The sequence below is a fragment of the Peromyscus maniculatus genome, chromosome 7 (genome assembly GCF_049852395.1).
Source record: "Peromyscus maniculatus bairdii isolate BWxNUB_F1_BW_parent chromosome 7, HU_Pman_BW_mat_3.1, whole genome shotgun sequence".
NCBI lineage: Eukaryota > Metazoa > Chordata > Mammalia > Rodentia > Cricetidae > Peromyscus > Peromyscus maniculatus.
The window spans coordinates 69,063,042-69,195,207 of NC_134858.1; the positions used below are offsets into that span (position 1 = coordinate 69,063,042).

The 132,166-nt window shown below is 47.3% G+C and overlaps 1 protein-coding gene, 1 long non-coding RNA gene and 1 pseudogene across 5 annotated transcripts; 1 reads left to right on the forward strand and 2 right to left on the reverse strand.

Moving 5' to 3' along the window:
• Window positions 1–5,136: 5,136 nt before the first annotated feature.
• LOC102928476 (large ribosomal subunit protein eL18 pseudogene) lies at window positions 5,137–5,947 on the reverse strand (annotated as a pseudogene).
• Window positions 5,948–13,461: 7,514 nt separating this feature from the next.
• Window positions 13,462–104,328, reverse strand: Myzap (myocardial zonula adherens protein). Of its 3 annotated transcripts, XR_006074202.2 has the most exons (14): window positions 104,163–104,328; window positions 91,816–91,902; window positions 76,242–76,397; window positions 71,741–71,833; window positions 70,603–70,716; window positions 66,878–67,030; window positions 63,783–63,908; window positions 62,094–62,222; window positions 58,387–58,466; window positions 56,388–56,493; window positions 35,071–35,154; window positions 24,654–24,754; window positions 17,886–17,991; window positions 14,109–14,333 (listed from the first exon to the last, which is right to left on the reverse strand). XR_006074202.2 is itself a non-coding variant. In XM_006973785.4 (13 exons), exons 1-13 carry the CDS (start codon window positions 104,235–104,237, stop codon window positions 14,237–14,239), a joined length of 1,401 nt encoding a protein of 466 aa, XP_006973847.1. In that variant the 5' UTR covers window positions 104,238–104,327; the 3' UTR covers window positions 13,462–14,236. The 3 variants fall into 3 exon arrangements, 2 of the variants coding, with proteins under 2 accessions (XP_006973847.1, XP_076432753.1); XM_006973785.4 differs by lacking the exon at window positions 17,886–17,991 and having other exon boundaries at window positions 13,462–14,333; window positions 104,163–104,327; XM_076576638.1 differs by lacking the exons at window positions 14,109–14,333; window positions 17,886–17,991; window positions 24,654–24,754; window positions 35,071–35,154 and adding an exon at window positions 46,808–49,417 and having other exon boundaries at window positions 104,163–104,327.
• A 107-nt stretch (window positions 104,329–104,435) lies between these two features.
• Window positions 104,436–108,234, forward strand: LOC143274275 (uncharacterized). 2 transcript variants are annotated; one of them, XR_013052813.1, is made up of 3 exons: window positions 104,436–104,935; window positions 105,509–105,615; window positions 105,763–108,234. It is a non-coding gene; the product is annotated as an uncharacterized LOC143274275 (long non-coding RNA). The 2 variants fall into 2 exon arrangements; XR_013052812.1 differs by having other exon boundaries at window positions 105,509–108,234.
• Window positions 108,235–132,166: the final 23,932 nt, after the last annotated feature.

Consider the following 132,166-nt stretch of genomic DNA (forward strand, 5'->3'; position numbering starts at 1 on the left):
CCTGCTGTTGTCTTCTTAGTCTAAAAGGGAGATACAATGATAAGCAGAGAGAGTTCAGTGGGACTAAGAAGTTTTAGTTACTTTATGCCATGTGGTCATCTCAATCAAGATGGTCATAAAGTCACATGCCATGTACCCTTTAACCTTAGTAAAGATAGCTGCCAGTCACATGGTTTCTCTCATCCTGATGAGGTCATCAGGCAAGATGGAGGCAAGTCACATGGCTGCTATTTTAAAACATCTATTTTTCTATCCAAGTTAGAATTAGGATGATTAAATATAATCAAAGTTTATAAATTCCTAAGGTTACCAAGGTCTACTCAAAATAACTATATATATATATATTTAATAAAATTTCTGGTTCTGAAGAAGGAATTGAGTCCGAGGAGAAAGGAAGAAGGATCATGAAACAAACTCCAACATAGAGTTCCAATAAGCTCCAAGAAGAAGCTGGAAGTCAGTGAGCAGTGTAAGCATGAGAGATAAATGGGGACAAGCAAGAATTCCACCCAAGGGAAGGGTCCAATATTGTAGAGGCCATAAGGGTGTGGAGAGGTTGCAGGCTTGGTAAATAGAGAGTTGCCCATGTGATGAGGCCCTGGAGGGCATACCAGGGCCAGAAGCCAGAGAGAGAAAGAGAGATAACTAGGTGATGGGTACCCCGAGGGCATAGCAGGGTCCAGGAGCCAGAGAGACAGAGAGATAGATGCCCAGGTGATGGGCATCCCAGAGGATGTAGTGGGCTCTAGAAGCCAGAGAAAGGACATTTACAGAGTAGGCGAAGAGAGACAGGTGGTTAGAGCCGGTGGAGACAAGAAGCCAATGAAGAAGTGGACTCTAGAATTTGGAATTGAATATGGCGGGCGGCTGGCAGGAGCCAGCAGAAACAAATGAGCTATACATACTTAGGAGAGTGAAATCGGCAGCATGGTTTAGAAAGGCCATGTCCTAAAGCTCCCTAAAGGGAGCTTGTTTATGCCTCTCCCATGGTTTCAGCACCAGATAAATGAAAAAGTGAAATAAAAGGAGGAGGGTGGGCTGGAGAGATGGCTCAGAGGTTAAGAGCACTGACTGCTCTTCCAGAGGTCCTGAGTTCAATTCCCAGCAACCTCATGGTGGCTCACCACCATCTGTAATGAGATCTGGTGCCTTCTTCTGACCTGTAGTCATACATGCTGTATACTAAGTAAATAAATCTAAGAAGAAGGAAGAGGAGGAGGAGGAGAAGAAGAAAAGCCTGGCTGGCAGGCTAAATTAGACATAGAGGAGAGACAGGGAGGGAGATCAAGAGAGGAACCACCCATCAAGGGAGGTCAAGATACCTAGAGAGCAGTATGGGCAAAATGGCTGAGTTTATAGAGATCAGACTGGGGGGGTGGGGAGCAGACGACCAGCCCATGGCAGGGAGAGGGTTGGGGGGTGAGACTTAACAAGGAGAAGAAGGGGGGGACTTTTTGGGGACCTGGATGGCCATTGCTAGGGATAACTAGGGAACCAAGAGGAATTGAAAAATGTCAGGTGATTGATAAAATCTCTCTCATGCCCAGTCATTAATGGGGATGGATAAAAAGAATCTAGAGAAACAAGTTATTTTTATTCTAGGAGCCAAATTAGTTTGGGGAACTGTTATTGTTTAATCAAAATAGAAGAGCTTCAGAGAATGGCATGGTCACGGCTAATGGGAGACACAGAAAAGCAGGTAGGAACACTAAAGAGATCAGAAACACAGAGCACCCTAGTCCATGGGAATTAGGGTAGAGTCATTTCCGGTCCAGCTCTAAAATCCAAAACTTCTACGAAATGTCCCATTTCCCCCAGCTAATTTCCCTGCGATGGAGGACACGGAGCCGCTTTCCTCAGCCATCCCAGGGTTCCGGCTGTAAAGTGCACGCGATCATGAGAAGAGTATACCCTTGCATTAGTTATCCAAACTGCTGGAGATGCAGGGCTGAATGCTCAGCTCCTATCTCCCTTTTTATCAGCAAATACTAATTTAGAGCCATTTGCTGGGTTATGGTTCCTGGGCGGCAGCCTGCAGTCTATTAAAATTAATCCTGACAGAAGTCCCTAGCTGCTTTCTCCAGGCCCATCTCAGCCCCAGTTTATGGACAAGATGAACAGCCCACCCATCCCAGAGGGTCTGGGAGAGGAAGCACATTAAAATGGCTGCCTGCGTCTTTGTTTGCTCAGCTGCTCAGACGAACTAGAACTGAGGGAAATGGGATTAATTAAGGGGCAGTTGCCCATGGGAAAAAAAAAATACAAGGACTCTGGTGAGAAAAATCTCAACTAAATAAGTTTCAAGTCAGAGGAAAGACCTCTTTTCCCTCGTCAGACCTTTGCATGGTTGAGTGCTGTTCAGTGAGGGATGGCTCATTGCAGCCCACCAGTGTTTTATGAGCTGGACAGTGTGGTGAGAGATAGTCTGGGGTGAGGAGGGATTGCCAAATGTATGGTCCTCTGAATTTTCACTTAATTTTATTTTTTAATGAGAAAGTTTAAGGATGATTCTTAGTTAAATAACATGGCAATTTATGGATACTAAACATTGGTAAGATTTTTTTCTATGAATAAGCTCATAAACCAGAAATGAGAATGTCCTTGAACATGTCCATGCCCTTATCTTTAGTACAAACCGTATAGGCACCAGCTCTGCCCCTACTTCCGCTTCAGGTCAGAAAGTCTCAAGGAAGATTTCAAATGCTTTCTCCTTCCTTTGTGGTCTTTTAATTCCCTTTGACACATGGGCTGAAATTTCACCAATAAAAAGACAATTTGGTTAACAAAGATCTTCCTTTGAGGCCTTAGAGCCTTCTGGAAAGGCTGTGGGCTGTCAGTCATCTGCACAGGAACACGTATTAGTTCCAAATGATCCTGCTCGTAAAAGTGCCGCTGAGGTAACGGCCTACAGTAAAAGAGTGGAATTTAATGGGAGAGGAGAAAGAGGACAGGCGTGGAGCATGCCGAGGACAAACCAGAGAGCGTCAGAGGGCAGAGTTTGGAGTAGCAGGATGACCCTGGGGGTTCTTACCCTGAGAACTGGGAAGCAGGCTGGCAAAGGGAAGGATAAGGAGAATTAAGACCAAGCCTTGCTTAGTAGTCCTTCAAGCTGGTGCTGGAGAGCAGAGCCCTTCTGTGTAAAGGGCCTCACTGAGTGGTGTTGCTTTTTGTCATAAAATATCTAGGACATTTTGTATCATAAGTCTGGCTATAAAAATTATTTTAGGGCTGGAGAGATGGCTCAGTACTTAAGAGCACTGGCTGTTCCTCCCGAGGACCCAGTTTGCTTTCTGATGCCATATGGCAACCAGCAGCTATCTGTAACTCCAGTTCCAGGGGCTCCAGTGCCATCATCTTCTGGCCTCTTGGGGCACCAAGCATGCACATACATACATACATGCAGGGAAAACACTCATATACATCCAATAAAAATAAATAAATCTAAAAAGTTTGCTCAAGTAATAAAATAGGATCAAATGAACTATACTGGTAGTTCTTTTCTGCTGCAGAAAAGATAGTTTACACACACAGAAAAGGGATAAGGGCAGTAGTTAGCAAAGTCTCTATGGCAAAAAGTTTCAACCTTCCTCCTAGGCTCATGGGCTGAATGTGGTCCCTGTAGTGACTGGAAATAAGTGGGTCTTCATTATGGTCACAACTATTGCTCTTTTAAAAAATATTTATTTTGCTGGGCAGTGGTGGCACATACGCCTTTAAACTCAGCACTAGGTTGGCAGAGGCAAGTGGATCTCTGTGAGTTTGAAGCAAGCCTGGTCTACAGAGTGAGTTCCAGAACAGCCAGAACTGTTACACAGAGAAACCTCATCTTGAAAAAATAAATAAATATAATGTGGCTGAGGAATCCAGAAGAGGGTGATGAATCCCCTGGAGCCAGAGTTACAGGTTTTTGTAAGATTTTTGGATGCTGGGACCCAATCTTGAGTCCTCTGCCAAAGCAGCACACATTCCTAAGCCGGAAGCCATTGTTCTAGGCCACATCTGCTACTCTTTGGATGGAGATCGGAGGCCAGGGAGCTAAAGAAGCTGGTGCTCCACAGCCCAGAGCAGGGAAAAACTGACTACCCAGTCTCTCATCATCCCTAGCCAGAATCCTGTCTCGTCACCTTTACATGAAAGAAAAAAGCTCTGGACCATGCCAACCAAGAGCTGAAGAGGAGGAGTATGGGATGCCTACGAAATAGACAGGAGAATTGCTCAGGAAAAAAAAAACCAGAAAACAGAAAATCCCCCAAATGGGAGAGACATAGCACAAGGTAATCCAGATAGGAGACTGAATACAGTTTGAAGAAAATTAGTCAATCTCAGGCCAGCAAGATGACTCAGTAGGTAAAGGCACTTGGGTACAAGCCTAGTGACCTGAGTTTAATCTCTGGGACCCACATAGAGGTGGGATGAGGGAACTAATTCCACAGTGGTCCTCTGACACCTATTCTTTGACAGACAAACAGACAGACAGAAAAACAAAACAGACACAGACATACAGAGAGAGAGAGACAGAGACAGAGAGACAGAGAGAGACAGAGAGACAGAGAGAGACAGAGAGACAGAGAGACAGAGAGAGACAGAGAACTAGGACAAACACAATCTACAACCAGGACTTCAGGGGAGAGTGTCTGCATACCACTACGTTTGTGTTAAGTCCATGAAGGTCTCCGAGCCTCAGTTTCCTCCCACTTAAAAGGCGGGTGTGGAGCTATCCTCCCCCAGGCCTCTCAGTGCCCAAACTGTACAATTCTAAGATGGCTGGCCTCACAACACATTCTTTGGCAACATCTGCATCTATTTAAGCTCATAAATGTTGAGAAGAAATACTTGGTATGCTGTAAAACCAGGAAGCAGGTATCCCCTTTAAATAAACACTCCTCCAGTGCTGACGACGGTCCAGGTTTATCAGCTTTGCCACACTCCCATAGCCATCCATATCTTATGGGACTGGATAATGTTTTCCATCACCCAGAATTCTTGAGCGTAATTTGATTTTCATATCTAGGGGATGACAGCTTTGAGTAGTTTAAGATTATTTATAGGGTTAAAAATTCAAAATTTGTCAAAATAGCAGAAGACAAGCAAATTATAACAAATGGTGTGGGAGGGATGCCACTTGGAACGGGCTGAAGAAAGAGGTCGTTTTGAAGGAATAAATAGTTTCTCTCTCTCTTTTTCTTTTTCAACATCCAAAGTTGGTTTTTTGTTGTTGTTGTTTTTGTTTTTTAATAACAGTAAGATCCAGGGTTAGATTTTGTAGCTGTGGCTGCCCCTTCTACCTCTGGAACATTCAACCTTCTGGACCTTGAAGTGGACACAGGGTTTGGTGCGGCTGTGTGGAGTTCCTGGAGCCTTGCTAAAATGCCAGTACATCTCTCAGCCCTTTTGAGAACCAGACAGGAGCACAGTGCCATGGCCTTTGGGAGACTCCAGGGCTAGATGGTCAGAGGTGAAGTTCTTACCACCACCACCACCACCACCACCACCACCACTACCACCACCACCCCACCACCCCCCCACCACCCCTGCCTTGAGGATGCGACTTCCAGCCCAGCTGCTTACCCTCAGCGCACACACCTTCAGCTTGGGCACTTCCAGAATCCTCACATCATCTGTGCCTGTCCCCACGACCACAGTTGCTTTGTTCTCTCAGCCAGGAAGCTTCATCTTTCAGATCATCCTGGACAGGGATGGAGGTGGCCAGTTTGTGCAACTCATAAATAACCTTTCAGCACAACCTGATTGAAGGTGGAGTTGGTTCCTCTGGCCAGAAACCTGTATAGCTGGACTAGCAGCCCCAGGTAGATGTCCTGGCTCTTGGGTTCCTTGTGCTGAACCTTTCCATCATTCTTATGGCGAATGTCAACACCCATGGTGGTGCCTCCTGCTTGGCCAGGTCCAGAAAGCAACAGTTTCTTGATAATATAAGAAAGGAAACAGTTAATGTGAGCCAAGGGTTACAAATTGTGGTTTTCTGAACTCGTTCAATCTCCAGCTGGACACACAGTGTTGTATACAAGCTAAAGAGTTGGAGAGATGATTGCTCAGTGGTTATTGAATGTGTACAGCTTTTCTAAAGCACCTGAGTTCTATTCCTAGCACCCATATCAGGCATTTTATAATTGCCTGTATTATAGATCCAGGGTATCTGATGCCCTCATCTGACCTACACAGGTAGCTGAATTCATGTGCACATACCTACACACAGATATGCACACAAGACATACAAATAAAATAAATCTTAAGAAAGAGTTGGACTTAGGGTGAACATGTCCTTACAGTCTGGGAACACATCCTTCCAGACTCCACCAGCTACTCACTCCATTGTTCTGCCCTTTCCTTCTTTGTGTGGAGGTCCCTGAATGCAGAGCCTCTATACTGGGACACGTGAATCATATGAGCAGCTATAGTGGGACATGTGTAAGCTGTTTTCTTTTCTGAGATACTGTAATATCACGTAAACTTCTAGATTATCAGTACAATATCTATACTTGTTATAGGAAAATGATCTTTTCCTCAAAAATATCAAAGTTTTATAAAGCTTTTGTGTTTTAAGAACTATCCCAGGGCCAGTAAGATAAAGGTGCTAGCCACACAAACCTAACAACCTGAATTCAATCCCAGAACCATGCAAAGGTTAAAGGAGACAGCTTACTTTGTCTTCTGACCTCCACACACATACGGTGGCATGTATACCCCTTAATAATAATAATAATAATAATAATAATAATAATAAATCATTTAATTTTTAAAAAGAATCATTGCAAATGCCCAGCTCTGTGATATACATAAAACAATGCAATCTCAGTGCTCCTACAGTGAGCTGGAAGGCAAGGATGAAAGTTACCTGAAGCTTGGAGACCAGCTAGCCAGGGTCGATTAGAGCAGAGACAGGGGAGAGACCCTGCTTCAACTATGTGGACAGTGAAAACCAAAAGCTACACTTTGTCATCCACACTCATACCATGGCATATGTGTTCTCTCTCTCTCTCTCTCTCTCTCTCTCTCTCTCTCTCTCTCTCTCTCTCTCTCTCTCATTTTGTTTGTTTGTTTCCATGACTTTTGTTTTGTTTTTTTCCAGACAGGGTTTTCTGTGTAGCCCTGGCTGTCATGGAACTGACTCTGTAGACCAGGCTAGCCTCGAACTCAGAGATCTGCCTGCCTATGTCTCCCAAGTGCTGGAATTAAAGGCATGTGCAACCACTACCCGGCCCCTCCTCCAGATTATAAACTTCGTCAAGATTACAACTTTTTAGTACCATTTGTAGAAACTTAATTCCTTTTCTACCTTACCAAGCCCATTTATGAATTTGGAGGGCAGCATCAGTTTCCTTATTTTCTAATCCAACAACTAATGGTCAAATGTCCAGTCTCACCACTTCAAACAATCACTGTATTTGCAACCAGTTCAACAACATATCGATACCATTTACAAGAGTTGCTTCAACACTCTACTTAGTAAGAAAAACTGTTTTTAAAACTTCAAAGAAGGGGGCTGGAGAGATGGCTCATCAGTTAAAAGGACTGGCTGTACTTCAAGAGGTCCTGAGTTCAATTCCCAGTAACCACATGGTGGGTCAATAATAGAATCTGATGCCTTCTTCTGGCATGTAAGTGTACATGCAGAACAGAGCACTCTCACATTAAAAAAATAAATAAAACTTCAAAGAAAAGCAGAAATCTTTATGATTACTGTAAAAAAGAGCATCTTTAATAGCAGGTCTAATACTTTAAATTTCATATTGAAGATTTTTGTAAAAAGACAAACAAAAAACAACAATAACAACAACACACAGTCAACTTGAGACAATCCTAACTTTCTTTTCCCCAGCTCTCCAAAAGTTTTAAAATAAACCTGTGGGTACCATAAAGATCTTTTCTTTTTAGGGTAGGGCTACAAAATGATCAGCTAAGTTGTTTTCAGTCTGAGTATGTTTTGTTTAGGAGGTGGCAAGTTAAGAGGAAAAGAGAGAATTAATATTTGCAAGATGTCATTAATCTCCAGAAAGAGCCCAGGACAGCCCACCCTGCCCCCATCCCAGCTCTCATTTCAGAACTAGCCCAGTTTTCTGTTATTTGGCTCTGAAAAGTCTTAAATCTGTAACAAGAGACTGACTTCCTGTTCTCAAGAGTGTGCCTGCCAACAAAAACATTTACAAGAAAAGCCCCAGGGCCAAAAAATTGCCTACTAATTATTTCTCAGCACCCCCCACCCCTAATTCAGGAAGGTGAATGCTGTAAACGCTGTATCTTAAAACTCTGAAGTATGTGTTGAAAAATTAAGAGAAAGCCCACAAGAACTGTTTGCTGCTTGCTTATATTTTATTACATTCAAATTACATCAGTTTTATGGCCCTTGGGCACAAATGATGGGGTTTTTATATAATATTTTATTCAGAATTCCACAAAGATTATACTATATAGTTATCAAAATACCCACTGGAAGTTGTATTCCCATTACCTTCCCAAGTGAGGAAGCAGCAGCCTTCACAGCCTGAAGCTGCCCTGAGCTTTTGCCAGATGGCCGAGTGGGCCCTAGCTGGGCTGACAAGCCCAGGGCTAGGTGCTCTTGGTGGTCCATCCGTCCACTGTGAGCCCTGTCACCAGCCTAGCAGCCCCCCTGCAAGAATGCACAGGCCGGGTAATCGGTGTGAACATGCAAAGGACCTAGAATAGGAACCGTTGTGAAAAGGATTAGAGAGTAGATGCCACCTGATCTCCTGGCCTGTGACAAAGCTGCCATCATCAGGTGCCAATCCAGGCGCCTGGGTCACAACAACAGGACCAAGAGCACAGGAATCAACTCAGGCCTCTGCAGCCAGCTGAGATTCAAGAATTGTGCAAGGGAAAGGCAATGGTAGATGAGTTGTGTCTTCAACAACTGTTGGAGACATCAGGTACCTCCCTGCAAAAGAAGAGGGAGGGAAGGAGAGGAGGGAAGGGAGGGGGAGAAAGAGGCTGCAGGAAGGAAAGAAAAGAGAAGAACAGGCCCTGCTTTGAGGGCTCTAACATACACTTTACACCAGGTTTGAGCTAATTTTGCCCCATGAATTATCCCAAGGCTTCAGCAGATGCCTCTTTCTGATCCCCTCGCGTCTGACCTCTCCTCCTGGAAACACATCAGTCTCTTTTCTTCTCTAACAGAATCCACTCTTTGGGATTCCCATCTTTAGGCTTGAGGAAAAGAAGGCATGCTTTCTACCGGCCTGCTTACCTGAGCAAGTCTCCTCTCACTAGGGGTTGGATGTGGCTTGTTCCCTGAAAGTTCCTTTGCTAGAATCTTGGTGTGGCGATGTGGAGAACACTGGGATACTTGGGGGAGGGAGGCCTGATGGAAGGTGGTTACATCACTGAGGATACAATCTGTAGAAGTGATGGACATATTCTCATAAGACCCTTTAGTTGCTAGGAGAGCAGACTGCTATGAAGAGTGAGGCTAGCCTCAGAATCTCCCCAACTGCCTGTGGCATTTTGTGGTATCTTCCCCTCCCATATGCCTCTACTGTGTTAGCATACAGCCATGACAGAGTCCTCACGGAGCAGCAGGTTCTGGATCCCAGGGCACACTGGCTCCTTCTGAGTCCTTTCTTGGTTCCCATCGGCTGCTGAGACCCTCTCTGGGCCCTGAGAGAACCCAACTCACAAGCGTAAGCTCTTGAGCTTAGCTACCCAAGGGCACTATCCTGCAGGAAATCTTACTGTCTTTTAGAAGGACAGGTCTGCAAAGGCAAGAAATTCTCCACATACTCCATTTCTCATTGCTGATGTTGGCAGAGGGTCAGGAAGTCACATCCTTACAGTATTGGTGAGTTTCAGTGCACACAAATTTCCACAGAACAAATTAGGCCTTGTGCACTGAAAGATTTAAGGCTCACATACTGTTGGGACTGGCAATTCTTCATCAAGGAATTTAACCTGAGAAAACAATTAGGAGAATGTCCAAGGACGTGTGCAGAAGATGGATTGCTTAAGAAAGAGTAAGGACAACCTTTGAAATTCCAGTGTGACAGGATAGGTTAATTGAATCATGGTGCTTGAATGAAATAGAATCCAATTAATTATATTTTTTTTTATAAAAATGGTGGAGCTGGAGAGATGGCTCAGCAGTTAAGAACACTTGCTGCTCACTCATGAGGAGCTGAGTTCAGCACCCACATCAGACAACTCACAACCAATTCCATCTCCAAAAATCCTGACGCCCTCTTCTGGCCTATGCAGGCATCTGCACTCTCCTATGTTTATATACTAACACACACACACACACACACACACACACGCACTCTTTTCACAAAGATACAGTGATACAAGGGTGAGGGATGTGCCTCAGCTGATAGACAGCTGCCTGGCAGGCACAAAGCCCAGCTCCATCCTCAGCACTGCATAACTGGGCGTGGAGGTGCACACCTGTAATCCCAGCACTGAGAGGCTGAGGCAGGAGGATCAGAAGTTCAAAGTCATCTGTAGCTACACAAGAGTTTAAGGCCACTTTAGGATACATGGGATTTTGTCTCAAGGAAGGAAGGAAGGAAGGAAGGAAGGAAGGAAGGAAGGAAGGAAGGAAGGAAGGAAGGAAGGAAGGAAGGAAGGAAGAGAAAGAAAGGTGCAGACTCTATATGATATGTACACATAAACTTTAAGTGCATTAAGTCAAACTGCTTATGAAAGACATAACAATACTGGGTGACATCTAGTAAGTGCTTACTGTGTACCAAACACTATTCTAAGACCTGTCCAAGGATTATTAGCTCAGTCATTCTTCACATCAACCCCACCAGGAAGAAAGTGCCTCTGTTCCTCTTCAAGGGGGGGGGGGTGCGCGCTCTGGCGGGTCACATGACTTGCATAGGCACACACAAGGGACTACACTCAAGCAGTTGGACCTCAGAGCCTATCGTCTTAAAAACCATGTGATTATACTTCTCTATGAAAGGTAGTATTTATTTTTGAAAATGAAACAAATGTTATATATGCTTGTTGTGTGTTTTTGAGAAAGCTAAGGGAGGACTGAAATGAAAATATTAACAAGAAGCACCATAATAAAATTCATTCATTTATATTGTGGTTCTTTATTCTGGAAAGGTCAATTGACTGTGTTACCATTAGAATCCTGTATCCCCGTTCTACACAATACTTGGGCTCCTGGTGGTAATATAGGAATATGCCTGCCATGGTGTACGTAGAGGTCAGAGACAACTTTCTGAAGTTAGTTCTCTCCTTTCATCTTGGTTTTTGAGGCAGGGTGTCTTTCTCTTTCTGCTTGCTGTATACTCCAGACTGTCTGACCTGAAAACTTCAGATGATTCTCCCATCTCTCTGCCTCTCTTCTCTCCACACAAGTGCTGGAATACAGATGCAAGCCACCAGGGATCAGACTCAGGTTGTCAGGCTCACTCACACTGCAAGTGTCTTTACGGTTGAACCATGTCACTGGGCCTTGCTAGATGTGGTATCAACCAAGGCTCTAGAAGGCTTTCCTCAGTTGTTCAGTCTGCACAATGTAGCAGCTCTCTGTAACATCTTCCTGGATAGTTCAGTATTTAGAATTCACTACATGTTATATGAAAAACACAAAGGCCTTGGCAGCAGAATGATCCCTTAAACATATCTGTCGGCCTGCCTACCTAGCTTCCTCTTTCATGCTTGTTTTAAAAAGACAAGGAACTACGGAGCTGTTTGCAGATGGTTTTCATCGATGCCTTTCGTCGCATTAAAAGCGGCTTTCTTTGACTTTGAAACCTCTTCCAGACTAGTTTCTCCAGGGACACTGACTTCTGAGGATGACCTGCTCCTCCCTGTGGGTCCAGCGTCCCCATCTGCTCTCCTGATGGCCTCTGCTGGAGACACGCCTTGATTTCCAGAAGGCAGGGTCCCTGCTACCCTCAAGGGCCACACAGGAGCCAACAATGCTTGAAAACAGCCTAGGACGACAGCAGCTGTGAACTTCATTTCCTCTTACGTCAGCCTAGTGAGTTGCTGTGACTGTCCAATGGTAGAGGAGGAGATGTCCTTTACAGAGACTGTCCAACATTAGAGATGTCCTTTACAGAGACTGTCCAATGGTAGAGATGTCCTTTACAGAGACTGTCCAACATTAGAGATGTCCTTTACAGAGACTGTCCAATGGTAGAGATGTCCTTTACAGAGACTGTCCAACATTAGAGATGTCCTTTACAGAGACTGTCCAATGGTAGAGATGTCCTTTACAGAGACTGTCCAACTGTAGAGATGTCCTTTACAGAGACTGCCCAACTGTAGAGATGTCCTTTACAGAGACTGTCTAACTGTAGAGATGTCCTTTACAGAGACTGTCCAACTGTAGAGATGTCCTTTACAGAGACTGTCCAATGGTAGAGATGCCCTTTACAGAGACTGTCTAACTGTAGAGATGTCCTTTACAGAAACTATCCAATGGTAAAGATGTCCTTTACAGAGATTTTACGACTCACCTAAAGTCCTTTAGCCAGAATTAAACACAAAATTGAATATAAAAAGGCACATTTTGGGTAATATCTTAGGTGGTAAAAGTATTTTCTGTGCAACCATGAGGATCTGAGGTTGATCTCCTGGAATCCATGTAAAAACAAACAAAACAAAACAACTAGGCATAGTGGTGTGCACCTGTAATTCCAGCCCTGGGGTTTGGGGGCAGGATACCTGAGGCTCTCCGAGAGCAAGTCTGGCCTACTAGGCACGGTCCAGGCCAATGAGAGTTTCTGTCTCACAAAACAATAAGGCAGATGGTACCCAAAAAAGGATACTTGACATTGTCCTCTGGTTTGTATGTGTGTGTAACATGCACACACGTATGCACATATGTTTACATACATACACATGCATGCACACACATGCATATGAGTACACACCCAGAGACATACATGAACATGTGTGTACATACACATTTGGCACACACACACATGCAAACATATAAACATGCACATACATACACACACACACACACACACACACACACACACACACACACACACTTTCCTTTTCACTTTATCCTGACCTGGGGTGATTTATTCAATGGAACTATTTTGTTCATTTGCTTTTTCCAAACTGGATGATAGATGGCTGTGAAGGGAGGAGGATTTCAAATTTTTATTTCTTTATTTTCCATTTTTATATGTATATGTGTGTGCACAACTGCGTGCAACTCCAGTTTCAGGGAACTGGATACTAGGAACAGAACCCAGGTCCTCTGCAAGAACAGCAGTTGCTCTTAACAGCTGAGCCATCTCTCTAAGCCTGGAGGGTTATTTTTAAAAGGAGGATCTAATTCTTTTGTGATCATGAATATTTCTTACTCTTTCCAGAAGGGGTACTAACAAAATGTATTTCGGGTCAACTGATGAAAGACCTTTAGTGTCTGACCTGGACACCATTCCAGAGCCTGGTCTACTGAGTGTCCATCCCTTCTACATAAGTCATAGATGAAACAGAACAGAGGCAACATTAGAACAAAATAGAAGTCATTTATTAAATATATGTGATGTGGGCTTTAATATTAAAGAAAGCGTGCGTGAATAGACTCCTCATCCATTTAACAAAAATATCAATTGTTCCTTAAACATGAAATGACTAAATGCCACAACATACAAAAGTCTTTTTAAGTTAAAGTGAGAAAGACAAAAATCACAGCTTGAATAAATACAGTGAGCTCAGGTGGTCCAATCAAGGCATAAGGCACACGTTAAAACAAGGAATCGGTGAATCAGAATGCAGCTACTCTGGCACTCACAAGTCTTTACACGAGGCTCCCCCAACCAGGCACCCATCTTCCCAACCAGAGTAGAGAGCAGTGCATGCTGGGACTCCTTCCCTCCAGGTTCAAGTTTTTCCAGGTGCCCATGCTACATGTGCACAGGCTTCTCCATGGGAGGAATACTGCTGCTAATACTTTATGGGTAAACAAAACCTTTATGCTGTAACAAACATGAAGTTTCTAATTAATGCCCCTTCCCCTCCAAACTAAAATCCAGTAAAACAAAACAGACTGTGAAACCTGGTCTTCAGCATCCACATGGAAAACAAACGATGATTCTGTATAGCAGGGTTGGTGTGTCTGAAAGACGACCTCATGTCCATGACCTTGCTTGCTCTTTCTGCCTCCACTTGCCTGAGATTCCCATTCTGGCTTACACCGTGAGCAATCCTCATGCTCTCCAGACTTTTAAGTCACGGGGTTCCAGAGCCTTCCAGCATTTGCAAGAAGCACGTGTCTGAGTGCCTAGGTCAGCGTTTTCTTTGAGGTTAACTCCAGGACTCTGGTGTACGGGGTGTAACTCCTGGAAGGCAGCGTGATTTCACGGGTCCTGCCTGTGGGGCTGAGAAATGAGAAAAGGAAGGAGAGGAAAATGAGATAAAACTCTCTGCAGGCTTCATGTAGTAAGAACTCGGCACTGAAACATAAAAATGCGGTGATTAATAATGCAGTTGAGTATTTCACAGAAACGCTATAAAATGGATTTGCCATGGGCTGAATATTGCATCCCTGCAAATTCAGAGCCGAAATCCTAACCCTCAAAAGGATGGTGTCAGCAGGTGGAAAGGCCATGAGGGTGGAGCCCTCAGGCGTAGGATTAGTGCCCTTACCAAAGGTCTCAGAGAGCTTCAAGGGAGGACCCAGGAAAGGCATTGTCTGTGCACCAGAAAGCACAGTCTAACCAGATCCTGAATCTGTTGGGGCATTGGTCTTGCACTTCTTGGCCTCCAGCATGAGCAGAAAATTTGCTGCCCTTTAGCTTCTAGTTCATTGTGACCAAATATGTAACTACATTTCCCAGCCTCCTTTGCAACTAGGTAGACCGTGTTACTGAATGGGTAGAAGTGAGGTTTGAATGATACATCCACACGCATTATCTTACATATTCACTTTCTCTTCTCTTTTATGTAGAGGTGTGGGTGGGGAGCGAAGGGACACTAGCCCACTGGCAGGCCTTGCCCTTCTCCCCCATCCCCTCCGCCTTGCTAAAAACCCTCAGATTACATTCCTAAAGCTAGCCACCAGGGTCTATTCCCTTATTTGGCCACTTCCTCCTCCTCCTCCTCCTGAGGCTGACACCAAAGTCCAGCAATCAAAAGCCCACTTTGGTTCACCTAATTAGCACACACAATTAAAATTAAACACCGCATCCTAACATGGACTTTCTTATTTTACCTTTATAAACTGACATTTTCCCTATGTGCCATGTCTGTCTCCCCTCTAGGGACAGTCCTTTGTCCCTCAGGGACAAATACCTCTTCCCCCCTTTCCCTTGTCCCCTTCCCCTCTCCCTCATCCCCTATCTCCTCTACCACCGCATCCTAGCCCATTCCAACACAGACCTCCCTTTTCCTCCTCTTAAAAACGACACCTGCAAGGTCATTTGCTGCTGTTTTTTCCCTGAGAAATCAGCCCCTTTCCTTCCCACCTAATAAAGGATTTCTCTGTGAAAACAGGTGTTTGGGTGTGGTTTGTGCCTAATCCAGAGCCTGGGAGGGAGCCCCCACTGTTCAGGAGTCCCCTGGGGGGGGTCCAAGGATGTCACTGGTGGAAGAATCCTAGAACCCTGAATGGCTGTGTAGAGTGAGGCTCATTTCACCCTGCCTTGAACTGTGATGTGGAGATACGGAGGTGAGCCACTGAGGCTTGAAGGTACCACAGTTACATTCTGTACCCCAAAAGCACTATCCCAAACACACAGGAAGCATGACAGTTAACTTCCTTACCACTAACTTCCCACGTCCAACTACTCACAAAGTGGTACGGCTGTATCCAGAAGTGTGAGGGGCAGGGGTGTCAGATCTTACACATTGCATGTCTCCCCTAGGAGGCAGTTGTGCAGCAATTTACTTCAAAATTAAAACCTTCCATCTTGGAGGGAGTCTTATTAAGACATAGGATGTGAGGAAGGAGATGAAATAACAGGACGTTCTAAGGAGAGGTGAAACATTCCATCCTGCAGGGTAGCTCCTTAATCTCAGGAAGTGAACAACTCCAAGGCTTCAGGAAGTCCCTGAAACTGACCAGATCCAATCCTTCCCCAAGCATATATAAGCAAAGAGTAAAGACTGCCAAGAGACACTTGGAGACCAGTTGAGCCTCCTGTGAGAACTAGAGATCAAAGCCAGGAGTGGTGAATGGTACCTGTCTTTAATCTCAGCAGATCTCTACGAGTTCAAAGCCAGCCTAGTCTGCATAGCAAGTTCCAGGTCAGCCAGAGCTATACAATGAGATTCTGTTTCAAAAATAAAATAAAATAAAATAAATAAAACAAAAACAAAAAAGAGGAGGAGGAGGAGGAGTTGGAGGAGGGGACCCGAAAAAGGCTCTGACCAACTGAGCTACCTGGAAAGGACACTCTCCAACCTGTTGAGCTACCTGCAGGCTGGGCAGTGTGCTCCAGGTTCCCAGCTTTCAGGGGCTGTCACCCACGCTGGGGTGGGCTTTGGGTGACAGAGCTGTCCTCAAATCATTTCTGCTTCTGTAACAAACCCCAATAAAACTCGTCGGCTCAGTAAGTTGGACTTTGATGGTACCCTTACTCTGGTGTGTCATGGGCTCCCTATCTGGGTAAGTAGACATTCATTTACATTCGTTCCCATCTCCCCAGATACAGTGTCGCACAACAGAGATCCAATGTGTGTCCTCTCCATGAATTCCATTCCCCAGGGCACACTAAAAAGGACTGTTGCTCTGACACACGGCGGCAGGGTCTCCTATCACACTGATTTGCATCTGTGCCCATGGCTAGGTCTGATTTCTCTGAGAGTGAAAACCACGTCTCACTCATCTTTGTGACCTCAGTAGTTCACAAAGGCTGAGCCTGGACCTTTCATTCCGCATAGACATGGGGATGGAAGCCAGAGTGAGTTTGAGGAGGGGGCAATCACAGAGACAGGAATCTCTGGGATGTGGCACCTCAAGAATTCCCAGGTGACCTCACTAGGCAGATTAGATGAATAGCAGGGGCAGAAACCAGATGGCCTCGTGTGCCAACTCCTATGAAAATTCCATGCAACACAAATGGTCTCCTGTGACAATATCCTAAAAGCTCATAAAACGCAGAAATATTTATAAAGGTGAACATTCTGGGTTTCAAAAACAGGCACTCATATCCCAACCTTTCAAAAATGTAAAGGGTGGGGGCATTTTATTAAGCTGATCACTAGGAAACAATAGGACTTCAAGAGCGAAAGTCATTTTAATCACAGAACTTAAGTTTGCTTGTTTTCTGGAACACAGTTGGGATCCTGCTGACCTTTTATGAATCCACAGAGGAACAGTTTCCCTGGAGGCAGGAAGCACTAGCAGAACCAAAAGATAAAGCTTTGGCAAAACAAATTTCTGTTGTTGATCTCTACAACAGAAATGTGAAAATACAAGCCTTGAAAGCACTTATTATGTGAAGGGCACTAATGGCCATGGGGAATATCTGCCACCAAACTGCACCTACTAAGAGGTGGTTAGAGAGATGACTCAGCAGTTAGAGCACTTGCTGCTCTCCCAGAAGGCCCAGGCTCAGTTCCCAGCACCTACGTGTTGACTTACAACTAGTTACTCCAGTTACAGGGGATCTGATGCCCTCTTCTGGCCTCCCCCAGTATCAAGTACGCATGTGGTACACATACATGCAGGCAAAAACAAAAACACTCATACACATAAAATCAAATAAATATACCTAAAAAAATTAAAAGTAAAACTAATTAAAAAACACAACTGAGTCTATCACGTTTCAATTTATTAAGGAGCAGAAGAAAAAAGTCTCACTGCTCCTTTTTATTTTTCTCTGTACTCAGAGGCCAGATGACCTTAAATAATTCTCAATGACTAATCAATATGCATCATCCTTTTCAAACAGAACGAATTCTTAAAAAGCAAAAACTCTTGAACTCACAGTGAGTCCCTCCTCATGTTTTCATTCCATGATGAGATAGATCCTTGCTCACTAGAAATGAATGCCACCCAAAGAGGAGCTGGAGGAGAAGCAGCAGGACAGGAGACTAGAGACAGAAGGAAGATGGCTGTCAGGTGAGCTGGAGAGAGGGAGGAAGGGAATTTCTGAGAACCTCAGGGAGGGAAGTGATAGCACAGGCAAGCTAGCAAGCCCACGAGCAATCACTGCTAAGCTATGGCTCTACTGTAGATCACGGGAAAATGGCAGAAATATCCACAGATTATGAACCTGCAAGTGCTTGGGCTGGGTACCCTGTGTTTGTTAGCTGTCCACTTGGACGCAAGCTTTCGGGGTGCTGTACAGGAATATTTTCCCAGCCCAGCAGCTGCCATCTTCATGAGTTGGCACATGATTATCACAACTGGGCTGGTTGACTATTGGCCTTCCTCACAGGAGGTGGGGGGTGGTGGCGGCAGGAGGATCACAGGCCCTTCGAGTATCCAACCATTTTTCCTAACCAGCTGTATTCAACTTCTCCCTAATGGATAGTGTCCTCAGGGTCTTGGGGTGGGGCTGGAGTATACAGGCTTGGAAGAACTAGGAGAAGGTGACTCCATCTATGTGGCTATGGGGAAGCCATCACACATGCTGGGTGATGACTTTGTAGTATTGCTGCTTGGGGTCACCCATGCCCCTTTCAGTAACCCCTCCCCCATCTCTGGAAGTAAGCCCAATAAACTCACTGGTTCCCCAGGGGGAACTTTGGTGGAACAGAACTTTGGATTGGCATTGGGATCTTACGACTAGGGAGGTTAGATGTGACCTAGTACCCCAACCCCAGCAGAGAAAATTCTGGAAACAGGATCGACCACCAAACCTCCCCTTTCCTTTCTTTTGTTTTTGCCTTGAAAAAGACCTACAGCCCTCCCGCCTCAGCCCTCCCGCCTCAGCCCTCGTGCCTCAGTCTTCCCAGTCAAATTTTCCTTTTCAAGGTGAGGAAACAGACACTCGAAGAATTCAGAAGTTTCTCAAAGCCACACCAAAGGCAAGCGGCAGATCCGAGACACAGATCCAGGTCTAACACTTAGTGGCAAGCATCTTAACCATTTCTAAGAACTGACTTTGGAGAAAAGGCTGGCACACTCAGCCTGGAAATGGTCCGTAGAGGACCAAACAGACTGCACCCGGCTGGAGGACTCCAGAGGCCCGAGACTGTCAGGAATGAGGGGCTCGTGTTCCAGAAAGGCTCAGCCCCAGGGAGGGGAGGCAACACCATGGGCTGGGGCCGTCTTTGCAGAAATGACTGAAACCAAGACGGAATCACAGGGGACTCTAAGGAGAACGAGGCAATGCACCATGAAAGAAGATGGAGGACAGGCCAGGAGGGTGGGGAGAGAGCTAGGGAAGGAACATCCGGTAAGAGTAAGAGGCAAGCATTGTTCCACCAAGAACAACGTTGAAGCTGTTCAAACACCATCTGAGCTGTTGGAGGCTCTAGGGAGGTGGTACGCACAAGGATGGGTTGAATACCTATTCCCTGGCACCGCTCTGAGCACGTCTCGGGGAGACCGGGACTAGGAAGAGGAACAAAACCCTCTGCTCGCATGCCTGATGGCAACTTGGAGCAGCAAAGCCGCAGCCAGTGCTTCTTCCAAGCCCTCTACGAAGTGAACAAACCACATCGCAACACCCGTCGGCTGCCTATATCCCCTATATCCCCACTCTGTGTAGACCTTGCTGATTCCCCCCAAAAAACGTTTACTGAGCATCAGCTAAATACCAGATTCTACCATCTGGATGCTTGCTTTCCAAAGAGGTCCAGGAATCAAAGCCTCGGGCCCTGCTGGGGCACCGCTAGAAGGTGGTAGGACCCGTAGATGGTGTGGCCTCAGAGGAAGGTCTCTGGTAATCGGGGGAGGTGTTATCCTTCAAGGGGGTTGTGGAACCCTAGTCTCGGTTATTTTATTTGTTTCCTGGATCATGGTGTAAACAATTTTTGCTCCACCTTGCTTTTGCAGTGCCCTCACCAAAAGATTTTGGAGTAAACTGAGTCAACACAATACACATTTCTCTTTCTAATTTGCCTCAGGTATTTTACTACAGTAGCAAGCAGGTGACTAATACCCTAGAGGAACATCGGATCCCTCTTCATAGGCATTCACAATGCTGGCAAGAAAGAGGGCAGCGGGAAGGGGTGCCCTAGAAGAGGGGGTTAGTGCCATTATGACTAAAGAAGAGGTTGTTGCAATTGTTTTTTAGCATGACACAATTCCACAGGAGTCCTAGTTGTGAGTTATACTCTAGGAACAGCAGCAAGCACCCGACACCTGCAGGTGTGAAAAGAGAGTGAGTCAGTGAGCTGGAGGCACGTGCTCCCCACAGGGAGCCCCGCAGTGCCTGGAACACACAAGGATCAGTCCTGTGTCTCAGCTCACATGCTCTTATCACTCCTTCACTCTTTGAAACAACGTCTGGGGGATCTGAAGTCATGGAGGGTTTAACTGAGGGGTCCCATGCGCACTGAAGCACTGTATTCTTGACTAGGCTACCAACCAATGATAACTACCTGCAAAATTAAGTTAACAAAATTGCCTTAGCAAACCCAAATTCATTTATACAGGACACGGTGTTTTACATCTAAAAACCCATAAGTTTGGTTTAGTTTGGCTATTTAAACCATTGTGTGTGTGTGTGTGTGTGTGTGTGTGTGTGTGTGTGTGTGTGTGTGTGTGTCTGTGCGTGTCTGTGTCTGTTTGTACACATGGGTACAGTACTTGCAGCGGCCAGATGAGGGCACTGGAGCCCTTGTTGCCGGAGTTAGACGTGGTTATGAATCACCCAATATGGGTGTGAGGAACCAAACTCCAGTCCTCTGCAAGAGCGGTAAGTGTTCCTAACTGCTGAGCCATCTCTCCAGCCCCTTACTGGCTTTTTTTTTTTTTTTTTTTTAAATTAAGCTATCTGCTTTATACATATTTTCACCCAATTCTCACAGCAACACACTGAAATTCAAAACTATCATCCTCTTTTCCATTTTGAGGATGAATATGTCCAAGTTTCAGAAAGATTCATCAACCAAGGCTGAGGTTGGCTGGCAGGGCGGGCAGGGCAGGCAGGGCAGCCAGGTGCCCTAACTGTTCAACCTAGCTACACTGCTGAGCTGTGTGTGGCGGGAGAGTGTATAAACACTTCTGTGTAAGGCTAAATTCACTACTTCTCATAGAAAATACATCGTGGAGGAGGAATGTGGTGGTCTGAATGTAACTGGCCCCCATAAGCTCAGAGGGAGTGAGTGCCCCTATTAGGAGGTATAGCTTTATTGGAATGGGTATGGCCTTGTTGGAAGAAGCGTGTCACTGTGGAGGTGGGCTTTGAGGTCTCCTATGTTCCAGATACGCCCAGTGTCTCAGTTCACTTCCTGTTTGTTGCCTGCCCATCAAAGATGTAGAAGAACTCTCAGCTCCTTCTCCAGCACCGTGTCTGCCTCCATGCTGCCATGTCCCACCATGATGATAATGGACTAAACCTCTGAACTGTAGGCCACCCAATTAAATGTTTTCCTTTCTATGAGTGCCTGTGGTCATGGTGTCTCTTCAGAGCAATAGAAACTCTAACTAAGACAAGGAGGCTGGATAAAAATAAAGAAAAAAAAAAAAAACCAACACTCTGAGCCAGGTGTGATAGCACACAACTACAGTCCCAGCCCTTGGGAGGGAGAGACAGGAGGATGAGGAGTTGAAGGTCCTTCCTCAGCTACATAGTGAGCTCTAGACCAGCATGGGCTACATCATCACCTGTCTCAAAGAAGTTAATATATAAATAAGTAAAAATTTGAAGTATAGAAAAATTCTGGAAAATATCCCAGAACATTTTACTTTTCAGACCTAAGTTTGAAGTACAAGTAAGAAAAGGACTTTTGTCAGAACACACCTAGCATGGTTGGCAACCTTCTACTTCCTGCCCTTTCCTTCTCCGTGTGTGTCTACATGTGTATGGGCATGGAGGTGCCAAGGGGTCAGAGGCCAGAGGCTCCTTCCACCACGTGGGTCTCAGAGGTCAAACTCAGGTCCTTGGGTTTGGTGGCAAGCACCTTTACCCAGTGAGCCATCTCACCAGAAACCCTCAACTTCCTGAGTCATTCCCGGTTATAAGTGGCTATACCCAGCCTCAGAAGCCTGCTCTTCCTGGCTGTGTGGCTTCCGGTGAGTTGCTTTTTTTTCTCTGGACTTCCGATTTGTTTCCTTTGAAATGTAGGATTCACCTGGACTGTGGGGTTCTGCTCTGTCTTCGCCCACAGAATCCACCATTCAGAACACACAGGGTTGGGTCAGTGGGTACTGAGAAGAATGTGGAGAGGGAAGGTGGTCCCTAGCTGGCACCTCAACAATCCTCCTCCCCCACCACCGCAAGGTCTCCTCAGAAGCCCCAGCAACAGGGCAAAGCCTTTCTAAGAAGCCAAGTGGGAACCCTGCCTCAAGTGGGAGAGCTCAGAAGCTCTTGTCTCCTCACCTCCATGACCTGGGGGTGCTTTCCACATAGTAGGCACTTCGTAAATATTTGAGAGGAAGCGGGTGAAATATTATTCTGCCCTTTCGGAAATGTGGTTTATGCAGTTTTCATTTCCTCTGCTGACTGACCTAAGCAGTTAAACCTCAGCAATGGATCCTGAGGGAAACCCAAATGTTACATTTATGGAAAAGCTGCCTTTCGATTCTGACATGCCTTCCAGGTTCGCTGTGGCCATAAGTTAAGGGTCTGTCAGCACTTCCATTATGAAAACTGTTTTGTGGTTTCATAACGCAGCCATAAAAGTTTGCCTCCGGCCATCCTTGGGTGTACAAATTGAAAAGCTTGTTTTAAGCCAAAATGTGGGAATCAGAAAACAAACAATTTATTGGTTTCAGACATGGTTTTGTGCCCGTCTTGGCCAAACAAGATTTATGATGTGGGGAACTAGAGTGATCTGAGACACTTGGTCTCTGAAAAGCCTGAGAAAGAGGGAAATGGCCAAATTACTCATATTTCAAAAAGGGTCCCCAAACACAATCATTCATTCTTTTGGTTATATTTTCATCAAGTAAATTGTGTCATATGTTGATGAGATGCCGGGTCTACTTTATGTACTCTTATCTTTTTTTAAAAAAAGCATTTTCTGTTAATTATGTTAGAATGGAAAACTGCCTCATTTACCTGGAAATCAGGAAATTGGCAAAGAAAGTTCCACAATATTGCTAGTAAGTTCTTCGACAATGGCAAATGGCTGGATTTAGCCAACAAGAACCCATCAGTCACAGACTCAAAAGTAGGGAAATGAGGTCTCACTGTGCCACATTAGTGATGCTGGAGACTTGGTAAAGCCACTCACTGGTGTTACAGACTCAGAGGCCAAGGCCTCAGCAAAGAGAGAAAGAACTAGATGCCAGGCTACAGGTGGCCAACAGGACCAGACCTGGGCATTCCACATCCCAGATGGGCAATCGGCTGGTCACTCTTTCCCACAGATGTTACTATCAACGGTCCCAGGATCTGACATATTTTCTGGATCACTGTGTTCTAGCACAGCACAGCATAGCACAGTACATGCCTATACACAAGTTCTTTCTTGCTCTCATGATACCAGGACTTGCCACTTCACGACTGTGAGGACCTACATCACAAGCCACAGGGCATTAATAACCATGTTATACACACAGTCACATGCTCCCGGCTGAGCACAACTGAGTACCCAGCCATGGCAAATTTGTGTCAGTCAGAGGCAGGACACTAAATCACAGGCTCAACTGTGACTCAGCAGGACACAGACCTCGCTGCGGGGGGGCAGCTGAACAAGGAACAGGTCAGCCCTCTAGCCTAGTAACAAAGCCGGACGGTCAAAGGTAGAGTTATAGTCTGTCTTAGTTAGTGTTATCATTGCTGTGGTGAATCACATTGACCAAAGCCACTTGGGGAGGAGAGGGTTTATTTGGGTTACACTTCCACATCACTGTTCATCATCGAAAGAAGTCAGGACAGGAACTTGAACAGGGCAGAATGTGGAGGTAGGAGCTGGTGCAGAGGCCACAGAGGAGTGCTGCTTACTGGCTAGCTCAGCCTGCTTTCTTGTAGAACCCAGGGCCACCAGCCCAGAGGTGGCCCCACCCACAATGGGCTGGGCCTTCCCCCATCAATCACTAATTAAGAAAATGACTTACAGGCTTGCCTAGGCCAGATCATCTGGAGGCATTTTCTCAACTGAGGCTCCCTCCTCTCAGATGACTCTAGATTGTGTCAAACTGAAGTAAAACTAGCCAGCGCACAGTCTCAGATCATTATGATGAACCAGATTTAAACCAGACGTCTGAATAGATCAGCTATGGTACTAAAGGATGGATGCATTTTGTTCCTCATTTGGACACTCCCTCTGAAGGTAGCCAGCACACCCCTCTAACATGGTAATTAATGTCTTCTTATATCCTGTCCCGCCCTCCATACACTACTCCAGGGCAGGAACCAATCAATCTCTTTTCTCTCTGCAGCCTATCTGCCTGCTACAGTTTGCTGAATGAATGAATGAATGAAGAGAGGCTGATAGTCATAGCTTCCTCAGTCTTTCCTTCCTGTTTCCTCCACCCCACACAGTCCCTCTGCCTTCTCAGAAGTCACACTTAGCTCCAGAGCTGTACTTTCCGGAGGAAGAAGTCGATGCTGCTCATCACAGCCCAGGACAACCGTCTTCTTAAGTCAAAGAAGGATTTTTGTCAGAAAAAAAAACAGGAAATCCCCAAATACCTGGGTAGAAGGTCGCAGCTCACTCCAATTTCTCTGGTCTCCACTTCAGTCTTGGGCTGGGTTTCTGTCAAATAGTCCAACCTGCTCTGTAGTTCATTGTTCTAGAAACGAGAGGAAGGCAGTCTTAGCACATCAGGCCTGCAGCACTGACATCCACGTGCCTTTCAGAACTGGCGCTGCAGAGCTACACCGATTGCATCATTGTGCGAAGCTCTCCGTGTGTGTGTGTGTGTGTGTGTGTGTGTGCGCGCGCACATGCACATTCAGTTGTGCATGAATAAAAACAGCACACACTGGTCCATCGTATCATCCCGCCGTTGTTCAGTCAGCACATTTGTTGTCAGGATGGTGTGGTGGCTCACTGAGTAAAGGGGATGGCCGCCAAGGCCAGTGACCGGGGTTCGAACCCCAGGACCTGCACAGCAGAGGAGAACTGACTCCATCTTCTGACCTCCACATAAACTCTATTGCATGTTTGTGAAGACACACGCACGCACGCACGCACGCACGCACGCACGCACACACATATATCAATGTGTTGTAGATATCTCCCCAAATTTACTAACTTTCTTTCTGTGTCAGCAAACTCCGTCAGCTGAATCACAGTATCCCATTGTATGGATGCACAGTATTGACTTAACTAGTCTCGTACAATGGGCAGTTAGATAGTTATCGCATTTTTGGCATTATAAATACAGTGCAACTCAACTTTTTAACACTCCCTTACTAAGCTGTAAAATGAGTAAGTCTATTAATTTAATTTAGTGGGAAAAGCCTCTATAACTGGATAATTAGTATTTCATAGGTGTGGAAAAATTCAGAATCTCAAACATATAAACTAGAATGAGCTCCTTGGGATTAAAATTAGCATTCTGTATACTTTTCATGGCTTTCTCTCTTTTTTTTTTAAGCTGGAGCCAAACACTGCATAAGCTTATGATTAGACGCCCAGGAATTGGAAATGTGCCTGGTGGGGAAAATGAAGGGCAAGGGGGCAAGAAAGGTGAAGATGGGGTTGGCTCAGCTTCACTCCAGATCCAGGGGACCCAGCACCCTCTTCTGGCCTCCAAGGGGTGTCAGATCCCTGGAGCTGAAGTTCCAGGCATTTGTGAACCGTCTGCCACAGGTGCTAGGAACCGAATCTGAGTCCCCGCCAGAGCAGCCAGTGTCCTTAACTGCAGAGCCAGCTCTCCAACTCCTTAATTGATTTTTAACACTTTTTTTTAACCTTTTCCCCCCCTTTGGTAATGATAGACTCAATTTTAAAACCATAAAGGCTCTATCTATTTTCTTGGCTGGAGTCTTTAAACTTGATATGTAACACATACAAGATAAAATTTACTGAATAAATGTACCAATCACTCATACACATAAATACACCTTTTTTTTTTTTTAAGGGAAGGGTTAGAAAAAAGTCCCAGGGACTTAGAAGCTGACTTCAGTCTGAAGTGATGTGGGCTGCCCCTCAGTGGCTCCCCTCAGAATGAGCAGCGCCAAGGAGCTGTTGTATAAGCCTTGTTCTACACGTGCTTCTGATACATGGACATGGTATAAAGAAAGAGAGTGTGCTCACCATGCCCCAGCAACTAATGAGTTGTGACAGAATAGGTCCTACTCTGTCACCCAATCTGTAGAATGGGAGTCAGGTGCTGGCTTCCTGGGGGGGGGGGGGCACATTTTTCTGCTATTTATAAGGAAAGAGAAAAAGCCAAAGAGGTCTTTCTTGCTGACAACTGCAGCCCCCGTGGCCTGTTCCTCTCCAATGTAAAGACTAATCCTGAAGGCTTCGTGGAATGCCAGCATGAGGCTATACCAACAGGGGGCAGAAGAGATGGAGTTGGCACATTTTCGTGGACCGGTATGCAGGGAAGGGTGAATAAGGGACTCCAAATGTTTTGTTTAATTTCACAGGGATTCTCTGTGTAATATCAAATACCCTCAGTGGTACAGGAATTAAAAATTAATACCCATGAAAAAATACTGATGAAAGCAGTAAAAGAAAACAATGTGTGTCTTCTGTGCATCAGACAGTGTAAGGGAAGGCAGGGAAGAGTTAAGGAAATACAGCACGAGGTGCGTCCGGTGGAGCGAGGCCTTGCTGGGGTACAGACAACTGAGCAGAACAGGACGGTGTGGTAACATTACAAAAATATGACAAAGTATTAGCGTGAGCCCGGAGGGGCTACATTAGAACGGGAAGAGGGAGGGAAGTCACTAGACAGAGCTGGGGAAGCAAAGGCGCTGTGCACCCATGCTGGGCAGCTCACAACCGCCTGTAGTTCCAGCTCCAGGACATCTGACGCCCTCTTCTGGCCAAGAAAGGAAGCCTTGAACCACCAAGACAAGGAAACAAGTGGGCAGATGAGAGTCAGAGCAGGAGGAAACCCCAAATTGTGTTCTGCACTCAGTAGAGGTCTCCAGCAGACCTTCGAACCATGCTCATGAAGGGTAAACTGTGGTGGTATTGTGTTCCCCAAAATATTGTGCACCCTAATAAACTTATCTGGGGTCAGAGAACAGAACAGCCACTAGATACAGAGGCTAGAAAATGGTGGCACTCATGCCTTTAATCCTAGCATTCCAGAGGCAGAAATCCGTCTGGATCTCTGTGAGTTCAAGGCCACATTGGAAACAGCCAGGCATGGTGACACACGCCTTTAATCCCAGGAAGTGAGCCTTTAATCACAAGAAGTGAGGGCAGAAAGCAGAAAGGTATATAAGGCATGAAAACCAGGAACTAGGCTGGTTAAGCTTTCAGGCTTTAGAACAGCAGTTCAGCTGAGATTCATTTGGATGAGGACACAGAAGCTTCCAGTCTGAGGAAACAGGATCAGCTGAGGAACTGGCGAGGTGAGGCAGCTGTGGCTTGTTCTGCTTCTCTGATCTTCCAGCATTCACCCTAATACCTGGACTCAGGTTTGATTTTATTAATAAGTGCCTTTAAGATTCATGCTACAGTGAACTAAAAGAAGTTTGAATCTGAGTGGTAAAGAAGTGAACTGAGCCGTCACGCATTACAGGCACAGCGGGAAACAGCGGGGTCTAAACAAATCCATTTGCTTTTAAGGGAAAAATCCTCAGTGCTCTCTAGAACAATGAAACAGGCTCTAAAGCCGTGGTTCTCAACCTGTGTTGCAGCCCCCTGGGGCAGGACCACTCTTTCACAGGGGTTGTCCAAGACCGTTGGGAAACACAGGTATTTACATTACAATTCATAACAGTAGCAAAATTACAGTTACGCACTAGGAAGGTTGAGAACCACTGATCTAAAGTCTCCGCATTAAAGGGTTCACACTGGCTGGTTTAGAATCCAAAGTCACACAGCGTATGAAAAGACAGGAAGATGTGACCTGTTCTTGGGGGAACAGGGATGGACAGACAGCAGTCTTGATGGGACTCAGATACTGGACTTTGCAGGTAAGGATGGGAATGTACCCATTGTAACTGGGACCAAGAGATAACGGAAAACATGCTCACAGTAATGAACTAGTAAAGAAAAAATAAAAAAGAGCCATGCAAGATTCAACTGGGAATTTTAGAATAGAGAAGAACAACACTTAAAATTATTGCTATTGTTGTTGTGATTGTTGTTATTTTCTGTTATGCGGACTTAGGGAGAGCAGGGAGGCGGTAAAGGAAAGAACCAGCAATCTAAAGGTGCATTAATAGAAACCATCCAATTAAAAGAAGTGAGGGCTGGGGAGATGACTGGGTGGGTGAAGTGTCTGCCTTGTAAGAAGACCGGAGTTTGGTCCCAGAACCCACATTAAAAAAAGGTGCTAGGAAGCAGATTCCGGGCTCACTAGCCAGATGGTATCGCCAAATCAGTGAGATCCAGGCTCACTGAAAATCCCTGTCTTAAAAAATAAAAAAAGGGAGGTGGAGGAAAACATCCAACACAGGCATCTGGCCTTCACATGCATGTATGCGCACACACACACACACACACACACACAGAGTTAAAGACAGAACAATTAGCAGAACCTCACAGAACCGTGCTGCAGTTGTTAAAGGCCTAACAGAGCAGCCGGAACCACAGAAGAGACATCGAGAGAAACAATGTGGCCAAATTAAAACTCAGCAAGACAGAACAAACTTCCAATCCCAGCACACTGGGGGCAGAGACAGGGGATCAGGAGTTCAAGACCACCCTTGGCTACATGAATCTGTAGCCATCCTGGGCAACATGAGACCCTGCCTCAAAGAGAAAAGAGCAGGAGACAGTCCAAAACCATCTTATAATAGAGAAGTAGGGTATCTGTAAGATACGCTAACATTTTGTTGATTTTCAAACTAGGAAGCATTTATAAGGCTGTGTAGCTACTTGTGTATGAATTGTATGCCTGATTATAGCATCGCTGCTACTAAGCTGGAAAGAATAATAAAAAGGAGTGAGAGCCAGTGAAATGACTGAACTCTGCAGAAGCTTCTGGGGCTGAGGGGCGATGTCCCGGCTTTTCCGCTTTCAAACACCACCACCTTGTGTTGGGATGTGTAATGAGTACCACTGTGTGGACAGAGAGGTTTACACACCTTCCAGGAAGAAAGGACCTGCCATGGTCCCTCTGGGTAGATGGGGGAAATTAACACACACACACACACACACACACACACACACACACACACACACACACACACACACGAGGCAGTCCTCTCCTCTCCCAGCTCCCCTCAGGCCCAGGGAAGCCAGTGGCCAGGAGCTGACTGAGATACCTAGACGAGAACATGTCCAATAAAATCCATGTGGGGAGCCATGTGCCAGGCGCTGCTGACGCAATGCCCCCCAGGAAACTTAATGAGAGTCCTAGTTGTGTTCCCCAGACACACAGAGAGGCCTGTGTCCTGCACTGCGTTTGTTAAGGATAGGAAGGACACAAGCCGGACTTTGGATTCATTTCCTGTCACTCTTCAGTGTCACTGTAAGTTCAATATTGTCAGCAAAGTAAAACAGAATCCAGTCCAGAAGGCTTAGCCACTCACTGAAGGCCAGGCCTCTAATTTCACTTTAGGACATTCTTTTTAAGATTTAGTCTCTTTTGTTTTATATGTATGAGTGTTCGCCTGCATGTCTGTGTATTCATGGAGTGTGTGCCTGGTGCCCAAGGAGGACAGAAGAGGGTGCTGGATGCCCTGGAATTGGAGTTTCAGACCGTTGTAGCCACCATGTAGGTTCAGGGAACTGAATCTGTGTCTTCTGCAAGAGCAGCTCCTGCTCTTAACCACCACAGACCCATTATTTTGAGAATATTTTATTTTATTTATTTATTTTTTTTTTTTTTGGTTTTTCGAGACAGGGTTTCTCTGTGTAGCTTTGCGCCTTTCCTGGAGCTCACTTGGTAGCCCAGGCTGGCCTCGAACTCATAGAGATCCGCCTGGCTCTGCCTCCCGAGTGCTGGGATTAAAGGCGTGCGCCACCAACGCCCGGCCTTGAGAATATTTTAAAAGGTGTTTTATTACATTTCTGTGTGAGTGTGTGTGTGTGTGTGTGTGTGTGTGTGTGTGTGTGTGTGTGTGAATGCGTACCTGTGGATGTCAGAGGACAACTCATAGGATCTGTTCTTTCCTTCTACAATATGGGTCCTAGAGATGCACTTTTACCCATTGGGCATTCTTGCTGACTCAGAACATTTAAAAATTTTATATTTTTATTGAGGAGCATGGCATACAGACACATGTTCATGTGGGCGCTCGTGGAGGCCAGAAGAGGGCATCAGATCCTCTGGAGCTGGAGTTACTGGTAGCTGTGAGACACCTGATGTGGGTGCTGGGAACTGAACTCTAGTCCTCTGCAAGTGCAGCAAGTTCTCTGAACCACTGAGCCTTCGCTCCAGCCCCAGAACACGTTTTAAAATGTCAGAAAAAGGGAATGGAATAGCTCTTCTCCAGAAGATGAGTAAACAAAAATATTTTCGGGAGGAAAAACAAAAAAAGAATGGGAGAAAGTCAGGCAAAAAGGAGCTTTTGAGAATCTGGGGTGTATTTTTGAGGTGTGTGTGCATGTAAAGACTAATAACTTTAAACAACCATTGAGAGTGAATGATAGAACCAAGGAGCAGTTGATATTCTCTATTTGAAAAGGAAAGAAGATTCCAGACCACCCCACCCCCCCAGTGGCCCAGGATCAGGCACCCAGTGTTCCCTGGACTGCTGTCTAATGTCTTGATGTGGCTTGCAGGGGTGGGGACAGCAAGCTTTCAAAGATTCCAAATAACAGCAATCTCAGGGGTGACAGGCGCCCTCTCTCCCTCGTCTTGCCTCTTTGAAAGATGGCGTCACTGAGCCTAAGCCGTGAGTGGAATGACCTGCTCATGCTCATGCACAGATAATGATGAAACATGGGCCAGATTCTAGTCTCCCCTCAGACATGTGCACTTTGTAAGATTTCAACCCAACACTGTCAGAGGCAAAGTTTACATGTGAGAACTATGCCATTGAGTGACAAAAATAATAACAAAATAGATCTCACTTTTGTGTGTGTTTATGTATGTACAGTGCATGTGTGTACATGTAGAGGTGAGAGTTCAATGTCAGCTCTCATTCCCCACCCACTATCAACCTTGTTTTTTTTTTTTTTTAGGTACAGTCTATCATGGGCCTGGAGCTCACTAAGTAACATAGGCTGGCTGGACAGAAAGCCCTAGGAATCACCTGTCTTGGAGCGTGTCACCACCCCCTGCCTATTACAAGGGTTCTGGAGACTGAACCAGGTCCTCACTTTCCCAAGTGAGCTTTCTCCTCAGAACGCTGTAAGGACACGTATGATCATTCACAGCTCTCCTCGGTTACATGCAGCAGCAGGTTGAACCTGCCCGAGTCCTGAACCTGCCTGAGTCCTAGATGATACCACAGAGTGAAGAACTAAGAGGTATCCGGGTGCGTACAGTTAACTCTCGTGAGTCAGCTCTGACTTATCACTATACACTCCCCACAGACCTAAGGACACTATGGGGCCAAGAAAAGATGTGTGTAAGAACCAAGGCTCTTCAGCCATTTACCTACCTTAGGCATTTTATTATAGCAATAGAAAACTGCTTAAAAGCAGAAGGTGAAAAATTGTTATGATCCGGCAGCAAGCTGAGTCTGAGAAACGCCTTTTGTCCATCATAGCATTCAAAGGCAAAGTTAACATACAATATATAAGGAGTATTATTAGATGTCTTTATATCAGCATCCAAGATAATTTTATAATAGAAAAGTAAGATTTTTGACCTAGGAGCTTTTCTAAAACAACATAGTTTAGTATGTATTAATTATATGCCTGTCTGTAGCACCTCTGTGCTAATAATAATAAAGCGAAGTGAGAATCGGCCTACCCAGGATACCACAGCCCACAGAAGGACAGCTCAAAATCATAGCCACACATGAGCTGGAAAGAGGGACGCTCACTGGTGTCAGTAATCACACATAGCCAGCAAGGATACATATGTAAAAAGCTGGGCATCATGGGATATACCTGTCATCCCAACTCTGGAGAGCTCGAGACAGGAGGATCCCCGGGGCTCACTGGTCAGTCAGCCTAACTTACTTGCTATATTCCATGCCAATGGGAAATCCTGTCTCAAAAAAGAGAGATAGTCCTCCCCAGGAATAACACCCAAGGTTGTTGTCCTCTAGCCTACACACACACATACACACACAATACTGAAATAAACAAAACAGTAGCCTTAGGAAGGTTAAAAAAAATTAACAACACAATGAGTTAAATTTGTGATATTTAATATTTTAGAATACTTAAGTCTAACTGCATTGAATTTTTTTTTCATGTGACTTATTTTGTAATCTTGTCTGCTGTTTAAGGTCGATATGGAAAGTGGTCAAGAGCAACTGGCCATATTTGCTCCAGATTTAAATAATTTAAGGAAGGTTAATGAGCTTTATAATCAGTGTTTAAATGCTTAGGGAAGACTGGATTCCCAGTCCTGTTCTGAGACAGGGCATAGTTGATACTGTAGGGCCCTCTGGCACCCTCTGATGCTCAGGACCTCCTCACACACATCACCTCTTCAGTCTTTACCTAGGGTTTCCTGTGAGAGCCACAGGAAAAGTGATCCTGCCTAGGTGGCCAAATGGCTAGACCCCCCAGGAGCAGACCCAAGCCACTGTCTTGGTGGGGTTAGTGAATGCTCAGTCTGTTGGAGATAACTCAAGCTAGCTCCATTCCATATCCCAGAGGCCCGGAGTGTCATGAGCCTTGGCTGCCCACAGAGGTCAGCTTCCTCTCCTAGCCTCATCTCCCCATTCTACACTGGGGACTCCTGGAATCACCTCCCAATATCACCTCATCTTAGCAGCCCAAACCATGAGCTGAGCTGAATCATCTGAGCATTCAGCAAAGCATGCATTTGCAAGCCCCTCACTGTGCACAGCACTCCCCTGGACACCTAGTGGTCTGCTGGAGAGATTGGGAGTGCCACAGACAGAAGCAAAGTGGGGGACCCACTGCAGGGGGGGGGTTCCTGTCTCTGGAAGCATCTCTTCCCTGTCTTCTGCAAACTCCTTCTCTCTGGGTATATAGACCTCTCTCAGGGACTCTCAGCTGTCAGTAGGAATCTATGCATCTGCACCTCCACACCCAACACACACAGGGCTGCGATTTCAGAAACCAGGGGAGGTAGCCCATACCTGTAACCCTGTAATTAGAAGGCAGAGACAGAAAAGCAAGCGGTCAAGGTCATCCTTGGCTACACATAGGGTTTGGGGCCAGCCTGGGCCACTTGAGATACTGTCTTAAAAAAAAAAAAAAAAGCTGGTGCTGGGCCCAGTGACCAAGGAGGAGAAGACATGAGTGGGAACAGAAAAATATCCATTTACTCATCTTTAAGACACTGAGACTAGCTGGGTGGTGGTGGCACATGCCTTTAATCCCAGCACTCGGGAGGCAGGGCCAGGCGGATCTCTGAGTTCGAGGCTAGCTTGGGCTACCAAGTGAGTTCCAGGAAAGGCGCAAAACTACACAGAGAAACCCTGTTTCGAAAAACCAAAAAAAAAAAAAAAAAAAAAAAAAAGACACTGAGACTTATGGGTCTTGAATCTGATACCAGGTCCCTAGCAGCCATGGAGGCTCCTGGTTATGGCAGCCGTGGGCAGTCCCTCCATCAAAGTAAATGATGACCTGGCTCGCCATGCCTGCAAGCATGCAGCAGGGAGGTAGACTGTAGATTCAGACTCACAATCTCTACTGTAAGTGTGGACAGGAAATGATTTCTTGAAATTCAGTCTCTTATCTTTAAAACAGGAAATACATCATTTCTTCAGAGGGCAGCCCTTTCAATAATCTAAGAACAGAGCGCTCACTCCTTATAGTTTTGGTTGTGAGCCTGGCCTTTAACGGCTGATCCATCTTTCCAGCCCCTGCCAGGCATTTCCTATGTGCTCTCCTGGGACTGTCCCACACTGTCCCGCACAGGTATAGTTATGATTCCTTTGTAGAGATAATAGACCTTCCTGATCACTCGGTCAATTAGCAGTCATGTGCTCCACCAGGATAGACCTGGCTCCTACGTTATACAGACCATATAGAAAGGAACCAGCAATGGCCAGCACAGACTAGGCACTCAACAAATGCCATCCTACTTTTCTTCTGGCTTCACTGTTGTGTCCTGGGCTGTCTCATGGGGGAAGGGCCACAGAGAGGGACAGTGACAAGGGCAGGTGCTTGGCAAACCAGCTCTTCATGGAGCCAAAGAAGACAAAGGCTTGATGCCAAGTTCTTAATAAAGAGCCTACAGGGAAAATGGATTTCAGCTCTTCTATTAATACCCAGCCTCCTAAGAGTCTTCCAACTCATAATTTCGTTCCCTGGAACTGCCACAAAATCCCCCAAATGCCGTTCAAAAGGCCAGAGGCAGGACTATGAAACAACTTTGAGTTGCAGGCAAAACTCAGTCACCTCTAAAACATGCTTATCGAAGTAACAAGACAAGTGTTGGACTGGGAGTCTGTTCTCCAACCAGGGAATCTGCGTTTTCCTAGGCTGGGTGAGCCTCGGTGACATCACCAACCTTTTCTGCCTCTTTTTCCATTTCACACAGAAATCACAATCCTTCTCTCCACATTTTAAAAGTTGCCAAGGAAATCACATGTGAGGGATGTATGTGCAGACCATTCACAAATGACAAAGCCCTCCACACTCGTGGGAGCCTGTGAGTACTGATGGTGTATCAGTTGCTGGGGGAATTCTCGAAGCGGACACGCTCTTTGCAAGCACAGCCTCGAGCAGCAGGCTGGAGCGTGGAGAGGGAGAGGGTAGAGAAAAAAGAGCTGTCAGGGCTCCTTTGCAGAGCTGGCAGTTAACCTTCAATCAATTTTACAAGGCCAGGAAATAGCCATATTTTTAATTAAGTGTCCACAGCAGGATCAGCCACATAAAATTTAATGGCAGGGAAGACACCGACTTGAAAGAGCCGTAGCCTCTTACCTCTCCTTCCAGGAAAGAGATTTTTTCTAAAAGCTGCAATATTAGGAGCTGCTTCTGCTGCACTTTTTTCTTTAATGATTCAATCTGGGAAGAGACAAGAGGAAAATTGTCAGACGAAAATGCAGAACTGTACGGCTGCAAGGTAATCAGTGGGCAGAAATACTTCTGCTTGTTTACATAGAACCTGTGTGCAGATTGCTTTTCGATTTAATTCTTTTTTTTTTTCTTTTTGAGACAGGATGGGTCTCATGTATCTCAGGCTGGTCTCCAGTTGCTCTATAGCTGGACATGACCTTGAACCTCTGATCTTCCTGCCTCCACACCCTGGGAGCTGGGATTTCAGGTGTGTACCACCAGATCTGTTTTATGGGGTGCTGGGGATTGAACTTGGGGCTTTGTGCATGTCAGGTAAGCAATTCTACCCACTGAGCTACATCCCAGCCCTTCCATCTGGATTCTCAGACCCAGGGATGTCCTGTTAGGATTGTTTAGGCAACCTCTCCACACCAACTGTGCTGTTTGGATAACATCCACTTACAGTTCAGGAAGTCTGCTTCAGGACAGACACAAACAAGTCAACAGAGGTGATTAATTATCTAGCTTGGACTGATAGAGCATCTGCATTTCAAACATTTGGTTACTCCTCCTAATACATTTGTATCTGACCAACCAGGAGTCCAAAGTTTGTTTGGGGGTAAGGATCACTAAAATTATTCATGGAATTCAGAGGAAACGAAGGACTCAGTAGGCAGGAACAGACCTGGGCTGCACTGTCACTTCTGTGATATTTGTTAAACCTGTAACATCATTAACACACCCTGGACTCCTCTTGGCTTTTCACTCAGGCATCTTGTTTCCTGGGACAGAGCAGAGGATCTCCAAAGGCAAGAACCGGGGTACTTTGTGCCAAGTCATGTCTTGAACAAAAGTGAGATCAGTACGCAGACTCAATCAATGGTATGCTACCTTTCCAACAAGCTCGTGTATTTGGGCATTTTCACATCCATTTATAAAAAGTCCTCAGTGCAAAGTGATAGAACTCCCATGCAAGGGAACCGAGTGCCACCTGGAAAAGCATATGCGAGATGATCGTTTGATCCAGAAATACAATCTTTAGGCATATATCCCAAAGACACATTGAGCCAATTAGAAGTAACTTGGACATGTGATTTTTGGTTTTAGAAAACACAAAATTAGTGGCTGGTTGAACAACATACACTATACCCTGCCAGTGAAGGTCTAAGAAACCTTCAAAAATAAGGATCTCTTACACACTGACATGAGAAACTTTTTTTTTTTTTTTGGTTTTCCGAGACAGCGTTTCTCTGTGTAGCTTTGCGCCTTTCCTGGAACTCACTTGGTAGCCCAAGCTGGCCTCGAACTCACAGAGATCCACCTGGCTCTGCCTCCCGAGTGCTGGGATTAAAGGCGTGCGCCACCACCGCCCGGCGAGAAACTTTTTTAAATTAATTAATTTTATGTTGTGTGGGTGTTTTGTCTGAAATGTATATATGTGTGCACCACTTATGGACTCTCCAAGAAGCCAGAAGAGGATGTCGGATCCTCTGGGGCTGGAGTTACAAAAGGTGAACTGCCACGTGGATGCTCAGAATCCGACCTGGGTCCTTGGCAAGAACAGCCAGTGCTCCTAACTGCTGAGCCATCTCTCCAGCCCCAACTTTGGAAATGAAGAATGTGTGTGGTGGCTGGAACAGAACTGCAGGGAAGAGAGGCTCTGGAGAATCGTGTTGCGCCCTGGCACCAACTGACACTAAGGGACTGTGTCACCTTGTCAGGCGAGGTGGCAGCATCATGAGTATCTCAGAACAAGTGCATGTTTCAGACAGGCCCTGTGCACTGTGCAGGAAGGACACTGACGAACATGAGCTAGGATTTGCTTCAACATGGAACACAGGGATGGAGAGAAGGGGAGTAAAGAAAACCGCTGTGGCTACGTGGATCATCTGGTTAGCCTGGAATGAGCCTAGTGGGCTTCACCGATATCCTCTTTGTGCTGGGAGAACTGGGCACTTAGTCATTTTGAGACCGAGTCTCTAACCCAGGCTGGCCTCGGACTCTCTGTGTAGCTGCTAACCTCAAACACTCGACCCTCCTGCTAGGATTACAGGCTGCACCATCACACTTAGTTTTATGCCGTGCTGGGGATCAAACCCAGGACCTCCTGCATACCAGGTGATCATTCTGTCGGCTGACCTATATCCCCGGCCTGCACTTGACATTTTTATTATAAGATATTTTAAATTTCATGTGATATCAAGATATATCACCCTATGGAAAGAAAAGCTAGCCATATAAAATAGAACCAGATAAACATACTTAAGGTTTTTAATAACTAAAGAAATTAAAGAGAGTCACAAGTTACCTTAATATCTCTGAAATCTGCCCCAAAGTAGTGCCTGAAGAGGCCAACGTTGGCAAGCCTGGAAGGGGCAGACACTCATATGTTGCAGGTGGTACTGTAAATTAGACTGACCCTTCAGGCAATTTAGCAATAAATATTAAGAGCCATAAAGCTGCTCAGACCCTTTGACCCACTAATCCCCCTCCTGGGAATTTGTCCTAAGGATATAACTCAAACACAGGAAAAAAGCTGCATGGAGAAAGATGTTCTTGCCTCCATTATTTATAATAGAGAGAAAATGGAAATAACCTTAATGCCTTGCACTAAAGGAACTGGCCATAAATTACGAGATACCAGCATGATGGAGTGTATCACACAAACACTTGAAACAAACACATTGCGAAGTGGGAAAGTGTTTATAAAAAGCCTCGAGGGACAGAGACACCGAAGTGTACCCAAGTGAAAATAAAAGCCATTGAGGGGATTAGGGAAGAGAAATAGTTCTGATGGTGGTGTAGGATTGTGGGCCCAAATGAAAAAAAAAAAATTGTGTCACTTTCTCCATTTTGTATAGGAATGGCTTACGAAAATCACCCCCATAATGCTCTTTTGCCTTTCCTTCCTGCAGTATTGAGATTTGGTGTGTTGACATACAAATTTACATGTTTGCACACACATGCATGTACGTGTGTTTGCATATGTATGTGGAGGCTGGAGGCTGACACTGTGTATCTTCCTGTTCCTTTCCACCCTATGTTTTGAGACATGATCTCTCACTGACTTGGAGCTTACTGAGCCTTCCTGTCTCAGCCCCATTTCATCATCACTGGAACTACAGGCACAGCCCACCATGACCAGCTTTTTTGTGGGTGGTAGGAATTCAAAGTCATGTTTTCAGGGCAAGCCCGTTACCAACTGGGTCATCTCCCAGCCCTTAAGATTTTTAAAATTAACTTTTGGTTGTCTTTTGTTTTGTTCTTCCCTATTGGTGGTACTGGGTATTGAACCCAGGGCCCTGTACATGCTACGTAAGCACTCTACCACTGAGCTAGGGCCCCAGTCCTAAAATGACTTAAATCTTTAGGTGGCAGCCAAAATGAGACCTGAAATTCACTGTAGGGCTTAAGATGGTAAGGAATGAAATCCTATCAAATAACATCTACAGTGATTCCAAACACCCTGGCCTTCTGCCTCTGAAGGACTCTTGAATGGCTTGGGAATCAAGGAAACAAGAGATGAGGTTTTCTTTGAACACTAAAGCCAGGCCGCAGAGAACAGCAGGACCTTGGGACGTGAGAATCTCATGGGCAGACAAAAGCCTTCCTGCTGACCACTACCCTGAGATTCCGGTTTTGAAATGACATTGGTTTTCCACATCTGTGGGTTCTGCATTCTCAGATTCAAACTATAGGCCAGAAATAGGTTTTAGGTGTCTGGGTTTAATGTGTACAGATTGCTCTCTTACTAATATTCCTTATATAATATAGTATAAAAACTATATACATAGGGTTGCTGTTTTATTATTTATATTTATTTATTATATTTTATTATTATTATTATAAGTAATCTAGAGATGCTTAAGGAAAGAGATGTGTACAGACTCTGCATGAATACTGCACAATTTCCTGAAATTCTCAGATTTTTTTGGTCTCCATGGAGGATTCTAGAACCAGATGCTCACAGATACCAAGCAATGGCTAGAAATCAACCCACAGCAAAGGCATCAAGAGGCGTGACAGAGAATGTTCTGGGAGCCTTTTCTGAGAGAGAAGACAGAGGATGATATCCCTCTGAGGAGGCATTCGGTTGGGAGGAGGAAGGGATGGAGGGTGGGGAGGATTCAGGGATTTTAGCCAATGTTCCTGACGTGATGGTGACACTGTGAAATGAACATTCCTCATATGCAGTCAAACCAGGTTTAAACAGTGCTGGGGATCAAACCCAGGGCTGTTTGTATGCTGGGTAAGCATTCTTCCAATTGAGCTACACCTCAGCCCCTCTTTTCCGTCACTATTAATTTTTTGAAACAGGGCCTCACATAGCCAAGGCTGACTAGGAACTCACTCTGTTGCCAAAGACCTTGAACTCTTCCTGATCCTCCTACCCCACCCCAGAGTGCTGAGATCACAGGCTTGCTCTTCTACCCAGGCCTTCTGTGACTTCTTGAGGTATTCCAATTTGTAATATGACCCTCAGGAAGTTCAATTAGTCTTCAGAAAATTCGCATTTAGGTCTAGCTGTCACCAGGTGGTGGTCAATGATCCAGAATACTAGGCTCAAGTCAGGATGCTAAGAAGCGGGAAGTCAGAGCACTCGCTTTCCAGACTTTCATAGGTGACTTCTACAAGACCTAATCTTGTCACACTAGCTGAATTTAAATGTCACACTGAGGTCCAGTTCTAGGCCCTCTGCATATAATCTTACCTGGTATCTTTAAACTGGGGTTAAAATGATGCTTTCTAACTCCTGTCTCCATCAGCATGGCTCTGTACCACACTGAACAGATGACCTACACTAATGAGATCTTGCAAGATGCCAACTGTCTAAGCCTTCAGGCTGATTTGGTGTTTAAAAGGGAAGGGAAGAGGTGGAGAGATGACTCTGTCGTTAAGAGCACTTACTGCTCTAGCAGGGGACCAGGATTCAGTTTCCAGCACCCACAATGGGTGGCTCACAACTCCCTGGAATTCCAGCTCCCAGGGATCTGACACCCTCTTCTGGCCTCTATGGGTACTGCACACAGTGGTGCACATACAGATAAGCAGGCACACATATACATAAATTTTAAGTTATTTTTTTTTAAAAGAAGGGAAATAGCAGTTGTAGCTTGTTGTAACTGACCGTTGATTTTCTCCTCTGTAGCAACAGTTGAGACACTTGGATCTGCAGAGTGAGCTAAGCAGTTATCCTTAAGTATGGCCACACACTGGCCTTGCCTGGGGAGGCAGTGGGCTAGCAACCTGTTGGGTTTTGTTTTGCTTTATGAGATGCTTTGGAACCATTACTGTAGTGAAAGGATTCCTCTGAATTTGCCTCAAAAAGAGTCACCAACCAGACCAAGAAGAAATCATACAAAAATTTAGGAACAGGGCTGAGGAGACTATGTAGCTGCCATACTATGTTGGTTCAGTCAGTCAAGTGGTTACAAGGCGGAGGTGGATCCTCAGAGCATGCATTTAAAAAGCCAGGCATGGTGGTGGGCCCTGTGCTGGGAGGCAGGAACTAGCAGATTCCTGGGGTTTAGTGACGAGTAAGCCCTGCCTAGTCCACAAGCTCGAGGCTAGTGAGAGACCCTGTCTCAGTAAATAAAGAAATAATAAGCAAACAAATAAATAAATAAAAGTGGATGGCTCTTGAGGAATAAGGCTGATACTAGAGGTGGTACTCCGGCCTCCACAAGCATGCACACAGGGATATGCACCCATATAACACACACACACACACACACACACACACACACACACACACCACATGCACATGACCCACCGCACCCCCTACACACAGATGAGGACAGGTTCTATGCAGCCTGAAGCTGTGAGACTTGCAAATTCCTGTGCTTTTCTCTCTAACAATAACGTGTAGGAGACAGGCCATTTTATGTTAGAAGGTGGAAAACGACGCCCCCTATAGCTGGGCCTATGTGACCAACACCCAGCTGTGCAAGGCTCAGGAAACATACTTCAATATGGAACTTGGGAACTGTGAGGAGAAATTAGTGAAATACAGCCACAAATTAGCATCTGATATTAGACATGATTGACACATGAAAAAAAATATTCTTTAGGTATTTTCTTATCCCAGCTGGGAAATGATAATATACGTGCAAAATGCCTCATAAAAGCGGAAGCACATGAAGCGGGGTGCATGCAAGATTCCTCCCAGCTAGATGACACATCCCTGAGCCGTGTGTCCAGTCAGCTTTCCTCCCTCCTCGAATCTGTACTGACAGTCATGTCAAAAACTGCTGGTCAAGCTTGGCAGTGGTGGCGCATGCCTTTAATCCCAGCACTTGGGAGGCAGAGGCAGGCGGATCTCTGTGAGTTCAAAGCCAGCCTGGTCTACACAGAGGAACCCTGTCTCAAACCACCCTCTACAAAACACCACCACCACCAAACCCAACTGGTGGTCAGGGACTGGGGATGTGGCTTACTTGGTAGAGTGCTTTCCTATCATTCATGAAGCCCTGGGTTCAATCACCAGCACTTCATAAAACTGAGTGGTGGTGCACACCTGTCATCTCTATACTCAGGCACTGACCGGCAGTTCAAGGTCGGCGTCAGCTACAGTACATCTGAGACTATTCTGAACCACATGAGTCTACCCCAACCAACACCCAGAGTCAAGGGTCAGTACAGGGGCTCACACTCGTAATTCCAGCACTCAGGAGGGCAAGGCAGGGAGACTGTCACATATTCTAGGCCAGCAGAGGCCACAGAGTGAATTCCAGACCAGCCTAGGCTACAGTGTAAGGTCCCATTATAAACAAAGAAAGAAACACCCTGGTCACAACTAGAAGTCTCACAACGAGACAAAGACAACCCAGCTATGATGGAGAAGGACAGTTAGGTTTGAGTGAAAATCTTAAAACGAGAGTCTGCAAACCAGCTCTGATGGAGAAGGACAGTTAGGTTTGGGTGAAAATCTTATAATGAGAGGCTGCGAACCCAGAAAATGTTGAAATAATTATGGATCAATGCCTGGGGTTCTGACCCAAGCAAATAGAATCTCTTGGGGAGTTACTGGTCAACAACTGCCTTAAGAAAATGAAACTCAAATTTAATCAGAAGTCAAAAACTAGCCTATAATGAGGCGCACCAATTAAAAACAAGTACTGGACCAGAATCCACCAATGAACCTCTGTCTAGGGGCTTCAGAGATCAGAAACTGCCAACTAACTTCTAACTAGGCACTTTCTAGTTTAAACACACACACACACACACACACACACTTACTTTATTTTTAAATTTAGCTCAAGCTCTCATGGATTCCAGGATGGCCTTCACCTCCCAAGTAACTGAGAGTGACCTTGAACTTGACCCCTGCCTCCACTTACAGAGTGTACCACCATGCCTGGTTTATTCTGGGGATTATACCCAGGCCTTCATGTACACTAGGCAGACAGTCTAGGGACCAGACTACATCCCCAGCCCTCCATGTCTGCCTTGTATTGCTTCAGACAACACCCTGTGAGAGTTTCTCCTTTGTGCCCCTTGCGAAGTCCTGAAACACTTGTGTGTGGCGCTGCCTGATTCATGAATGGACTGAAACAGTTCTACGTGGTGCTCATGAATGGCTGCTTTCTCAGAAAACCAGACAAAACAAAAAATACCAATAGTCACATTGATTCAACTGTTTAAGCTCTTGTCATAGGAAGAAGCTAGGCTAAATGTGTGACATGTCTATTTCCTTTCAAAACTGCTTTATTGTGCGTTTGTTTTCATTGTAGGAATAGCCAGAAGGCCTACATATTCAAGATCAGGATTGAAGGGCTGAGAGTGCATTAATGTTAATGAAGAAGCCACACCTGTCATTACCAACACATTGATGTTATTGCTTCCTCCCCGAGGACCCACCACCACCACGGCTATCTACTTCAAACTTTGTGCACTCTCTCCTTGAAACATTTGTCAAAGATGTGTAAATGCTATTCTGGAATGTTTCTAAATACTGAGAAATTGAATTTTAGGTCAAAATAAAGAAACATGAAACTTTATTATGAGTCCCTACAGCCTTCTCATGGGAAATATCTGTTGTCACAGTATTTGAAAACTTAAAATTTCCACAAGGAATTAGCTCAGATCCTCAATACTGTTTTCAGAATGTATTTATTTTTTATGTGTGTGTGCCTGCAGGAGTTTTGTGTACACCACATGCACACGGTTACCCTTTGAGCCCAGAAGAGGGTGTAGGATCCCTTGGAACTGGAGTTGCAGGTGGTCGTAAGCACTGGGAACCGAACCCTGAGCCTATGCAAGAGCAGCAAGTGTTCTTCACTGAGTCCTCTCTCCAGTTATCTCCCCTCCCCCACACCAACACTGTTTTCAAAACCACCAGGGAGCCATTGAGTCAGGGCTCTTCCACAACAGGGATGGAACAGGACAGGAAGAACCTTCTAGAGTTCATTCAAACTTCCACCTCTTGCTTCTGCTTCCTCTTGTCCTTAGAGCGAGTTCCCTGTTCTCAACCCGATCTCTTGCTCCATGATCTGTCAGAGTCATTCCTATACTCTCAGCAAAGCAGGGGTCATTTTTGATCCCCTATACCACACCATGAAAACATGAACATAAGCAGCATTTTGCACCCTTCTTCCAAAGGGTAGACTCTGGTTTTGAAGCTGTGTGGTGTTGCCACATTGTCAGATTTTCAAGTTTGGTTTGCCTTGGTTTACTTGCAATGCTGAGGATCAAACCCAGGCCCTTGAGTACCGAGTCATCCTGCCACTAAGCTACATCTCTACCCTTTTGAGTTATAAATTTAAACTCGATTGCCCTTGATAAAGGAAAAGCCATCATAAAAATGTGCAAGTAAAAATAATAAAGCTTAGCTTCCTTTGCAGTATCATAAGGCACGGAGCAATTTGACAAGATCAGATGGTGTCCGGCACTAACAGCCTGGAAAAATGGCCTCACAAGGATGAAGAGGAGGGTGCATTACCTCATGGGAGGGGATGAATCAAGACCCCGACCAAATGAAACTGAAAATTGCTAAATGAAGCTGTGAGTGGAGAAAATGAAAAATCAATGGGAGCCCAGAGGAGATGGGCACATTTTTCATCTTCATGGAGCTGGAGTAGGTAGTGGAAATCCACTTTCAATTAATGTGTCTTGTGGCATTCAGCCAGGCTGGATACGAACAGGGTGCATATTTTAATCAATTTTTTCTATTAAGTTTGAAGTAATATATAACAATAGAACTATGCTAGTCAAAAGGATCAGTTGAAATGGGCTTCTGAGCTAAGATAATCTTATTTGGTTTGATTTCTCCCTTAGATTGATGAGAATTCAACTTCTCAGAGTAGAATAGCATGTAGATCCTCCTGGGTACCCAAGAATGACTTAGATGTCAGGGAAGAAGGAATACATTGGCTTCCCAATGCCAATGCATCCACTGGAAAGAAAGGAAGATGTACTGGGTATAGGCCTTGGACAGCTTAGTTCGTGATGCTCACAAACAACCCTGAGTGGTTATCCCACAGCAAGGATCCAAGGTGCAAGATGCTGGGAAGGGCTGAGATCTCAGCTGCAGCCTCTTCAATGCTGAGACCCGGGCTCTTTTTATCCACATCCTGCTGTTGGGGGATTCTTCTACTACCATCCTCCTGAGGACCACACCTTAGCATTGTGGCAGCGGCCTGGGGAAAAGGGTGGGCTAGGAAAAAATGGTATTGTGGGATTTACCCTTACGAAGGACTTCTTGGGGCTGCCCAGTGCTTGTGTGCTTGTGTGTGTGTGTGTGTGTGTGTGCGCGCGCGCGCGCGCGCGCGTGCGTGTGTACATGTTGTATGTATGTGTCTGTGCACATGCACACATATGCGTGCATGCAGAGGCTGATGACAGATGTCTTCCTCACTGAACCTGGATCTCACCAACTAAGCTAGACTGGCCGGCCAGCAAGTTCAAGGACCTTCCTGCGTCTGCCTGATGCTGCCACACCCGGCCTTCTGTCAGCGCTGGGATCTGAACTTGGGCCCTCATTCCTTCATGGCAAGCACTCTGCCAACTGAGCCATCTCCCCAGTCGCAGTCCCCGCCCATTTTATTTTCTGAGACAGGGTCTCATTAGCCCAGGGCCAGCTGAGGATGGCCTTGAACTTCAAATGCTCCTGCCTCCATCTACCAAGTTCTGGGATTGCAGGCCACAGTATGTGCCGCCACCACACCCAGAAGGGCTCTGATTCTTTAAACCGCCACCCCACCCCCCAGGGGGAGGCAAGTGGGATGAAGAAAGAAAGCAACAACTTGCTTGTCTGTCCCTGAGCTTTCCTGGATGGATGCAATTTCAGAGGAACAGCCCCAGATGCTGATGGGAATATCTGGGAAGAAGGCTGACTCAGAGCAAGACAACGCCCATCTCTCCACAGCTGGTACAAAACTGATGCTAAAAACGGTCCTTTCAAAATATCCCTAAAATGCAGGTGTTGTGAATGTGAGCGCTGCCCACACCAGCCAAGCTCTCCTCCCAGCCCTCTTTCTTCCTTCATCCCTGCTATTAGCCCGGCATCCTAGACACCACTCTGAGACTCAGGCAAACCCAAGGAGGAGGAGTCACTGAGCAATCTCAAGTGGTAACAACCTTGTTCTCGGCTCAGTCCTCACCACCCACCACAATGGGTCTCAACCCACATTTTCCTGCCTCTTCAATTACCACTCCCTCGTCTAATGCAGTCAAACGAGACCCACGCCTGGACTCACCCCATACTTTCTGGCCTTCATATTTTTTGTTTTATTTATTCTACATCTTATCTGGCATGACCTCTCCTAACCCGTCAATCCCTGCCTAAAAAAACCCAACCCATCCTGCAAGATGCTATCAGACACTGCCTCCTCCCTGCAGACTGTCCACCCACAGGAGGATTAGTTCACACTGTGGTCATAAAGCACATGGCATGCATGTTATCAGTCAGTCCGTGCCACCACCTCTGGGACAGGTACTGTCGTGACTGGCCTCATTTTACTGATAAGGAATCAGAATCTTGGAAAGAATAAGGAATTTGTGAATACAAAGCCCAGTCAGAAACAGAAGTAGGGGCAAAGCCAGATTTCATTTCCTCAGAGTATAGGATAAGCTGCCCGGTTTCGTGTTCCCAGAAATGGTCCTTTCAAAATATCATATTCACAACACCTAAACTTTAGGGATATTTTGAAAGGAGCCTTTCAAAGGACCATGGCTTAGAACGGGGTGTGTCACTTAGCACACTCTCCTCATCCTCTGGTAAGTTTAAAGGTCATTCAGAGAGTCCCTTGAGAGCAGGAAGGAGCTCACATCCATGCTCACACCTGCCTTACAGAGGGTACTTCTTACATGCTTGCTGATGATCTCTGCAGACTTAGCGGTAGGTTGGACCTGTCTGCTCCCCACCACACACACACACCCAACTCCTACGTCTAAAGACTGGGCTTCTATAAAGACTCTGACAGAGGGGCAGGACAAGATTATAATAGCACAGGGGGAAAGAACTCCAGCTTGCCAAAGGTGACAAGAAAAAAAAAAAAACAAAAAAAAACAAAAAAACCTCAGTGGACAATGATGTTGAAAAATAAGCTTCTCCTAAGCCAGAAAGAGACAGAGTGAGTCCTGGCCACACCAGACACACACACACACACACACACACACACACACACACACACACACACACACACACACAAATCCAGATGGCTTAATCTTTATTTGTCCAAAAATAATATTTATTGAGCACCTACTGGATACCAGTGACCACTCTAGGTATTAGTAATACAGTCATGAATGAAACAGGTCAAAGTCCCTGCCCTCACAGAGCTTCCATTCTATGAGGGGGAGAAGACAAAACCAAACCAGCAATACAACAAGAGAAGTGAGGGCAAAAGACACCGAATCCAGTGGAAGGGCCGTAGACAACACCAGAGGAAAGAGGGGGGCGGGGACAGACACGTGGGGTCAATAAAAGATAAAGATGACGAACAAAACTTTAATACCGTTACAGAAAATGGCAAACAAGACATACAACACAGTGGAAACAATGATAACTATAACCCCAGGAAAACTCAATATTTGTATAAGAGATGCCACAAACAAATACCACTGACTGGCAGATGAGAACATCACAAGTATTTTTTCAATAAATGATCCGTGCCAGCAACACAGAGAGTTCATACAAATTATCAGGAGGGAACATAAAGGAATCGATTTAAAAACTCAATGAAGGACATGAGCATTAGTTCACAAAGGAGAAGTGTGGCCAGCCAGCTGAGGACGCCATATTGCCTCCCAATCCATAGTGAGTGTTCACCAGGCTGACAAAGATTATGCACTAAATGCACTATGACCTGCCTATGCTCTCATGATCCTTTTTTTCTAGAATACATAGGGAAGAAAGGTTGACCCAACTGTGTTCCTTGTGATACCTCTAAAAACTTCATGGACAAAGTTTTAAGATTTTAACTAAAATAAGTGACTACATACACTATGGTAACCACTAGAATTTGAAACGATAACATTTTCACTGGCTATAAATAAATCCTGCCTCAAGTTGACCAGCACCTCCTTTGGATGGAGTGGAGAGTGGCCAGGAGACAAGATACAGCCTTAGGAATCCAGGCAAAGGGTCCAAATAAGAGCCGGGAGATATGGGGTGACTAAGGATTTGAACGTAAGTCAGGTTTGGAAGCAATTTCAGTCACGCTGACACCATGTCAATCCAGAGAGGAAGACAGAACTAAGACACAGGATTGTAAGCTGAAGCAAAGGGCCCAGAGCGAAGAAGCTCACCAGTCAGCCTACAACCAGGGCCAGGACAGGAGGCGGGAGCAGCATTGAGGACACACGGGGAAGGTGGTTCACACTCTGGACCCCTCACCATCTGCTCCACAGAACAAGGCTTCAAGGGACTGACTATAGCCCAAGAGAGGAGAAACTCCAGACAGACAAAAGCATACCACACCGCACCGGAAGAGAGATTCACCCAGGATACACCTTCTCTGAGGTCCAAGGCCACTCCCTCAGGTCCTGTGATTTCACTTCCTGAACCTGGGTAATGACTTGTTCCAGAAGAAATGCCAGAGACTGAGTCTCTAGGAATAGCGCAGGTGAGTGACTACCTATGGTCATGAGAGATGAGTGGCTTTTGACTCTGACTCCAGCTTTCCACAAACCCCTTCAGAGTATGCGGGGGTCCAGCTTTAAACGGGACCCCACACCCAGGCTCACATCACCAAGAGCTCTTTTGAGGTGTGGAATTAATTGTCTTGTCTGTTTCCTTCCCTTCCACGCCAGCCTAAGCTGGGGTTGACAAGACCACCGATATGAACGAACGAGGGCAAACTCCGACAAGACAGCATGCCCCCAACACACTTTCCTCTAACAAACTGGTAGACATGCCAAGGTCAGAGGGATGCTCATTCCATCACCACAGTCTACTGGCTTAGGCAGGCTAACACCACCCTGAACTAAAACTGCCACCATACCACCTGCTGGCTCCCAGAAACCCTTGCTATGTTTGGATGAAATAACAACACAAAGCATGCTTCACTCGTCTTACTTAGGCTAGGCATATTTCTTTTCATTGGGCATATTCCTGCTTTTCCTGAAGTTGGTTGAACCATGTCTATTTAGGCAAGATGCCCAGAAGGCTAGAGGCAAAGCGAACTTTCCTTCAAGAAGAAGAGAGAGAGACATTCACTGACAATGACTGGAGACAGTAATTCAGGAAGGACACCAGAGGGCCACCTCCAAATACGAGGGCCACCATGTACAAATGTAACCAAGCCGCCAGGACATTTGGCTGGATCTGCATTTTCAGGAGTGTGATCCAGTGAGGTGCGCCTCCTTCCCACAGCGCCGGCACGCTTCACCTCTCTTCCCTTCTCCTTAGCGGGCATCTTGTGTGGCTCTTCCACCTGGCACTTTCTGAGTTATTTTTAATAGTCCTTTCCAGTGCGGTTCTTGCTTTGATGTCTAGGAACCCAAGTTTCTAAAAAAAATATCTCGAGGATCTCTGAGGTCTCTTTGATCTGTAGTTTGAGGTTGTATGTGTCGAGGCTACTGTCTTAGAGTGTTTTCACAACTGAGGGCCCCACAGGGTCAAGGTTTCCTTTGAATCGCATATCTTTCCTGCTTGCTCCACGGCTCAGCACAGATAAACACCACCTCTTCCCCGCAGAGTGTACAAGCCTTCTTCTAATCACACCCAGGGAGACGTGTCCACCTCTGCGTCTGCTCAGGGCAGGCTAGCATCTTATCATCTTCCAAAAAGTCGGAGACTAAATGTGGAGAAGAGCTCGTGCGACATGATCTGGGGACAGTTCAATGGGGTGGGTTAGGGTCGGGGGTTCAGGGTCATGGCTCCTTCCCTGACCTGCCATGGACCTAATTACCAGCTATGGGAAGAACGGGGACACAGGGCATTTCCCCAAAGCACCCTTTTGTGTTGTAAATCTCAGCACGTCACACGACAGTTTTGAAATGAAGATCTTTGAGACAGAGAGTGTTTAACTGTTCTACTCAAGAACCTGCTGAGGGATATAGTTCAGTTGGCAGAGTGCTTGTCTAGCACGCAAAGGACCCTGGGTCCAATCTCCAGCACTACATAAACTGGGCATAGTGACACACACATGCAATCCCAGAACTTGGGAGTTGAAGGCAGGAGGATCCAAGGTTAAGGTCATCCTTGGCTACACAGTGAGTTTGAGGCTAGCCTGACAACATGAGACCCTAAGCCCGGCCCCCCCAATACTAAAAAGCAGTTTGATAGCTAAATTAGAGAGGGACACACAGCATAGACAGGAAGAGAGGCATGCCCAAAGATCCAGGTTCGTTCCCGAGACTCCCACAGAGAAGAAGGCCAGCCCCGAGTACAGGGGAAGCCAGACACCAGATACTTTGACCACTTACCTCCACTGTGGGTCTGCATCACAAGAAACCATTTACCGAGAGCAGTAATATTAGTAGTTGCTAGTATTCATTAGATATTTTCCATGTCCTTCCAATGAATAAGTGATATGTGTGTGTGTGTGTGTGTATGTATATATACATATACATATATATGTAAAATCTCATTTAATTTGAGCATACAAAACCTTCTCAGGCAGACATTCTTATTAATTCTATTTTACAGAAAGGGAAATGAATAAATTTTCAAAGTCCCACAACTGGTCCACACAGATCTGCTTGATTCTAAAGTTCAAGTTTATGGCTATCTTCTGGTTTATGGGTATCTCACACTATGTCCACAAAGATCTCTGACTGCAGGAGGTGTGTGTGGCCTCAGGGCCTGCAGGGGATCGGTCCAGAAGCCTTCTATGGACAGAAGGGAACTGCTCTGCCTACTGACCTAAGAGCCAGGAACTCAACACGTCGGTCTCAGACAAGTCATTCTCTAGCTGCTCCGAGGAGGGGACCTGCCTCCTCAAGGTCATGGCCCCGGCACTCTGCCAACTGTCTGAGGTGATGAGATGGGACTTCCAAAGCCATTTCATGGGAACTGAAACCAAGTCCTGCTTTGGCTTTTGTGTGAAGGGAGGCCCTGCTAGCAAAGCTACTGTTTGGCTCTTCACTGAAGGGCTGAAGTGCAAGCCAGAAAGTGACCCTTTAAACCAATGCGGGACAAGTCTGTGACTACAGAGAGGGAAAGTTCACACACACACACACACACACACACACACACACACACACTGAAAAGACCCCAATACCCAACCTGCTCCCACCAGCAGCATCTGCCAGCTTTGGAGGTTTTCTGGGCCCCCACCCCCACCCCCAGGTGATCCTAGTACTCAGCCAGGTGGAGAAACAGGAAAGGGAACATGTCTATCTTCTCACTTTAACCGAACAGCTCTGTTGGGGGATAGAGAGACGGCTCCGTGGAGACAGCGCTTGCTGTACAAGCGGGAGGACCTGAGTTCGGATCCTCAGCCTCCCCATAAAAAGTAAGGTGGGTGTGGTGGCTGCCTGTAATCCTAATGACTGGGGAGTGAAGACAAGGGCCCCCTGGAGCAAGCTGGCTGGCTAGACTAGCTGTATCAGCGAGCTCCAGGCTCAGTGGCAGACCCTGCCTCTGTAAATACAGTGAAGAGTTGATCCAGAAAGACACCTGACAACCTCTGGCCTCCACATGCACATATGTGCCCGTACACATGCAAGCACACATATATAAGCAGACCAAAAGAACGTCATCATAAAAAAAAAGGGTGAGCAATAAAATGAGGACATGCTTACTAGCCAATGTGGAAAACAGTTAAGGAGCATGTAATTGGCCTTACTACATGGCACATGACCATAACACCCCCTAACAGTGGAAGCCAAAAGACAGCAAAAGCCGGGACAATCACTTTTGTTTGGACCACTGCTCTTCAAAGTGATATTCACATCGGGGAGTGGTGGTGCATGAACCTTTAATCCCAGCACTCAGGAGGCAGAGGCTGTCGGATCTCAAGTTCGAGGTCTGCCCCTGGTCTACATAGTCAGTTCCAGGACAGCCAGGACTGTTAAAACAGAGAAACCCTGTCTCAAAAAACAAAAGCAAAACAACAAACAAACAAATATTCTACTGAGGTAGGGAAAACATATTGCTGAACAAAGAAGTTTTTTTTAAAGAGATTCAGCAGCAACAGCTGGATATTTGGGGCTGATCAATAAGCTCACATTGACACTTCCTTCAAAGCCGTTATCACCAAAATAGGACCAAAAAATGGCCGGAGATATCCCTGAGGAGTCCCAGCCTTGGGGAAGGTGAAGCGGTGACAGAGACAAGCTTTCAGACTTCAAGGGAAAGAAAGTAAACATCCTTGGCAGCAGCTGTACCTACAGGCCGCCCCTAGCTCCAATGTGCCTCTTCCTCCAGGTACCAGGTGTTGACAGATAAAAACACACTTCTCCACTAAAGTGGGAATTCAGCATTCCACAGTGACTAATTCGGTATGTAGTTTTCAAAACGAGGCCCATGTGACCTGGGGTGATGGCGTTGTGACTTTGTTGACTTTGTTACAGTGAACCAAAGTTCTCATAAAAAGCCACACCCATGTTAAAGACTCTGCAAGGCTGGAAGACTGGTGGGAACCTGCTGAAGGTGGAGAGTAGGAATGTTGCAGATCCAGAGCCAAATTATCTTAGGCTACTGTTAATTGCCCAGCTGTGTCTGACCTAATACCCTCGTGACTACCAGGTGAAACCTTCTGCGACATAGTAACTTAACAGACCATTAGCTTTCAACAACTCCACAGCTAAGGGTGTCATCACAGAGCACCTGGGACCTAGAGCAGAGGGTCCCCTGCCTGCCCAAAGCTCCTAACAATGGATTTGGAAAGTGCCTTGGTTTATGACTTCCTTTTGTGGTGTGACTACAAAGACTTCCCAAAACTGTTAACCACACTGGAACATGGCATTCGGGGTACCCTGAATGCATGTGTCCAGGTACGGTCATTCATATCTGGCTCCAGAATGAACTATCTCTTACTCCCTTTGAGGTGAGAGCTATGTTTTTGTGTGGACTCTCTTTATGTAACGACAAAGCTGAGATCACAGTAACAGACACAGCACACACACACACACACACACACACACACACACACACGAAATAATAAAATAAAATAAAGAACATTGCCAAACTCATCAGATTTCCACCAACTATCCGACCACACGGGATCCAGGAGCAACACTAGCAAGCTCCAGGCTCGCCCTCTCACTTCGTAAGGGATGCACCTGTGATCTGGGACCATTTACTCAGAGCAGCCGGTATCAGAAAAGCTGTCTGTATTCTGAATGAGACCCAATATTTTTCTCATTGAGAGCGCCACCCAGTGGTTCTGGCCTGGCCTTGTCCAAAATAATACTCCCCTCTGCCACAAACCCTTTCCTAAGACCCCGTCAGCAGCCCGCCTCAGCCATGTCTTTCTCAGTCCCTCCAACCGCCCCCCACTGCCTACACACACACACTCCTGTCTCCTTTCCAGCCTGGTGGCTCCTCTGAACACACTCACTTGTGCACATCACTCTTCCACGTTTCTAACTTTAAACAACCTAAGTGCCCACAATAATTAAGATTTTTTTAAACTGCTCTTTTCCTGTAGGTGTGACCACAGTGTGCTGGACAAACTTGATTATTTTTACTTCCTGATTTAAAGATCTTAAATTCAGAAGACAGACTTTTAAGAATAAAAATCTCCTTTCGCTGTTAAAACCCAGGCAGCCAGTAGGTGGCAGTAGCGCCACTCACCACGCTATCCCGACGGTGCGGGCCGTTTCTCTCCAAGGACCAATCTTCCACACTCAATTCAAGAAGCTTGTGTGGGAAATGTGAAATCAAAGCCCAGCTCTCAGTCTTTGCATGCTTCCCTGTTTAAGCACACACACCCCACACATGCCGGCTCAGCCCTCTGTATCCATACCGTGGATTCAACCACCTTCAGATTAAAAATATTAGAGAAAATAAAAATTATGTCTGTGCTGAGCATGTACATATCCTCTAAACAAGACAGAAAAACAACCACTTACACTAGATTCAGTATTGTAAGTATAAATCTATGATGATTTAAGATACACAGAAGGGAGACTGGAGAGGTGGTTTAGCAGTTAACAGCACTTGCTGCTGCTCACAACCACCCCAGGCCCAGGGGATCTGACGCCCTCTGCTGGATGAAACAAGCAGTGACCTCATACAGCACACACACACACACACACACACACACACACACACACACACACAAGCACAATACAAGTCAATCTTTTTTAAGAATACACAGGAGGGTTACAACTGTAGTATACATATATAGGGCCATTTTTATATATGAGACTTGAGCATCCAAAAATGTTGGGGTCCTTAGAAGGCTCTAGAACAAAATGCCTCAGATACTGAGAACTAAACGTGTGTGTGTGTGTGTGTGTGTGTGTGTGTGTGTGTGTGTGTGTGTTCCTTCACTCCCTTTAATTAAGAATATACTCTGAGCCGGGCGATGGTGGCGCACGCCTTTAATCCCAGCACTCGGGAGGCAGAGGCAGGCGGATCTCTGTGAGTTCGAGGCCAGCCTGGGCTACCAAGTGAGCTCCAGGAAAGGCGCAAAGCTACACAGAGAAACCCTGTCTCGAAAAACCAAAAAAAAAAAAAAAAAAAAAAAAGAATATACTCTGGAAATATGATAAAAACACAGTGTTCTGAAGTTATCTGAAAGTACCTTTAAAAAAAAACCACTCTGGCTTTGGTGTCAGTCACAACGCCTTATAGACAAGGATTTAACTGACTCAAAAGCCAGTCAATCCGAGGTTACCTGGAGCCTCTCTAGTACTAGACATGAGTGGTGCACACCCCTGCTTCGAGCACAGGGCAATGGTAGCCCCAGTTAGGATCCCACTAATTAAGACGTCACTTCTGCCTCCCACTTTAAATGTGGGGAAGTCAGAGGTGGAGAAGTGTGCTCTGACAGCCAAGGTCCCTCGAGACGACAGACGCCTTCCCTTGGCAAACACACTTCTTTCTACCCGTGCTGGGGTGGGGTGGGATCTTGCCCATCACTGTGGCTGATGGTGCTCCCACATGAGTGCATGAGTCAGGGAAGATGCGGCCCGGCTCCTCCCCAGCTTCTGCTACCCCACTCACTCCCTGGACACCTGTGTGAGAGCCATACAAGACCGACATGGTGTGCTTGACTTCTCGTGTGGAGACGAGATTTTATCTACTGTGAATGTTTATTCTAGACCTAATAAAACAAAGAGTTCCTCCCACCCTCATAATCCCCTGACCGTATTACCCCTACCACGGGAATACCCGCATTTCCTAGACTGCTAAAGAAGATATGTTTTTAATTTTATCTGTCATGTATGTAATTTATTGAAAGTAGCTACACTTCAAATATTAATGATTCATTAAAAAATAGTCATAGAGTTGGGAAGAACTTCAGTTGGTAACGTGCTTTTTCTTGCAAGTATGAGGATCAGAATTTGATCCCAGAACCTATGGAAAAGGCTACGTGTTGTAGTACAGGTTAGGTGTTGTAGTACAGGCTAGGTGTTGTTGTAGTACAGGCTAGGTGTGGTGGTACAGGCTAGGTGTGGTGGTACAGGCTAGGTGTGGTGGTACAGGCTAGGTGTGGTGGTACAGGCTAGGTGTGGTGGTACACACTTGTAATCCCAGCCCCAGAGAAGTGGAAACATGAGTATTCCTGGAGCTTACCAGCCAGCCAGAATGGCAAGCTTCAGGCCAGTAAGAGACCCTGTCTCCAGAAATAAGGTAAATGGTGCCTGAGGCAAGACAGCAAGGTTGTCTCCTGGTCTCCACACACATGCACACACACATGGAACATGCATGCACATGAGTGCGTGCGCGCGCGCATGCGCGCGCGCGCACACACACACACACACACACACACACAGAGTCATACATAAAATGGACACATATCTTAAAGTAGTGATTATTGTAAGTAAAATAGTTTTCCTGGTTTTTTTTCTGCCAACCAAACTTTTAATTCATTTGACTTTATTCTTCAAGCTAAAGAATTAGACCCTTGATATTCTTGGAACCCTCACTTACATATTCTCCTAACAGTTCCTGTTATTTTTCTATCCTATCAATTTTTCAATTAAGTAAGAAACATCTACAATGACATGTGGCCAGCTTTAACCACAAATGGATTTTTCTTTATCACAGGAAAGGGAGGGCAGACCATAATAAGCCAAGTCAAAATCATTTCTTTTTCTTCTTAGAGAACTAAATGTTCAACCTACCTGCTTTTCTTCTTGTTTAGAAAAAAACAGAATGATAAATAAATCCCCAGCAGATTAAATATGTAACTTTTCTTATCACCCAGGAGAGGAAGGATGCAGAAGAGAGAAGATGGAGGAGAAACAAGAGAGAGGAAGGAGAGAGGCCACAGGGAGCAGAGCATCATGGGGAAGGAAGGAAAGGGGAAGGACAGAGGACACCCAGGAGCCGAGAAAGGGCGCAGCAGCTGGGGAGAAGAGGGTGGGTTTGGGAGGCACTCAGAAGCCTGAGCTGAGGTCACCTTCTGTCACCTTTTGTCCCCTAAACTACAGGACTCACATGTGGTGCCACTGTCCTTGGAGAGTGTGGGCACTGTGAACTGCACCTGGCCAATACTCTGGTCTAGAGAAAACCCTCCTTTGAAGGGAACAATCATTGGTCCACACAGCACACAAGGGGAGCTGTCCCTCTGGGCTGTGACCACAGTGGCCCGGGCAGAGTCACGTGTGAGCTAGAGTGCTATCTCTTCTCCACCACAGGAAGCTGTCCCGGGTCCCAGGCTTCTGTGAGAGCTTACCTCCTCAACCATCTGCTTGACCTTCTTCTGCTGGCAATGCACCATGTCATCCAGGTGTCGGATCCGCTCCCGGAGGCTGGCGGATGCCTCCTCCAGCTGCTGGTACCTAAGGAAGAAGAGAGAGCTCTGGGCCCTGACTCGGAACAGCCACGGCAGCAGGGAAAGACACAGCCTTGTAGAAGCCTTGCGAGAACCAAAACTCAAACTCAAGTCACGCCCTCCTCTCCGTGGACTCTAGGGATCAACTTGGAATCAATATCACCCCAGAAAGTGCACAGATGTCCTTCAGGTCCCCTCCTCTGTATAATGGCATGTCTCTACCTCCTGGGGCAGAATGAGTTTTTTCTTCACTGACAGGTGTGAGAGGGTTTCTGCTTGGGATTAATACAGATTGGGACACACAGTCAGCGATCTTAATTAGGGGACCGAGAAGGGGAGTCTAAGAACCCAGTGAAGCCCCTGCAATCCGGGGTAGAGTCCAGGAAAGCCTGCAGCCAGCTCTGCTGTGCCCATCACTTACTGAACAACCGAGGCACACGTGGAAAGTCCTCCGCGGCACCCTGCCCCACACCACAGAACGTCTCTAGGCTTTTATTAGAGACATTACTCTGTCTTTGCTCCGCTCAAACCAACCAAAAGGAGCTGGTAGACGAGCGTGTTCTGTACGTCGTGACAGCAAACACGGGAAGAAGTGTAGTGTCTCTGTCCCATTTCCCAGCAACACCAGGTCCCTCTTTAGCACCAAAGCAGAAACTAGCAAGGACTCCTACAACTCTGGAAACCCTCAAGTTACAGGAGAGGGCGAGTGAGTCGGCTCAGCAGGTAAAGGTGCTTGCCGCTAAGCCTAGTGATCCGAGTTTGATTCCCCACATGACCCATATAATGAAAGGAAAGAATTCATTCCCAAGAATTATCTTCTGACCTCCACACTCATGCCTTGGAACATTTGTAAAACATATACACACCTGCACAATAAATAAATAAACATCATAATTTTTTTTAATTGAGGAAAACAGATTTTTTTTTCCCCCAGCACGTACTATGTAGCAGGCAATAGGTCAAAGTTCCCTCACAATGGGAACCAAAGGGATAGGCATCTGATCAACATTCCTCACTTAGAAAAAGAGTTTCCATCCCACAGTTAGGCAAAGAGCCTCGGGGGTCAGGTAACTTACCCAGCCTTTCTTTCCTTCCTCTCTGCCTTTTGATTTCTAGAAAAGGCCATGAATGACTCCTGTATTTTCCATCCAGGGTGTTACAAGTTCATGGCCAAAGGGCAATGTAAGGCTTGGAAACGAGCAACACTTTAAAATGAATTTCCAGGACAAACGGTATCAGTCACAGCTGATGAGTTATCTCATTAACGAGGTGCATCCTGTGATGCTCAGGGTCATGAGCACACCCAGACTGAACATCTGTGTTTGTGGCCATTTGCGATGTGTCCCGCTGAACTAACAGCCAGCCTAGGGCAATGAGATGTGACTGTAAGCTCCTGAAGAAACTGGAGCCACACTGGGTGCTCTCAGCCAATGTCACAGTGACTACAGAGGTCGGTACTGAGTGAGGACCACGCGAATGAAAACACAAGAGTCAAATGAGCTAGCCCAAACAGGGCACATGGGGGTGGGGAGATGGCTCAGTGGGGAGGAGGACTTATTGGGCAAGCATGAAGACCTGAGTTCAAATCCCCAATACCCATGCAAAAAGTTGAGCATGGCTGTGGGGTAGGGTGTTGTAGGAGGGGAGACAGAAGGGTGACCAGGGCTTGCTGGCTTCCAGCCTAGCTCCTGGTTCACTGAGAGACTCTAGATCCAGGGAATAAGGTAGAAAGTGGTAAGAGCAGGATACCAGACATTGTCCTCTGGCCTCTGTGTGCATGAACACACACATACACACACACACACACACACACACACACACACACACACACACACACACACACACACAATGTGTGTATCCACCTCTGAGTTGCTCCAAGTCCAAGGCCAGCTTGCCTCACCTGTCCTTGTCAGAATCTGCAATCTCCCCCGACATTTCTGTTTCATGTTCCAGGAGCTGGAGCTGGAGTTGATGCCGTTCCTAAAACAGACATGATAAAATGGAGCCAAATGGAGCCAGACAGAAGAGGAACACCAGACACACCCAGCTCTGGTGTCCAAGTCTGCACATCATTCCCTGGGTTTCACACATCTACCAGCCCAGAGCTCAAAACCAAAAGGGGCCCAATGCATAGACATACTATGGATTAGACAAGATACTCTAATCAAATTACATGAGCACTAGCCCAGGCTCACATGTCTTATAAAAATTTACATTTCTTTTCTTCCTTTCTTTTTTCTTTCTTTTTTTTCTTTTCTTTCTTTCTTACTGAACTTTTTTTTTTTTTTTTTTTTTTTTGAGATAGGGTCTTTCTGAGTAACTCTGGCTGTCCTGGAACTCACTCTGTAGTCCAAGCTGGCCTCAAACTCAGAGATCCACCTGCCTCTGCCTCTTGAGTGCTTGGATTAAAGATGAATGCCACCACTTGAAAATTTATATTTCTAACTAATGATAATCAATATCATAAATCATTGAAAAATTCCTGATAGTTTTCAAAATCATCCAGCAAAGAGGCTCTGAAATTCTGGCAATGTCCTATGGACCAACCACATCATGTTTACACAGGGGTAGTTACTTATAAAATGTACATTATGGCCATTATGGCCATAACAATTGTTACACACACACACACACAAAGAAGTTCAGTGTTAGTCCCTTATAACACATCATCTCACACAGAAAAGGGAACTTTGCAAGCATGGTTAATGATACGGAAAGTTGCATGTACAATGATATTTTATTTGTGCTGAAATGTGATTTTATTTGTATGTTAATAAATAAAGTTGCCTGGGGATCAGAGCTAAGAGCAAGCCATTAAGCAGAAGTCTGGTAGTGGTAGCTCACGCCCTTAATCCCATCACATGGCAGGCAAAGTCTCTGTGTATTCAAGGACACAGCTAGCATGGTGACACACGCCTTTAATCCCAGTGCCAACCATAGAGACCTGGAGGTCTGTATAGACAAGCAGTGACGAGGAAGTCATGTGGTTGGGTTTAGAACCAATGAGAAGGCAGAACAGAAAGGCAATAAAAAGACAGGACACAGGAAGCAGGTCTCTTTCTCAGGGGAAGGACTACAGCCAGTGGTAAGTTAAGGTGGTCTTAGCTCTTGGCTCCTGCTCTGATCTCTGGGCTTTTAACTCTGCATTGGGCTCTGTTTCTTATTTAATAAGACTGTTTAGAATTTCATCTACACTCATGGGTAGAGTGGATCTCGTACTAGAGGAGGCAATAGAGTTAAAAACAGGGAGCTAGGGAGACACCACATGGCTGACTCTGACGCCAGCGTATGGGCCACAAGGCAAGTCGTACAGGTAGCGCCCAGAGTTAGAAAAGGCAAGGAAATAGACTTTCTTTTAGAACCTCTAAAATCTGCCAACCTCTTCATTCTGGGACTTCTCACCTCCAGAACAGAAACTGACTCTTTGGCAATTTATTTCAGTAGCAATAAGAAACATAGGGGTGTCGAGCTACATGCTTCATGGACTTTGCTGAATACATAAACATACATGTGTACATTTAAGTTTGCCCCAAACAGCAAGAATTTTTACAATTACTTCTTTGAAAAGAGAAAGTAGGAAAATGTTCATAATAGCACAGTGCCTGTCATCACTGGAGTGTGTAGTAGACGTGTATTATAGATATTAATATAGCAAAATCCCTTAAAACACATTTGCGGAGCCCTGCTTTGGCGGGGGGGGAGGTGGGGATTTGCTTTGAGAGCTCCTCTGAGAAGGGCTCTGTCTCACATCTGCTCTCAGCAATTCTCCCCAAGACACTCGGACAAGTTACATAGGCTCCAAACCTAAATGATGAGACTCTGCTTTCGGGGTGGTGGTGGGGACACAGACATACATGGGAAAGGAACCTGTGACCCTCCCTGTCTGAGGAGTAAAGGCCTGTGTGGCAGGCCAGTCAGAAGAGGTTAGAGGCCCATCCTCAGATCTATCTGAAGCCTAGACAGGACCTTGCTCCACCATTAGGCTGGGGTTTCGAGCTTGCAGGGTCTGGCACTTGGCGCCAATGACATCATGCCCATGGTAGGTCAGTGCTATGGGCAACTTCGGCGTAACTAGGGAGCTAGTTTTTCCAGAAACCAGACCCAGCTTTGGCCTTCAACTCCAGAAGTCAGCTGTCAGCTGCTCAATGTCACCACGCTTTCTCTTCCTCTCCTTCCTTCCTTCCTGTCTTTTCTCTTCCACTTCCTGCCTCCCGATGTGCACCCCTGCCCAAGACTGGCCTGTCAGCTCTGTAAGCCTCCCCCCTCCCCCCACGATCAGCCTGCTGACCACACACAGCTGAGGTTCCCTCCCCATCCCATTCAGGGCCCAGGCGTGTCGTGGAAAAGTCAACCTGCCCCAGACACATGCCCCAGAAACAAGAGGGGCGGGGTGCTGAGGGAGCCTCCACATACATTGCCTCATCAGGTTAAACGAAGAGCACGTCTAGAGAACCCACAAAGCTAGCTGTTGCAATATTCCTCTGCAGAAACAATTTTACAGGTGACTTTTTTTTTTTTTTTTATGTATCAAAATAGTTTTGATGAGCTGGGCTGGGCTTTGCCTAGCAGGCACGAGGCCATGGGTTCGATTGTCAACACTACAGGAACAACCAACCATAGAAATAGTCACCAGAGAGGCAGACAAGAACTTTGTTCACCCCCCTGCTGTGCCCTGAAAACTGGGGGACTGACGGGAGTCAGTCCTGAGGCTTCTGACACTTTGGGCAGGTCTTCAAAGGAACTGTGGGGCCAGAGGGACTGGGCAGGGGGGCAGCAGGCCCAGAGGGACTGGGCAGGGGGGCAGCAGGCCCAGAGGGACTGGGCAGGGGGGCAGCAGACCCAGAGGGACTGGGCAGGGGGGCAGCAGGCCCAGAGGGACTGGGCAGGGGAGCAGCAGACCCAGAGGGACTGGGCAGGGGGGCAGCAGACCCAGAGGGACTGGGCAGGGGGGCAGCAGGCCCAGAGGGACTGGGCAGGGGGGCAGCAGGCCCAGAGGGACTGGGCAGGGGGGCAGCAGACCCAGAGGGACTGGGCAGGGGGGCAGCAGGCCCAGAGGGACTGGGCAGGGGGGCAGCAGGCCCAGAGGGACTGGGCAGGGGGGCAGCAGACCCAGAGGGACTGGGCAGGGGGGCAGCAGGCCCAGAGGGACTGGGCAGGGGGGCAGCAGACCCAGAGGGACTGGGCAGGGGGGCAGCAGACCCAGAGGGACTGGGCAGGGGGGCAGCAGGCCCAGGGGGACTGGGCAGGGGGGCAGCAGACCCAGAGGGACTGGGCAGGGGGGCAGCAGACCCAGAGGGACTGGGCAGGGGGGCAGCAGACCCAGAGGGACTGGGCAGGGGGGCAGCAGGCCCAGAGGGACTGGGCAGGGGGGCAGCAGGCCCAGAGGGACTGGGCAGGGGAGCAGCAGACCCAGAGGGACTGGGCAGGGGGGCAGCAGGCCCAGGGGGACTGGGCAGGGGGGCAGCAGACCCAGAGGGACTGGGCAGGGGGGCAGCAAGCCCAGGGGGACTGGGCAGGGGGGCAGCAAGCCCAGGGGGACTGGGCAGGGGGGCAGCAGACCCAGAGGGACTGGGCAGGGGGGCAGCAGGCCCAGGCTGCATCTGTTACCTTCTCCATTCGCTCAATCAACCTGTCCAGCTCCCCGATCCTCTGGTCTTTCTCCTCCAGGCTGAGCTCAGCTGCCTCCATCTTTTTATTGGCCTCTTCGATCGCTTTCAGAAAGCTGTTGGTTTCTTCCTGCAATAGGCACACACTCTCCTCAGCAAGGCCTGGAGACCCAGGTGACTCACCTAAGTCCAGACCAGACAGTGCCTTACTGGGTCCTGATCTCCCTGTGAAGGCGTGACCCAGGGGCCCATGCTTCTCACACGGAGTGAACTCAACTGTCATGAGTCCGGTTTCACCTCCGAACAAAGCACGTCATGTAGCAGCTATTCTTCTTTAACTTTATTTAAGATTTTATATTTATTTTATTTTGTGGGTGGCAGATATGGGTGCCAGGGTACATGTGTGGAGGTCAGAAGTGTGGAGGTGAGAAGACAGCCATCAAATGTCTGTTCTCTCCTTCCACCGTGTGGGCTTCGGATCGAGCTCAGCTTATCACCTCGGCAGTAAGCATCTTTACCTGCTGAGCAGCGTCTTTACCTGCCGAGTACTCACACTGGCCCCTCCTGTGCTTTTCAATGGCCCAGTAACTCTCTCCTGAAAGTTTATGTTAAAAAGGTGCAAAAAAAAGAAACAAAATAGCCTGAGAAGGCTTAAATACCATTGCACAAATGCTCAGTGTCACTGTGTGGGCCAACAAACGTCTGAAGCGGAATGAGGAACTCCCAGGTCTTCCTCCCACAATGCAATACAGCCACTTACTCTTCCGGAAAAACCCAAACATCTGGGGCATTGATTAAACCTCCAAGGACACAGACACAGAGCAACTCCTTCAAAGAATGTGGGCCCTTCTAGCGAGGCCAAGATGTGAGGCCACCTCTAGTCAGAGCACAGTCCAATCCCACAGCCAGGAGGAGGGCGGGGAGAATGACTCTCTGAGGACACAAGTCACGTCCCCCTGTGGGCATAGCAGACCTGGGGATGGAGAAGGTGGAGCTCCCAAGACCGGGGGCAACTGTATAATCCAGGACAGGGACATGGGAGGTTATAGAGCAAACAGACCAACCCAGGATCCACTCGGATGTGGGCGAATGGTCCTATTAGCTGGAGAAACATGTATTTGGAGACAGAGACAGTGGCTTACTCCAGAAGGAGGGAAAATGGGAGCGAATGAACAATCAAATAAATTTCCCTGGGCCGGGGAGGTGGCTCAGTGGATGAAGAGCTGGCTGTGCAAGCAGGAGGACCTGAGTTCAGATCCCCAGCCTGCAAGTAAAAGCTGGGCATGACAGTGCATGCTGTGACCCCAGCACCGTGGAGGCTAACACAGGGCCACAGCGGGTGGGTATTCTGAAAAACCGCTGGCCAGGGGCCTAGACTAAATGGTAAGCTTCAAGCTCAGTGAAAACACTGTTTCAAAATAAATAAACAATAAAGAGGATGTTGATTGGCAGGGGCACACTACCAGAATCAATCTCTCGCCTTTCAAGTGCACCCTTGAGTAGGGACACCTGTATACACAGTGCACATATGCATATAACACACACATGAAATAGACAGTGAATGAATGAATGAATGAATCCCCTGATTCCTCTTCACATCCAACCTCATGACTCCCTTCGGGGACAAAACCTTCCTGTTAAACCTGCCGGCCACATCCCCCGCCTTCCGTTTTGAGCAGCGCACACGCACCAGGAGCGCCTCCTTCTCCGCACTGTGCTTGCGCTGCGCCTCCTGCAGCTTCTCCTCATACTGGCTGTACAGCTTCCTCGTCATCTCCCGCATCACCTCGGCGTTGGCTTCCTGAGACGACTCCACCTGCAATGAGTCTAGTTGCAGAACTGCAGCCTGTACCTTGCCTCTCTAGCGCGTCTACACACACAGAGATCAGAGCGTGACTCCCAGGGGTCTCTGGATAGACGGGAGCAGCAAGCAGGAGGGCCGGGAGAGAGGCAGAGCAGGGCGCACACCAGTGAAAGATGGCACTGTACACGAAGTTACTTAGGATGATTGGGACAAGGTGTTTCAGGGAGCGAATCTTTCAGAAGGTTGCTTCTTGGGGCTGTGGAGATGGGCTCAGTTGGTAAAGTTTTTCGAGAACCCATGCCAGAAAAAGAGCGGGGGGGAGAGAGAGGGAGAGAGAGGAAGGGAGAGAGAGGAAGAGAGAGAGAGAGAGAGAGAGAGAGAGAGAGAGAGAGAGAGAGAGAGAGAGAGAGAGAGAAATGAAACAGCCAGGTATGGTGGCTCATACTTGTAACTCCCAACACTGAGCAGACAGACAGGTGGACAGGTGGATGATCCCTGGGGCTCACTGACCAGCCAGCTATAAACAGCAAAACCCTGGTCCCAGTGAGAGACTGTGTCTTGAAAAGATAAGATGGACAGCTCCTGAGCAACTACACTTGAAGTTGACCTCTGAGCTACACCCATGCATATATATATATACAAATGTGCATCCACACACATGCACCTATATGCACACGTGTGCACAGATTATTTTAAAGTTAGCTTGTCTAATCAATCCCATTCATTGCACTGACCAAGCGCATCTCTAAGTCCGGTCTCAGTAAGCACAAATGAGAAATCTGCACTCATCTTTCCCACACTGCATGCTTTCCAAACTGTTGTCTTTGTAAGCCTCTCAGCCTAGTGGGGCCCCCGGGAGCCTTTAGTGGCCAGCCAGAGCAGGTGCAGCTTGAGAGAGTCTTTGGAGCTGGGGTGGGTGGGGAGAGGCTCCAGGAATGATGTCTCCTTTCTGGCCTTCAGTAAGGACCTCACACCCCTGCCCCAACGCGGCTGCACATGTGCCTTGCCCTATCAGGCTTCTGCTTGTCTAAGATGCCCGAGCATGTGAGCACCTCACCTGGGGGGAAGGGAGGTGCCCTTTGGTCTTAATAAGCTGCATAGTGTTTACTCCAAAGACGTGACAAGTCCCTTTTGACACCCTTGACCGTTCATCTCTGGGGAAGTGTCAGTACTGAGAAGCCACAGGATGGAAATTCACAAGCAAAACTTATCATTAGCTTAGAATGTGGGTCCACCCCACACTCCATGTCTACTGCACAGGGGCCATGGGAAAGGGCTGTGCCTGAAGTCTGTTTACACTGAATTCCAGTCATGTGCGGTATCGTGAGTCCCTGGAACTCCTTTCATTTTTAATTTGAAGGATAAAGCAAAAGGAAGTGGTCAGGACTGAACTCAGCAAGGGTCTCTAAAACAGGTCACTGTAGGCTGGACATAAGGGATCTGGACTGTCAGACTACCTTGCCATGCCTGGTGACATACCACCCCAGAGCAAACAGGAACACACAGGACAGACCCAAAGAGTTGGTGCTCAATTATAATTCCTAGTGAGAAAAAGATTGTATAAAATTGTAGAAAGAAAGAAAGAGAAAAAGAAGAAGGGAAAAAAAAGAAAAAAAGACCGACCTAGGGCTGAAGAGATGGCTCAGCAATTAAGAGCACTTTCTGGTCCTCCAGAAGACCTGAGTTCCCTTCCCAGTTCCCACATCAGGTGGCTCACAATGACCTGTAACTCCAGCCCTGAGGGATCTAATGCCCTCTTCTGGCCTCTATGGGCACTGCACTCAGGTGCACAAACCCACACTGAGATACGTACATATACACATCATTTAAAATAGTAAAAACAGAAAGAGTTGGCTTATTTGAAGGGAAAGCAAAGAAGGGCTGAAGTATTCTGCCTAAACCTGGTCCCAGGTGGCTGTAACAGCAGGAGCCCAGAGGGGAACAACAGACTCTGCAGTGCAGCCCAGCAGACACAGGGAAGGCCGCACTGCCAGACGGTTTTCCTGACTGAATTAGTAGCAGCTCCACTTCTCACTAGCATACTCTGGATTAGGCCATCAGTTATACAGGATCCGCAGAACAGCTTAAGGCTGCACAGTACACAACCTGAAAACCACAGTCTTGGGGGAGGGGCTCATGAGGCCACGCCCTCTCTTGAGCATCTGTAGGCAGTTGATAGTGGCTGGGAGAGAGAGACGGTTTTTCAGTGATGTAGTCATCCGCAAACTGCTTATAACCCCCTGAAGAATCTCTCACACACACTCCTGTAACTAAGCCTACCTACACTCACACACACAAAAAGACATAAAGCAGAAGGGGGAATAGCTGGGAAAAGGAAGGTGATAAATGAGGGAGGGGGGATAAGAGAGACCAGTGAGGGGGTGGATGTGCTTAAAATACACACATGCATGTATGAAAATGTCATAAGGAAACAGCTATTGTGTCATAGCTGCCTCTAAAAACTTAAAAATCAAACCCCCACAGGCTTGAGTGAAAACTTTGAGAAGGCCCACTGATGTGTTCAAAGTTCATCTTAGGCCTATACACAATTCAGTGGCTAGGAGGGACAAATCTTTGGGGTGTGTATGTGTGTGTGTGTGTGTGTGTGTGTGTGTGTGTAGGGCAGGGGTAGTCCTTGGGACTTCAAAGAGGATATACATGGTAAATGGAGAGCCCCCCCAAAGCTCATGAGTATATTCTAGACCCAGGAAGCATACCACTGGCCTTCCCAATAACATGACCACAATGTCATGATGGCTTCTAGGAAGACCTTGAGAACACTATAGGTTAAGAAAAGCATTCCCCAAGGGTTATTTGTGCAGCACCTCAACTCTAGGCATGGAACTGTGCACAGATACCTCCTTGGCACCTTCAGACAGTGCCTGTGGGTAAGGAAGCCTAATGAGAAAGAGAATGGGGAAAGGGAAATGAAGAATTAGAGAGAGAGAGAGAGGTCAGTGGGAACAAGGCCGCTTGTTTACCTTCATTTTCAGCAGCTGGTTCTCCATTTGAGCAGCCTCTAGCTGCCTCTGCTTCTCCCGAAGTTTGTCCATGGATGCTTCATAGGTCTGCTGCAAATGTCTGATTTGATCCTTGATGGTGCTATTTTCCAAAGTCACATCCACAAGGGTTTTCTAGTTGGGTGAAAATGAAAAACCCAGATCTAGTGGTGTGAGAACACACAGCAGTATCACCCCCTTCTGCTGTAGCAGCTCCCAGGCGGGGACCAGGGATTCCCACAGCAGCTGAGGCCTGCCCCACTGTGGTCTAGTGGACCACAGCCTTCCCTACAATCCCCAACAGCTGTAGACCGTTAGACTCGCCACTGCTTAGGATGGGAAGATAGATTAAATGGAATCTTTTTTCAAGGAAAATGCTCATAATACCATCATTTCATGGGGGGGGGGGCGTGGAGCAGGTGTAAAGCAGTAAACACAGACCAATCCCATTCATAAATCCAAACCTCTTTCACCCCATGAGAGAATTGAGTTTTACGTCTATTTTGTTGTTTCCTTGTCTTTTCCATATTTCCACAGTGAGATAAAAATAAAAAATAAAAACCAAGCATTTTATAGACTAGAGATGAAGTGAACAGCCTTGCCCGACAAGTGTGGAAAGCCTGTCAAGGGGGCTGCGGTGTGGTTCAGATGGTAGAGGGCTTGGCTAGTGTGCCGCTGCTTAGTCAGCTTGACGCAAGCCAGGGGCACCTGGGAAAGGGGTGTCTCAGTTGAGAAAATGCCCCCATCAGACTGGCCTGTGGGCAAGCCTGTGGTGAATTTTTCTTGATTGATAGCAGATGTGAGGATGCACAGCTCACCGTGGGCCGTGCTGCCCCTGGGCAGGTGGTTCTGAGTTACATAAGGAAGCAGGCTGAGCAAGGCAGTAAGCAGCACCCCTCCATGGTCTCTGCATCAGCTCCTGCCTCCATGTCCCTGCCTTGCTTAAGTTCCTGCCATGACCTCTTTCGAAGACGGACTGTGATGTAGAAGTGTAAGCCGAATGAACCCTTTCCTCCCCAGGTTGCTTTTCATCAGGATGTTTTATCACAGCAATACACAGGGAACCTAGCATGCACACTGTCCAGAGTTCCACTCCAGCACTGCATATATGACACATGGTGGCTCAGGTCTATAATCATAACACTTAACAAGTAGAGTCAGGAAGGTCAAATTCAAGGTCATCCTGGGCTACACATTTGAGTTTGAAGCCAGCCTGAGCTATATGAAACCATGTCTCAGGAGAAAAAAAAATGCTGTTGATTGTCTGCTGCTCCAGGACACTCAGGTGGGCAGAACTAATTGGATTAATAATGCTGCTGTTTGTTGCTTCCATTTCTATTTAATTAGAGAGAAATGATTTCCATAATCCCCAGACTCTCTACCACTGGACACTGGGGTGTGGGCATTGTCTACAACTTCAGATTGCAAGACTCAGAACCTGGTACCAGATGGTGTGATGGAATAATCTTTTTGTACACTGTGAAGATGTATCTTTGCCAAGGCACCTTTTGATTGGTTTAATATAAGAGCTGACTGGCCAATAGCTAGGTAGGTAGCGGTTAGGTTGGACTTGTGATGGGGGTGGCTCAAGGAAGGAGGAGGGGAAGTCACTAGCCAGACACAGAAGAGATACCTAGGAGATGAACATGCTGTGATTAAAAACAAAAAAACAAAACAACAACAAAAAAACATGCCAGGTGGTAGAGTGTAGATAAGAAATAAGTTGTAAGAGCTAGTTAGAAAAAAGCCTAAGCTATTGGCCAAGCATTTATAATTAATAATAAGCCTCTGTGTGGTTATTTGGGGGCCAGCTGGCAGGACAGATCTAACTGGTGGGACAGAGAAAGTCTGACTACAAGATGGCATGTCATCTCCTCTGTCCTCTGATGGATGACTGGTCTCTGAAGATTCCTCATCCCTCCTCATTGGAGAACAATATACCTAAGCCCATTTGAATCACTTTAGAAACTGTCAGTGGAGGTAAAAAGTTACCAAAGGAAACACCGAGGCCATGGGACGATTCCAGGAGCTGCAGAAGACATCTAACCTAATGTCCAAGTCCTTCTGGGGAAAAAATGGATGCACAAACCATCCAGGAGATCAGATTTATCTAATCTTGACTCTGCCACTAGCTAGATATGTAATGTCATTGATCTCTGCTGATCTCAGTTTATCCACAGAAGTCAGGATTTGGAGACCAGCTCCACAGTTTGTCCAGCTCTGCCTTTCTTCAAAATGAAGTCAAGAATCTGGTCTCTGTCAGCAGTGGCAAACATGAGTAGAAAGGACAAGTGGAAGAGGCTGGAATCTTGCACGAGTAAGAAGCCGACGACCTTCAGACATGACCGATGGTGTAACCTTCTAGTTGCATGGCTCTGTTGGCAACCCAGGATTGAGACTAGGGGCCCTTGGGCTAGGGATTACCCTGTTCCAATAAGTGACCTATGAGGTAAATGCCTAGATTGTCAACCAAGAAGCACATGAGAAGAATTTGCCTAAAAATATATTGTTCTTCTAGGGAGAAAAACCCAGAGCCAGAGTGCAGATAGGAGCAGGTCTAAACTCAGGTGGGGCAAAGCCCTCTCTGGTAGGCTGGGGAGTGAAATGGTTTCCAAGAGGGAAGGAAAAGGGACCTTGGCAATGTCCCTTCAAGATAGGAAGAGGGAACAAAGGGCTCCTGGATAAACCAGGGGCTTGGCCTGAGGCCAGGCGGAAGCTGGCATACACAAAAGGGAGCCAGGAAAAGCATGGGACTGCAGCCCAACCAGAAATGGGCATCCCAGACAAACCCAAACACAGCCCCGCCCCACCCACTGCTGGAAGCTGGCCCACCTTTGTTGCCTCTGGGGCTCCATCAACTATGGCTGGCGAATACTAAGATCTATGGGAAATGGAGGAGCCCAGTATGATGGCCTGTTTGCTTATCCACAAAACTACACAGGACCAGAAAGCATTAGAAGTGAGTGGGTTGAACGTTTAAGACGCATAAAAAGATAAGCCAAATAAACTCAGAGGATGACAGAAATGATTGTATATTTGGAAAGTAAGACCAAGGGCTTGCTCTGAACATCTTCAAATGAACTTGCTAGGCAAGGCAATCCTGCATGCTAGGCAGGAACTCTTGGTTGGAAGAGTAAAGAGTGAAAACCCTTCAGTGGTTAACTCAGGGCCCATCTCTGGTAGGTCTTAATTAAGAATGTCTATCTATTAAGAATGTCTTCATTCACTGGAACACACACGATTCTTTACAAAGTAAAATCATTCCTAAGTCAAAAAAAAGTGTTTCCTGTGAGAGCTGCTTCCCATGAAAGGCTGCATGTTGTCTTTGGATAAATATGTCTTTTCTGTAACCAAGTGGGACTTCCTGACGCACCAGAGCTACGAGGAGAAGGTAGTTGATGTGCTGTGTAAACACAGAGGACCACTTAGGTACCTGGAGAGCAGGAGACGATGCCATCCCAGAGTTGAGCCTCAAACCCCTCCTTGACACGGGAACCCACAGAGGCTCACATTTCTACTGGAAGCATTTCCTCCAACCTCCTCCCCACCTTCCAGTAACTGCATTTACCCTCTACCATGCCTGTGCTTGAAGGACCGTGACTGACCACAGGACATTCTGTGACTTTTCTGCAGATAGGCTCCACTCTTGTTTAAGCTCACTGCCCGACAGAGAGAAGGTTCCCAGCTAAGGGGAAGCAGAGGGGTACCTGCAGGCCAACAGAGTCCGCTGCCAATGCTGAGTTCATGGCGTTGAAGCTATCCAGGGCTGACGACTGCGCTTGGATGTGACTGTCTAGGTAGTCCTGCTGAGCATGGGAAACCTGCAGAGAGGAAGACAGTCACTAGAGACCAACCCACACCCCACAGACTTCAGGGAGGGGGAGATTTCCTGAGAGTAGCCCCATCCACTTCAGTAATATTTACGGTAAAACTATAGATCAGAAACCAACATCTGGGGCCAGGGAACTAGCTTAATCTATGAAGAGCTGGCCAGGAAAGAGAGAACACAGGTTCTTTTTCTTGGTGTGGATTTCAAATTCCATTTTTTTTTTTTTTACTATTACAAATGATGCTAAAAAAAATTAGTTCATCCACATGTCATTTTGTATGTAGGAGAGCTTATCTGTAGAATAAATTATTTTTGTTGTTGTTGTTGTTTGAGACAGGGTTTCCCTGTGTAGCTTTGGAGCCTGTCCTGGAACTCGCTCTGTAAACCATGCTGACCTTAAACTCACAGAGATCTGCCACCTCTGCCTCCCCAGTGCTAGGATTAAAGGCATGCACCGCCACCGCCCAGCTGTAGAATAAATTCTTACAAATGGAATTTGAGGACTGAGACTGTGGCTTGGTAATCCCAAATTGGTAGAATGCACAAGGCCTGGGGTTTGATCCTCATCGCCCTGTAAATCAGTGCACACCTAGAATCCCTTCACTGCATAAGTGTAAACAGAATGAGGAGTTCAAGTTTATGCAAAGCTGAGGCCACCCTGAACTACACAAGACTTCATCTTTCAAAAAAGTAAAATATATCTTTTTTTAAAGTAGGTCATTAACTAGAACCGATCTGGGTAGGGGTAGATGGCTGAGCCATCTCCCAGCAGTTAAGAGCATGTACTGCCCTTGTAATTCAACTCTAAGGGAGATTATTAGACATTTCTCCTTTGAATAATAAAGTTCAATCTATGACTCAAGAAAATGTCCTATCAGTCCATTTCAAGTCTGACTCGGTTCATAAGAAGCCTGAGCTTTTTAAACATCCCCAGGCCACTGAACACGAGTCCCAAACCCTGCCATCCTCTCTCGGCTACAGTGCCGAGGCATGGACTTACGGACTGGTGGGCTTACCGACAGGTCCTGGGTGAGCTGGCGAATCTTCTGCCTCATCTCATCATAGTCTCCATACATCCGCTTCCTCACCTTCTCCAAAGTGGCCCTCACCTGCAGCCACAAGAACGCTAGTTAGATATCAAGTTACAACAGTTTCATGAAAGACACTGGAAACTTTATTACTAAGAGAAAGATCAACAAAACAAAACAAAACAAAAACCTTAAGAAAGGCCAGGCAGTGGTGGCGCACACCTTTAATCCCAGCACTCAGGAGGCAGAGCCAGGCAGATCTCTGAGTTTGAGGCCAGCCTGGTCTACAGAGTGAGTTCCAGGATAGGCTCCAAAAATACACAGAGAAACCCTGTCTCAAAAAACAAACAAACAAAAATAAAAAAAAAAAAACCTTAAGACTAAGACATGTAGCAAATTAAGTGACAAGATCACTTTTAACATCTAGTTAGAAACAATGGAAATGATCCAAACGATAATGTGTATTGTCAAGGAGGATAAGGACTAGTAAACATTAAGTTACCCAAGCAACAAACTGAAGCACAACCATTTTGTTAAAACTCACCATCACCATCAAACACCGTTTGAACAGTTTCCCCCTTCCAATCACATGTTTTTACAAGCAGGAAGTTTTTAACTAATCAACTGTAAGCACATGGTTACGAGGCTAAAAACACTCCAGAGCAGGCAGCAACCTCTAATTCTCTCTCTCTCTCTCTGCTCCAAAGGCCAAAAAGCAATTAAATGTCTAGAATGCAAGGTGGGAAAATAAGAGGCCTGGAGGGGCCATAAATTCCGATGTCAGTTTCTCAGTAATTGCCAACAGAACACACATGCACCGGGGTGTAACCAAGAGGAAAGTGGCCCCCAGCTCCTCACTCAAGCAAACACTGTGCAGGTCTGGACTGGGGCGTTGAGTGGGAAGCTGATACACAACCCCGTTCCCCCATCTTCTGGCGTCCTCGGTTGTTTGGTCAACTTCTCGGGAGTCCTTTAACTGATGGAGAAGTCTGGAGGCAGCTTCCTCCAGGCTGTCTGGCTTGCAAAGGGCTGAAGGGAAGCAGCTGGGTTTAAATGCAAATGTTTGGAGCAGTGCTGGACTTGATACTGAGGGTCTGTTTGCGGAAGAAACTCCTTGCTGTGCTTTGGAGGGTTTGTTTCCTCTTTCTTGTACTTGGGATTTGAACTCAGGGCCTCAAGCATGCCAGGCAAGAACTCTTACCAGTGAGATACGTTTTGTTTTAGAATGGATATTGGTAGGGAGTTAGAAGAGAGGAGTCGAGACCTCAAGTATTCCCCAGATGAGGTGTTTTTTGTTTTTGTTTTTAAGATTTATTTTATTTTTAAGTGTGTGTGTGTGTGTGTGTGTGTGTGTGTGTGTGTGCACATGCGTGCGTGTGTCAGGAGAAGCCAGAAGAAGGTGTATCTCTCTTAGAACTGGAGTTACAGACACCTGTGAGCTGCCTGACATGGGTGAGTGCTGGGAATCAAAATTGGGTCCTCAGCAGTAGGAACTCTGACCCCCTAAGCCACCCCTCCAGCCCCTCCCCCGATGAGTTCTAATAGCCTACTTTCTTGCCATTGACCACAAACAACTGGGAAGAAGAGGCTCAGAGCATGAGCCTTCATTCTAGTGGCAAATAACTCTTTATCACCCCAGCTGGCTCCTGGGCTGTCACCAGAGGTGAACGGGCAGAATCTTGAGCTGGGTGTTGCTCTCACTGAAGGGTGTAGGAGGCCAATAAGGCCAGGGTGTCTCCCATCAGGGAGCAAGGGCAACAAACTCATAAACACACTGAGGAATGTGAAGGCCGGGATGGATCTAAAACCAGCCATTGAAGGTGGGACCTAGAAATTAACTTTGGATTGCAGATCGCGGTGGAGGGTGGGAATTTTGGGTCAGGACCAGTTCTGTGATTTCAGCACATGTCATTTATAGCAAGGATTAGCAGCCTGGACCTGCTGTATTTGTCTTGAGAAACTTAGGAGTCTCAGCTCTACTTAGAAGGCTTACCTCTAAAGCAATCCCAAGCTGTACAGAGCATATAAATGAAGAAGGTCTACATAGTTCCTTGAGAAAGTCTGCATTGTTAAAAAACAATCTGGGGTGCTGGAGAGATGGCTCAGCAGTTAAGAGCACTGACTGCTCTTCCAGAGGCCCCAGGTTCAATTCCCAGCACCCACATGGCAGCTCACATTTGTCTGTAACACTAGTTCCAGGACTTCTGACACTTTCACATAGACATAAATGCAGGCAAAACACCACTGAACATTAAAAAAATAATAAATTGTATGTATATATACATACACATACATACACACACACAACACACACACACACACACACACACACACATACATATCTGGGATCCAACATTCTGCATGATTAAAAAGCTATCTTTGAGAGGTCAGATAACTGACTGGTGGTTGTAATACACTCTGTGTCTGTGTGTGTGTGTGTGTGTGTTCATGTGTACATTCACATGTATATGTGTGGTATATGTATATATATGGGTGTGTATACATATGTGTGCACATGTCTGGAGGCCAGAACTTAACATTAGGTATCTTCCTTGATCAATCTCCTGCTGTGGGATGTTCTGTATGCTGTGAATGTGTTCCTCTGATTGGTTGATAAATTAAAAGCTGATTGGCCAGTAGCCAGGCAGGAAGTATAGGCAGGGCAAATAGACAAGGAGAATTCTGGGAACAGGAAGGCTGAGTCAGGAGACGCCATCCCGCCATCCAGGGAGCAGCATGTAATGGTGCACAGGTCAAGCCACGGAAAATGTGGTGACATATAGATCAACAGAAATGGGCTGAGTTTAAGTGTAAGAGCTAGTCAGTAGTAGGCCTGAGCTAATGGCAAGCAGTTTTAATTAATATAAGCTTCTGAGTGATTATTTTATATGTGGCTGCAGGGCCCATGGACCAGAGAAAACTTTAGCTACACTTGCCACCTTATTTTTTGAAGTAGGGCCTCTCACTGAACTTGGAGCACATCTATTCAGCTACAATGTCTGGCCTGGGAGCTACAGGGATCATCTTGTGTCTACCCCACCAGTGCTGGAGTTACAGATGCCAGCAACCACACATTTTTTATGTGGATACTGGGGATCTGAACTCTCAGGTCCCCAGGCTTGTGCAGTAGGCACTTTATGGACTGCACCATCTCCAAGCCACGGACTTGTTATTTAAAACAAACAAACTCAGACAGCAGCTTAGACAACATGGCTTTGCACATCATCTGTCCCAAATCAAATGAGGCTCACAAAGCTGGAGGTTTTGACCTCAGGGAAGAGAGCCCACCTAGAGATGAGTAAACTGAGCCCTAGAGAGGGACAGAAGGCCACACTAAGGGAACCTGGGTCTGGTATGGAAGCAGAAGCAATGAGCTCCCAGGCCGGGGGACTTCTCCAGCCCAATGCAGACCTTTGCCTCCTCCAGCACTGAGCTGTGGGGCTGTGTTTGGAGGCCATGGGCAACAGAGTGGTTCATTTCTTCTCTTATCTAACTAGTCTGGTTTGAGCTTAGCAGCATCAATCAGACTCATGTGGATGGAAGGGACACCGGGTAGCACAAAAAGAAACCGACAGACAGCCATCAAAGTATTTGAAGAAAATGACCCACAAGGTTAACCACAAAACAGGTTGAATGGTAGAATGATGGCCAATTGTTTTCTTCTTCATACACTTCTCCCAAACTTTCTCAACTTAAAGGATACCAGTCGATACGTTAAATACAAAGAAATTGCATTGATTCACGTAGACCTGTACCTTGTTTATTGTAGCTGACTTGTCAACATCCATCTCTACCCAAATCATTGGTGTGAACCTGTGAACCTGCCAGGTCTGCCTACGTTCCCTGTCAGTGATTGGGATGGGCTGGGCTATGTGACCATCCCTGGCCAAGATGCCTTGGAAGGGGCAGCCTAATGGGGGCAGGGCAACTTCAAAAACTTTCCAGAAGTGAGTGTCCTATTTTCTTCCTCCAAACGCTGTCATGTGTACAGAAGAGACCCAATCTTGAGACTGAAGAAAGAAAAAGTCCAAAGAGATACAGAAAACCGGGCCCAGAGCCCAGTCATACCCTGCCCAGAACCCCCACACACACACACACACCTCCAGACTCATCTCCAGGGAGACACACTTCTTTCTGAGTTGGCGGTTCTCTTATGAGTAGCCAGTAACACCCGCATTTATACAGTTGCCCAAACACATACATTATGTGTGTCTGGTATCTTAATGCAAAACCACCCAAGAGCCTCCACACCACACCCAGCAGGGGCCCTGGGTCTCATGACCCCTCTGCCTGTAAGGAACAGCCACCCAAGAGAAGCTTGTTGAAGAAATTATACTTATGCCTTCAGCATCATCACAAAGAAATGGAGAAACATTTCCCTCCCAAATAAGACTTTCAAATGCCTACTTAACATTCCCATCCACGCTTCCGACCCCACCCTCCTATCTGCTTCAAAGGACAGAAAAACAAAATATCCCCAGTAGCTCACGTCTTTGATGTAGTTCATCTCTTCTTTCAGCTGATTGGTGGACCAGCCATACACAACCATTTCCTTCTGCTGGTTGGGATCTGATCTTCGCACCACACCATAGACAACACCCTGAGGAAGCTTCCTGGTGGACTCTCCATTGCTTAGTTCTGGAGGCTAGGAGAAGGCAGGAAGTGAGAAAAAGAATATAAGTCTCACGAACACAGTGATAATAATGGCCACCCGTGTATGATTAAGCAGACTGTAACCAGCCCTGGGTGCCTGGACAGCAGAAGTAAGGGGCAGAATGCCAGCGTGGCGTCTGCTGACTACCCGGCATGGGCTGGGGAGGCTTGCATCCTGGAGAAAGCATCAGTTGCTCACTTCTATCAAGTCCTGGTCCACTATCCTTGTTGGTAAGAACCTACATACCTCTTTTTTCCCAAGGGGACATCCGTTTCTGATCCTCACAAAGATGCCAGAGGAATTATGTCATGAAAACCTTGCACTGAGTTGACACTGGTTTCTGCCTTATACCAGTTCCTCTGATGACTTTAACTCCCTCACCAACCACGTGGCCTGAAATGCGGGAAGTTGAGGTTGACTGTCATCGGGGAGCGAAACTATCCGATGAGGGCAGGGCTGACCCTGCAGCCAGTCTCTGAGGGGAAGAGGTGGGGTTGGACAGAACCTGTTGTGTCCATTTATGAAATACTTCTGGAAAGCCAAGCAGAGGTGGTGTGACTCTAGCCCTGAAGAATCTCTCACTCTGCTTAGCTGGTCTTTAATCCAGCACTTAAAGCTTGAATCATCAGTAAGCTGTAACTCAAAAGGACCATGTCCAAATCTCACACAGCTTTGTAGGATGAAGGCTTCAGGAAGCAGGAAAAGGTTAAAAAAAAAAAGTGTTTTTGACCACCAAGAAAATTCCTTCCAATGTTTAATGTTCACAACCACTCACCAACACAGCCTTTTCCTTCTGCTTCATAGCTGAGGGCATTGGAGTTCAAAGGGGCTAAATGGCTTGCGTGTGACCGCACATTCACATTTAAACTAATCCTGTCTGGTCTTAAGCATGGCTGTTCCTCATGCTGAGGGTTTGTTAGATGTGAGGAGATGGAGTAGGGACCTCCTCAAACACGAAGGGACCAAGACAAAGGAAGAAAAATGAGGGAGAGAGACAGAGACAGAAAAGGGACAAGGGCTGATGAAATGGTGCAGCCAGTAAAAGTCCTTGCCACCAAGCTCAATGACCTGAGTTTGATCCTCTGGATCTACATGGTGGAAGGTGAGAACTAACTCCTACAAGTTGTTTTCTGACCTCCATGTGGGCACTGTGGATCACTAGCTGTGGGCTTGCACATGCACACGCACAGAGAGGTAGGGGGACTCAAAGAATAAAAAAAAAAAAAGTAACAATATTTTTTAAAGAAGTAACTTGAGAGAGAGAGAGAGAGAGAGAGAGAGAGAGAGAGAGAGAGAGAGAGAGAGAGAGAGAGAATAGAATATAAGACCCAGGCTGAGACTTCACAGATAAGTGGCTTCCTCACAGCTCTCCCCGGAGCTGACCCGGTATTTAGTCTACACCACAGAACTGTACAGGCAAGTCCCCTCCAACACTGACTTTTCTCTCTTTTTTTTTTGTTTCTGAGACAGGGTCTCACTCCATAGTCTTGGCTGTCCTGGAACTCACTCGGCAGACCAGGCTGAACTCACAGAGATCCACCTGCTTCTGCTTCCCAAATGCTGGGACTAAAGGCGTGTGCCACCACACTGGACTCTACCAACTTTTTCAATTACCTTTTCGTAGACTTTTCCCAGAAAACTGTTTAAAATGCAAAGCTGTAATTTGCGTTTTAAATTATTTACTGTCACAAAATAAAGACGACCGAAAACATTCAAAGTTTGTAAAGTCAAAAAAAATAAAACCCAGAAAGATTCATGACAAATTGCTAACCACTTCTGAGGTGGGAACAGTGAAACACATTGGAGATGCTGGAGTACAAAAGGGCAGCTTTCTTTTTTATTCACTTATTTATTTTTCTTCGTTCCCTGCATTATTTGTGAGTACTTTTACCACAAGGACTTTTAAAGAAGGGAGGGAACACACCCAATGCTTTTTACTATTCTGTACAAAGTTGGGAAGAGGTGTGATGTGAGGATCTGGGACACTTGTGTTTGGCTTCTGGTAACAGCTTGAATCTGGGCCCCAGGCACCCAGATCCCATGGGTGCTGCTGCTACCCTTGAAATCTGTTTGTCCGTTTCAATGACTGGGCTGCTAAGTGGTTCGTGGTGGAGGGACACACTGGCGTTCAGATCTCCCCAATGGTGGAGGGACACACTGGCATTCACATACCCCCAATTTGCTTGACTGGTAATTAGGAAAAGGAAAAGCTCCCATGAAACTCCCCACAGACCAGGAAACAGAAGCTGTTCTTCCGGCCCTGGGCCCTACCCAGTTCCTGAAAAACTGGCTGTGGACAACACAGGTCTCTGAGGAGACACAGAGCACAGCAGGGTGCCCAGGTGACTGGTGGCCAGACCCAGAGAATGCCACCACCTGGGAGATGCGAACAGTCTCAGCACTGAGCAGTCTGAGGCAGGGAGACTGCCCTGAGTTTGAGATGAACTGGGGTGGCATAGTGAGTTCAGGCCTGGTTGGGCTACAGAGTGAGCCTCTGTCTCAACAGAGAAAAGGATGCGTGTGCATTGGAAGATACCTAAGACACACCAAGTGAAAAAGAATAGTTCTTACATTCCTGCTTTTATTTTAAGAATGTGTGTGGAAAATTTCTATGCTGCGTGGTGGTGGTGGTGGTGGCGCACACCTTTAATGCCAGCACTCAGGAGGCAGAGGCAGGTGGATCTCTGTGAGTTCGAGGCCAGCCTGGTCTAGGACAGCCAGGGCTACACAGAGAAACCCTGTCTCAAAAAACAAAACAAACAAAAAAAAGGAAAAGAAAGAAAATTTCTAAAAAGATACGATCCAAACCTTTGGTGACAATCTGCTCCGTGGGAACAGGAGGCCATCTTTTCCTCTGTGTCCTTTTATGGCCTATTGTTGTTGCTGAATCATTGTTATGTAAACTTAAAAAAAAAGATTTATTTTGGGGGTGGACACAAAGTCCCACCCCTAGGAGCTATTGGCATTTGATAACAACCGTTGAGAGTCCTTTTCTTTAAGGGTGTGACCCCTGGTAGGTGGACCACACTCCAGGGGACAGCCCCACACCCAGGAATATTTGGACAGCACAAACTGGCCTGGATTGTTGTCTTTAAGAAAGGAGGCCATGAAGTTGGGTAGACGGTGAAGTGGGGGTGGGCATGGGAGGAGGTGGAGGAGAGGTGAATATGATACAAATACATTGTATGAAATTCTCAAACAGGTTAATAAAGTATTGGTTTTAAAGACCATTTTTTAGTTATCTGTATATGTGTGTAACTGTGTAGGGGTACATGTTCATGTGAGCACGGGTGTCCACAGAACCTAAAAGAGGGTGTCAGATCTCCTGGAGTTAGAATGGCAGGCAGGTTGTGAACCACCCAATATGGATGCTGGGAACTGAACTCAGGCCCTCTGCAAGAGCAGAAAATGTTCTTAACCATTAAGCCATCTCCCCAGCCCCCCTTTATTTCCACTTTCAAAAGGAAACTAAAAATGATTAAAATGGCATCTAAATAAAAGCCCTCCAGAAAAGGGCCTGGTCACAGGGCTCCGCTGAGAAGCAGGGCAAGCGGGCGGCATGGTGCTCCTTAGGGAAGAGGCCGGACCACACAGGGAAGGGGCACTCGCCATGAAAGAGAAAGAGGAAGGCGTTCGCTGCACAGTGATTTTTATTAGTCCTCACAACCCTACTGTGTAAACATTACTGGTTCATCTGGGGTGAGCATTCAGGTTCCTGTCTCTGTCTTTCCAAATGTGAGCTCCTCCACGCACACTGGCCCCAGCCAGGGAAGAATCAGCGGGGAACTGGACCTCGCATGGCTATGTGGTTTAAAGGGGCCCAGCCATCAAGTGCCAGAACCGTTTGGAAGAATAAGGCCAGAGATAGGGGCTCCCCACCTCCCCTCCCCTGCCTCATTCTTCTACCAACCCCCCTCCCCTCTGCCACACTGCTAAGCTGAGATGTCTCTTTCTCCAGAGTGACTTCGTTAACCCTTCAGAAGTTAGGCTCCCCATGCCCACGACCACAGCCATGCCTGTAACTGTGGGTGTCCTCAGGACCAGAGGCCTGCTCCCCTGGCAGCCACCAGTCCCAAGACATCTAGGCCTCATCTGTCTTCTTTCCCACTCTAACCGCCGCAGCCAGCAGTGATGGACACACTGGGACTCTCAGCAAATATTTACTGAATGAACAGGAGCCTTAGAAGCCCAGAAGAGGCTCTGGGAATATCGACTCGAACATGCAAATAGAGTCCAGCTGAAGGAAATGCCCTTTGTCCCTCTTAGAGCAAGGGACACACAGCAGCCCGGAGCCTCGGCCACAACATGAAACCCTGGGAAGTCCCGAGACATCATGTTTTGAAAGTACCAGCATGCTCGAGGTCCAGTGCTAGACGACACAGAACAACATAGTATGTTTGCAAATGTTTAAAGTTCATTTCTTTTCTCTTAAAAGATCCCTTTCAGGCATGACGAACATTACTGTGGTAATACTAAAACGTAGTGTTTACCTTTGAGAGAAGCATACTGAAATATTTATGACGTATCTATTTATTTATGCAGGTGAAGGAAGTGGACAGGATGTAGACGAGGCAGGCCTGGCCACGGGAGGAGGGCTGCTGAGGCCGAGTCAAAGGCCAGTAAGTAGCTTGTTCCACATTTCAGTCCCCTTTGGCTTACGTTTCACACTCTCCACAGTTAGAAGAGCTTTTGCAAAGCTCTAGAGTGCGGCTTTACATCTTTAAAAAACAGGTTTTCAATGATACATGGAGGCCGGCAAGATGGCTTGGCTGGGGGGGAAGGTGCGTGCTACCTAAATGGGACCCCAAGTTCTGTCCCGGGGACCCACAACGTAGGAGGAAATGACACGCACACTTACACACACAGAGTAAAATAGATGTAGAAAACAAAAACATATCTAAAATATGTTTGAGGCTGGAGAGATGGCTCAGTGGTTAAGAGTACTACTCTTTCAGAGGACTCTAGTTTGGTTACCAGTACCTACCCATGTTGGGAAGTTCATAACCACCTGTAACTCCAGCTCTAGAGAATTTGATGCCCTCTTCTGATCCCAAGAGCACCTGCATCCACATGAACACACATACACCACACAAACACACACACACACACACACACACACACCTTAAAAATAATAAATCAAATCTTTTAAAAATAATATGTGTATATCAGACCTATTATGAATATGTTGGGGCTAAAACAATGCCAGGCAAAGCTCCTGGAAAACTAAAGCCCTACACGCGTGGAGATGAAAAGAAAGTTCCTACCACAGAAGGGAGCAGAGACAGCTCACAAAATTGGCATTCCATAAACCCCACATAAAATGCTCAGAGGAAGAGCAGGTGCACACAGTAACACTCACAGAGAGGCTGCGATCAGTGATTTCCCATGAGCACTCACAGCTCAGAATTTACCTCAGGCTCTAGCTACAGCTGTTTTTTCCCTGGGCCGGAAAAGGATGAGAAGCCACAGAAAGAAACCCAGCCTAAAACTCTATAAGATGCCCCAAGGGATTCACTGGCCATTGGATTAGTCAGGCTAGTGATGAGGGCCTAGGGTTTCTCACCTCTTAAATATGTGATCTGCCAACACAGCAATCCCCACTAAGGCAGGGAGTGTATCTATTATTCTCAATCCCCAGCATAACTAGACAGTCAATAAACATGGGGAGGATTGCATGTGTGCACATATGTGTGTTCATATGTTGGTAGGTGAGCATGTGGGTGCACATGTAGAGGCCAGAGGTGGACCTCAGGTGTCAACCTCAGGAGTACTGTTCACCTCCTTTGAGACACCGCTCTGACATTTTTTTTTAAAGATTTATTTATTTATTATGTACACAGTGTCATGACTACGCAACAGAAGAGGGCACCAGATCTCATTACAGATGGCTGTGAGCCACCATGTGGATGCTGGGAATCGAACTCAGGACCTCTGGAAGAGCAGCCAGTGCTCTTAACCGCTGAGCCATCGCTCCAGCCCGACATTGTTTTGTATGAATGTAACAGTGTTAATACAGAGTCCCGCAGCTGAAGAAATGTTGGAGAGGGGCGAACCCTCTTGTGTTCCAGAAGAGGAACCTGGATCGCCTTGAGAGAGCTTGAGACAGGAGCATTGCAGAGGCTGATGAAGGTCCCAGGATCAGGACCTCAGGCCTCTTCATTGAGAGGCAGAGACAGCTCCTGCACACTGTCACAGAGGCAGCCCAGCCCCAGCTGCAGCCATGAATCAGGGCAGCACACCCGCTCACCTGGCAACAGCCAGGATGTTGTCTAAACAGGCTCTCCAAGGACAAGAACCAGCAGGCTTGTTCAGCTCGCTTTTAAAGGAAAGGGGCTATAAAACCTGCCGGTGGGGGTTTCCTCCTCTGACACACTGCCGGCTCCAGGAATCCTGGACTCTGCACCCATACGTATGCACACAGCCAATCTCCCTCACTTAGCTTCTCAAATTAAAGAGTAATCAAAGGTCACTGAAGGACACATAATGTCCTTCCTATTGTGTTAGTAGCTTCTGATAGTAGCGTCTCTTCTAGTTAGTCTATTAATATGCACATAATGAAGATTTCACTCATGATGAAGATTACAGAAGCAGCCCCAACCAGATCCAAGACTATACAGTCACATTCTGGTTCAATGGGACGTATCTGTCACAGATAGTATTGATCTCCTCTCTCTCTCTCTCTCTCTCTCTCTCTCTCTCTCTCTCTCTCTCTCTCTCTCTCTCCTTCCCTCCCCCTCTTCTTTCTTTCCCTCTCTTTTTCTCTCCGTGTGTGTGTGTGTGTGTGTGTGTGTGTGTGTGTGTGTGTGTGTGTGTGTTTACTCACAGGATTACAGAACATACAGATTTGGACAAGAATATGGATACAGACCTTCAGAGAGTTACAGAGTTCTTTGAAAATGTCAGATGGCAGTATCTAATTTCAAAATGATCTACTATCAGTTTTATTCCTAAAGTTTAACCATCTTTACAGACATTCCACATTTACCAATTCTTCTACATGAAATCTGTGATGATAAGAAATCATCATTCCTTCTTCCACATTATTATGTTTAATATATAAACAAAAAGCCAGGGACAGTGGCACACACTTCTAATCCCAGTCCTTGGGAGGCAGAGGCAAGAATATCAGGAGGTCAAGGCCAGCCTCAGCTACAAGAGACAAGCAAACACGCAAACAAACAAAAAGTAAAAAGAAAACAAAGAGCTAATTCATCTGAGTTGCTCAAACAATTTAAAGACCTTGCTAGGGGCCGAAGTGTGTCACTCTCCCATAAAAAGTATGCTGGAGTCTTAACTGCTAGTCACTTAAAATTCGACCTTACTTAGGATCACCTTAAAACAGGGTTGTTGAGAGTGGACTCTACTCCATGACCACCAGCGTCCTGACAAAAAGGGGGGAATTTGGACAAACGTGCACACACTATGGAGACTGCAATTATACAGCCACAAGACAAGGACTGACAAGAGCCACCAGACTCTTGATGAGTTAAAGGATTCTGCCTCGGTGCCTCCATCCCAGGCTTCTAGTCCTCAGAACTATGCCCATGCAGTCTACAGCGTTGTTATGGCAACTTCTGAAACTAACATGAAACTGATCATCACAGTCACTAAACACCTACTGTGTGCTGAGAGCAAGGCTCTGTGGAGACAGAATAGAGTCAATGCCTTTGTGCTGTGTGTTTCTGTGCTAACTCAGTGTTATTTCACATTCACATGTTTACAGAAATGTATGTCCACTCCTATGGACATGTCTTTGCTAAAAATGCTACAGGTAAAGCAATAAGGGCCGTCTGGAACCTGGAGCTTGAAGGAGAGGCAATCATGGATGCACAGGACAGACAGGGAGGGTCTCAATGGAAAAGCAAGCCGTTTGTCTGAGTCTAAATAGAGGCAGTTGAGAAGACACTGAAACATGAGAGAGGACCTTCACAGGGATCTAAGGAGGGAATACATGCAGGTACATGAGAGATGAGGAGAGGTTATTGGGCTGGGTTTAGGTGAACGGAGCCCATGAGAGCTAGCTGGCAGAGCCCAACCAGTGATGCTGCTGTGGAGGAGCAGAATCACAGCCCCAACACATGGGCTCAGGAGAGACAGAATCACCATCTTCCACGCCCTATCCTCATAGGCCATGCCAGGCCTCTCTAGTCCACCTCACAGGCCAGAGGCAGAGGAGAACACTACATCAACTCATTCACTCTTTTTAGAATGTTTTATTATTTCTAATTATGCACACGCCTGTGTGTGGGTATGGACATGAATGTGCAAGGAAGGCCAGAGGTGCTGGACACCCCTGGGCTGGAATTGGAGGCAGTATTAAGCTGTCTGTCTCGGGTGTTAGGAAATGAACTAGGATCCTCTGCAAGAAAAGTTTGTGCTCTTAACCACTGAGCCATCTCTCCAGCCCTGGCTCATTTATTCTTTACAGTAAGGCTGGGACTGAATACCTTGGTAGCTATTTGAGGAAGAAGGTTCTAGAAAAACTGATCTCAGAGTCTAAAAGAGAAGGGACTCTGCTCTGGAGGAAATGAGGGAAGAAGGACGGGGGAATCTGCTTAAGATAGGGATAATTAGATCCCAGGGAAGGACAGGGACCTTCCCATCTCCTCCCCTCCCCCACTAACCATCCTATCAATGTCTATTCCCTGTGATATCTCCAGATCCATGCCTAAGACTGACCCTGCCAGGTTTCCTGGAAGCGCATGAGCCAGACTGGCTCTGGGGGAAATACACTCGGTGAATGAGCCTCAGAAAGGAACCCCCATTCTCACCAGGGATCAGGGCAGGGGACTGTCAGGTGCAGAGGGCCACAGCCAGAGTGTCTTCTAAATGTGTGTGCCCATGCCCCGTTCAAAGTTCCAAATGCTGCCCTAAAACTTTTTAAAATATGGAAATAGTAGTAGTGCACACCAATCAAACTATCATTGTTCTGGTGGGTAGAAAAAGAATCACAAGTCAGCACGGCCTTCATCAGGATAGGACGCAGGAAGTACAGCTCACCGGTGAGGTGACTCCAGGAAAAGTGCTGACTATTGACCCTGCCTTGAGCATCCTCCCCACACATCTCTGTGCAACGGGACAAAATGTGACCTCTTCAATACTTCGGAGCTGTGAGGAATTCCTCTCTGTGATGAACAGAGAACAGACAGAAGAACAGCCAGCAGGCAGTGGGTCTATCATAGCCAGATGCCCACTGGCGGATCTGCTATGACAAAGTCAGTGACTAAGGCCTGCCTGCCCTCAGCGAGCTGCAGCTCTAACACCCTGAAAGTCCTCTGGGAAGTTTCACTTCATTAGAAGTCAGTCAGGCCACTTGACATCTTCAGACTTCCATGTCCTATTCAGCCTCAATCCCTGGCTTAGGAAACCATGGATTGCCCTTCAAAGGAACCAAAGTCATTTAGCCTGGGAAGATCATGAAGAATGTTGGGTACCTTGCAATTTTGCGGCTCCCAGGGAGGGGCAGACACATTGCAACCACATCAGAAGAAGTGGCTCCTCCAGGGAACCCTTGTTGGTATGTGAACCCTGCTCCCAGTGAGTCAAGCCCAGGAATCCAGCCAGGACATGGTATCAACGTCACTGTCTCCCCAGTGATCACTAGGACATCTGAGTGCTGCCACCACCCAAGAGCTTCAGTCCTGAGGCAACAGCCAGCCTCACCCTCCCCTCTACCCCAGTTCTCCTGCAGTGAGTCACCAGGCTGTTACAGGTGGACACTTTGGAGCTCACCCCTGGTGCCCCAGTGCTGGGGGCATTAAGGTCCTGAGCTCCCAACTTCTTGGAGCCTGGCTGTTCCTAAACACCTGCAGTGAGCTATTTGAGGGTGTAAGGACAGGTCCTGCTTTGCTATAAATATAGGAAGGTTCAGAGTGTGTGTGTGTGTGTGTGTGTGTGTGTGTGTGTGTGTGTGTGTGTGTGTTGATCTGAAGAAGACATTAAGAAGGTCAGAAAGGATATTCTCGGAAAGGTTAGTATTGAGGTTTTTAAACCGTTTCTTCTTAACTTTCTCCTGTATGTCCCATTTGTCAAGTGAGCCAGGAATTGCTCCTCACAGTAGGATCTCTGAAGGCCAGGACTCTTCTAACCTTTTCAGTGACGTCACAGAAGAGTAGCCACTTGGCCGTGGGGAAGTATCTCCCAGAAAAAAGGCAAATCCAAAAGCCTATACTGAGACTCAGGGTGGGTGACAGAACTTAGTTTGGGGACTAGACTTATGTTATTCTGATGACTAAGGCAGTTGGAAATTCCACCTTTGAAGGAGTAGTGTGCTCTTTCCTAGCCCAACAACTTACGTCATTTTTATGTGACTTGATTCAGAAGTAGGATCATTCCTGTGTATGTCTTCCACCTTTATTGATAAAATCTTCTGGCAAGGGCCCTTTCTCTTAAAGTCTGGGGCTATTCTGTGGTTTCTCAATGGTGCAGGATCTGGCTTCTTCTTGTCATTTTTCTTTAAATTTTTAAATATTTATTTATTTATTGTATATGTGTGTGGGAGGGTTGTGTACATTCCATGCTGTACATGTGGAAGAAAAAGGACACCTTGGGGGAATCGGATCTCTCTTTCTATCATGTATGCCCTAGGGATCAAACTCACGTTGTCAGGCTTCGTGGTAGATGTCTTTTCCAGCTGAGCCGTCTCACCAACCCCCTCCACTCCCTACCCCCATGTGCCTCTTGTAAAAGAGAGCTTTCTGCTGACCGTTCTGAGTATAAAGAGGTCATTTTCATTTAATTGTAATCACGATGGAGTTGGAATTATCATGGTGAAATACAGAAGGGATATATTCTGTTATGGACTTTCTCTCCCCAAATAGATGGTTTCCCACTGAATGAGTATCTGTCATAAAAATATTCCTTAGCTGGGCGGTGGTGGCGCACGCCTTTAATCCCAGCACTTGGGAGGCAGAGGCAGGAGGATCTCTGTGAGTTCGAGGCCAGCCTGGGCTACCAAGTAAGTTCCAGGAAAGGCGCAAAGCTATACAGAGAAACCCTGTCTCGAAAAACCAAAAAAAAAAAAAAAAAAAAAAAAAAAAAAAAAATTCCTTTGACTTCTAGTGCAAGTTAGAGCAATATGCACATGATCTCAGATAAAATGACCCTGTCAATGTCTTTACCATTTGCATAAAGCTACTTGTAATTTTCATTTTAACTTTTGACACTTTTTCTCTCCATAAATAGAAGTAATGCCTGATGTTTAGTTATAGTAAAAGAATAGGAAAAAAAAGTCACTGCCTTAACTAATTGGGAAAGCACTCTTCGAGACAAAAGGTGGGCGGGCTCACAACTTGAACTCCACAGCTAAGCGCTCAGACTCTTTCCTGGGGAATGTGGGTTCTTCTGTGAGGACAACTGCTCCAGGCACCTTCTTTTGTAGCTCTCAGGAACATCTTTGTTCCCTATTACTTTACCACGCACATGGACACAGCCACCACGGCCCTGGTCCCATCACCCAGTCTGGACTGGGCTTCCTCCTCAACCTTTCCCAGATGCCATCGGCTCTAAAGGGGACAGAGAGAGTGAGGACAAAAAGGGGGGGAGGGGATGCCCCCCCAACAAGAGGACCCCACTCAGTCCTGGTAATCACAAGGGTCCAGTAGCTGTAGCCTCGCTACCCTGTTCTCCTTGTTACGAGTGTGATGGCTAACACCAACTGTCAACTTGACAGGGTCCAGAATCACCTAGGACATCAAGTACTAGGTACATCTGTGAGGGAGTTTCTAGATTGGGCAAACTGAGGTAGGAATTCCCCTCCTGACTGTGCATGGCACTGTCCCATGGGGTAAATTAAAAGGGAGAAGGCCAGCTGAGCACTGCTTTCCTCTCTCTGCTTCCTGACGGCAGAGGCACTGTACCCATATGCCTCGGGCCCCTGCCACCGCGGCTTCTGCACCTTCATGGGCTGCACCCTTAAACCATTAGCCCGAAGTAAATGCTTCCTTCCTCAAGTTGTTTTTATCCCAGTTTGCCACAGTAATGAAAGGCACATAATGAATACACTACCAAGCATTTCCTCTGCTGAATGTTCATAGCTTCGGGGAAGCGGAAAGAACTCTTCAATCACATGCATAAAAATGAAATCCATCCAAAAGCTAATACAGGGCTCATAGTCCAAATTTAATGAGTATATCAACATGTCTGATACAACGATTTTGTATCAGACCCAAGATCTAACCAAGTCCATTCCTAACATTTCACATTTAGTTTCTTGTTTAACTTACCAACAACAGAAGTTAATCCTGTTCTTAAGACCATCAAATTCGTGGTGAGGGATTCTGGCCAACCGTTCTGTAGAATGTCCTGCATTTTGGACCTTTCTGTTCCCTTATCATTAATTCAGTTATACAATTCATCTTGAAGATTACACAGGTCCTGTGTGTACGTCTTAATCACATCCCTTCGGAAGTCCCCTAACAGAGGGTTGTCATCTGCTGGTAATGCTGGGTTGGGTCACCGGGATGAAATTTTACTCTAAGGTTCACGGTTCCTTTACAGGCTATACTTTCAGACCATATGAATATCCGCATTCAGTGACAATGTTTAACTAACTAGTTTCTTAACCATTGGGCCTGCCTGGAAATTCCAAAGCAGGTTGTCTAGACTAGTTAGTGTTCTATAGCAAGCTGCCCTTCCCTTTCCCTCTATGCCTCTCAGCTATCACTAGTGTTGTAGATTTTTATTATTATTCAATATATCATAATCCTTTGTAGGTTGAGTGTCCTTTATCTCAAAATGCTTAGGACCAGAGCTTCAGATGTTGGAGTTGTTTACACTTGGTTGGGGATTTTTGTACAGACTGTACCAGTCAGGCATGTCTATCCACCAAAATTCAAAATCCAAAATGTTCCAAAATCCAACTCATTATGAGGCTCATAGGAGTAGAACTGTTTAGCTGGCATACACCTTTAATCCTAACACACAGGAGACAGAGGCAGGCAGATCTCTGTGAGTTTGAAGCCAGCCTGGTCTACAGAGTGAGTTCCAGGACAGTCAGAGCTGTTACACAAACAAACAAACAAACAAACAAACAAACAAACAAAAAAAAAAACCAGGAAAAAGAATGGGGCTATTTAACTTGTGCTGATCTTAATATTTTTGGTGTTCAAGCTATGTCCAATTTAACCAGAAAGAGATATCAGGGATGGAGAGATGGCTCAGTGGTTAAGAGCAACTTCTGCTCTTCCAGATGACCAGGTTAGATTCCCAACACCCACATGGCGGCTCACAACCATCTGTAACTCCAGTTCCAGGGATCTGATGCCTTCTTCTGGCTTCCCTGGACACTAGATAATGCATGTGATCCACAGACATTCATACAGGCAAAACACACATACACATAAAATAAAAATAAACAACTTTTTATTTAAGAAAATAAAATAAAACCATCCCCTAGGGCCTTGGCTAGGACCTCACTGGTGCTGCCTGAATTTCCAGGTCTACCCAGTCCTCCCCGCCTCCTGGAACCAGGACTCTTGCAGCTGCTGTGGGTGAGACACTTCCTCTCCCCTGCAGCAGGTCAGACTTTACATCTCTCATGGCTCCCTGGCCATAACTCCACCATCTGCCTTCCTCCCTCCTTCCTCCGCCCGTCATTTGCCATTGGCCTCGCTCGTCACGGGTAACCAGTGAAGAAGAGGGAGCTGGGACGATGGCTCCCCTGGCGAAGGGCTCACCCTGCAACCATGAGGACCTCAGTTCGGATCAGCACCCACATTACAGAACAAAGCAGGGGTGAGTGGGTGGACAGAGGCAAATCCATGGCAAACTGGTAAGGTTTGGGTTCAGACAAAGACCCCATCTCAAGAAATGAGGCCAGGCACAGTAATGCATGCCTGTAACCCCAATACTCAGGAGCCAGAGGCAGGCAAACTCTATGAATTTGAGGGCAGGCTGTTCTACAGGGAGTTCCAGGTCAGCCGGGACTACATAGAGAGATCCTATCTGAAAAAGGAAAAAGCAGTCTAGAGAAATGGCCCAGTGGTTTAAGAGTAATTCTTGTTCTTGCAGAGGACCCGGATGCAGTTCCCAACACCCACATGGTAGCTCACAACCATCCATAACTTCAGTTCCAAGGGATCCAACATCCTCTTCTGACTTATAAGGGCATCAGGCACGCATGTGTTGCTCATACGTACATGCAGATAAAACACCCATACACGTAAAATAAAATTTGAAAATTTTGAGAGAGAGAGAGAAGAAATAAGGTGGAAAACAAGTGAGGAAGGCACCCAATGTCTGTCACTGGCCACCACAGGCACATGTAGACATACATGAACACACATACACACACACACACACACAAAGTTGGGAGAAGAGCGCCATAAGACAGGAGAAACACATATACACAATAAATTCTGGGACACTATCAGCCTCTTACCCGTCTACAGGGAGCTTCCTTGTTTATGGTTCCTGGCATTACTGGTTAACTCAAAAGTGAAGCTTGCATTTCAAGAAGTCACGACCTCATGATTCTGCCTATGAAATTTATAACCTATTATTTCATTTTATGTTCATATAAAATACCCACCATAAGGAGGACTGCCCAGTGTCTGGGCTGCCTATCCCTTTCTCTTACGCTGTCTCACTAGAAAGCACATCATTATTTTGTTTGCTTTCATTCTCAGCCCACGAGGATATAAGCTCCGTGAGTGACAGCCATTGCCTTGTTTACGGCTATGTTCACCACTCGAGTCCTAGTGGATGAAATTTACCACGTGCCAGTCATGGCTTAGGAATGAGAAATGGCGTCACCTGGAACACAGGTGGAGAGGTAAGCCGGCCCTCCCATGTATTTGTTAAGTCTGCACCTCTACCCCCTGCCAGGGTCCCTTAGCATCATCTCTATGTTCCCAGATAGGAACACATGGGACATGGCACCACCACGGTTTCTTTAGATACCTCTCCCACCTGAAAAGCTGCAAGCCCCTCTAACGCAAAGGGAAGCGCACGGCCATCTGATCTGTACGGTGCCAGCACTCACTTCAGAAATGACAGAGAAATGTTCGCAGATTTCCTCTTGTCTCCAGCCAAGAGCACACTCAGCTGCCCGCTGGGCTCTTCCTGCTGGCTAGAGCCAGGCCTGCATACAACCTGTCGCTCCAGTGCTCACAAAAGGCCCTTTGACTCCACCGCAGGGGCATTCCAGGAACTTCCCTGCCACAGCACCTGTCACTAAGTCCAGTGTCCCCACAGCTGCGAGGCTACACAGAGCCCCAGTGTTCCCCCGGGGAAACGAGGTCTGGGCCCAACCAAGGCTGCAGAGGCAGCTGGGAGAGCGTGTGGAAGGCTGGGGGCCTTTTCTTCAGCAGTGATCAATGCATAACTTGGAGAACAGCCTTGGTGAGGGATGGAGAACACGTTTAACATAGAAGACCAGCCACGGGCCCTGGCCTCCGAGAAGGCTCACCTGGTCTTTCCTCTCAATCTTCTTTTCTGTTTGCTGGGGCACTGGACTCTCAGGAGGCACAGTCAGCCGCAGTCTGCAGACATTTGCCTAAGAGAAGTGGAAGACAGTCCAATTAGCATGGGCGTTGGGGGCAGGAGTCAGGGACCCTGGGCCTTCTCTCTGACTATTCCACGGTAATGGGCTCACCACACCATACTGATGGCACCGGAAGGAGGCTGAGAGTGAGACCAGCATGGCCTGGCATAGGTGCCCACCAACAGCATCCACCAGTAGCCTACTGCTCAAACAAGGAGCTATTAAATACCTGCAGAGATTTTTTTTTTTTCGAGACAGGGTTTCTCTGTAGCTTTGCGCCTTTCCTGGATCTCACTCTGTAGACCAGGCTGGCCTCGAACTCACAGAGATCCGCCTGCCTCTGCCTCCCAAGTGCTGGGATTAACGGCATGAGGCACCACCACCCAGCTAATTTCAAACATTTTTAAATGGCTCGGGTTTCATAACAATATGCCTAAAATGGTCTCATTTCACAGATAAAGGCCAAAATTCTACTAGAGAGATAGACGCCAATTACATGGGGCAGTTACTTCTTGTCTAAAGTCTAAGATTTCCGGTGATGGGGTAGGAGGTTATTCTCTGTTTTTCTAGCCTATGCATTTAACTTTTTCTACAACAGACATGGAAATGCTAATCACAAGGTTTCTATTTTATATGTTGTGTGTGCATGGGTGTGCACGCAGGTGGCAGGGCAAAGGCCAACTCTGTGGAGTCAGCGCTCTCCGTTCACCTTTTTGTGGGTCCTGAACACCTGTCACTGACCTCTGAGGAACTCCTGTCAGGTTATAAAGGCTGTCAATAAAGTTCACTGAAATTTTGGAATAAAGGCCAGTAGTGGTGCAGACCTTTAATCCCAGCACTTGGGAGGCAGGGGCAGGTGGATCTCTGTGAGTTCAAGGCCAGCCTGGTCTACATAGAAAGTTCCAGGACAGCGGAAGCTACATGGTCAGACCGTGCCTCAAAAACAAACAAAATATAATCTATACATATATACACATATATACACACACACATACATACATACATACATACACATATATACACACACATGCATATATATACACATATATACACACATATACATACATACATATATACACATACATGCATACATACATATATACACATATATACACACATACATACATACATACACACATACATACATGTATGAATAAAGGTTCCTAAGTGGTTTTCAAAAGGCCAGCTCTGGGGGTGTGGCTCCATGGTAGAACTCTGGTATAACACACAGGAGGCTCTGGGTTCAAGCTCAGTACTGCAGAGCCAAGCCAAGCCAATGAGAGAGAAAGTCTAAATTACACTATTCCTCTTCAAATTAAACACAAAAGAAGCATTAAAGCAGCCACTGAGGAGAACTACAGCTTGTGTGATTTGCCAAGAGTCTGGTGACAGCCGGGGATCCTGAGCAGTCATTTTCCTGACCCCTAGAACTAAAAATAGGCCAGTGAACCAGTGACAAGGCAGTGACAACATCAGAGGCTACGCACCCACAGGACTTGCCGGGGGCCGGGAACAGCCAAGTGACCCCAAAGTCATTTAATACTGAACATAATCCTGTGGAAAAGGTCCTCTTACCAGGCCTACTGAGTGGTTAGGAAGTCGTCTCCAGTAAGGGGGGGTGGAGGTCCCACACTAGGACACAGCAGAGCTAAGACTTGAGCCTGGTCAGTCTGCAGAGCCTGGGCTCTTCGCCTCCACATTCTCTGCCACCACACCCCTGAAACACCATATGGGCCTGACTCACGGGAGGACTGCTCGTCCCGTGCTATACATTAAGTTGTGCCCCACCATAATTCAATGTATGTCCTAACCCACAGGACCTCAGAATATGGCCTTATGTAAGTATACAGCAGTGGTTCTCAGCCTTCCTAATGCTGTGACCCTTTGATACAGTTCCTCATATTGTGGTGACCCCCCAACCATAAAGTTATTTTCATTACTACTTCATAACTGTAATTTGGCTGCTGTTATGAATCTCATGTAAATCTTTTTGAAGATAGAGGTTTGCCAGAAGGGTCATTAACCACAAGTTGAGAACCACTGGTATAGAGTATTTTGCTTTGTTTTGTCTGAGACTGGGTCTCAGGTATCCTAGATTAGTCTGGAACTTGCTACGTAGCTAAGGGTAACCTTGAACTTTCAGATCTTCCTACCTCCACCTACCAAGTGCAGGTCTTATGGATCATGCACCACCATGCCTGGTTGATGTGTTGGGAATGGAACTCAGGGCCTTGTGTGTGCTATAAGCAAGCTCTGTCAACTGAGCTACACGGTGTCTTTACAGAGTCAATCAAGGAAAAATGAGATCACAGGGGTAATCCTTATCCAACATTGGTAAAGTTATAAAAGTGGGAATTTCAGAGACAGAGGTACAAGGAGAACACCTCAGAACCATTAAAATGCTCATCTAATCCAGGTCTGGCCGTGCTGGTCCACAACCTCAGCTACCTGGGAGGTAGAGGCAAGCGTACAGTGACCTGAAGGATTGCTTGGAGACAAAATGAGTTCAAAGCCAGCGGGAACAACTTTGTGAGCCCCTCTCAAAAAACTGCAAGGCTGGGCATCATGGCATGTACCTTCAATCCCAGCACCCAGAGAGTAGGGACAGGGGGATATTTGTGAGTTCAAGACCAGCCTGGTCTACATAGCAAATTGCAGGCCAGCCAGGATTATACCCCTGTCTTAAAAAAACAAAACCAGAAAATCATTGCCTAGCATGTACAAAGCCCTGGGTTTTGTTTCCTATCTTCTCCTATAAAACATACGATGCAGTTTCAAGGTACGTTTCTATCCTTACTTTCTTCTGTGAAAGCTTCATCTTCCAGTGACCTCAGGATGGAGCTGGCCTGACACCCAGGGCTATCTTTGTCCCAGCCAACTTACAACCAGCTTTCAATGCTCACAGCCAGACATGTTGGCCAAGAGGAGAGCAAGCCATTCTACCGGGTAGCTCTTTCCGGATGGGCAGCAGCACCAATGGAAATCTGGGCGTTGCCTGTGGAGAAAAACAGCCTTCTGCCTGCAGGCCACTCCACCTGGCTAAGACCAGACTGGCATTCACAAACATTAAAGTGTAAGCCACACCAGGCAGACCATGCAAATCTGTGATTCCCAGCGATCATTTCTGTCAGGCTGCATCTGACCCAGGGCCTATCTGTTGGCAGAAGAAAGGAGGTACGTTTCTACTGCGCCATATCCCATACACACATGGGGGTGCACACACATGTATATGCACTCACATGCACAAATGCATACATGCACACAGGCTCCAACATCCACTAGCTAAGTGGCTATGGGAAAATCTGTTCTCTGAATTTCAAGAGTAAGATGAAATTAAGTGGAAGGCATATTTCTATAAATAATAAGATTTTGTGTGTATGTGTGTGTGTGTGTGTATCCACATATATACACACATTTATGTTTAAAAGTATGCACACACACACACACACACGCCCCAGCATGAGGCTGTCAGAGAACAGCCTCGGTGTCAGCCCTTGCTGCCATGTTTGAGGCAGAGCATCTTGGCTGTTGGCTGCTGCACACACCAGGCTGGCGGGCCCGTGAGCTTCCAGGGATTCTCCTGCCTCCACCTCCCATCTCTGTGTAGGAGTGCTGAGGTTACAATTTTTAAGTGGGTTCTAAGGATTCAGACTCAGGTCCTCACACTTGCTCACCAAGGGCTGCACTGGCTGAGTCACCTCCCTGGCCCTGTTAAAGTATTTTTATTATTATCTAGATACTATCGCTGTGCCCTCAACCTACATGCTCCAAAACAAAACAGGTCTGCTCAGCTTCCTGACCCTTGTTTCCATGGAAACTATTTGAGCACTGGGATTGGGGACATGAGATGGTAAACAATGTTTTTTCACTGGCTGATGGGTCCTAGAGGGGCATTCCCTAACGGCCATACTTTTCAGGAAAAAGACCTTCCGCATTCATTCATCCAAAAGTGAGATGGGCCTTCACCACGGTTGTACCCATAGTCCGCTGGCCCTCCCAGAACTCTGACATTCCTCCACACACTTCCCAGAGTGGGCAGCTATACCGCATCCATCAGCCTGGGCTGTGAGCCATGCTCACCCTGAAGTACACAAAGCCAACAGTAAACACAATACGTAAAAATGAACTGAGGCTGCAAGAGAAAAGATTTGGCTTCAAAGTGCTTAGGCAGTTGCAGCAGGTGCCCGGGGCTACACCCTCGGGGCCTATCTGAAACATTGTTCCCATCAACAGAGGCTGGATGGGAACATTAAAGACCGCAGCTACTGTTAAGAGATGCTGACCCACTCATGACCCACTGTCAACAGGGCAAAAGCAACTGAACCCCAGCTTGGAGCAGGATCACACAGCTCCCGAACAGACAGATGATCCCAGTAAAACTAATCCCATTTCTGCTTTTAAACACACTCTTACAATGAATGTAGATTCAAAGGGGGGTAATACACCCTTAAGGAACCACAACTGTTAATGCTGCTTATCTCCCACCCACCCCCCACCCCGCCCCAAGTGGGTGGGTTCTGTGTTGCTTGCAACGGTTTCAAGTAGTTTTCAAACTAAAATAATAACACGGGGCTGGAGTTCAATGATTAAAAGCATTTTTCCCCCAATCATGAAGACCGAAGTTCAGCTCCAAGCGGCCATGTAACAAGCTAAGCATCCCCTCCACACTAGTAATCCAGTTCTGAGGGGGATGGAGACAGGAGGATTGCTTGCAGCATATCTGAACAAGTATGAGCCCCAGGTTTGGGGAGAGAGTCTGCCTCAAAGGAATAGGTGGAGGGTTACAGAGGACACCAGATGTGCACTCTCTTCTGACCTCCTCATTTATGTACAAGAGTGCACATCACACACACATACACACACATACACACACAAATATAGTAATAACAATAATACAAATTAAAAGAGAATATGTATGGAGGGGCTGCTAATTCTTCCTAAACTGGATAGCTTCAGGGACAGCAAATGAAATATGCTAGGGGCCTATGAGGTATTCTGAATTCCTGATAAAAGCTCTGATAAGGAACCTGACCCCTGACCCCTGCCCACTAGAGTGACTGGGCATAGTCCACCTCCCTCTACCCACCTTCCCTGTGGGGAATCTCCCCTGAGGAACATCAACCCATGTGGCTTATCTCAGCATTTTATAACGCTAATCATTATGGCTTCCTGAAACTCTTACAACTCTGAGGGCTTTCCCAGGCTCATCAGTGCTCAACAGGTAGTTAGGACAATTCATAGCCAGGGTTTCCACAGCAGCCAGCTCTGCCCTTGAGTTCTGAACACTGTGGAAAACTACAGCTTGCACACACCATTGCTGTCTCTCCATCCACCCCCGGAGGCAACGTTCTAAAGCAGCGGATCAAAATCAGGAGCTGCACACAGCATGCTCCACTCTTTATCACTGAGCTCCCATGACTTGTAAACAACTTTTTAAGGGCTTGAAAGGGACCATGATGTCAAAGAAGCTGCTGTCCCTACCCCCAGGAGCTCCTACGCTATTAATATTCTCATTAGCATAGCCAATGCATGGTAGTGAGATGCAGAGTAGTTAAAGCATGGGAAGCTACATTTCTTGGGTTGTAATACTGGTTTTGACACTAGCTAAGAAACTTTTAGAAAGCAGCTTCATCCTCAGAGCTTCAGTTACCTCAGTCATAAAATAAAGCTAAGAACACAGCGTTCTCTGTCAAGGGTGAAGGCTAAATTAGCTGACACATGGTAAGAGTGTTGAGCAGTCTCTGGCACATGTTAGGATTCTGGAAGTGTTCTTATTCTAGGGATAAATAAAGAAGAACCTTAATCTTAGCTGTAAGAGGGACTTTGTGGGAAAGGTGGCACCTAGAAATGCCACATGAGCTGGGTATGGAAGGACAGAGTGGACTTTTCAGGTCAGTCAAGTCTGGGAAATCCATCATCACCAAACAACAGACATCTCCCAGGCAAAATGTTCCAAGATAGCCCAGGTACTGCTCAATGTTGACATGTCCAGTGACAAGCTAACCTGAGCATTTTGGTTAGTAGGCGAGATGAACGCAAACAGAGCTAAGGACCAGAGACTCACATTGACATGAGTTCATTTCAACAATCCAATTGAATAATGAAGTGTCTCCCTGCACTACAGAATGGATGGAAAGAAAGACACAGGCTGAGATCAGGCAAGTATTTTACCAGGATGGCTTTTAGAGCTTTCCAGGGCTTAGCAGGGTATCAGTGTGGTTCGGTTGGATAGTTTGAGGGGTGAACTGAAACAAAGGAGGCCACACCTGAAACTCCCTAGAGACTCTCCTAGTCTTCAGAGCCATCCTCCTGGGAGGGAAGGCAGAGAGGAGCAGCTAGCATTCAGGTCTCCTTCCCCAAAAAAGGTACAATCCAGTCTTTGTTTGTAGCTCAGGGTACCTGGGGAGCTCAGGGCATCCTCTGGGGCCCTGTGTGACCCCTTTTGTGGAGGTAGAACTTCTCATCTAGAGACACACTGGGGTTTCACCCACCTTTTTGCTCCTAGCTTCTGATGCTGGGGCTCACAGAGGCACGGGGGTCCTATCTCAAGGGGAGGCGATCACCCAGGGAGGTGATAAGAATTTGCTAATCAGTCTGCAAACCGGATTTCAGTAAGGAAATGAGCCAAATGCATTTATGTTTCCCTCAGGTCTAGTCCATTCCTTTGTGGGTGTGGCTGGAGGACCGACCTCCACTCCCTGCTCAACACACGTATCCAACCTCTGGAACCTGCATGCCAGCCTGTGTGGGAACAGAACACGCACCATCTAGATAAGGTCTGCTGTGACCCTGAACTTGTAGCTTCATTATCTATATCAAGGTGGGGTCAACTTTCTATATAAAGGGCTAGATAAGAACCATTCAGACTTTGTAGGCCACAGTGAAATCCACTCTTATAGCTCACAGACATACAAAACAGAGCAAGCCAGATCTGCCCGAGGAGCAGCATCCAGCCTCCCCTCTCACCATGAGAAAGGGCCCTTTCCCATGTCCGACCTGCTGCCACCCAAAAGTCACCAAGAGGGAGGCAGGGGCTGCCCTTGCTCTCTCAACTCTCTCTGGATCACTTCTGCGTTAGCCACAGAATGTGCCCTAAGTGCTAAGATCTGAGAAGAAAGTATAAGCCCACAAATGCACACAAAAATTCCAGTACATCTAGCAGTGTTTTTACCCCTTGGTCCTTCCCCACCCATAACCCCGATGGCCATCCACAAGGCCCAAGGGATCTTACTGGCTGCCCCAGAATATCTGCCTTTCCAAGAACTCCATAAGGGGAAGCAAAGCCTAGAAAAACTCTCATTCTCAGCTGTACTCACAATCACAGAGGCTGCTCCCCAGTCAACACAGGGGCTTGTCCTTTCAGCCTGTGTTCCCTACAGTTGGCTTTGAGGGGGACCCAGACGTAACTGTTTTAAGCCGCCTAATGACTCTATGTAGAACCAAGGTGGAGTGTCACCGAATTAACCCAATAAGTGAAATTCCAACCATGGCAGAGGAAGAGGCAAGGAGGGTACTTGGAGACCTTGCCAGACTGTCTAACTTCTCACCTGGGCCAGCATTTCTAGCCACTCCTCACCTTCTTCCTTCCCAGGTAGGACGGAAGCATTCGGCTGGCTGGATCCCAGGACTTCGCTTCCTAAGTTCTCCTTTCCCAAATGTGTGTCAAGTGCGGTTTTTTTCCGGGACCCTGGCTGTCATTATACCCACCTTGGTTTCTACTGAAACACGTCTCTCAGTAGCCTGGAACTCATCAAGTAGGCCGGCAATCCCCAGGGATCTGCTTGTGCCTGACTCCCCATTGCTGAGATGATGAGACCACACAGCCACCATGCCTGGCTCTTTATTTTATTTCATTTTATTTACAAGGGTTCTGGGCCTTGAACTCAGGACCTGTGTTTGTGTGGGGAGCACCATATTAGCACAGGGCTTCTCTAGAGCTTCGCAAGTGGTCACTCAGCCCCACACAACCGTGGGCTGCAGAGGCTGAGGGAATGAGGGTTGGGGGAGACTGGGAGTCTCACTATGGGAGAAGCATGAAGCGAAGAGAGAAAAACAGCATTGGAAGCTCTGGAGTGGTAGGTGGGAGCCTGGGTACCTGGGGAGCGTATAAAGGACAAGGAAGACCAGAGTCAGCTCAGGGGCCTGGACGTCACACTAGGAGTTTGGCCTTGCAGAGGCTCCTGATGCAGAAGACCCAGGTGGCTGGATTTTGCATGTTAGAAAAGATCATTCGCTTCCATAAAGAATGGCTATGAGTCAGCCATATGATTGACATTTAGGAGACACGGCTCGTCAGAAAGAGGCAAACACCAGTGCATTATTCTCCTGCACGCTGGAAAAGTACTGGGGCCGTTTTAAACCCCAAAGCAGGTAACGGCTGACGGGCTTCAGGTTAGACCTCAGGTTCAACCCTATCGAGTCAGCTCTTGAACTCCATCAGGCACCTGAGGCTCACTGACTTGGAAGGGTGTGCCAGCCACCAAGAAGCTCGGTGGGAACACAAAGCTCCAGGTCCCTTGCTGGGATGTGAATCCACAGCACAGGAAAACATCAACAGGGACCACATGTAGGCCTCTGCAGCGGCCCAGGAACAAGGCTAAGACCTTCTTTCCATATACTGCAGAATAAACGTGGAACTCTCCATAAACCAAGTGTCCTTCAGAGCCCCACGTCTGGCCCACCCTACATGAAACAAAGCAAGATAGAGAGAAACAAAAGAAGGGGGGGGGGTTGGTGTTTTTCTGAGCCTCTAACTGTCAGGTGTTATGGCAGAAGTCTTTGGCTTTAAGTCTTGGTGATGCCACAGGTCTAAACTCGACAGCCTGGCCTGTCAGGAATTGGCTCAGGAGGATCCCAAGCAGTGGGATCCAGGAGCCAGGCAGATTTCTGAATGCAATGAAAATCCCCACCCATGTCAGTGGATACTGCAATCAGCTTCCTTCCATCAGGGACTGAATGCCCCCAAAATCCCATGTCCCTTCCTCACATCCCACAGGATGGTAGAGCTGTGTGCACACCCTCCTTTGATTCCACGGGGTACAGGATACCAGAGCTATACAGGCTGTTTCCTCCATTGAGAAGAGGAAGCTGGGTGAACACCCGCCAGCCCCTTTCCCATGCCGGTCGAGGGGAATTCCTTATTTTTGAACCAACAAGGCTGGAATGAGACTGTTGAGCCGAGCGCCAGCCAGGGAGTGATGATGGGCAGGCCTGCGCTGGGTTTTAAGAGAGAAGGCCTTTGCCAAGGGAAGGGCCGGTTAGGAAACAATCGTACCCCGTGGCCTTGTTTGGATTTGTTTGAGTTGGGCTTTTTCACTCCACCAAGGGGTCACGGTACCAGCTACAAGCAGCCAAGTCTCCTTTTCTCAACAGAACACAGTGCGGGAGAGACCTGTGGCAGGCCTCACAGCTCCTTCTGCTCCAGCCCAGTGGAGCCCAGCTCCAAGGACCCGGCTGCAGGAGACGGCACGTGCCTTCCACTCCAGGCACACAACCCGGCCACACAACTGACTTCATTTCAAAGGCCTAGGCTGTGAGGCTAACCTTCAATTACAAAATTCCTTTCAAAATCATGCAGTCCTTCGTGTAGCTATTTTCTGAAATCCCACCCCCACCCCCCCCAAGGTCATCATTCTAGCTGCACCTATCCTCCGAACACTTTATCTTCCCGCTGTTGCCATAGATAAAACTATTTTTAGTGCACAACTGGTTTGAAGGCAGATTCTTTTTTTTTTTTTTTTAAATTCCCACTGGCTAGTGTGTATGAATGCCTCTCCGAGTTTTGTTTATCCGCTAACAGAAATCACCCTCCCCACCAGGCTCCCTCCTCCCCCTGCAGATGATTTCAGATAAGAGGGAAGTAAGTACATTTGCAGGTGGCAGTCACTGAACAAAGGGTGACCTGGGACAGCCTGACTCAGGGCAACTCCTGCACAGCATCACCCGCCTCCGCCGCTGCCACCACCTCTGGTTGGCTGGAAGTCTGCGACAGCGCGGCCTGGTTTTCCCCACAGCCACTACCTTGATAAGCCCTGTGGATAAAGCTGGTCTATTTTAATAGCTAGCAGACCTTTTGACTTTGAGACTCGGCGTTCTCCTTTACAAAGTTCACCCTCAAGAACCATGCAGCTGAGTTACAAAGCAAACAATAGCATCTCCTGGTGTTTTAAGAACATTCGTGACTCTGTGTTGGACTACAGTCATAGCTACCCTTGGCCACAGGCAGCCCACGAGTGACAGGTTGAACACACCCCAAAGTATTCCCGTTTGAGAGCACCTCTTGTCCAAGAGCAGGCAAGAGATGAGAGAGTACAGGATTTCTTGAAAACTTTTCAATTTCAGAAACATTTCTCGTGGTTACTTATTTAGTGTATAATTTGATTTTCTTGTGTTGCTATAAGTTTTTTTTTAAGGTGTTTTGTTTCAAAGCAGGTCCAACACACATTGTCATAGAGGCTAGGTCAAGCATCCACTGAGAGGAACGATAGTTCTGTTTTCCCAACCAGTCATGTCCACTGGCCTCCAAACTCCTGTTTCTGCTGGCCGACTACCTAGCAGCTCACCTGCAGGGAGAGGCCTGCCTCACACACCTCAGGAAGAGCCTTCCTCTTAGTGTCACTGAACCCTGGAGACACTCTGCTCACTACAAAAGCCATCACTGTACATCATTTGTGACAACGTTTGCCTCAAGGAGCAGAGTGGAGCTGAGTGCCCAGCCCTGTAACACACAGAAATAGATCTATAAATATATACAGTGAGTCAGTCAGTCAATCAACACACCATAGCTTCCCAACACATGGCCCTGCCAACACACACACACACACACACACACACACACACACACACACACACAGCTCCTGGAGCCTTTAGAAATATTCTGTCCACAAAAAGTGATAGGATGTTCCAGTCAGAGGCATGAGCTCTTCAGCCCAAAGTTTTGATGGAGTCTTACCCAATAGTGTGTCCAGACACCAAAGCACCATTCAAGGGGAAAATCCTCAAAGATGCTACTGAATGCACTGGTCACATCTGTGTTCACCCACAGGATCCCACTATCTACCTCAGAACTCTCCCTGTAGGGGAGGGGTGCTGGACACAGCTCAGGGCTGTTTTTTTAATGATTTCATTCTTTGTCAACCAAAATTTTAAAAAGCTGGCATTTTAATACGTTCATTACTTGTTCTAATTAACAAAGTTTTCCATGGGAAAAAGTCCAATACCCTTTTGGTAGTAAGGTAGGACTATGCTTGGAAACCCACCAGCCAAATGTGACACTTACTATATGAAGTTAATGATCAAGCAACCAGAGTTCTGTCAGCCTTTGGTGTCCACCATGCACACACAAACACACACACCATCACTTGGCCCACACCCAAAAGCAACACATGCCTTTCGTGTATAAGGTAACTGCCAACAAGCTCGTCCACAAGTCACGCAAACTGGCCTGACTATAGAAGGGGCTTTGGGTCTGGACTTAACCTGTTGGGATGAACCTGGGGAAACATGATTAGAGGAGAGTATTCGATATCACGACACCAAAACTAAAAAGCCACAGGCCAAGCTCTAGCAGTGTCTCCGAGGCCCCGATCTTAGAAGGGGCACAGCATGTGAACCTGACTAGTCTGGCCATTCTTTCACGGAGCATCTGAGGAGGTGAGAACAGATGAGGCAGAGTCTGTGGCTAAACAGATTTCCACAGGGAAACCTCCCCGGAGATGATGCCCAGGGCTTTAGGACTGGCCCCGGTGCCACAGAGAAGAAAGTGCCAGCCTGCATAAACTAGGGTCCTGCACAGCTGGGGGTGGTCAGCAAACAGGCAGCCACCTTGACAAAGCCGGTCCCTGAACCAGAGGCACTCACTCTATCACCAGTGGATGGGCACAGGGACCACGCTCCTCATCAAGAGATGGAGGAAAGCTGGCATTTTCATACGTTCATTACTTGTGCATCTCAGGGTAGAGACACTCAGAAACCTCTTGCTCCCCCTCTTAAACAGGTGTCGCGCTTACGCGTGGCTTGACAGTGGAGACAAGGAGGGGAAACTTCTGGGTATTGCAGAAAGTCGCCTAAGCCCTCTTCTTCCAGCCACAGGGTGTCCAGAGAGAGGGTCTCTGTGCAGTTCCGGACAGGCCGGGAAACTTAAGTCAGGATGAGGTGTTGGCGGCCTGCAGCTGACCCCTAAGTATCCTCCCCACCACAAATCTCTTACAGAAGGGTCGACAGGGATCTGTGCAGGAGACCCCCGGCAGCTCCTTCTCCAGCTCGCTACTCACCCGCCTACTGGGCGTCCCAGGCGACTTAGCGCTGCCACCTGAGAGCAGGGTGACAGTGGACGTGGAGCGCAGCATCTCGCAGCGGCTGTGGAGCGAGGGCTGGGTCCCTGCGCTGCTCCGGGGCAGGATAAGCGTGCGGGGCGCGCCCTGCGCGGGGGAGGCTCAGACACTTGAGGTTGTAGCTTCCGCAGGGCTGGAGCCCGGGGGGCGGGCTCTGGGAGGAGCCTGGGAGGGGGCGGGGCCAAAGAGTGCTGGCTAGACCCGTCCGGCTTCATTCTCTCCCCAAAGTTGAGCGTCATTTCTCCGAATCTCTCTGTCCACTCTTCTTGCACACACCTGTAGGTCCAGCTCTCTGACGCCTGTCCATTCGGCCTCACGACCCCAGTGCTTTTTGCCAAACCCGGAGGACCACTGGGACCCTTGCTGTGGGTCATTTATTTAGTAACTACTGAGTGCCTATTATTTGTGCCTCCTAGTAAATGACCGACCCCTGTCTTCACAGAATTTGCACCCTGATGGGGACCCTGAGAGGCGACAGCTGTCGTTGCTATGGTAGAAGACAGGTATGTGTGCTGGGAGTGTGCAACCGTCCTCAGGTCCTCGGGAGCCAGGAGGAGGCTCCCAGAGGAAGTGACTAAGCTGAAGACCAGAAATGCAAGTCGGAGGAAGCCAGACACAGGCTGGCCATCACATTCATTCAGTGATTACTGTGTGTCCACCTGGGAGGGCTGAGCATGCATTACGTCAACCAATCTCCACGACCACGCTTTGGGGTAGGTGTCATTATTATCCTGCACCCCATTTTTCAGATGAGGACATTGACTCATCAAGGGTTGAGTAAGGCAGCAGGAACCCCACGGACTGCTGGGTGGCCGAGCTAAGAGGTGACCTACTCTGGTCAGCCCCTAGGGCCTTAGTGGAGCACTCTGCTGCCCCCTAGCAGAGATGAGAACAAGGTAAGGGCAGGCCTGTCACCTTTTTTAGGAACCTTGCCCTGGTGCAAGGAGCTAAAAGTGGAGAGGATCTAAAGAGAGCTGAGACCTAGTCGTTAAGAACCTACAGGCCAAAGTGGTTTTGGGAAAGGGAAGACACTGTATCTCCACTCACCTTGCAAAGCCCACGCAAAACCAAGTCTCTCTCTCTCTCTCTCTCTCTCTCTCTCTCTCTCTCTCTCTCTCTCTCTCTCTCCACTCACCTTGCAAAGCCCACGCAAAACCCAGTCTCTCTCTCTCTCTCTCTCTCTCTCTCTCTCTCTCTCTCTCTCTCTCTCTCTCTCTCTCTCTCTCTCTCTCTCTGTCTCTGTGTGTGTGTGTGTGTGTGTGTGTGTGGTCCGTGTGCACTCCCAGAATAGCACCAGCAGGGAAGATGATCAAAGAATGTTGCTGACCAGAATTCCTCACAATCCTGTGAAACTTGCTCCTTTATAGCTGAGGAAACCACAGCCACATTTTCTGTAAGTCTGAATGAAAGTGACTTTCCAAAATCACGGGACCTATTCTATGCCAGCCCTTCCCAGTGCTCTCTACCAACCTCACCACCACTATGCGTGTGTTCTTTTATTTAAGGTTTACTTTTTATTTTTAATCATGTGTTTGTCTAGGTGAGCGCAGGTATCCTCAGAGGCCAGAGGCATCTGATCCCTTGAAGCTGACGTTACCTCGGTTGTGAGCCACCCAACGTGGGTGCTGTGTCCTCTGCTGGGCTGTAAGCTCTGTGGTGCTGAGCCATCCATCAGCCTGTGTGTCTGGGCTCTCTGGGCACAGGGTTCACTTTCTCCTCAGACCGCACCTCAACCCCGCCAGGTGGGCCCTGTTAACACCCTCGTCTTGCAAAGGAGAGAACTAAGACCATCGGAGCCAACTGGTCAGTAGCTGTACCTATTGCTTCTCGCTCGGCTGCCTTCAGCCTCCCATGTGCCTGCCTCTTTCAAAACGCAAATCATGAGGTTTCCTTCCATCCTCCTCCACACAGCCCTCCATTCCCAGTAGTGACATTTGTAAGACTGAACTCTAAGTCTACCCTTCACTAAGCAGTGGTCAAAGCGTGGCTGTTGGGGCTGGAGAGTCGGCTCAGCGGTTAAGAGCACTTGCAGAGGACCAGGACTTGATTCCCAGCACCCACGTGGTGGCTCACAATAGTCTGCCACTCCAGTTCCAGGTGATCCGACACCCTCTTTTGGCCTCCAGGGGCACCAGGTGCACACGTGGTACACAGACAAACATTCATTCACATAAAAGGAAATAAACAAATCTTCAAAAGGAAGTTACTGAAAACCCCTAGGAGCTAGTCTGAATCTGCATGGTTACCTCAATGGGAAGAAGCTAATGGTTAATGTCATTTTGCTAGTTTGCCCCAAGGAGATAGGAAATGGGCTGTTTTTGCAGACACAGTCAAAACAACCTGGCATCAGTAATGTTTACGTATATCATGGCAAGCACCCAAGTGGCCATCCAAAATAGGCTCGGCATGGAGAGAAAGGGAATTTGCATGTCTCCATTTTGTACATTGTGCTGGTTAGGTTGGGCTTTTTTTGTTTCTTTGTTTTGTCAACTTGACATAGCTAGAGTTATCTGGTAAGAAGGAACCTCAGCTGGGCGGTGGTGGTGCATGCCTTTAGTCCCAGCACTTGGGAGGCAGAGGCAGGTGGATCTCTGTGAGTTCAAGGCCAGCCTGGTCTACAGAATGAGTTCCAGGAAAGGCACACACAAAGCTAGCTACACAGAGAAACCCTGTCGGAGAAGGAGGAGGAGGAGGAGGGGAAGGAGGAGGAGGAGAAGGAGAAGGAGAAGGAGAAACCTCAAATGAGAACATGGTTCCATCATATTGGCCTGTATGCAAGTATGTAGGGCATTTTGTTATTTTGATATGGAAGGGCCAAGCTCACTGTGGGTGTAGCCACCCCTGGGCAGGTGTATAAGAAAGCAGGCCGAGCAAACCGTACGGAACAAACATATAAGCAGCATTCTTCCATGGTGTATGCTTCAGTTCCTGCCTCCAGGTTCCGGATCTGCTTTCTCTCAATGAAGGACTGTAAGTTGTAAGCTTAAACAAACCATTTCATTCCCAGGCTGCTTTTGGTTATGGTATTTTATCACAGTGACAGAAACCCTAACTAAGTCATCCGTCCAAGTCTTTTCCACCATAATGTAATGGTTTGGTTATTATCAAAGCAGCAAACTGCTCACCAACTTGTGACTCTGGTTAAGAACCGGATCCTGTTGACATCCCTGCCCCACAGCCAAAATACATCACTGGGGTGTGCTAAGTGCTCAGTAATTTTCAATGGGTGTGAAAGCATCACAGAACAACATTGCAGTTTATTCACGATCAATCCAAACAAGTAAGATCCTTGCCAGCCCAACTTAAAAGGTGGCCCAGGGTCTCCCAGCAATTTGTCAACGTAAGTTGGCCAAAGCCCCAGGATTCTCTCTGTCAGGGCGATTGCCAACCTCATAAAGTGGTGTGGGTGGTAATCAGGCAGGTGCAGGCTGACCAACACGAGAAAGATGAGAGCACAGGAATTACAAGAGCAAGGAGTCCCCAGAAAGCGGGAAGGAGTAAGGAGGAAGCGGGGAGGTGAGTAGGACTTGAGAGTCAACGGAAAGCGGGGTACAGGGTAGAGGGGGAAAATAAGAACAAAGCCAGGTTTCTGTAGATAGTTCTGGAAGAAGATGTACCAATAAGACTGACTCCTTTCACATGAGGAACTGGGGCTAGGGAGATGGCTCTGCAGTTAAGAAAGTGCATACTACTCTTGCAGAGGATGCAGGTTTAGGTCTGACCACCTGAGTAGGATAGTTCCCAAGTGTGGACATCCACAGAGGCTTCCTAGTGAGACCTTACTCGGGGTCAGAGAATCTGGGCTTGCTTTACCCAGCAGGGCTGCATAAGGGGATGATTTGACCACAGGTGTGGTTACCAGGTGTTTGGAAGGGTCTACACTTGGCAGTACGGTGTGCTTTGATCTTGCAAAGGGGAGGTCTTTTGCCCCTCCCCTTGGCATTTGTATAAAAAGCCTTTTGAATAAACGTATAGGGCGGCTGGGTATTGATCCAGGGCCCTTCCAAAGCTATCCTGTGTCTCTGTCTTTCTTGTTCTCTAGATCTATCTTTCTACCTAATATCTCCTCATTCCTCTCTCCTCCACCCAAGAACCCTTCGAAAGGTGGAGGCAGGTCAGAGCTGGACTCCCACAGTCTCCCACACACAACCCTTGCAACTCCAGCTCCAGGGGATCTGATGCCCTATTCTGGACTTCACCATGTACACACACACACACACACACACACACACACACACACACACACACACACTTAAAAATAAAATGAATCTTTTAAAATGAAAAGAGGAACCAAAGGCTGAGAACTCTAAGATCTACAGAAGAACTAGTAGGAAACAGGATAAAAGGGACAGAGCTCTGGTGCAGAAGGCCATCAAGCAATCTTCCAACATGCTGGGGCCTCCCTAGGCCCTCCCTACACATCAATGGTGGGTAGATGCCATCATCTGTGCTGGAGAGACCAGGAGTTCTGACAACACCGTCTTAGTGCCGCTGTTTTCCATCCATGACAATACCCATACGTGCCTAAGTCCTGTCCTAACCGCCCCTGCTGAAGGTGTGCAGAAAATTCTAGATGCCTGTACAAATGGCTTTCCTTTCCTTGGAATCCGTTTCTTAGTTGAACCTCCTTCTCTGGAATCCTCCAGGCCTCTGCTTCCTCAATTGTCTGTGCTACTTCCTGATGAAGCCTTAGCTGAGAGCCTTAGGGTGGGATCCATTTCTCTAGTGAAGTCCTAAGAAGAAAAGATAGTTTTTATTTCTGGGGAGAAATGACCAAGAGTTGAATCACTCACCAGACACCAAGCACGAAATAGGTGAGTCGGGGCACGCCAGGCCTTCTGGTGTCTGTGCCCTCTTCACTTGCCAGTCCCTGAGGAATCCCTTTCTTCCTTTTATTGGGCTGTGACCACATCCCAGAGTCCTGGCACATTCTCCTCTTCTGAATGCTACAGAGACCAAATGTTCACAATGGGAAAGGACACATTTCCAGCCCTGGGCAAGAGTGTTGAATTACAGAGCTCCTTTGCATAAGTAGGATAAGTAACAGCCATATTGACAGGTCTCTGAGAGGCGGGGAGCAAGGCCCAGTGATAAGGAAGGCAGACTGAGAGGAACCCAATCCCCAGACAACTGGCTCCCTCAGATCCTCAGCATTTATAAGCCTGTCTAGACATGGGCTGAATCTGCTGCTGACCCACTCTAGGGGAGAGAAACTCACTGAGGCAATTCTGTGGCCTCACACCTAGCCCAGTAAACAAATAGCACATTCATCAAGCTCATCTGTACTGTTTGGGTTTGTGTGTGCAATGTTCCCCACAGGCTGAAATGTCTGAGGCAGTGCCTTTGTTTTTATGAGACTGTGGAACCTTTAGGAAGTGGGGTCTGACTGGAGGAATGTGGGTCACTACAGGCAGGCCTTTGAGCATTCTAGCCTGAGCAGACTTCTGGTCCCATTCTTTTATTTCCTGTTTGGCCAAGATGTGAACAGCTGCTCTGTCACATGTTCCTCCCAACGTAGACTAAGCCATTCTTGACACCATGTTTCTGTGCCTTGATGGACAGAAATCCCCGGAAACCGTGAGCCAAAATAAATTCCTTCTCCCATAAGTGCTTCAGTCACAGGAATGAGAAAAGTTACTGATCAAATAATATTTGCTACACCCTGGGGATACGAACACAGGAAGAGCAGCCCCCACTTTCTAGGATTTCATTACAAAATTCATTACTTAGGCAGGAAATGATGGCTAGGACTCACATGGAGAGAATGTGTCCATGAGTTGGAAACCTTTGAACATATAACAATAAGGAAGGTTCTCTTCTGTCCCTTTTCTGCAGATGAAGAAATGGAATGACAGGTAGGTGGGGTGACTTGCCCGTGGTACCAATACTAGGAAGTGGTGGAATCAAGCTTCAACCTGAGGCTAGATGACTCCAGACTCTGTGATGTTGGCAACTTGCCTTCTGCTCCGGGATAGAGGCCAGATTTGAGGCATGCTTGGGTCCATAGAAGTAGGGGAAAGATGCCCTGGGAGGTGGCCCATGAGCTGGCCCTGAAGGATGAAGAACAGAAGCAAGTGCTTCAGAGGAGAGGGACAGAGGCAGGGTGAGTGGGGGCTGGGAGATGCGTGGTTCTGGGGAACAGAGAAAGCCCCAAGAGAGTGAAGTCCTGAGTGAATGTTTTTGTTTGTTTGTTTTTGTTTTTGTTTTTTTGGGACAGGGTTTCTCTGTGTAGCTTTGCGTCTTTTCCTGCATCTTGCTCTGTAGACCAGACTGGCCTCGAACTCACAGAGATCCGCCTGCCTCTGCCTCCTGAGTGCTGGGATTAAAGGCGTGCGCCACCACCGCCCAGCCTGAATGTGTGGTTTTTTTTTTTTAACATAAGCACAGCCATGTCAAAGACCCCAGAGCCTCAGACTTGAAAGAATGGCAAGGGCTTCCTCAGGGGACAGTATGAGTGTTAACAGTGTGTGCAGAAAATGTCTCCCATAGCTTTCTCCTTCCTGGATATTGACATGCTGAAGACGGCTCCCCCACAGAGCCCATTTCTACCAAGATTAGCTCAACCTGGCTCTTTGATCTAGCTGTAGACCATAAACTCTGCCTCCTTGTTTATCTGTGTGCAATAACCCTGCCTCTCTGGTCAACTCGATCTAATCAATGTGGGACCTTTCCAGGGTACTGTGGTTTCTCCAACAGAGAGCCCACGCCATCCAATCCTGGCTTTCTGTGTCCTTCTCTCTGTCATCTCTTCCTTCCCTTATTGCTCCTACTTAGGTCAAGTCCCTGAGACTGTGCGTGGACGTGGCATGTGGTAGTCAATTTAACTGTAACTTTGGGGGCAGAGGAACTGTCCAGAGAGAGATTAGAATATAAATGTCCCCAGATCCGGTTGACATTTGTCTCAAGAGAGGGAGTCTTGAACTTCTGAGCAGGGCAGTGATAGGGTTGCATTCGTATTGAGAAAGATGTTAGCAATAAAGATGCTGATGGGTGGAAGCAAAGGCTGCTGCAGCAGAGTGAAATGGTGCATGGGCTGCAGGGAGCAGAGTGAATGGTGCAGGGGCTGCAGGGAGCAGAGTGAATGGTGCAGGGGCTGCAGGGAGCAGAGTGAATGGTGCAGGGGCTGCTGTAGCAGAGTGAAATGATGCAGGGGCTGCAGGGAGCAGAGTGAAATGATGCAGGGGCTGCAGGGAGCAGAGTGAAATGGTGCAGGGGGTGCTGTAGTCGAGTGAAATGATGCAAAGAAGCTTTGAACTGGGAGGCCAGCAGCAGTCAAAACTCAGAACGTTCACAGAGTTTAGCAGCCAAAAGTTGGGATTTTGTGAATTGTAGGCCACCCTAGTGAATAGTAATCATTACTTCTATACATCATGGGGGACAAGAAGCCAGTTGAAATGAAATAAATGAGGGCTGGGGCGGAGCTCAGGTGGTAAAAGTGCTTGTCCAGCACTTTAGATTTGGTCCCCAGCACCGAATAAGCCAGGGGTGGTGACACACACCTGTAATCTCAACGCTTGGAAGGTAGAGGCAGGAGCATCAGTAGTTCAAGGCCATCCTCCACTACAAACTGAGTTGGAAGTCAACCTGAGCTACATGAGCCCTGTCTCAATAAAATAACAAAGAAAACCTCAGATTCTAGAAGAAGGCGTCAATCGGGCCTTTTTCAGTAGCTCCTGCTCTGGGATTGTAGTAGAAACCCTTTGAATGAAGAGGTAGAACGTGCCTGTCTGACTTCAGAAAGGCAGTCTGGTGACTGTCTGTGGGAGGAAACAGGCTCCAGCCAGCCAGCGTCACAGATAATAACAGCAGAAGCAAGAGGCAGACAGGTGAGAAATGCTGGGATTAGGGCTGTACTGAGCCACGTGGTACAAAGTGAGTCATGCAATTCAACCTATACCCAAACGGAAATGGCTAACCTATTGAGAGGCAAGTGTCTTCTTCCACAGCCACTCTCCACCTTGCCTTTGAAACAGGGTTTTTCTGTGAACCTGGAGCTTGCTGGTTTGGCTAAGCTGACCATTCATTCCAGAGATCCTCCTGTCTCCACCTCCACAACACTGGAATTACAGGCATGCACCACTACTCCAGGCTTTTTAATGTAGATCCTGGGGCATCGAACTAGGGCTTTCCTGGCTATGCCATAAACTTTACAGACTGAGTCATCTTCCTAGTGCAGTTAATTCTTATTTTTTTTCTCATTTTAGTGTTTCTGCAAATATTTTCATGAAGAACATATGCTGTGTCTGTGTGTACTGCAGCTATGATCTTAGGTCTGCTTCTTCCAACACAAGAGCTAATTAAGAAGCTGTGGCCAGGAGCACCAAGGAGGGGAGTGGAGGATGGGGGAGGGTGGGGGAGAGGAGGGTGGGGGAGGGGAGGGGAGGATGGAGATGGGAGGATGGAGGAGGGGAGTGAAGGATGGAGGAGGGGAGTGGAGGATGGAGGAGGGGAGGGGAGGATGGAGGAGGGGAGTGGAGGATGAAGGAGGGGAGGGGAGGATGGAGGAGGGGAGGGGAGGATGGAGGAGGGGAGTGGAGGATGGAGGAGGGGAGGGGAGGATGAAGGAGGGGAGTGAAGGATGGAGGAGGGGAGGGGAGGATGGAGGAGGGGAGTGGAGGATGGAGATGAGAGGATGGAGGAGGGGAGGGGAGGATAAAGGAGGGGAGTGGAGGATGGAGGAGGGGAGTGGAGGATGGAGGAGGGGAGGGGAGGATGGAGGAGGGGAGTGGAGGATGGAGGAGGGGAGTGAAAGATGAAGGAGGGGAGGGTGGGGGAGGGGAGGGGACGGGGGAGGAGAAGCAAGTGAAGATGCAGTCTTGGGTGACAGCCTGGATTTAGCCTGACCCCACGGCTAGCTCTGGAGTAAATGGCACCTCAGAGCTAATCCTTCCTTGATACTGGGTCTGCCCATACTAGTCTACCATTGACTCCGGCTCCTAGAGATGGGGAGAATATGAGGGAGGTGCATGAATTCACGGGAAAAGCCTCTGAAGGTCACAAGTGCAGAGAGTTACCATCAAAGAACACACAAGCTGGGAAAGAAACCCCCAGAACCAGTTAAAAAGGAATGGTGAGATTTGAGTGGGATCGTGCCCTCTGTGTCTCTATTAGCTGTGTCTATAAACCTGGTGGATAGCTGGAAAGAGTCGGGGGAGAGAACAGTCAACCCAGAAGAAGCAACCCTGAAAAGTTAAGAGGCTACAGCAAGGTTCAGATGATGTGAAATCTGTGGTCCTAAGCTTGAGTCCTCAGTCAGCAACAATAAGGTGGGACCTAAGAGCCAGCTGCACAGCATTGTGGGCTAAGCCACCTGTGAGGCCCGGCATGATGGCACACACCTGTAACCTCAGCACTTCGGAGGTGGAGGCAGGTGGATCAGGGGTTTAGGGGCATCCTCTACTGTACAGCAAGGTAGAGTTTGTCTCTAAACAAAGCCAGACAAACAAAGATATCGTGAAGCTCGGTTTGCCCCACAGTTTCAGAGAAGTCCATCCCTTTGTGGTCCAGAAAACCTGATAAACTGGAAAAACAAGAGTCCCCAATGCATGGTGCTGACCCAGCCATGCCTGGAACCCGGCCTTTGGGTTGGGATACTGTGGTTCAAAGGTACAGGGGAACCTCAAGGTGATTTCAGAAGAACACGGGCCACATGTGAGGGAAGGAACTGGTGATTTTGTCTGGAGAAGAAAAAAGCTAAACACCCTCCACAGTCAAGCAGAGAGGAGGAAAGAGGCTGGGAAGGTGGGCAGCATGATTAACTTGGGTGTAGGTGTAAGGATTATGTCCCTGATTACATCACTATCCTGCGATGGTGTCCCAGCCTAAAAAGCAGGCGTGCCCTCTGTGTGCTCTCCTCTTTTCTGCACTCTCTCCTTCCATACTCCCCCACCTCCACGCGGTCCCTCTCTCTCTTTTTCCCTCTCTCCCTCTCTCCTTCTCTCTCCCAATAAAGCTCTAGAAAGGTAGCCATGGCTCATGACTTTTCCCGTCACTGATACATCCAACACTCTCCTCCGTCAGCATGGCCACCGCGGGAGCCGGCCAGCCACGAGCGCTGCAGCGTAACCAACAGTAGGTCCAGGATGGGACTGGGGCTTTACCAGTTGTCCCCAAGCTCACTGCACAGCAAAGCCACCTGAAGTCTTGCTAACAGAACATTTCTGCACCTTGACCTACAGACATCCCATCTCGGTGTGTCAGCATACAGAAATCAATGCCCAAAAATCTCCCTGCGTTTTTTCTTGGGCGCTATCCAGCGTTTGTAGAGTATGGCCAGCAGGGTAAGATTGCTGAAGATATTTGCATCAGGGACAAGAGAGGGCTCAGCCCGAGATGGGCAATGAGACAGAGAGCAGATCCAGCCAGTCACGCCTTTCAAATTCTAGACACCCATCATCCCAAAGCTGTGGGACTCTGGGCCTCAGGTCAGAGCAACATAAGCTTATTTATCTATTTATTCATCTAGGTTTCTTTCTTTTTTTTTTTTTAACCTTTATTTAGTGTGCAGATGAGAGGACAACCAAAGGATTCGGTTTTTCTCCTTCCTCCATGTGGGGCCCAATGATCAAACTCAGTTCATCAGTCTTGATGGCCAAGTGCCTTTAGCAGTTGAGCCATGTCCCTGGCCTCTGTTGACTCCTTTATTCACTGTGGGGAGGGAGGTATGTGTACGTTTGTGCACACATGTTGAGGCCAGTGATCAACCTTAGGTCATTCTCTACCTTGTTCGAGACAAGGTCTCTCTCTCACACTGAACCGGAAATTCACCAATTTAGCTGGCCCAGCTGGCCAGGGCTCCTGCCTCAGAGGCCTTCCCAGCACTGGGATCACATGTGCATGGTTTGCTGGTTGTAATTTTTCACAGGAGTTCTGGCTGGTCTGCTTCTGCAGGAAGCACTTCGCTGACTGAGCGTCCCCCTAGCCCCAGAGCACCATCAAACAGGAAGCTTACCCTCGAGCCAAACTCATGCACGGGTTTTGTTTTGGTTGTTCGCTTTGTTTGGGGGACAGGGTCTTACGCAGCCAAGGCTGGCTTTGAGTTGCTGGTCCTCCTACCTCTACCTGCCAAGTGTTGGGATGACAGGTGTGTGTACCACCATGCTGGGCCGAGGCCGGTTTCTCTTCCAGCACCACCACTCACTAACTGGAGTCTGGATCAAGTCACCGCCACTCTCCAAGTCTTAATCTTCTTCCCTGTAAAATGACAGCCGTCCCTCCTGGGGCTGGTGTGCACATAGCTGGGATGATACCATCAAATAGGAGCTCCATGAGCAGACTGTGCCACAGCCCTCGGGCACTGGGAAGTCCTTTTGAGGAAACTATGATAACCAGCTCATCTCGTGGGTGACACTGAGCGTGGAGGAGAACAGAATGCCTCTTTAGGTTTGGAGTGACTTTTTTGAAGCAAAAATATTGAGTGTTCCATGGCAGTGTCAATGGACAGCACTTGGGAAAGATTATAGACACTTATTTTTCCTGTCCAGTTTACCATAGTAAAGAGTTCTTGGTGCAGAATGTATCTGCTCTCAGTCTATGAGAAGAGAACCAAATAACTTCAAAACAAAGAGGCATTCATTTTTCTGTCCTAAGAAGACCAACAATATTCCTTAGTGCTATCTTCCTACATTTTAATGCTTTAAGAACTTCATAGACAGACTTGTATGAAATCTGTAAGGGAGGTATCAAATTCACTACAGAGCATGGCATATGAACAGATGTTTCCTCTAAGTTCGATTTCCTCTGACTCAAATACCTGCCAGGCAGGTCCCTCTTCTACCTGCAGGGCTTCCTGAGCTGCCAGTTGTCATTTCTGGTAGGGCCTCTGTGTGTGTCAGGAGGGCTGGTCACAGCACAGGAGCTATGAGCTGACACGGGAATAAACCCGGACATGCTGTACCCTAATGTGAGGTCGTGCCCACCAGAGAAAGGGATGCCATTTCTCCTCACACAAAGCCATATGGGCTGGTGGGTGCGCTAACCTGAATGTTGGGGGCTCTGTTTTTATTTTATTTTTAAGCATGATCATCCTCTCAAAAATACTGTTGTTAGCTGGGCGGTGGTGGTGCACGCCTTTAATCCCAGCACTCGGGAGGCAGAGCCAGGCGGATCTCTGTGAGTTCGAGGCCAGCCTGGGCTACCAAGTGAGTCCCAGGAAAGGTGCAAAGCTACACAGAGAAACCCTGTTTTGAAAAACCAAAAAACCAAAAAAACAAACAAACAAACAAAAAAAAAAAACCAAAAAAATACTGTTGTTGCTAAAGCTTTCCCAGCTTGACTGACAAGGACTCCCGTTCTCTGGTAGCACCAACCATGATCCCAGAGGTCATTCCTGCTCCCTCCGCTCACTCTCTCTCAGACCCAACATTTGATGTCTGCCTCTGCCTTCAGTATGCGCCTAGAATCTAAGCACTTTTCATCACCAGGTTAAGCTACCATCACCTCTCCTCTTGATCCTCCAAGCAGGGTCTGGAAAGGTCACTTCTGCCCTTGCCTAGCAATGGCGTGCTCACAGCACAGGTCTCAGCAACCCTTTTTACCTACACTACTCTGCTTAACTCTACAGTGGCTTTCCAGGTCTTCTGATGGTGGCCCAAGTCTTACACATTTGGCCAACATCTTAAAAAGACCCTATCATAGGAAGTTGGGGCCCTCAATAATACCTGGTACAGAATCACCGCCACAGAATCAGTGGATTGTCTTTCATCATACTCCTGGGACTACAAGCATGCCCAACTCAGTCCTTCAAGATGCTGACTGCTCTGGGCAGCACTGGTACAGGCTGACTTGGAAGAAGTCTACCTCTGCCCCTTCTCTCCCTCCGACCTGGCTATTCAGCCTCCCACATTCTGCAGCAGGCCTCCTCATCCCTTCCTCTTCACAGACAAACGTTGCCTGCTTTAGGGCTTTATAAAACAAAAGGAAAGCTAGACATGGCAATAATCCCAGAGGCCGAGGCAGATGCAGCAGTCCTCAGAGTTCAAGTCCAGCCTAGTCTTCTCAATGAGTTCCAGGCTAGGAGGGCCACAGAGTGAGACCCTGTCTTGAAAAAGAAGAACAGTTGAAATATAACTCTATGAAAGGCCCTGTAGTACAGGAACAGAAAGGCCTGGAAAAAGAGAAGGGATAGAGAAAACCAGAAAAGGCCACCCCACCAGTGCTGGGACTGTCCTAACACGCTCACACACCTATTCCCCCTCATATCTCCACCTCTCTCTTCACTGTGAGTACACTCCTTTGATGTCAGGGACTAATCCCACATCAGTGCAGACATCTGTGTGGTCCTGAGACTCAGTCATCAGTCACTGGTGTCAATCCCACAAGCCCTGCTTATCTGCAACCTTGGGGCAGGGGTGGGAGGAACGGCTGTGTGCTGTTGCTAAGTCAATAAACACAGGTGCCTGGTCATATCAGCACCCATTCTGCTGGGGTCATGCCACCAGGATCTCTCTCCGTGGCTACTCAGCTCCCCCATGCAACTGAGAGAGCAGGAAGATAACCCGGGCAGTAGGCACTGAGGTCCACTGGGGGGAGATTTGGGATGGATCAGTGCCTCTCGGGGGAGTGGGAAACCACCATGACGATATGCCTGAGCAGCCTGGGTTTAGAGAAGATGGAGTTGAGCTGGAAATGGGAGGGAGCTGGCAAGTGAGCAACTCCCTGTGACAGCTTAGTCCATCAAGCCGAAATGGGGAGCCTGAGATTAAACAGCTGCAAGCTGGCAGGTGGCTGAGTGCAGCCACGGGGAGTCCTGAAGACAGAGGTCACCCAGGCACAGGAGGAGCTAGCTGCCAGAGTGCCTCGGCCATCCTGATAAGGAGCTCCATCCAGATGGCCCTTACCAAGAGCGGAGCTTCTGTACCTCCTTGGTGACAAGTTCCTGAATTCAAGATTGCCCTGAGGAAAGGACCTCATAGGGGGTGAGGCAGCTCCCTCCAGTCCAGGGCAATTCCTGTGAGCCGCTGACATCCACCACTCCTTGTGGCTGAGAGGGACGGGGATATAGGCAGTGCTCTGTGGCGTCTACAGTGGAGTCCTCACACATGCTCCTCCTCCATGACGACGACGACGACGACGACGACGACGACGACGACGACGGTCTGGGCTGAAGAGCCTCTCCTCTCCCATCACTGCTGCCAAAGTGCACCTCCCCGCACGCCATTGTTTTTGTTTGTATGTCTCCTTTAGGACAGGAACACCTCATGCTTCGGTCACACCAAACAAATAGCAAGAAATAAACACAGTGTGCTAAATAAGAGGTCCCTGCATCAGACTGTGAGTTCAAATACTGTGGCTTCTCGCTATAAGAGTTCTCAATCACTTTTTTTCCCTTGCACCTCAGTTTCTTAATCTGTAAGATGGGAGATGGTCATTGTTGCCTTTTAGGGTTATTAAGGTAGAATAAGCAGTGTCCAAAAGACACCCAGTCGGTACTGGGTAAGGTGAGAAGCTGTTTCCTGTGCCCTTTACTCAACCACATCAACCACAATCGACAAAGATCTGATTATTCAGTAACCAGAGAGAATGGAGGGAGAGAGAGTCAAGGGGAAAGAAGCAATGGATGGCTGAGCAGGCATCCTGGGGAAACCGTGTCCCTTAGTAGTGACGGAGCGTTGGAGCTAAGTGAGGCCGGAAGCTGTGGTCATCTGACCTGCAGCTAGGAGGGGCCTGAAATGGGAGGGAGGAAAGTTGAGGGCAAGACCCAAGATGGAGCTCAGGCTCCCTGACTCGGAGCCTGCATCCTATTTTGGAGTAGCTAGGCACTTCAATCTGCCCTCTGTAACTTGGCATCTTGTTACAAATATCTCTGCACACACGGTCTTTGCTGTCTTTATCTCCCCCGACAACATTCTCCATGGATAAGCAGAAGGGCATATCATAAATACCAGGCGTTTCCTCCCTCTCAGTTAGATTTCAGGACAATGTATTTATCGCTGGCTCATCATATGGGCCACCACACATGCTACAGAAAATAGGAAACCGTCTGTATTAACAGGGAACTGTGGAGCCCGGCTCTCTTGCATCCTGTCTCCCACAGGCTGGGCCAGGCCGGATACACCACTGCAGGCCCACTTCCGGTTGCCTCCATCCCTTACCTCAGCAATGCTTTCCTGTCGTGGCTAGAGAGGGACCTTTGTCCTGTCCGCATCTGTGTCAGGGGTGGAAAGGGAGGGTGTGTCAGACGGAGGGTTCTTCCACTCCCGCTGTTCTCGCAGTTTTAGCACAGCCTCCCTAACAGGACTCTGAGTCACAGAGTCCATATTCAGACAGTGGATTTTGTGTTAGGTTATTTTGCTTAGAACCCAAAGGATTCAAACAGATGCAAATGTGCCATGAGTTAAAACTTAAAAGGCTAGTAGCATTTGTTTTGAATACTTGACTAAGCTCAAAGCTCATCTCAGCTGGCTCAGGATACTGTGGTGATTGGACTGCTTGAAATGGGCATCAGAAGAGAGCCTCACGTTGACCAACTAACCTAAGTTACATGACTTCGTAGAACAATATAGTCTTGCATTCTTTCATTTCGCTAACCAACTTCTTCTGACCTACTAAGTCAGTGTACAGCCTTTTATTGGGACTTTTAACAGGCCAAGTGTTGTTCTAGGGCTGTAGGAAATGCAAGGGTGTAAGAGTCATCCCTTGCCTTGGAGAAGCATCAGAGAGTAGTAGGGAAGGGAGGTGGGGCTGCCCGAAAGGGTTACTGATTTGGAGACCTCACGTTGTAGTAGGGGCAAGGGTGGAGCTAGCCTAACACTCATATGGACACATGGTATTAACAGTTGCCCTGAATTTAACCATTAAATTTTATCCTGAAGACCCTGGGAAGTTTCTGATGCCTTTTAAGGAGAATGGTTCTACAAGACAAGACAATGAATGGCTCCTCCAGACTGTTACACAAATAAAGGTTGATGGCAAAGGATCTGGCTTTTCTTGATCAGTTGTCTGCTTCTGACGAATGCATAGACTACCTGAAAAAAGGTTCAACAAGTTATTCTTCATGACTAAATGCATGAAGATGTTTCTGAATAGCAGAGATAAGAGAGTGGGAAGAACTGGGACCTTTTGAAGTCTAGAAAAAGTTTGGAAAAGCCACAATGGGAATCCAAGCAAAAAGTAAGCAAATGATGGAGAAGTGATTGACAGCATCCTTAGCCATTGAGGTTGTGCAAATTCAAGCCACAGCAAGATACAGATTCACATATACGATTGGATAAGGAAAAAGCTGCACTCTCCTATGCTGCCAGCAAGGAGTGGAGTACAAAGCGGAGCTGCCGCTTTAGGGAATATTAGTTCCTCAGGCGGCTAAATAAATATAGACAGCACTGGCCCAGCATATCGCTGCCAAGTATACATACAAGAGAAATAAAAGCACAGGTCCACTCAAACTCTACCCACCAATGCTCATAACATTATTCCTAATAGTTAAAACGTAAAGATAGGGCAGAGCAGATACCTCGGCTTGTAAATGTGCTTCCTTTGCAAGCGTGAGGTCCTGAGTTCAGTCCCCAGAACCCACGTGAAAAGGCCAGGCATTATGGTGTGTGCCTACAATCCTGGCCCTGGGGAGGTTGGGTTGAGCAAGTCTCCAGGGTTCCCTGACCCGTCAGCCTAGCCTACTTGGTGAGGACCAGACCAGTGAGAGACCTGGCCCCATGCACCCCACCCCCAACTCACCTGAGAAAGGACAGCCAAGGCCGTCCTCTGGCCTCCACACGCATGCGCTCCCTCATTTCCCCACCCAGATGTCCATCAGCTAATAAATTAGTGAAATGTGGCCTACAACTCAGGCAATCAATCCGACTGATGTCTTCTGAGCACCCCAAAAGCCAAGGCAAGAAGACAGCAGAAAGGGAAAGAACCCACCAAAAATAGCAGTAGCTAAGTTGCTCAAGGCATCCCCTATAGGAAGTTTCCCATACTATCTCATTATGTGCTAGAGATGTCTGTGTGCATATTAACATAACAATACATACATTGTACTGCATCCTCCCAGTGAAGGCGGCACTCTCCTAAACTTCAGTTCACAGGTGGGGAAACTAAATTCTAGAAAGATTACATAATTAGCCTGTGGTCTCACAGCCAATAAGGACAGAGCAGGGACATAAGCCAGGCTGCTGAGCACACCCTTAATTAACCGTGCTGAGGCGATCGATGCTGCCTCCCCTGAGGGGCAGGACTGGAGACAGGTACAGGGGGAGGTCATGAGTTGTTAGGGCCTTGGGAGGAGTCCTGGCTGCCGTGGGTCTCAGCGAGGGGGAACTGGTTCTATGAGTGTGGCGATGGCATGCAGAAGTGCACATGGATGGAGGACTCTGCGGTTATGACTCAAGGCTTTTGGAGATAGGCTCACTCACAGCTTGGCTCATTTACAGCCTGGTGCATTCCGAGGTGTGGAGGAAACGAGGCTGCAGAAAGAGCCGGGCTGTTGCCTGTGGGCCTTAGACAAAGAGGGCAGGTTGCATATCATCCTGGGCGGTGGAGTGTGGACATATCCCATGGCTTGAAATCCTATGAATTTCAGAGAGATGAGCATGCCAAGCACACGTCTCTGGGGCACTCCTGCCACCTACCAGCCACACGTGGCAAGAAGCAGGCTCCCGAGGAACAAATTAGTTTGTGTCAGCGGTTTCCAAACTTTCTATTATGGATAGTGCCTCTTAGCAACACTAAGAATAGCGTTTAATATACAATTTCGTGTTAAACAGTAATGAACCTGTTCTCAACATTTCCACTAATCAAGGAGATTTACAACAGGCAATCAGGGCCTCTGGGGAGTGGAGCACCAGCCTCGCTGGCTGGAGAGCTGTGAGCGCTAAGCCAAGAAACCGCAACCTCACCAACCAAGGCAGCTAGCTCCCTGTGGGAGCCGTGTGGTGGCTTCCTGTGAGCTTTTTAGAGTCATAGAGTGTCTGCAGGTCCCTGTGAGCACATCTCCAGGCCAGAGGAGTGCCTGCGTGCTGTGCCAGGAGTCACCGCCCTCATTCTGTCTTTTGTGGTCAGGGGTGGCATGGTAGGAAGCAGAGCAGAGCACAGCGGCCGTGGCTGAGGCCAGCACTTGGACCACTGGAGGACAAGACAGTGATAACAGAAGAGGAGCAGCACTGAGACTGTATGCACACACATACACACACACACACACATACACACATACACACACACATACATACACACACACATACACACATACATACATACACACACATACACACACGCACACACATACATACATACACACGCATACATACACATACACACACATACACATACACATACACACACATACACACACACATACACACACATACACACACATACATACACATACACATACATACACATGCACACACACATACATACACACACATACATACACACACATACACACACACATACACACATACATATACACATACACACACGGGCACACACACATACACACACGCACATACACACGCACGCACATACACACACACACATACACACATATACACACGCACACGCGCACACACACATGCGCGCTCACACACATACACGCACATACACACATACACACACATGCACACACGCACATACACACACACACACACACACACACATACACACACACTGCTCTCCCCAGCTCTCTCAAGAGTTGCTAAGCATGTGGGGTTTTGTTCTTTTCAATAAGGACAATCCATCAGGTGTAGAGTCTATGCTGCTGGTCCACAATAAGAGTATAATATGAACCAGTTTCATGTTTAAATTTTCTAATAGCCACTTTTTTCTCCTTTTCTTTTATTCCATTGAGGCTAGGCAAGTGTTCTACCACTGAGGTGTGTCCACTCCCCTTTTAGCCACATTTGAGAGAGAGAGAGAGAGAGAGAGAGAGAGAGAGAGAGAGAGAGATTGATTGATCCAGATGTGGTGGTACACGCCTTTAACCCCTGCACTTGGGAGGCAGAAGCAGGCGAATCTCTGCATTCAGGCCAGCCTACTCTACAGAGTGAGTTCCAGGACTACATAGAGAGATCCTGTCTTAAACAACAACAACAAATTTAATTTAATTTTAAAATTTATTATTGGGGGGCAGCTGAAGAGATGGCTCAGTGGTTAAGAGCACTTACTATTCTGGTAGAGGACCTGGGTTCAGACATTAGCAACCGCATGGAGGCTACATGTAGACAACAGTCTACAATGCCTGTTCCAGGAAATCCAACACCTGTTCTCATCTCCACGGCTCCTACATGCACACAGTGCACATGCCTATACATATGCTCAGGCAAACACACATAGACATGCAGTAACTAAACACTTACTACAATTTGTATTTTTAATTATTTGTGTATGTGGAGGGGTGTGGGCATGTGAGTGCAGGTGAACCCTCTGGAGCTGGAGTTGTGAGCTGCTCAGCATGGATGCTGGGAACTGAATTCAACTCTGCCAGAGCAGTATGCTTTCTTAACCACTGAGCCATCTCTCCAGTCAGGTGCTGGGGATCGAACCCAAGGCCTTATAGATGCTAAGTGTGCCCTCTACCACTGAGCCACTCCCCCAAAAGCCCCTTTAACCCATTTTGGAAGGGAAAAAAACAAGCAAAATTAATCATACTGATATGTTTTATGTAATCCATACATCCAAATAGTACAATTTCATCATTAATAGTCATGTCACGGTTAATGTTGCAGTAGTAATGAGACTGAGTTTTCGGAGGTCCACTTTGGACTTGTGTGCTCACCGTCTGTTTTGACTAGTCCTACCCCACCTGCTCAAGAGCCATGCTGACCAGTGTCTACACAGCTAGTCAGAGGAGGATCTTCAGTGGAGGGGAGCTTGGGGCCTGCTCCAGACTCCAGGGCAGTGCTGGCCCTGCTCTAGTACAAATCCTGTTTTGTTTCAACCCAAATAAACGATTTCTTCAGAGAAACCCTTAAAAGCTTTCCCAGCCCAGCGACCTATCCAGGGCACAGCTGACTGGGACTGGACCCTACAGAGTCTACAGGGTCTCAGGAACCGAAACTCCATTCAGTTAGATGAGTTCCTGACTATGGAGACCTTCCCTTGACCTTCCTCTTAACCCCTGCCTTGTTTTACCAAGGGCCTCTTATTCAAGTGCCAGCCCAGGGGCTATTTTCTGTAGCATGCTGACTGGGATTTAGAACAAGGCTAACAGCAGGAGAAACCGAGAAGCCTTGAAAGAAAGGCCTCCCAGAGCAAGCTTCCTACAGTCTCTGGTTCAAGTCCTCTGCCCTTGGGCTCTGTAGACATTCCTCAAACTGCAAAGCCAGCTCCCCTCGTCACTCACAGCAACCTCTGTGTTTTCCAGATGTTTGCACCAACTGAGCCTGACAGCCCCACCTCACCTTGAGGCCTGGGCCACCTTCCTGGGCCTTGTCTCTGTGGCTGCTTCCAGATGGCCATGCCACTAATTTATCCCAGTGGCCCATCCGCATTTTAAGACAAATGGTCTAGGGACAAGGGACAAGGGTAGATGCAGTCACACGCTCTGGGCAGTCCATGGACTGCGCTGGGCTTTGGGGTCCTCCTGTGCCCTCTGTCCTGGCAAAGAGGACTGGTGGCCCCTGTGACCCTATGTCCTGTCCCTCTCATATCCAGAGGCCTGTTTCTCTTGCTGGAAGCTCCAAGATACCTATCAAACTCCCCCCAGTGCCCAGGTGGCATTGCGTGGTTCCTTCCTGTCCATCTCACACCAGTTCCAGGCTTATGGTAACTGCTCAGTTCTTGCTTCTCTCTGTTGGTGTGTGGGGAAGGTGACACCCGGCTCCCTGGCTTGACCGCCAGCCTCTTGGTGGCAGAGACCGTGTTCGCTGTCATTTCTCTTCCCCCATTTCTTCTCATCCACTTCTCTCCCTGTGCCTAGAAAGTAAGAGCTGAGTGCTTGGTCCCTAAAGGGAGGAGGTGTGTCGGGAGAACGGGGCGTAGGGAAGGGGCATCTTATAAAAGCAGGTTAAGTTGGTGGGAAGGCTGGAGACCCCTCCCCATCAGGGTTCCATGTAGGGGACAGAGCATGCGTGGACCTCCAAATGCAGAGAAGGCAGGTGCTATGTTAGTGACCCAGAGCGTCGTTCTCTCCTCTCCTAGCCGACTGCCACTGTTGCATCTGACCTTTCTCAGATCTCTGCCCATCTCTGCTCCGGAATGTACTCTTTCTTAAGAAGCCATCTCTAATTCTACCGCGTGTGTCCCTATCCAATCCTTCATTCCCAGGACACGAGAACCTGGGACTCTCGGTACGTGCCCTCCAGACTCCAACCCACACCTATGTAGCAGGGCAGGAGGGAAGAAGAAAGGGGGAAGAAAGAAGGAAGTGGGGGAGGACCCTTGTGCCAGACATTAAGGGCAAAGGATAATATGTAGTTTCTGCTGAAGAGATGACTCATCCGTCAGGATCATTAACTACTTGAATTCCATTTCCAGCACCCACAAAGCAGCTCACAGCCATTTGTAACACCAGCTCAAAGGGATCTGACACCATCTTCTGGCCGCCCTAGGGACCTGCACCTCAGGTGAGTGTGCATACACACACACACACACACACACACACACACACACACACACACACACACCATTAAAACTAACAAGAAACATGACATACAGTCAAATTAAACTCTAGGCCAGACCTGACCTCCCCAAGGGCAGCCCACCAGCAACTGAGCCTTAGCACGGTGCTGCCAGGGCAGGGCAGGAATGGCATCTTTTTGGGAGAAGGCCAAGAGGGCTTGTGTTAGTTGCTTTTTTACTGTTACTGAAAATTACCTTACATCAGCTACTCAAGGAAGATGGGGTTAGCTTTGGCTCACAGTTTGAGGGGATACAGCTCATTGTGGTGTCTGAGGTGGTTGGTCACATGTGTCCAGTGTCATGAGGTAGAAAGATATATGCTGGTGCCCAGCTCTGTCTCCTTTTTGTTCAGTCAGGTTCTGCACCCATAGAGTGGTGTCTCCTACCTTCAAGATGTGTCTTTCAACTCAGTCAATCCTACCTGGGAACATTTTCACAGACATGCACGGAAGTATGTGTCCAGGGTGACTAGAAAACACATTTGATGGTGAAGATTAATTATTTCAGAACCGGAGCAGCCCAGCATCCTGCTCCCAAACCCCTCAGGGGAATCAGAGATTCAAGTCCCTCTGCCTATGCACAGAGAAGCATCCTTTAGAGGGACAAGGGTGTTCAGGAATTAAAACCAACCCATGTGGAGACTTAGAAAAATGGGTCTAAGGCCAAACAAATGTTCCTTGAGGCCCTACATGTTTCAGGAACTCCTCTGAACTCTGGGAAATTATATCTAGAGTCAGACACTCATGGTGTTTATAGATTGTTAGTTAATCCAAGTCTAAGGGAAATAAACCCTGTGTTTTAATTACTACTCAGCCCACTACATCCTTACAGTGCACTAACCAACTATTCTTCCTAAAACTAAATCAACAACTACTGGATATTTATTTAAGAGGCAAACTTTAGATAAAAGGAAGGTTTGACTTCAGACCAGAATGAAGTTCAAATACCAACTATGAAATTCTAGGTGTTAAATTTAAGTAAGCGGGCCAGTGTAGTAGCACATGCCTATAGCTCCAGCTGGTTAAAAGCCTGAGACAGGAGGGTCACAAGTTTGAGGTCTGCCTGGCTATGTAGAAAGTTGAAGGCTAGACCAGGCAAGTTACCAAGACTTGTCTCAAAATTTAAAATTATAAAAATAAAGAAAGGAGGATACACCTCAGTAGTAGAGCACTCAATTAACACCAGACCCACCTCCACCCTCCAGCACCACAAATAATCATCTCATGAATTAATTAAAAGGAATCAAAGTTGGCTGAGTGGTTAAGAGCACTTGTTGCTCTTGCAGAGGATCTGGGATTCAGTTCCCAGCACCCACATGGCAGCTCACAATCCTTAGTAACTCCAGTTCCAGGGATTCAAGCCCTCTTCTGGCCTTTGCTGGTATTGCACACACATGATGCACATAGACACATGCAAGTAAATCACTAACATAAAACAAATCTACAAGGTGTTTTTAAAAGTTCTCCCTCTTTCTCCCTTCTCTTTCCTCCCCCTCTCTCCTCCCCTGCTCCCCCTCCTCCTTTCCTTGTCTCCTCCTTTTCTCTCCTTCTCCCCTTCTTTCTTCCCTCTTCCTCCCATCTCCTCCCTTTTGAGATAAGCTCTTATTACACAGCCCAGGCTGGCCTTGAACTCATAAGCATCTGCCTCAGCCTCCTGAGTACTAAGGTTGTAGGCCTGTGCCACCTCCTCCAGCTCATGGAAGTCTTTTTCAATAAAGAGCCTCCGTGAGGGAGGGAGGGAGAAGCCTTGATTATTGTCACCCACCCAGGAGGCGGGGTGCAGTCACATGTAATAGCCTGTGCAGCTCAGAATATACTGGGAACTTTTCAAAGGGAGCTCAGGGTGAAACCACAAGTCAACCAGGCCCAAGGAAGCAGATTAGCCGGGGGAGCTGAAGGGAGAGGACTGGCCTGGAGAAGCATGGGCTGTGGCCCTGCTCACCAGACACCTGGCTAACTGCTAGGAGCAGGCAAAGAGGCTTGCTGACAAGCCTTATGACCTGAGTTCAATCCCCAGGACCCACATAGTGGAAGGAGAGAACTCACTTCCACAAGTGGTCCTCCATCCACATAAGAACTCTAGCACGTGCATCCTCACATATGCAATATCTAAGTGTGATTTTTAAAAATTAAGAATATAAAAGAACTAAAGCTCTCCAGTTGTGTAAAAGTATTCACACCCTTTTCAGGGAAGACAAAACCTGGGAACGGTATTTAAGCTTCTAAAAAATTATGGCAGCGGCGACTCCCGGGGAGATGGCTCCAACCATGAGTCCTTGGGGGGGGGGGGAGCATCCAGACCTGAGTTCTGATCCCCAGCGCACACATAAAAAGCTAGGCACTGCAGCACATATGTGTACCTATGGCCTCCGCAGGCATTCATGCCTGCCCACACACATGTACACACAGGGCATGGCTTGAAATCTGCTTTCTAACTATCTTCAGTCATTCTTTATCTATCCTGGGTTCTAAGGCAATGCGAAATGCTTGGGGTCCTTGAACATCCATGTGTTGACTTTTTCTAAAGATGCACTCATTGGGAAGATGATTATTTCCAAATAAAAAGCTCCAAGTCCTCACCTCTTTTCAGGCCCTCTCAGACACGGTGTCCTCCGGGAAGCCTTCTCTGATTGCCCTAGGAGACAATGACCATTCATGCTTTGAACCTCACAGCTCATTTTTCCATGCTTCAAAGCTTAATTCTTATGTAATGAGAATTATATAAGAGGTCAGAGGACCACTTGTGGAAATGAGTTCTCTCCTTCCACTATGTGGGTCCTGGGGATTGAACTCGGGTCATACGGCTTGTCAGCAAGCCCCTTTGCCTGCTCCTAAACTCCAACCCTCCAGAGCCTAAGGTCTGAGCCCTCCTCTTTTCAGCATTGGCTGGCGCAAGGCAAGTACGCAGCAAATTCTCTTTACAGAAGCTTTGCCGAAACAGGGACTCATGGCCAACGCTGAGATCAGGATCATTAGAACAGAAACGAATAGAGGAGCGTGAAGCGACCCCGCCCAAAAGAAACCTCGATGTGGTCTGCAGCCCTCCTTGGGACCCTGCCTCTGGGGGGTGGGGCCGCTTTCACCACACCCGGGAACTGCCCTAGCTCCACCAGAAGGAGCCATGAGCGCCCTCTGCTGGCTACTGCATGTGTTACACCAGCACTCTACAGGCGACCCGGAGAAGCCTTCCACCTCCATCGCTAAGTTCTTAAAGAGCCCACGGGGAACCCTGCAGCCTGCAGCAAACCTGAGTGCAACAGCTGCCACTGATACTTAATGGTTATGGATTCTGTCTCCCACCGACTACAAGGCTTTGGTCCAAACCTGTGGTCACCTCAGGAAGACGAGGCCAACACCGTACAGTAATTTCCCCAGCTCCTCCACCCCATTAGGCTCCACCCTCCTGAGGCATTTCCTGGCTAGGGTGGCCTCAACCCATTGTGGATGTTGAGGTAGAGATACCTCGGGTCTTATTTAAGAGTTGGGGCAAGAGAGGGACTTGAAACAACGTGAGAGACTGTGTGCCGGCTAGTTTCACGTCAACTCGACACAAACCAGAGTCATCTGAGAGGAGAGAACCTTAATTGAGAAATGGTCTTCATAAGATCGGGCTGTGGGCAAGCCTGTAGGGCATTTTCTTAATTAGTGATTAATGGGGGAGGGCCCACCACCACCCGTGGGCAGGTGGTCCTGGGTTCTACAAGAAAGCAGGCCGATCCAGCTATGAGGAGAAAGCACTCCTTCACGGCCTCTGCATCAGCTCCTCCCTCCCGGTTCCTGCCCTGTTGGAGTGCCTGCCCTGAGTTCCTCTCCTCTCCGAGCTGCTTTTGGTCCTGGTAACCTAAGTCAGACGGTACATGGCAGAGGGTGAGTAAGAGGTCCGGAGCTCCCAGAGAGAAGCAGAAGACCGATGTCAAAAGATGGGGAGGAGAAGGTAGGTGGAAAGGCCAGTTCACCCAATGGCTTGGGTTCACACACGGGGATTTGGGCCTCTGCAGGCCTGGGCCTCTTGGAGCCTCACCCCTCTTAGAGGTGTCCCGTTTGTGTTGCTGATGCTACAGTCACTGGAAAAAAACAAAAAACCAAAACCCTGTGAGCAGCCTTTCTTCTCCGGGGCGCCCTCCCTGGTGCATGAGTCCTGAGGCCTAGCTACAGTCCTCTTGGTGAGCGGTCCCATGACTGGCAGGACCGCTAACAAGCTTCCTGAGAGGCTCCAGCGGGAGGGGTCCCCCAGAGGGTTCCCAGTGCCAGGACCCACACTTTTTCTCTTATCTTGTGAAAATCCTCTCACTATCCTTGTGTTGCTGGTGATGGTGAGGGTCTCATGGAGGTCAGGCTGGCCTGGAATTCACTGTGTACCCAAAATGACCTTAAACACCCATCCTCCTGCCTCTACCTCCCAAATGCTCAGATGACAGGAGCATGCCACTAGCTGACTTCAGATTGGCTTTGCTTTTCCTGCTTTGCCTTTTGTTTTTGTTTTTATAGGGTGTGGTGTTTGGGGGACTTTTCTGGTTATTGTTTTCAAAACAAGTTTTCTCTGTGTAGCCCTGGCTGTCCCAGAACTCCCTCTGTAGATCAGGCTGGCCTCGAACTCAGAGATCTGCCTGCCTTCTGCCTCCCAAATGCTGGGATTGAAGACATGTGCCACCACTGTCCAGCTCGCTCTTTGTTTTTTTAAAGAGTTAGTTTTTTGGTTTTTTTTTTTTTTAATGTATGAGGGTGTTTTGCCTGCATGTATGTATGTGCACCATGCATGTGCAGAGCCTGTGGAGGCCAGAAGTGGGTATTGGATCCCCTAGGACTACAGTCCTAGACGGTTGTGAGCTGCCATGTGGATGCTGAGAACTGAACGTGGCTCTGAACGAGCGCCATTGCTCTTACCTCCTGACCCATCTCTGCAGCCCCTGCCTTTACTTTTCTATGGCCACCCAGAAACTCTGGGGACATAAAAAAGCTAGCTTGGAAGACATAGAAACTGGGAACATTTGGGCCAAGGATAGGAGACTGGTTTTTCACTGTTTAACATATTGTGCTATTTACATATTCTGTAAGATGCCACTTTAAAATTACAGACTTGATGTGTGAAATTAAAAGATAAAGAATAGACAAATCACACTTTATACAATATACCCCCACAACAGCATATAAAGGAGACTGTCCCATGTGATAGTTGGCTTTGTCAACTTGACACAGCCTGGAAGCACCTAGAAAGTGTCTCCGTGAGGATTTGTCTACATTGGGTTGGCCTATGAGGATGTCTGTGAGGGATCGTTTGAATCAATTGATGTGGGAAGACTCAGGCCAATGTGGGTGGCACCATTCCCTAGGCATGGAGTCCTGAACTGAGTAAGAGTCAAGAAATCAAACTGAGCACAAGCAATCCCGTAAGTGAGTATGTATGATGTACGCATTCATTCTCTCTGCTCTTGACTGTGGGCATGATGGGAGCAGTGGCTGTTTGGAATTCCTGTCTTGACTTCCTGGAGTTGTAAACTGAAACAAGCCCTGTTCTCTCCTAAGTTTCTTTTTATCAGGGTATTCCATAACAGCAACATGCATGAGAGAAGGACACCCCGCAAAAGGAAAGCTAGTCATCAAACCTGAGGGGTGGAGGGAAACAGAGAGCCTGGCATCTGTGTGTGTGCTAGGTCGTGCACATGGGGGAGACCTTCTGAAGGACAATCTGGTGACATGTACAGAGTCACATTTGTGATTGAGACTGTCCTTACTGCTCCTGTGTATATAATATTCCTTTAAGTGTCTTCTGTGATGCTGGCTTTGGTGGTCATCAACTGCCTTGGTTTGTCTTAATGGTCTTGATTTCTCCACTATTTTTTTGTTTTGTTTTTTCAAGACAAGGTTTCTCTGTGTAGCTTTGGAGCCTGTTCTAGAATTCACTCTGTAGACCAGGCTGGCCTCAAACTCACAGAATCCACCTGCCTCTGCCTCCAGAGTGCTGGGATTAAAGGCATGTGCCACCACCGCCAGGCTTCTCCATTATTTTTTAAAAGATAGCTTTGCTGGGTGTAGCAATCATGATTGGTGATTATTTTTTTTCTCAGGGCTTGAAATACATCAGTATGTACTTTCCTAGCTTGAGGAGTTTTGCCTGTGAAAGATCTGCTGTCGTTTGGTGTTTCTGCCTCTTGAAGTTGAGTCGGCAATTTTCCTGTAGCCTTTTGATTCCAGCAGACATCTTGACCATAATACATCATGGAGAAGTTCCCTGATGTCGGTCTGGGTTCTAAGTGTCTCTCATGGTTGGATGTCTAGTCTCTGGATTTGCGAGGTTTTCTGCTATAATTCCCTCAAGTAATTGCTCCGTGCGTTTAGTGTTGATCTCAACTCCTATCTCTTGGGTTTTTACATGTGGTCTCTTGATTATAT

What these genes read in the sequence shown, in the direction of transcription:
- Myzap (XM_006973785.4), bottom strand. Translation starts at nt 104,237, where the DNA reads ATGCTGCGCTCCACGTCCACTGTCACCCTGCTCTCAGGTGGCAGCGCT. An exon ending in AGATTGAGAGGAAAGACCAG is followed by an intron (nt 76,398 to 91,815) that starts GTGAGCCTTCTC and finishes GCCTTCTCCTAG; the next exon opens with CCTCCAGAACTAAGCAATGG. An exon ending in GCAGATTCTGACAAGGACAG is followed by an intron (nt 56,494 to 58,386) that starts GTGAGGCAAGCT and finishes CTTCTTCCTTAG; the next exon opens with GTACCAGCAGCTGGAGGAGG.